At 38.8% G+C, this 144,179-nt stretch overlaps 1 protein-coding gene across 1 annotated transcript; it reads right to left on the reverse strand.

The window, feature by feature from the left end:
- Nucleotides 1-26,114: 26,114 nt before the first annotated feature.
- On the reverse strand, nucleotides 26,115-91,172 carry pcdh17 (protocadherin 17). Its single transcript, XM_057362299.1, has 5 exons — nucleotides 90,578-91,172; nucleotides 86,981-89,781; nucleotides 61,844-61,902; nucleotides 61,552-61,724; nucleotides 26,115-28,419 (listed from the first exon to the last, which is right to left on the reverse strand). Exons 2-5 carry the CDS (start codon nucleotides 89,459-89,461, stop codon nucleotides 27,719-27,721), a joined length of 3,414 nt encoding a protein of 1,137 aa, XP_057218282.1. The 5' UTR covers nucleotides 89,462-89,781; nucleotides 90,578-91,172; the 3' UTR covers nucleotides 26,115-27,718.
- Nucleotides 91,173-144,179: the final 53,007 nt, after the last annotated feature.

Genomic DNA, 144,179 nt, shown 5'->3' on the forward strand with positions numbered 1-144,179 from the left:
TTTTAACACACACACACACACTCTCTCTCTCTCTCTCTCTCTCTCTCTCTCTCTCTCTCTCTCTCTCTCTCTCTCTCTATGCTGGGTAGAGATACTGTAAATGACTGGAAAACAGGGAATTGTTAAAAAGTAAGTCCTCACATTTTCACCGTTAATTGTCTGTCTATGGTGAAATCTGAAGCGCTGGCTCTCAGATAAATCAACACAGGACCATTCACACAGACACTCAAAACAAATAAAAACCTCAAAGTTGAAACAGGACACTAGTATTCAGGACAGACATGTGCACACACCTTATATTTCCAATTGTGGGGGATATGTTAGGAATAACTATTTTTATCTGCAGTGTAAGGTATCCATACTATTTACATACCAACTATTTTTATAGACGGGTTCATAAACGCACCTGGCCCAAAGTTAACTACCAGTCTGTGCTTAGTTATGATATAACAATTATTTTTATTTTTTAATTAATTAATTAATATTTTATTGCATATGCAATTAAATTAAACCTACACAACAGTTATAGATTCTTTGTGGAAGTCTACCGGAAGTTAAGTTTGGGCCACATAACGTTTTTTTATGCTGTTGCTGCTGCAACTGTGTATAAGTATGCATACTATGGATGTGACATACTTATCCCAAACTATGTAGTACCACTGTATCCAAAATACTAGACCTTTAGTTATTTCATTGTATGCATGTATAGTGTATAATTAAAGGAACACTTCGCATGGAGAGTTTAGTATGAACTGTGTTGTTACAGTATGATAGGCTCTATGGAGACTCCTCATAACAAGAGAGCTAATTATGAGAAGATGAGCAGTTAACCCATGATGCTGGGGCTGATGCAAAGATGCTAATTGATGCTAAGTGTATGCAACCTTATTGTACAGGTTCACTGAAGCGCTAATCAAATACAGATTTAACAGGGCAAACCGTAAAACATGGACAAGTAATCCACACGTAGCGATGAAGCGTGGCAAAACACTACATTGTTGGTTTATGTGTCACATTATGTATTGTACGTAATTTTACTGGCAAGCTAGCAGAGACAGCGATCAGACGTTTTGTTTTATATGTAAAACTGTTCTAACTTAAACAAGATTTAAAAAACAAATAATAGTCCGACTCTGGCTCAGTAATGCAAGTGATTCAATTCAAATGATTTCTAAAAATGTTCAGGTTTTTCTCAAATTATTAAGAAATATTAATAATTCTCCTGTACTCCATGTGTATTTGGATTGTTCCTCAAACTAATCATCAAATGAAAATATCAGCAGCTCTCTTCACATTTTGCTGCTTTAATGTGGCTTCTCTTCTCATAATCATGATGCTGAATTTGACTTGCGTTTTCACTTCTTTAACGAAGGAGATAACATATTCATGAAACATGCTCCGTAGAGCAGTTTGTCCATCCCTTTAAAAAGTGCTGGGTTGTTTATGACCCATGCTGGGTAAATACTGCACAGACTACACTGCTGGGTTAAAAATTACCCAATGGTGGGTTATTTCAACCCAACAGTTGGGGTAAAGACAACCCAGCAATTAGGTTAAAGTAACCCAGCATTGGGTAATTTTAACCCAGCAGTTTATTCCGGCAGCAATTTATTATTTGATTCTGCATTTTTTACTTTGTTTTGTACTTGTGGATTATCAAATACAAAAAAGTACAGTTGTGGTCCCGTGATACACAGTCCTTGTAGGTCGATACATACATAACACTAAATTATTTTCACATAGTATTGATTTCGTATTTATTCATGTAAAAATAGTTGTAACATGATACAGGTCCAAAAAAACATGGTATTACCATGAAAACCATTACAATACTGTGCTTCTTTGCAAGCGCTGTGTAGAAAACCACAGGAAAGCCAGCTGTGATAAAAACAATAATGTCTGCTTGTTGTTCTTCCAGAAGTAAATATATATTTGTATTGTATTGATGCTGCACTGAGGAATATTTGTAAAACACCCAGTAGCCTATTTAAACGATTTTTAGAAGATGAAACAAGAAAGAAATTCAGAAAGCTTGTAAAACTTGTGTATTCATCTGTATCAATAAGCTAGGCGGGGAGTTACAGCTTCATAAAAAGCGACTTTTACGAAGTTTCTACTCATGGTCACCATCACATATGCAGCGCCAGTCTCACCAACAGGAGCAGCGGTGAGAGAGAGAGAGAGAGAGAGAGAGAGAGAGAGAGAGACAAATAGTGGTGTCCTCCTTCGCCATTTTATGATTTCTGATGACATTGAACATTCCTTTTTTACAACATCACCTGGAGAATTAGTAAACATAAACGCCAGATCTGCTCTGCTCATTGACTAAGCTATGATTTATGCCGCAACCTGCCGCCTTTTTCTATAATCGTCCATCAAACGGGAAAGATATAAAATCCCTACAACCCGAGAAAAACTTTGCCGCTCCGCCAACGATATATCTCCCCGACATTACACACTCAACACTTATGAGGAAGAGCACTGCTATAAATCAAAAAGAACAGAATCATAAAAATCGGCTCAAACCGTATCACTTTTGCACCGCTTGTTCTGTTCCATCCTGAATCTGTCTGCATTATGTGCTTGCGCGAGTCGCTGTCGAACGCTTTATCGTTTCCTGTTCTAAAAATTGACATATATTAATGTTTAGTAGATCGTTTTTTAAGAACCTCCAAAGTTTAAGAAGAGCTCTATATACTGCTTTAAAACTTCTGTGAATAAGAGAATTGTTTGAAGGGAATAGTTCCCTTAAAAATGAAAATTGTGTCATCCTTATGTGTCACTCCAAATCCATATGACTTCCTTTTTTCCACTCAATACAAAAGGTACATTTTAATATCCCATTTTTCATAATGAAGGTAAATGAAAACTGGGCTGTCTAGCTTCAAAAAGCACTAAAAAAATTGTAGTCTTTATGTTCATTTTTGGGTGAACTATCCCTTTAAATGTGTTAGGCAGGGCAGAGACGATGGCGTCAAAGAGGAGGCAAAGAGGATTACGGCACATATTTGAGACGTTTGTCACAGTGAATCTCAAGTGTCAGGGTATGGGGGTAAAAGCATTGCACTGATTTATAGCAGTGCTTTGCCCAGATATACACATAATGCTGTTGGTAATAAACTGCTCGTCTCTGTTCTATTAGATATGGCTATTAGCCTTACCTGAGAAATCTCACTGTCAGTCCCTAACACAACAACACAGATGCCCCTTCTATAAGCTCAGTCAAGCCTGCTGCCACCGAGCGATGCTCAGTACTTGGGAGCTGGCACCATGTCCGATAAATCGGTTTGATGACAAAATCAGGCTGAGATGAAGAGAGAAAACTGTAAATGCATTTTTATTATACCTGAACAGGTGCGCATTGCATCTTGGTAACCTCTGGTTGGTTTTACACAGGATTTTGCCAGATGCTTTTTGGAAGTTGGAGGAATAAATTATTGGATTTGCCAAAGGTTAGTGACATGATGTGTTTAATGTGTTTATGTATGTACATGTTTTAACTACAACGTCCCACACACCCTGTACCAATGTGTCACTTGCTGTGCATGTGCCCGTATTCGACTTTGGGTGATTGCTCGGGTTAATGCCTTACATGCACATGCCCGTACCAGCTGCTCCGTCCGGACCCCCGCTCCCTCTTATCCCCATGGCTCATTCGTCCTGGCGCCCTGCACCTTCAACCCCCCACCCTGCCACCCCTTCTCTCTCTCCTCCAATCAGTTGGTCAAGAGACTCTCCAGTGTCACGTCTGGACACGAGCCACTGCCACTCCCTGGCTTCACGCAGATGGCTCAGAGATGGTGCCAGCTGGTGCATTGTGGGTAATCACTTTGACCGGGCGAGAGGGTACCAGCGGAGGGTCAGTTTATTTCACATCTGCCAGTATCAGGTCTCGTCAAGGGCGTTTACAGAAATTAACCCTAAAAGAGTAAAGGGTAATTACAGAGTAAACCGGAGCCAGGGGTATGATGGCTCACTTAGTGACAGACGACAAAAACAACAACCCTGGAGTTGTTGTAAAACGGTGGTTGTTATAATTAATGTAAATGTAAGATGTCGTGGTCTAGTGTGCAAGGAAGCCTGAGTTTACTGTAGCTATTGACCTGTTGTGTATTTTTTTATAAAACAACAATGACTAATGTGTGAAAAACAACTTTGGTATTTTAATTATAGTTCCTTTTGTGTGTTATTGTTTTTTTCATATGATGGGAAGGTAGATGATGAGAGAAATTTTTGTTCAATGGCAAATTATGTGTATGAAGTACTGACTAAATGTAAGCATTTAATTAGATGTCACAGCATTTTAGATTTTTTTTTTTTTTTCAGCGCAGCCCTTTTGTAACTGTAACAATGTTCGTATATAACGGAGGAAGGAGGCGGGAACCGGCGAACTTTAAACAAACTTTTAATCAAATAAACACACAACAAAACGAAAGTAAAAAAAACTACACAAACATAACTAAAACTTAACAATGTCCAGGCCTGGTCCTCTCTCGTCGTACCTTCCTGTCGCTCCTCCTCTTATGCTTCCGGAGCTCCTCCATTACACCTCGCTTCGTTCTTTCACGGCTCTCGTCCCGCCTCCCTCGTCACAGTAACCTTTTACTATTAATAAATCATTTAAAGTAGATTAATACTCAGTTTCATCACACTGTCTGTTTTCAGATGAGACACGCATTAAACTGACAGCTTTCTTGCAATATCCACAAACCACTTCTTGCATTAATTGCATGTTGAGTCATCAGAATGACATATTAAGGCTCAAAACTTTCAAGCCAAGTGATGTAATTCACCAGAATAGGACTTGAACAGCCTTCTGCTCTTAGAGTTTGACGCTTTACTAAGCATAAAAAGTATGTGTTTTAATGAATTGATTTTCAGAAGCGGCCTTTGTTGACTCGAGTGCAGAGTGTCGAGGACTGGTGGCAGATGCCTGCTGAAGTAGGCGAGATAGCACAGACGCCCCAAGATCATTAGAGACGCAGAATTTATAAATCATTTCAGATAGGGAAGAGAGCCAAATCTTTATTGTTCAAGACTTCAGCGATGAGAACAAAATGAAATAAAGGGGTATCATATGTTCTGTGCCATTACAAGTGTAAATAGACCTACAGAGGTCATGGTGAACTTCACAGTATAGATCTGATTTCATAAAACTCATTAATTTGGTGTTGGGGTCACATGGGTCAGCTGGAATCATTGGTACAGGGTGGGAAGCTAACAGAATGTGTGCAGTAATGTATACAAATGCTATAAAGCAAAATTTCCTACGCATGCCCTTTTTCTGTGCTTTATGTATTTTGCTGTTGTACTATAAGTGACCTCGAAAACACTACCATACTCAAGTATATTTGATGTAGTACATCTATATATTATTCAAAATAATTGGTAATTATGTGGTGCAAAAACAAGATCCCTTCCAATTCCGAACACTGCATACTAATTTAAAAGAATAACGTTGGAAAAATTCGAACACCCCAAACCACAGACTTCACTCAAAAGCTAAAACAAAAATAAATGATGTGAGAAAAACATATCATTATTTTTACTCATTATTTTGCAGGCCCCTGAGATGTCCAGTGCAATTATTACAGGGCCAGTATTCCTAGAGCCATGTGGCGAAGCGCAACGGTCAAAACAAAGCCCTTTTAGAAGGAAAGCCTGCAACCATTAGCCAAAAACGCGTAACGGCTAATGCTAACGCCGGTACTTTGGAAAGGAGACCAGAGGCATTTTTTTTAATGGATGTCTATGGAAGAGAATCTTCGCTACACTGAATAAATCGCTTTTGTGAGGAAACAGCGGTTCATTTAAGAAATCGACTGCCTGTCCATTAATGTTCAACATGTTTCACTCCAAAAGTATATGTAGATTTTACTATGATAAAAAATATTTTTTAAGAGAAGGCAGAGTAGCAAATGTTGCGACAGGCAGTACTCACTATTATCATATTTAATTAGTGATATTGAATGATGGCTTTCAGGTTTCAGCAGTTATGAGAGAACTTGAACTGTAATAACTAAAACTGCATGTATGCATATGACGCTGATGCAATTTTATGAAAAAAGGACATGAGTAATGTAAAATATTATATTGAAAATTTGTTGTTGAATGAAAATGAAAGGTTTCAATAAATACCTTTTAAATAATGACTTGACTGTTGCATTGATAATGATATGTCAAAACCGACATTAACCTACGGCAGGCAAGGGCTAAATCCTTGTCATCTGTCCTTATTCTGCTTGATCCCTCTGCTGCATTTGACACTGTGAACCACTAGATCCTGGTGTCCACTCTCTCCAAACTGGGCATCTCTGGAACTGCATTCAACTGGTTTGACTCACAGGCAGATCTTTTAAGGTATCCTGGAGAGGCGAGACATCAAGATCTCATCAGCTGACAACTGGGGTTCCTCAGGGATCAGTTCTTGCTCCTCTCCTCTTTTCTATATATACCACCTCCCTGGGTCCAATTATTAAGGCACATGGCTTCTCATACTATTTTTATGCAGATGACGCAGCTTTATTTCTATTTTCAGCCAGATGACCCCACCATCTCTGCCCGTGTCTCTGCCTGCCTTCTGGACATCTCTTCTTGGATGAAAGAGCATCACCTACAACTCAACCTCTCCAAGACAGAACTCCTGGTTATACCGGCCCACCCATCAATTGAACACCACCTTACCATTCAGCTCAGATCCTCAGCTATCACCCAAGTCTGCGAGGAACCTGGGGGTGATGTTCGACGACCAGCTGAAATTCACTTCTCACATCGCAGCAACCTCTCGAACTTGCAGGTATGTGCTCTACAACATCAGGAAAATCAGGCCGTTCCTGTCAGAGCATGCCTCCAAGCTCTGGTCATATCAAGACTGGACTCCAGCAAATCTCTACTGGCCGGCCTTCCAACCAATGCAGTCACGCCCTAGCAAATGATCCTGATTGCAGTTGCATGTCTAGTTTTCAATCAGCCTAAAAGAACCCATGTAAAACCCCTCCTGATTTCACTTCACTGGCTGCCAGTTGCCGCCCGCATCAAGTTTAAATCACTGACACTGGCCTTCAGAACGATAACGGCCCCTGTACCTTAACTCACTGCTCCTGGTCTAAATCCCCTCCCGTTATCTTCGGTCTGAAAATGAGCGACGCCTGGTCGAGGCACTAAATCGCTTGCAAAAACCTTTACTCATTTGGTTCCCCTGTGGTGGATGAACTTCCAGCCTCCACCCGAACTGCAGCATCCTTCACAAACTTTCAAAAAACAGCTCAAAACATACCTGTTCCGCATTTATTTGACTAACCAATAACTGTCTATGTCTTGTGTGTAAATAAAATATATATATCTTGTTGTTCATTTTCTCCCTTGCTTACTCCAGCTTTAATCCTCATAGTAGCATGGCCTTGTAAACTAACGGTACTGTTTAGCGTGTTGACAAAATTTTTATATGCTCTCCTACTTGTAAGTCGCTTTGGATAAAAGCGTCTGCCAAATGAATAAATGTAATGTAAAATAAACAAATTAAGCAAATATATAAATATAAAGGTATGGTTTCTCTGACTTCCAGATTTAAACAAATAAATTACATTTACAATTACGGTCATGTGGTCTATTTTAAACAATAACAATATCAGGATAACCAACAAAATCTCGTTTCATGTGCAATATTTATTGACAATATGAACAAACAAATCCACGCGAAACTGTGCAACATAAACTGTTAACGAGTGCCGTAAAACTGAACTCCGGCTACTGACACCATTGCCATTATGTGATTGGTTGAGGGTGCCTCACGTGATCCATGTTAGCCGTACGCTTTTTCCTATGGTATTACAGACCCTTCTATCTCCCTATATACGAGTATCTCTGGTCAAAAGTCAGCAATTCTCCAGTTCCCGAATCAGTCCTCTAATGTTTGTACTCTAGAACCTCTTGGTTAAGAGAGTAGGATGCACAGCGCTACGATGAGCTGTATATAGTGGTGTCCACAGGGTCTGAAATGGAGGTCAAGGCTTACAGGTGTGGGCCAGCTGCCATGTGCTGCTGAACTGAAGACGAGCCAAGAGCTTCTGTCTCAAACACCTCCAGCTGTTGCAACTAACACTCCTGGCACACGCGCAAAAGCCGTTCGCGCGCGCTTCCGCCACGAGCAACGCGCAGCGCCGCTCTCCGACAGAAGGATGACACGAGGTTAAAGAGGTGTCAAGAAATTGGTCTGTCGTTAACTATGGCAAGCGAAATGGAAGGTAATAAAAAATGCAGCGTGACTGAGTGAAAGAGGAGACTTAAAAATAGATTACGATTATTTATTTTGATTTTTTATGGGTGGATCGATGCGGTCTTGGCACGTATTGGCCCTCAAGGCGTTTGAAACATTCTGGGCATTAAAACAGGTGAGACATTCTCATTATTTTGCCGTCACACATCAGGATAAAATAACCCACAGCAATTCACATACTTGCAAATACACATTGGCAAAGCAATTTGCAGTTTAAAGGTGGCTCTCTAAAATTTCCAAATCTGCATTTGGTCTGCATATTTGAATTAGAGTGTTGAAATGCACAACGTCTGGCTTCAACCTCCTGTGCTGCCGCGTATCTTGCAAACCGACCCTCTTACCCATAACAAATAAGAGTTCAGGAGAATTCTTTTACCTGTGATGAAGTTGTTTTCAATTTTGCTAGTGATTGTATTCTCTGAATGGCAAATGTGAGTCGTGAGATGTTTTAAAGAGCTCTGCGGACAAACCACTTGCTTTGGTTTCAGCGCCCGTTGAACTTAATGCATTTATGTCCTGAAAGACGTGGATAAAAGACACTGCTGTGAACCCAAAGTACGCTTTAGAAATTGAAATTAACTTTTCCTCTACCAGAAAAAAATCGCATTTACGATTTTATTTAACACAGTCTCATGAATACAAAAAGTACATTCACAGTGTGCGTTTGGCACTTACAGTATCTTGCCATTACTAGTACCATGTTTTAAGCTACCATCATGCAATTTAATTATTGTCCAAAGTCAACTTTGCACCACTGACACATTGTTCTGAGGTAATATTAACTTAATTTCATTTTTTTTAAATATTCAATCACTATTATATTCTATACCCGATGTGTCTTCTTTGAATTTTCAGTACGCTGTATGAACAAAACCCCAGTTGACTACTAGTTGTCACTTCATTGATATTTGTGAGATGTGCATACATTTTGAGAATTATTAGGTGTCAATCACTAATGCTTATCCTGTCAACCTCTATCAGGTTATAAAAAGGGCAAACAATTATTGAATTTAAAACGTTTTTGGCTAAATACCTGATAGAATAAAAGCAGCAGGACATACCGGAAATAGCTTAAAATTAAAAATCTTAAAAAGCCCTTATATTTGCTATTGTTATCTATCACTATTACATGCATTGCTCAAGGCTATAAGTGGGATAGAAAATTGGACTGAAAAAAAGTTTAAAGAAATAAGGTTAAAATAGTCTCAGAGTTACGTTTTGGTGGTGCACACATTTGACATTTTCTTACTTAGCAGGAGACCAAAATAAGCTTGTGGTTCCATCTGATAGTGCAGTGGATTTCAGACCCCTGAAAGAAAGATATAACAGGTTAAATTGTCTGTCATTTTGTCCACAGCTTCACAAAAGACCAGCTCATGTAACGCCCTGTCCCTCCCCTGTGATTAACCGAGTCTCACACATAAAAAGCTTCGTCCAACAAGCCTGGCTAAAATGGATACACACCACCAGTCCATGTCAAGATACCCCTTCACAGCGGTCTCATTCGTTTGACCTTCATCTATGCCAGGAGAAAAGAGAAAATGCCAAACAGGTGTACAAAAAGTTTCCTTTTTTCCACCCACTATGAGGCAGAGTACAGCGTTGGGTTAGTCAAAAGGTGCAAAGAGATTTTTACAATACGGAGAACACAAAGAGAAAGAGTAAAATTTGGTTTCTCTCGCCCATTTGTTTCGCCTACGTTCAATACACAGCCCACTGACTGCAAAAAGACGAGTTCTGTTTTTGAAGTCTGTAAAAAGGGCATTCTAGATTTGTCTGAACCTGGAACATTAAACACGTTTGTCTTCCATTTGTCAATGTCACAGCAATCATCTGCTCAAACGTCTGCCATCCTACAGACAGCCAGTGTTGTGTGTTTGTTCATTAATCATTTTAATAGGAATACACATAAACACGCACAAACACACACTGTCTCACACTGACCACTCAACAGACGGCAAAACATTTAGCAGGTTTTGGTTAAAGCTGAATTGTGTTCATTAGGATTAGTAAAGCAGTGTGTGTTGGGTTTATTTAGGTTTATTGTGGGAATTGTTCACAAATTAAATAAAATTTTCAGGGGACATCCTCAAAGTTACCAATTATTTATAGAGGTACTGTACATGAAGTCAACAATGTTATATATATTAAACTTTTTCCTAAACTTTTTCCAATTGTATACCCCTCTGGACTCACACAAGTAGACTACAGTAACACAACATATACTGCATAAACAAAACATGCATTGTACATTAATATAATATGGACCACTTCGCAAGACATAAACACATGTTCAGGAGCACTTTCGGTTTATTATTTTGTTTTATTTAATTTAAATCTTACCAATATAATTACATCTTAAAGAATTTTGTTTAACATTTTAATTGGTTATAAATGTTCTGTTGGTGTTTTTTGTTCAGCGTTTGTGTAGTGTCAAAAAACTGAATCAGCAAGTTCTTCTGGACCAGCTGCTTCCAAAGTGGTCTATAAAGTACTTAATATTAAATACAGCATAAAAATAGATAATAATATTGAAACACGTAATATCAACGTAAACAATTAAAATCACCCTATCAAACAGATTACATATTAGAAATTCCCATCTATTAATACATTTTTTATGTTTGTTTGTTTTTTAGAGGGTTTGAGTCTTACATTGCTTTCCAGGCCAAAAGTTCTTTGCTGCCTTACATTTAGTAAGTACCATCAACTTAGATATATTCAACTTACTATTTTAAGTGTTTATATGTTTTACATTACTTTAACTCACCAAAATAAGTTAAGCAATTTCTTAGCAAGTTATAGCAACTCACCAGCTGTCAAAGGTTTAAAACAGTAAGTTGGAATTACTTGTAAAGCCAAATTGACTGTATTTCCCTAGTCAAAATACTTTGGACTTGAGATGCTATGTGTTTTATTGTTATATGAGGTTTTTTGTAAATGCTGAACCTATGATGCACATGCTAAAACAGGATCCGAGTTTGATTTTTTTTTTTTAGTTCGCAGTAATTGTATTAGCTTTGGTTAAAATAAAAAATCTATAATAAAGGTCTATAACTTATAATATAATATATTATAATATATGCATATCTATAGTACAGATACCAATTTACATAGCTAGGTAAAATGTGTGTTTTGTTTGATGTCTAACCCACCCCATGAAATATGTGAGAAAAGAATCATGTTTTCTTCTTTTCATGGAGTTAATTTACTTTTCCTCCCCCAAATAAGTCAGGCCTCATTTAGATTTGTTTTTCTCTTTAGCCACCATTAAGCAGCGTCGTTTATATAGCCTCTCTATACTGTTGCTGTCATTTTTTTGTTGTTCCAAGCTCACATTTATTTATTCATTCGTTTGTTTTCGCTCAGCTATTTTTTCCGTATTCGGTTGCCAGCCCTGCGATTGCACTCAAATCATTTTTCCCTCTTTTCTGTCTTTCACACTTAACTCTCTGTCCTTCTGTTCAGTCACACAAACACGCGTAATTCTTCTTAATGTGACAAATGAACTGCTCTAATCTCGAGCGAGCTCAGCGCTCGCCTCTCACGTTCATCTGCGCTAAATGAAAGCTTTTACGCAAATGAAATATTTTAGGGGAGCACGGGTTATTTCTCAACCAAATAAGCACCGGAGCTCCTTGTAAGCCAGATTTGAACTCGACATGTAAACAAGTGTCAGTAGGCACGTTAAGTCTTGGCATCCATATCATCTAAACTCTCTTAGTGGAGTTATTCAAATTCGTACTTCATGACATCTTTCAGTAAGCTTGTTAGGTTTGCGCACAGGTGCTTTAACGGTGACTCCCCTGTTTGTACTGTAAACAGGCGAGGTGCAACTGACTTTAAACGGCCACAGAAACTGGGCACCCAGATAACGCCGCTCTCTCGAGAGACGCTCTCGGCTGTTAAGCTTACTCTATCAACACAGCAAACGGGCTAAATTATGCACGGTAATACGCAATGCTCGGTCACGCGCATCAATCACTCATAGGCGAAACACGCATTTCTTAAACATCAACGCGCACACGCGCAAAACTATTTCCACCCTATAGCTTGTAAGGAATTACATTACAGCGCAATTCTGCCAGCTTAGAAGCGAGAACATTTACAACATTTACAACAATACATCACAATATATGGCACTGTCACCATAGAGCCAAGAGGCATATTGCCAAGTCTCAGTCAATGTGACTCCTGCGCTCCAGAATGACAAACCTTCCGTCTGCACAATTTACGATGGTGCCGTGTTTCGGAGCTCACGGCACGCTGCTCTTCTTTCTACTTGCAAGGCATAACCAGCCCAACATATGACAAGCACCCCTTTCTCCTCCTCTGTTAGATCTGCAGTGTTCATAATGTATCGGTCGTCCCGGAACAGACAGCAGACAGCCTTTCTAATCTAACACGGCGGTGGAGAGAGCGGGCGAGAGAGCTGTCATCGAGACATGCGGCCTCACAGCCGTGGACACATCTATAATGTCAAAAGCAGTGGGCCAGGCACATCCCAGCATTCCCCTCTTCATCACAAATTCCAACACAAGCCTTCTGCCACCAGTACGCAAAAAAGCAGAGTTCTGCAGAGATCTTGAATTCAAAATGAAAACCATGCAGAAACCCTCTTAGATCCATAGGGCTGTCACAAAATTAGATTTTCACAACACAATCATGGTGCCCAAAAGATTCCACGATAAGGAAATTATCGCAATATCTATTGACATCTATTTCGTTAGAAATAATAAATTATGCTATCTGTTTGAATATCATGGTTATTGTCAATACTGCATATTGTGACATCCGTATTTTGTTCGTCGGAGACAACAGAGAAGGTTGTTTGGGTGTTTCCTTGTGAATTCCAAGACGTTTTAAATATTGAAAAACAACTGAGGTCTAACAGATGGAGTGCTTTTTATCATCAATTATACAACAGTCCAGTACTCAAATTCGATTCGGTTATATTTAGTTCAGCAGCACGGGATGTTTCGCTGTATCACGTTTGTGTACAGAGCGGCTTTGAGATTTGGCTTGGAGTGAGGAGCAGGTTGTCTGATATTGCTTAAATATTAAATTTTTAATTATGAATGTCTTGGACGTTGTTTTGACAGAAAGGGTTCCATGCTAGCCATGTGGCCTAACACACAAGATAATTTTCTGCTCCAGTATGTCAGCGTAGGGCCATCAGGCTCTGATGCGGTCTAGAAATCACACACACAGACACGCACACATTGACTTCCATTTTCTTTCCATTTTTGTTGCTTTGTCTGTCTGTTACACACACAGATACACACAAAATACTTCCTCTCTTGAATGCCCCATACCAGCTGCATCTCTCCTACCCGTGGCACGGGCACATGCCCCGCAAATTGAATGGTTCAAAGGCAGCATGGTCTACCATCTGGGTTGGGAGGTATTTATGTATTTCAACTCTGAATTAACGACACCCCGGGACTCCAAAATGGATGAAATCATTATCAAAAATCTGATCTTGATGATCAGACATGGGCCCGTCTCTCGCACGCCAGGGGAGGGCGTTTGATAACCACATGGTTGGTAATGAAGAAGAGAGCTCTTTTATGTTTGGAGGGCCTAAGTTCTAGAACTAATGAGCGGGTTCCAAATTGTACGATCGCCTCCTCCACCCCCTCCAAGATCACTCCAGTTAATTTGCTCTCGTGAATGCCGTTCTTTCTACAAAACGCATTATGATGAATGAAAGAGCACTAAAATAGTCCGCCATCGCAAAGGCGATCGCATGACTGGAGCTACGAGTTATCAGATGCCTAATGATTGAGTTTCATATCATATTTATTCGCCAAACAACAATGCCACCGTCTGAGGCGATAGAGCTTGTGGATTAAATGGCTACAGTTTTCCGTTGACATGGCGCATCAAGAGGAGAGAGAGAGATGTGCCACGTGTAACACGATCAGCACTACATCCTGTGAGACACATTGTGTTTTGTGGGCAATCACAGAGGTTCCTCTGTTCACCTGTCAGTCAAATCATGATACTGTTAACCACAAACAAAGCTTCACACTAATAGGAACATGATCCAAGTTCTCAACATTTTTATCCATCTATATACTACTGACACTTGTCTTTTAGCCAGCCCAGCCCGTTTAGCACACATCCACACATTTTTTATTGCAACTGAAGATATTATTCAACTGAACATGTAAATACCCATTTTAGCCCCAATGTAAGACTATACAAATTCATGTCACGGTATTAGATTTTTAGTACACTGTTATCATGGCCAAAGGAATTCAAGTTAATAATATTATCACAGTGTCTATTGCGGTGGTTTTTGCTTTTTTGAAAAATAAAAAACTCAGTCAAATTCACCATAAAGGGATAGTCCACCCAAAAATGAAAATTCTGCCAATATTTACTCACCCTCAGGTTCTTCCAAATCTGTATAAATTTCTTTGTTCTGATGAACTCAGAGAAAGCTATTTAGAAGAATGTCAGTAACCAAACAGATCTCATCTGCCATTTACTGCCATAGTAGGGAAAATAAATACTATGGGAGTCAATGGGGGATGAGATCTATTTGGTTACTGACATTCTTTCAAATGTCTTCCTTTGTGTTTAGCAGAACAAAGAAATTTTTACAGGTTTTAAACAATCTGGGGGTGAGTAAATGATAGCAGAATTTTCATTTTGGGGTGAACTATCCCTTTAAATTATGTTTTTGTGTTAAAATATTTATTATAGCCACAATGTACTGTAAGCCTTTATATAGTAATAATTTTGATCAAATATGCCAAATTGGACATTCATTACATTTAACGTGAATTTATGCTTAAAGACATTATAATGAATTATCATATTGTGCCCTTTATAAAAATGTTTTATTTTTGACAGACTGCTATTTTTTGCATTACTATCTTTCTACAACAAATTTCATGTTCCTATACTGTTCCTGTAGTGAGATAATGTACATTTTTATGATTAATATGATTTTGCCACAACGATAATTTTATACTATACATTTTATTTGAAAGTTGCAGTGGAGCATATATCAGTGGACATTTTGGTCTGTTTATATAGCTATCAAATGGCTTGAGAAGATTGTATGAATGTATGAGTCATAAGTCATATGAACTATAATGGTGCCTTTCTGACCTTATCAGCTTATGGTCACTATAAACTGTCACTGCACATGTGAAATTGTATTCTTTTGTTTGTGTGTGTTTTACATGAAAAATAACAGCCATCAGGTCTGGAATGCAGAGTAAATAATGACATAATTTTCATTATCTGGATAAACTAATTCTTGTAAGTCTTGGTATGGACGTGCATGTAGTTCTTTTCAGAGACAATTAGCTTGCTGTTTTAGCACCTGTATTGACTGAAGACGAAGAAAACGAGTCAACCGTAGAGGGTTATTTCGAGATAATGGTTATACGGTTACCATGCATTCATTTACACTGAAAACATCCACTCCAAACTGCCGCTTTCAACGGCAGTTTCATCAGCGTTTCTGGACTGTTAGCTTAGCATCACTTTGTCTCTCTGTTTGTCTCCTGCTGATTTGCTTTGATAGTGGGTCCACCGGGGCTGAGGCTGGCCTGTCTCATCAACTCGCTTTGCCTTTCATTGTCATCGTGGGAGCTTTCAAAGAGCAGAGGCCCACCAGACCGGAGACGTCGTGCGGTGCCGAATGTAAGCGACTTTGTTAGCATTGCGTTTTTTTAGTTTGCAAGCCTCAGACAGGCGGACGGTGTATGAATAACATGTTTATAGGAGGAAGAAAATATACAAACACATTCAGACTGTGTGAAGTTGTAATCTGTAGGAAAAATTTAAATGGTAGTCAAAAGTGCCCCAGAACTGGTTGCTTTCCTACATTCTTCAAAATATCTTCTTTTGTGGTAAAAAAACAAACAAAACATGTATACAATTATTTTTGGTGCCTCAGAACTGTCAGTTGAGAACATTCTTTCAAATATCTTTCTTTGTGTTCAACCGAACAAATAAATGTATGCAGGTTTGGAACAACTTGAGAGTTTGCAAATGAAGATAGAATTTTAATTTTGGGTGGAGTATCCCTTTAAATACCATTATTAACCATTCGCTTTTTCCATTAAAACCATTACAAAATGCATTTTTGTAGTGTGTTTTGGGCATTATTTCAATAGGAATAATCTGCCAGATAACACCCCACCAATACAATCCATCATATACCAGACACCATTAAGGTTTCCATTAAAACCAATACAATACCATTAAATCCATTAAATGTTCTATTGTGTCTAGGGCAGGTTATTGTTGTTGTTTTTCAGTAGGGTACTACTACAAATATCAAAACTAAGAAAAATATATGGTCAAAAAAATCAAGGTAAGTCTATATATAGTCTCACAGATGTACATAAGTATTTTACAAGGTCCTGAATACATTTTTACGAAGTGAATGCTATGAAAATGTAAAATTTCTAAAAAATGGCAAGAATGAAGCTCTACCACTAATGCCACCTCTAAAACTACTGTAACATCACTGAAGTGTCTGGGATTAGTTAGTTGTTGGACAACTAAACCAGTCCACCATCATGACACATTCCTACAGATTCATAGCAGCCCTCATTCTAGTTTTATTACATCTACACTGACACGCCAAACTGTGGCAGCGGACACGACGATAATGGTTTTCCTCACTTCTGTAATTACAGACCAATTTCTGAGTTAAACGTGTGAAAAAAAGTCCTGGCAGAACGCAACCTGCCTCCGTCAAGCGCTACACATCGAGCAGATCATTTCGGGCATGGCTTGTCCCATGCTCCTGACGCGCGTTGGATGGCACATGCTAATACGCGTCCCTATCTTCCTAATTGCCAGAGACATCGCACTGTCAGCATTGTCGTGGCAGGCAAGAATCTCCTCAGAGGGGTGACAGCTACCGTGTCAGCCCGTTTGCTGGGACGCGAACGCCAGCGTCCCGAGATAAAGAGAATTAAAATCCCGTCAAGGCCTCATAGCGGGTCACTTGGGCCAAAACAAAAGAGTGATGATTGGGGGGCTTTAATTACCTCGTGTTGTTGTTTGCCTTAGCATTCCCTAACAAAGCAAACTTAATTAGATGTCTCAGGATGTGGTCTCCTGGAGAGCAACACAAGTGTCAACACAAAGTTTAAAGAGAAAAAAAGGGAGAAGAATGCAGTAAGTATTAATTTAAATGTGATTATGCGTCTTCAATTTGCATTCCAGATATTAGTGCCTGAAGGGAAATTCGAATGTGTGTGTGTGGGCCTGGTAAAGCCTACGATGTGGGGACCAAATGTCAACACCAAGATAGTAATACCAGTCATTTTTGACCTCGTGGAGACATTTTTTGGGGAAAAACAGCTTCTAAATCAAACCAAATAAAGAAAGTGTGATAAGCTAGCTAGATTCTTCAGAAATCCTCATTCTCCATTATATAAATAACAGCATGCAGGTTTGCACGGACATGAGGGTGAGTAAGTGATAACGTAATTTTAATTTTTTTGTGACTTTCCTAATGTTCTTTACTTTCATCTCGCCATCCTCATTTAAACCATTACCTTCTTTCTCCATTATTCCTTTCTGTCTTCAAACGTGATTACAGGACATGAATTCCACCGTGCAATGTCCTCATATTGGCAGGAGCTGGAACAAAGCACTCCGACACAGCATGAGAAATGAGCCCTCCACCTGTTCTACCTTCTACTTCCACAAGCGTGAATTAAAGGTGACACTATGTGCTAATGTAACATCACCAACAACAGCACGGAATGGATGTATCTGTAATTATACAAGTGCCCCTTGCATTTCCACAGATCAATGTTCCAATCTTTTATTTTTAGCGAGAGCCTGTTAATCATAGCGCTGCCGACGCTTAATTCGCACAAAAACAGTTCATTTGATGAGTAACATCTTAGCATCTGTTTACAGCTGCGCATTATATTACATACATTATACGCTCTTCATTATATTTATCAAAGCAGTCAGCCTGGCACCTCAATACGTATGCTCAATGCATGTACGTGTGTGACACAAGCAGAACATTAACGGGCGATCAGGTTGCATGTGCCCATATACAGTAAGACATTTGAATAAATAGTGCTTTTTTTGTACTATTTTGTAAAATTATATACTTGTTTACTTGGTTATGAAAAGATGCTATACATGTTTTTTTTTTAATTAAATCCCATTACATTTGATTGGCTATTATAGCATTATATGCAGGATGTAAATATTGGAGTTGGGACTATAATATTAAGTTCACTGTATTCTTTTGTTTGTGTGTGTTTTACATGAAAAATAACAGCCATCAGGTCTGGAATGCAGAGTAAATAATGACATATTTCAAATAGATGTAAAGGGATTTAATAAATAACAAAAATAGCATATTTTCATAACCAAAATGGACTGATGGATTGGCTACTTAATATTATAGTCCGGCACATAGATATATATATATAACTAAATGCCTTATTCAAGCGCTGTCCACTGACGTCAGTTTGCTAGAATGCCACAGCACTGCGCAGCATCCCTGTTGAAAAAAACAGCATATGCTGGTTTGTGCTGGTTTAAGCTGGTCAAACCAGCATCAAAACATACCTAACCAAGCATATGCTGTTTTTTCAACAGGGATGGCTGTGAAAACCACAAGATTTAATTTCCCTAAATATGGGATACCCTTTAGTTGTTGTCATGTGTTAGTTTAGCAAATATAATGTTTGAGTTTACACAACAGTAAATACGTTTTCATAATCATACATGCGTATAACTATAGTTGCAAACGCACAGTTAGATTGCTCTTGAGTGTTAAGGACCGGCTTGGCAGGGTTGCCAGATCTGTGAAACAAAATCATTCATCCTAATGTCGCTAGTCCAAATAAGAGAAATTAACATTCATAAATAAAATAATTATAAGATTGACAGCTAACAAACAAAATCCTTCCACTCCTAATCTGCCGAAACAAACAACCCGCAGGAACAGTTAAAAACTAAAACCAAATTCCACGGGAAACCGTAGACTTGACAACACCATCTCGCGCAGTTTCAAAATGACAAAATAGCATATTTTCATACCCATAATGAACTGGCGTTACATATAGTCAAATAGTTTGGTCATATCTCACCATATCTACACCAGAAGCGACCGGCATGATGCGCCACGACAACGGCTTGTTCTTAATACGATTGTCGTGTCACGTCGCGCCGCATCCAATGTGGCATTCTATTGTCTTTTATCGTATCGCGTCGTGACGCACCGCGTCTGGTGTAGACACGGTGTTAATTTTTTTATTGTCTTTAATATAATGCCCATCTGAATTAGATTTCAAAATAATGACATTTGGAGACGTAGAAGTATGTACTCACTAGTGTGAGTAGCAGAATTGTAAAAAAATAGTATGACTAATATTGCACTATATTACAATTTTTTTTTCAAGCTGGTTTCGAAAACATTTCTCCTTCCATCGGTCATTCAAATAGATATCCCTGCTCCAAACTCACATCGATTGAGCCAAAGTTGCTGTCAGCCTGCTCGATATTTCACCTTTAAGTTCACATTAAAACAGCCCGCGTAATTTATTTACCGACCGTCAGGCGAGCCGTACGTCTTCTGCTCTGACATCTGAATTATTATTATAATCTCGCAGGCTCTCATTTGCTGCCCGAAAATCGATTTATTAGTTTACAGTGTCCTGAAAGAACACCACTCAAACTTACAGGTCACATTCAGCAAAGCCCTTTGAGCTAAATTAGGGGGAGCGCAAACTCTGCGTCTGATATTTATGAATTGATTTGGCGGTGTCGGCCGATGCTGGCTCTTTGCTAATGGCGATAATCCATCGGATGGGATTCATATGTCTACTTCATATTAAGTTTCCTCACTGGTTACTGACCTTTTCATTTTCCTGTGCATACGCGATTCTTCACATCTATGGGCTTGTCAGGACTCATTATGTTCTGACTGCTGCTTTGTTAGAGAGAGAATCTGCACACTGAACAGATGTGTGTGTGAGTGTGTGTTTGTAAGAGAACTGCGGCTTTTATAGTCTGTTAAACAAAGGCATAAAAAATAGAAGCCTGGGGTGGTGGGGGCGCTCGCCCTGCTCGAAACGGATCGCTGGTGTGTGCGTATTGAGTGACTGGGTGGAGATGACAATCATAACAGGGTGTTGCCTCCCCCCTCGCAGAAAGTGTTGACCATTTAGCTTATAAAAGGAGTTATAAAAAAAAATACAAGATGCCCAGCCAGTTGGTGAGCCCATGTGTCCGGATTCACGCACTGTATGTGTCAAATGGTATGTGAGATTAGAATAGGAAGGTGATGTCATGACAATACTGACTGGGTGATGACATCACAAGAATGCACAACAAAAAAACAAAACATCAGCAAAGATCATAAACTATGAAAGTAAATTTAACTGAGAAATTAAACATTCTGTCATTATAAGCAATGCAAGTCAATGGGTACCGCTGTTGTTCAATTACCAACATTCTTTAAAATATCTTCTTTTGTGTTCTGCAGAAGAAAGTCGATCAGGTTTGGAATGACAAGAGGATGAGTAAATGATGACAAAATTTAGATTTTCGGATGTACTATCCCATTTAGAAACATCCAAGCCTTGTAAACCATGAACTATTATTATAATGAAATACATGTGATTTATGTTGCTTGCATTTTTAATAAGAACAGGCTTCTTGTCCCCAAAATGGTAGTTATGGCATAGCAACAAAGACACATCATGTGATTGTTCTCTTAAAATAAGTACTCTTAAAAGGATACTGAAGCTACCTCAGCACTTTTTAAATGCATACACCTTTATTACTTAACCGTAAGTGTAGGCTACTTTAAATGCAATACGTGAAGTTTTTTTGGCGTCAAGAAGCAATTTTGTTTTAGTACATCCAAATATGCTAAACACTCCAAAGTTTGTAGTGTCTCAAGTACTTTTCGTGCGTAGTGGGAGTGATTTCTAAAGCTGAAGATGTAAAATCCAGGCACAGACCAAGAGATATTGCCAGACCGATAACGCAGCATATACTCTCAGGCTACAATATTTTCGAAGGTTTTAGAGATTAACCTTTTGAATGTAATGTTGGGGATATGATGGCCCTCCTCCGCCCGCTCGACTTCTCTAATTAGCTGCCTGACATTTCACTTAATCCAATAAAAAAACAACATGGCCACCATGCGACGTTTAGAAATTGGTAATTGGAACTTTTTAATTTCCGTTGTCCGTCTCTGTTCTGGTATTGCTAAATTCTGATGACTAGAGAGATATTTTTACCGCAAAACAAGGAACGTTTTTGCCCCAAGGGTTGGACGAAGGGAGCATTTGTCATCTTGTTTAATGAAGTACATTTTCCTGTCACCAAAGGCCATGAATGAAGAGTTTGATTCGTTCATGCTTAGGCATGGTATCGGTTTTCTGCTGCTTCTGTTTTGGATGTACGATGTCATAGGTTTTCGGCACTCGAGCAGGCAACATGGCTACGATTACCTCATGTTAGCATCTTCTTGGTGTGGGCTTTCACAACAAGGTCATTGCGTTGGCTCGTTATGAAACTGACATATTCATCTCCTGTCAGTCATTGATGTGGTATCTTGTAGTTGAGTTTGGGGGTGGGTGTTTAATCGATAAATAAACCTTGACTGAAGACTGTGAAATGGAAAGGATGAAACAAGTGCCTTTTGGTTGCACCAGTGTAGACTTCACAGTGAACTTTATACTCCTCTTATTATCTACATAAATCCGTGCACCAGGTCATTAATGTCTGGTGAAATTAAGCAGTTCTTGAAAGTGTCAAATAGCGCATATTAGTTGGCCCTGTGTTGAAGTCTTACAGTAGCTAGAGGTCTGTCTACAGAGCTTACGGAGGACAGGCACCCAGAGAAAAAAGCTCCGAGCTAAATGAGCTTGGCACAGGAAAGCACCGTGCAAAAAAGACCAGACTTTATTTCTCCCTCTCCTTAATTAATACCTGCCCCCAAGCTACTGATATATACAAACACGGAGAAACGCAAATGAAATGCGCTTGGGAATTAAGGCAAATACAAGATAAGAGATGGAAATGAATTTTCATCCAACATTATTATAAAAAATAAATATTGTAGCCCGCATTATGCATTTTCATGAAATTCTTAATTGGCTTAGAACCTAGAAAGTGAATTACTTTTGTGTTTAATTTCAGGGGGCTACTGATATCAGTGTTCTGTTCAATTCAAAAGCAAATCTTATTATGCACAGCAAAACTTTGCTTGATCATAAGTAAACATATTTGAAATCTTATTAGTGAAGCCACATTCAACGCAATATTTTTAATATAAATACACTATTATTTTTAAGGTGTTCTGTCGCTTATAGAAGAGTCACTCAAGTTCAATAAAATGTAAATAACAATTAAGCAAAACTGCGTAAGACTTGATTCCAGAGACTCCATCTCAAATATGCAGGCCTATGTGTTTTCCCTTACCTTAAAGAACTTTAAAAAACAGTGAAACTTACTTTAAATTTTACTTAAAGCAACGAATTCCAGGTTTTAGCGCTGAACTTTTCTGTTCAAGGCCACCTGGAGCCCTACTCATCACTTTGTTCAAGCGAATGAAAACTGCTGCCGTTAATGGGCCAAACAGCCCGTATTATGCAAAAAAGGGATGATATTTACATTGTAAGCCCTGTCTGTCATTTAAGCAAAGCTGCTCTTGTGTATAAATCTGCCTGATTCCTCTGGCCGACTGCCTGGAGCCGCTGAAGTGTGCAAGAAGTGCCATCGGTACCATCCAGAGCATCCTCCACTTAAACAGACGCCTGCCTCATGCCTGTCGGCTACCTCCGTGCTTTAATCTCTCCGAGTGGTGGGAATGTGAACTAATGAGATAAATTAAGAATCATTAGCCTGGAGCTAAACTTTACAGATATCGTCCATGTTCAGCAGAAAAACGCAGATTCCTTCAACTGAAAGCAACAGCTATAAGAGGGGCTGAAAATAAGAGGGGCTGAAAATGACAACATGTGATAACGCATACAGAAAATGTTACACTAACGTTATTTTTGTCTTAGTGTCTTAACGTTTGATGGTTGCAATTTATTAATTATTTATTATTATATTAGATCAATGGTTTGTTCTTCACCGGTTGTTCAAGTGGTACGCTGTTTGTGTGTGTGCGTTGCATGCAAGCAAACATGCGTGTTTAAAGGGAGGGCTATGTATAAGGTCGTGTTCAATTATGGATTTAAACATTAGACTTTGATGGCCAAAAATAGCCCCCACTAATACTGCAATCAATCTCTTTCTGTGCCTACTGAGTGTAATTACACATTAATGAGGAAACACTGCTTTATGCTGGATCTCAGACTATGTGTTGACCTCAGCAACTTATAGTCCATTAGACAGCAAATAGCTCACAAGGCAGGCATAATAAACCATGCCTTGCACCTCAACCGAGGGACTTAAAGTGATACTTCACCCAAAAAAGAAAATTCTGTCATTATTTACTCACCTTGGAGTTGTTCCAAATCTGTATAAATGTCTTTGTTATGATGAACACAGTGAAAGATAATTGTAAGAATGCTTATAACCAGACAGATTTTGCCCCCCATTGACTACCATAGTAGGAAAAAACACAATGAGTCAAAAGTGCCCCAGAACTGTTTGCTGTCCTACACTCTGTTCAACAGAACAAAAAACGATACAGTAATTTTTCCTACTATGGGAGTCAATGGAGATCTAAATCTGTCTGTTTATATGCATTTTTCCAAATATCTTTTTCTGTGTTCATCAGAACAAAGAAATGTATACAGATTTGGAACAACTCGAAGGTGAGTAAATGATGACAGAATTTTATTTTTTGGGTGAAGTATCTCTCTTATTTATGAACAGGCATTGCTAGTGACTTTCCTGAATCAGGGGCTTCAAGTGACCCCAGCAAATTTCAACACATCATTGTGTTTTTTATCATAATGTGAGAGCTTTATGTAATATTAAATGTCTTTAATAGTAATATACCACCGTTACATTCAATGTTGTGTAAAATTTGACTGTCTAAATAGATGCAGTCCATATTTTTTTGTTAAAACAAATAAAAATGAGTTAGGCCAAGCATCAAAAATCAGTGTCTCCTTACCTTAGCTCGATTCGCAATGGTACACTGTAAAACTAGTAGGATTTACTTAATTTTTTGTGCTTATTTCCGCAGTTTTTAAAGTAAATTTTTTTTCACATTTGTTTACAAGTAAACGTTACTTTTCTGCACACATTTTTTAACGTAAAATGTACTTAAAAATAAACTGTATGCAAAAACTTGCACAAATAACACAAAAAATGAAGTAAATCCAACAGTTTTTTAAAGTGTATGCTTATAATAAAGATTTATAAGTGAAATCACGGGAAATTTCAGTTCGATTTCGTCATTTGACTTCAACCCATGTAAAGATGAGTACGCAAAGCAATCTGCACTTTTAAGTTTTACAATAAACAGAGGCAAAAGTTGTTTTTTTCTGATTCTGAGCATAGTTACGATGACGGTCATAGAGTTTGCAGATTGAAATTTTGGATAAGAAACTTTCACTTTCCTGGGAAAAAGTTCAATAAGGTTTAGTCAAACCCAAACTAGCTCTCACATGCACACAGACATAAAGGCACCCACTGGTGCTCGACTCAGACATTCACAGGCGAAGCAAAGTTGGACTAAAAGTACAGGAAACAAAGAAACAAACTGACTGAGACTAACGACAAGCAGCGAAGTTAGTTCCATCTGTCTAGCTTTGGGTTAAAACGTTTGTAAGAGCCTTGAAGTCTCTCGCAGGCGTTGTTCGTGTAAATGAAACAGACTGAACCGTGGCAGAACGCTGATGACGGAGAATCGGTTCAGTTGAAAATAAAACCGCTTGTGTCAGGCACCACGGTGAGATCTGAGGCGACGACCGTATTGTTATTTGTTGCGGTTGTGTCAAGTGTGTCGGAATGTTAAACTTGTCATTGTTTTGAAAAATAAATAATAAAACCTCATTTAGATATGAACACAATAGTTCTCTTTCTCACAACAAACTCCTTTTTTTGCCATCTCTGGGCCTGGGTACTGATAAGCCTACTGGGTAAGAAAAGAAGAATGCAAAAACGAATGAGAAAGTCTAGGAGTGCCGTCTTTGAGCCAGGAAAACAGATGCGCTGGTAAAACAGTGAATAAATAAACCAACCAGCAAATAAATAAATAATGGAACAGACGTGATTGTGTCTTTACAGAAGATGAGAGGAGTTTTTATCGCACACCCCGGGCACGGCTTTCTGATGACAGAAATAGTCGATCATAAAAATGGTTTCCCTCATGTTTCTTCATGTTTTTTTCGTGTCTTTTGTGTTTGTGGCAGCTCATTTCACATACAATGTGGCAAAAGTTTGGAAATGACAGATATAAGCGGAGTTTGGTTTACGATAAGCAGGGTTTTGATTAAATTGCTCTTCTTCGGAATAGTGTAAATGCCAGAGTACACTGTGTGGGCAGGGTATCGTTCTATTAAAATAAATATATATTCATGTATTCATTGTTTGGAAAAAGAAGTCATGATATGTGGAGAGTGCACAAGGTTATTATAGACCATAAGCTAAACTAGAAGGATAGGTTGTTTAACTGCTACAATTGAGCAGAAACTGCAAAAATATCTTATTACCAGAGTGCAAAAATGCACATAAAAGTGGCTGGTTTTAACTTTGAATAGACAAAATATATAAACAAAAGAAATAATTTCGATGAGCTGGAGAAGATAAAGTAACATACACACTACTGTTTTTGGTTCTTTTTACAAAACAAATAGTACTTTGTGAAACCCTCTCCAATTGCATTATAATAAATGACCAATATCACTAAACGCAAGAAATGTTTAGGAACAAATAAAAACAGAGAAAATGTTGAAATGTAGCTTCCCCAGTTTCTGTATTGTACAAAAAGTATGCAAACTGTAGTTGCGTCTGGCTGTTGTATGAGTTGTTTTTAGACAAAAGACAAATTCGCTCAGCAAATAGTGAACATTTAAGCAGTTTTTCCAACACCGATTTAAAAAAAACATAGCCTGTCCAAACGCACAGCAGCGAGTTGATCTTTCAAGCAACAAGTGAAAGAGAGAGAACCGAATGGAAAATAAACTCATGAAGTTTGACGACTACTAAGGTATCAGCTGCCAAGTACAATATAAGCCCATGTATATTACAACACAACCATATATTAATTTAATAAAATACACAATATAGCTCTTGTACACGTAACAATTTGGCTCAAATGCACAGAAACTGCAGAAAAATCAATAAAAATATGTTGCTTTGATGTAAACACATTAAATCGGATACATTTTGCACGTTAAATGATTGTGTATAAGTGACAATGTGAAGGGACATTTCCTTTTTTAAATCTTTTCTGTTATGTTCTGTTTTTTTGTTCATCGAAACAGCGTCCTTTGCAGTTTAATAAATAACTTCATCAACTGCATTTTCATCCTGTGCACAACCTCGTTTTTTTTTCCAGAGATTGCTTTTTCCCACTTTTTTACAAAATGTATAAATATTTCCATTGTTATCTGAACACTATACATAAGTCCATATATTTATATATATTTATCTATATGCATATATAGATATATCTTTTCACAGTTGAGGAAAAATGTCCCTAATATACAAGAGGGTGACTGTTATAACTTATAACTTTCTTCTCGGACACGAGAAGAGTCACTTTAAAAGGAGTGAAAAGCAGAAGACAGATGCAATTACACAGAGGACCAATAAGTGAGAGCAACAGGTTCACCGTTCTGGAATGTTCCATACGTACGTATACATGGGGAGGACACAGTTTACACATGTGACTAGAAATGACAGGTGAAGAATGGTTACATTTCATAATCAACCCTGCCCACCCCGCCCCAAAGGAATCATTGCCCCACACATCCCTCAGAGTTTGCTGATATCATTAGCACTTCTTATGCTGATATTACAAAGCCGTTAAAAGTGAAAGAGAACGTCTCTGTCTTGGTGTGGTCCGATCGCTTCGGGGTGTTTGATACACCCCACCCTTTCAACTGCGATTGTCAGAACAAGCCGTTTTCGCCCACCCCTCCTAAAGTCCTATAGCCGAAAGGGGTGGTACGCTCCATCTGCGCTAACAGAAAGATGTCACTATAAGAATACGTTTTTTTTAAGCTGGTGGGCACTTGAAGAACAAAAGCTTGCTAGAAGCCAGAAGCAGCAACTTCTGCAACTCCAAAAGAACTCCCTTGCCCCAAAACACAACACAACGCGTCCACATAAACAAAAGCAAACTGTTTTTTGCTCCTTTCCCTTATGTGTATTTGTCGAAATCTTCAAGTTCTCATTTTTTGTCCTTTTCAATTGTCTCGTTGCTATGGCACTCTCTTAGAGAGCGTCTCGACTCGGCCTATATTTGGAGGAATCCTGCCTGTCGTCCAAAGCGCGGCAGGAACCGTCTCACTTTCTGATAGGGGTGTTCTCACTTCCCCGACAATCCTGCAGCAGTTTGTCGATGTCTCTGACCACCTGGTCCGCATCCATGGTGCCACGACCCAGCTCTCCTCCTCCCTGCTCCAAGACACAGTCCATTTCCACCGCCGTCTCCTGGCTGATCCGCGAGCGTGCCTCAGCCAAGACTTTGGCCACCGGGTCGGACGGAGGCAGAGTTGAGTAGCCCTGCTCTTTGTTCTGCTTGTTGGGGGAGATGTACTGTCCATCTGGAGGTCCGTAGTGGCTGGTGCTGGGCTTGCCTTCCGCTCCGTCGCCCATACCTTTGGCTGAACAGGGGGAACCTGTATTACAGCCCTTGGAGGGACTACACGAGGCCGAGGGGACCTCTTGCAACAAAGGGCTGAGGGCACGTTTGGTCTTTAGGTAGGGTTTAACATTCGCCACCAGGATGGTGTGGTCTCGACGTTCCTTGCCGAACGTGCAGAATGTTTTTTTGCCGTTGGGATTGCACACCATCTCGTAGGGCTCGGTCTCAACGGCCACCGCTTCCATGCCGGCCGGGACGAAGAGGTTGGTGCGGTAGTCCGAGCCCTCGGCCTGGGGGGTTCCTGCTCCTCCAGCCCCGGCTGCAGGAAACTGGGGCATCCAGCAACGGTCCGAGTGACCCAGCACTCGACATTCTTCTGTGCAATTCACACAATCCTCTTCTATGAAGAAAAAGAGAGAAAAACATGGTTAACAGGGAGGAACAACAGTAGCCGATGAATAATATCAGTACAATATTGTTTCATATTCAATATTGTTTTCTGAACAACAATCTTTTTCCACCAAACTGTGCCATAATGTTTATAGCTGACTCACAGGGATACAAGAAAGTGTTTTTGTATTATTTTCTTAAGTATTTCTGATTTTAAGGTCTAAAAACATGAATTCTAAAATTCATATATTAGACAGATGGTTGCACTATTTGTTCATTATTAAACTGGGATACAAGAAAGTATTTTTGTATTATTTTTTGAAGTATTTTTGATATGAAGGTCTCAAAAGTATTTCAAAAATCTAAAAAAAAAAAACACATGAATACATATATTCATATATTTGACAGATGGTTGCAATCTTTGTTCATCTGAAGCTGTGATACAGGAAAGTATTTTTGCATAATTTTTTCAAGTATTTTTGATGTTTAGGTCAAAAAAGGTTTAAAATCTAAAAACACATTGATACAATAATTGGTTCATATATAAGACAGATGATTGCACTATTTGTTCATTTTTAAACTGGGATACAATAATGTTTTTGTATTACTTTTCAAGTATTTTATTTGAAAGTCTAAAAAGTATTTTAAAATCTAAAAAACCCATGAATACAATAATTTATTCATAAACTACATTATAGACAGATGGTTGCACTATTCCTTCATTGTTGCATACAGTCAATAACACAATAGAAACGTTCATGTTGACTCTTCATTGTCAATATATGGTATATACTGTAGCAGCACCCACTCCTTCTCTCTCATCACATATTATTCACAAGCTAAAATATGTGTATTTTTGTTTGCAGTGTTGCAGCAAATTCAGCAGCACGGCTCCTAAACAGCATTGCAGGAAACACTGCGGTAAAGTTCACCTCCACAATACCACAAACAAGCTCAACAAAGCAACGAAATATATAACATAAGTCTTCCTGCTTATAGATGGCAGAATGGGAACCAGCTGGCTTTTCTGTGAACATGATCAAGGAGATGGCAAAAAAAAAAAACACCACAGCCCCCCTCCAGTTACCCCCCATGATACATATGCATTCTAAAACCACCCCCTCAGTAGAGCAAAAAGTTTTGGCAAAATGTGTGGTGCTGCTATCATAAATTTATGTCACTGGGCTTTGAAGCTATCCCAAGGCAGCCCTGCCATATCACAGAGCCAAGTGTGTAGTGCGGCACTGCGTCGCTTTAGGTCTGTGTGTGTGTATTTGCCTTCTTTCATCTCAGCTCAGAAGAAACCACATTTTGGATTATTGTGGGCTGTTTGTGATGGTGTGTCAAACGGTTCCAGGACTGTGAAGAGGATAAAAAATGATGTATTTTAAAATGGTAAATAAAAGAAAATGAAAAAGGGAACAAACAAAGCGGAAAACACGAAAATGAAATTAAACCAAAAAGGATAAATGAAAAGGGAAGAGGAAGGAGCAGCTGATGTCCTGTGAATATAAATGTTTCGAGAGCTCAGGTGGACATGGGGCTTGGGGCTGTCTGTGTCCGCAGAACACATGCAAACCTCAAACGCAGTGGCATCCGTTCTATCGTTTCACAACGGAAGCGCAATGATTCGAGTAGAACAAACAAAGGTCTTCCATCCATATTTAAAAGGTCAGTTATGTCTGTCTTTTGGAACAAAAACTTAGAAACACAAGCGACCTTATAAATTGATAAGAGGAAATGTTCAATAATGCAATATTTAACCCAGTCATTTTTTTACCAATTAAAGCCCCAACAAGTCTCTTTTGATAACAGATGTTTGTGAAAAATGGCTCCTAATCTACTGAAATGCATTAATGTCTCTTCGGATGGAAATATATTAGGCAGGCAGAAATGGCGGCTCTATTAAACTGCATGATTAAATTAAATAACTTACTGTACTTTTGTGTGATTTGCTATTTTGTGTCTCATGTATTTTAAAACCTGACTGAAAGTGCTTATGGTCTGTTTACTTGCCGAAACACTGAGTGTGTAAAGAAAGACGATCAACTTATTTGATAAACTACTTTCTTTTTCTTATTCAGTAAACGTGGATTAATTGTCTGTGTTGTGACAGTCCTAAAGTGAATTGATTTCCATGTTTACTTTTGCAGAAGTCTAGCTGATCGGTTTCTTCATGCGAAGAGGCAATGCTTGACGCGTATAAATGAAGACCACTTGACTTTATTATCCTCATTAATCATATTTTACAATGCTCTTTCATATGTTTCTCTGCTAAAGGCCACGCCATGTCATGAAAAATGATCCTTCTCTGTTCTCTTCCCAATCCCTATTGTTCCCGATTTCACGCAAGTGTCTGGCCAACAAAAGCCTATCCCTGGGGTTTCCTTCAGTTTGTTTCTGGTCTGTGGGGGTTTTGCTAACCTTGACAAAGTTTTCAAACTCATAAAAAAACATTCCCAAGACTTTCTCTATGGTAACGGTACGCTGCACCTGCCTCTCCCGGGGTCAAAATGTCTCACAAAACACATACACTCAAACACACAGGGACATCTACTGTAGCCAGATAATCTTTTGATGCTCCTTTTAGAATTTATTAGTACAGGCACACATTTTCTTCAGCAAACCATTAGTGCGTCTTTTATTTAAATCGTCCGCATCAATTACATCTTCACGGGTCAAAGTATCACTGTTAAAATCCTATTTAAATCATGTACTACTATGTTCCAGTTCCCAATAAAACTACAAGCCAACTGGCAACTAACTCCGCTTTATACATTCACCAAAGCCAACTTCTTCCGTTTGGCGCTTGGCGAGCGTGAATTTTGGACCCTGCTGGTGCATCCCCGGGGAAGAGCTCTCTGTGGCGTGGAGACAAGGGTGTGAGACGAGAGGGGTAAGTACTTCTTAAGAGGTGAGAGAGAGAGAGAGAGAGCTTGACATTTAGCACGTGGTGCTCTCGTGTTGTGGCAGAGGAATACAAGGGCTAGTCCTGAGTGGCACAAACTAGCATGTGTGACAAGGTGAGGAAGAACACGCTGTCCACTTTAAATAATGAGATCTCCCACGCACACACACACACACACACACATAGAAAGGGCCCATTTCTGATCTACACACGGATCTTAAATCTAAGCGGCATTGCTAGTTTTTTTGCTAGTGAACACTATCACAACTATAGCAAGACAGAAGAGCGATATTGTTAGGATCATTTTCAGAGAATTTTCTTTTTAGGGGATAAACAATAAAACATTGACAGCCAATCACAATTCATTTGAATTTCAAAGTGCAGCATGCAAGCCTAGAATAAATAAAACATTGTTTGTTGGTGTGGACGCTAATAAAATGATTGTTTTGAGTGTAAAAAAACTATTAGGATAGCTATTTTACCAGCCTCTGAGTGTATGTACTGTACAGAGCTTACAAATTTATAAGACCACCTGTCGCGATAAAGAGAAAATATAAATATTTTGTATAAAACAATTATGGTCATTTATTAGGCAAATAACAAACTGAAGCAAATGGTGTTTATTCTAGATTTTATACCCAAATTTTAGCTAGAACTTTTACCTCTCTCAGAAGTCAGAAATGAATCAAGCGTAACATTGAACCAAAACTTATTTTTCTATTAAGGAAGTAACTTTAATTTGGCATCTTAAATAAAACACTGTATGGAAAAAAAATGGATTAACCATTACATAAAAAAATGCTTTGGGTAATGATTTGGCACAAAAATAATGGTGCTTCACGATAGCAGAATTTTTTTTGTCTAAAAGGTTCCATAAAGAACCTTTAACATCTGAAGAACCTTTCTGTTTCACAAAAGGTTCTTTGTGGTGTAAAAAGGTTTTTCATGTTATAAATTGGTAAGAAAGACTTGCATTTGACTGAATGGTTCTTTGTGGAACCAAAAATGGTTCTTTTATGGCATCACTGTTTACGTTTCTTTGTTCTGTAATGCAGGTTTGGAACAACTTGAGGGTAAATGGTGACAGAATTTTCATTTTTCACCTTTAAAAATGTCACCTTTAGAAATAAGACCAGCATAACTCAATGACAACCACAAACAAACATTTTTTCTAAACTAAGTAAAAGCAAAACAACAGAAAAGAACATCTATGCTATAAAAGACCAAATCGAACCGGGCTCTCCAGCGTGCTCGGGAGTGACTGCTCATTCAATGGAGGCACAATAAAGCATAAATAATCTATGCTGACACATCTCTACGCAGCCAGTGAGGAGGAACCAATCCTTCAATAGATTATTCATGCCTGGGCGGAACAGGTGACCTTGAGTGTTGGCAGGGTCGCCATGACTAACAATAAGACATGTGACACCAGCCGAGGCCACTAATTCGTCGCCAGATACGAAGCAGGAAGCACGGTGTGAAATATTGCCACCCCAACCCTCCCTCACCGCACACACATACTATACAGTCAGCACACAAGGTTAGTGGTTGTGTTGGGCACACTTCATTATAATTGTACAGTGTGCCCGTGCTTGCTTAATGCTCCTCACGTAGATACCGAATGCTGGAGAGCTCTGACGTTCTTTATCAAATATGAGCTCCTACGCAAGAATGTCAAATCAACCGGTCAATTATTATCACAAACAGCACACGCGACAGCCCCTTCACGAGGGCCGCACACTTCTGTTTTGGAGCACAAGGTGTCCGCCAGCATAGCGCTTGTCCCGCTCATGAAGCTAATGATGTGTGTGGGACAAATCTCATTTTGCGCGCGCAAACCCTACAGGCAGAGTAGCGACTCGAGATTATATGACAGTCTTAACAGAAGGTCACATCATAATATATTATCACACTGTATACCCTGTGACGTCTGTTTCCTTGTTTGGAAACAGGAAGACTGTGAGATGATGTATGTGTTAATGTTAGTTAAACCAGTTCTTGAAAATAACATGAATTGGCATTCAGAACCCATTTTACTATGTGACATATTTTTGAGTGAAACAGAATAGTCAATGAGAAGAGAATATTAAGTCATTTAAATGGATTCATTCATTAAATGACAATATTCAAGATTATGCTGTCATACACGTGTACAGTAGTGGCCTTTATTCAAACATTTTTAAGATTTTGAATCTATGTTGCGTAGTTGTGCTTGAGATGAATTTAAGGAGGCTTGGTAAAAATGTATGCACGAAACACACAAAGCTTACTGAATCAAGGCCAGAAAGAATAACTGCTATATAGTCAAAAATAATAAAGGACCAATGAAATATTAATAACTGCATAAATAAATGTATGCTTTATTTCTTGTGGTTTTTGTTTCTCTATGCATTTTTTTTGGCCTATTATTCCCTGAAGTGCTGTAGCTCCTGCCAATTTTTGTAAAATAAATACCACGTTTAGCGTATGTTTTATTATTATCTTATACAGTATTTTGATGATTTATCCAAAAATGAACATTGTTTCATCATTTACTTATCCTCGTGTCATTTCGAATGTGTTTGACTTTCGAACACAAAAGAAGATATTTTGAAGAATCTTGGTAGCCAGTAGCACTTGCCTCCCTCGATTTCTATTGTATGAGCACAAAACCTAATAGACATTTGTCAAAATATCTTCTTTTGTCTACCACAGATAAAATCGAGTGAATAAATGGTGACAGAACATCCCCGAACATCCCTTTTCACCACTACTGTACATTGGTTGATTCTGTACGACTGCTGATTCTGACATTTTAAATTTGGATCAATATGTCACAGTTGATCTAAATTCAAAATGTAACAAAAATGATTCAAAATGACTCTCCATATTAATGGGGCCTGAGATCTCTGCTCACACCCACAGTTAAACTCGGAGCGCTGTCTTGGCAGTCTAATGAGCCAACCTCCAGAACTGACATAATGAACGCAGTCCTACGCTACATCCACAACCTCATTTGAGTTTTACCCAGAGAAACCTACCTCTGAGCCTGCTGGGAGAGAGAAAGGTGGAGAAAGTGAAAAAGACAGGAAGGAGAATTTAGGCCACTTAAGAATCTAAAGCCGGTTAACAAACACATCACACTTCTAGTTACGGAAGAGGATTACAGATGCCAGGTTTTTGTCTTTCCTTCTCTCCCTCTCAGAAGGATTTGGGTGCCTGTGCGCTTTATTTGATTCTCCAGCTGGGAAAGAGACAGAAAGAGAGACAGATAGTGTATTCTGACTCGGTGCATTAAGGCCTCCTGCCAAATCTTTTATTAGCATCTCGTTTTTCAGTCCTGTCGTTTCGTTTCTCTGTGCTCATTCGCCAGTGACCCTTCCCGATCTCAGCGCCACGCTACCAACTTCCTGTTTTCTTGTGGCCTTACCGGCCAACATCAATTTCCTCTTCCTCCTCCTTTCTCAATCTACTTCACTCTGCCAGCAGGGACAGATGGAGTATGTGATGGTAATAATTACAAATCAGCCTTTATGTCATGATTAAAAAACAACTTCTGACCTGGAGGTAAAACGACGAACAAAAGTAATAGAGCAAAATAACATCTTATTCTGACAGTTGATGTCCTGGATGAAATTGTGCAGAGGTTGCTTTTTTAACAGCTCGGGAGATTTGGAGTTCTCAGTTAGTCTCAGATGTTTCTCCGGATTGCAAATTGTAGAGGCAAAATGAACTGGAATTGGGTTGATGAGAATTGCTTGATTTCATCTACATCAATCAACATTCATATTGACTTTGTGACATTGTTGAGATCTCTTCTGAAACTCCAATGAAGACATTTGTGAGATTTCTGTCTCTTTTTTTCCAGAAGAAATATTTGAGATGCAAGAGACATCACAAGTTTCCATTTGCTCTCCATTTAACCTCACTGATTCATTCATTCAAAAAGATCAAAAGGTAGTTTAAAGCACAGTTCAACATGCTCAGAAGTTCTTTAGCACTATAGAAGCATGTTGGCATACTGTAGCTTTTACAAATCCATGCACACTTGACATTGAGGGGTTCTGTGGAGCGGGGGGACGTGACGGGACAGAATCACAGTGGGGTGGGGATCATGAACACAGGCTCTGTGTCAACAGTATGATATGGCTGCTCAGCGTGAACGGGGCAGCATCAGAGAACCAGCACCTGTGTCATGGCAGACTGGGGATGTGTGCGTGCGTGTGTAGTTGGCCTTGTACTTTTTCGAGCAGTTAAAACAGAGCCTCAAGGCATTTGTGACAGGCTGCTGATGCACCTGTGTGCATGTTTGCTCTGTTTAAGGCAGCACTGCAGGTAAATCTGTTCTTCTATTGTAGGGGTTGGCCAAAACCAATGTAATATACAGGGGGGGCAAAAGTCTGAGAATGCTCTGTTAACAATTTAACTGTTTTTCATTAAAAATGATATGCAAATTATCATCAGAATAAATAAAAGAATATTCTGTCATAATTTATTCACCCTCAAGTTGTCCCAAAACTGTATACATTTCTTTGTTCTGTTACTACCATAGTAAAAATTGTATCATTTTTTGGTTTTGTTGAACACAAAATTAGATATTTTGAAGAATTTAGCAAAGCACACACAGTTTGGGGCACCTTTGACTACCATTAGAATTTTTCCTATGGTAGTCAATGATGTCCCAGAAATGTCAGTTGCTAACATTTTTCCAAATATATTTCTTTGTGTTCAAGAGAACAAAGACATTTATACAGGTTTGGAACATCTGGGGGGCGTTTGGGGTTGAGTAATGAGTAATTCATGAGTCCCAAAGTTTTTCCATTCACTTCTTTATAGATCCATTGATCTAAAACACACATACATCTAAAACGACTGAACCTGAAATCTGTGTCTGCGTCCGGCGCTCTTAAGGAACGCCGGCTTATTCATTGCTTTTCGGGATAACGTGCGAGAGGAGGTAAAGCATCAAATGCCGATGGACTCCGGGGAGGCTCATCGACAAGCCTTCCGAAAATGCACAGGGAACGCGGAGACGCTCCAGCTAAGCCAAGGACAAATGTCTTTCGATCAAACGCTTCTTTTCATTACGCATTCACTGAGCCAAGCAGCAGGCAGCTAATGCCTGGTTAAGTTGCTCTAAGCCGAGGCCTCAGGGTAGCCTGCCTCCAGCGTAGACAACGAAGGAGACGACTCCAAACAAACACACAAAGCCGAATCAATGTCCATTCACACGCAGGACCTCCTTGAGGATGGAAATTGGTAAAACGAGACAAAAGTGAAAGGTAGAGAATGACTGCAGAAGGGGTGGGGAGAACGGGGAAGGAAAGACGCTTTTCCTCTTCTCACAGCAAGGGGCTCAACATAGACCTATGGACCATAGCACTCACCTGTGGTGGTAAGATCTGTTGGCCTTTCAAAGAGAATGTGCTAACCTTCACAACACACACATGAAAGGGACATTGGGGGTGAAGAGGCCGGGTTATTTTTATGGATCGCTGGATATGTCGCATTTCAAAAAGTGTACAGGCATATGAGTGTTTGTGTGTTCCAGTGTTTGCATATCCGAAGATAACTTGGCAATTCAGCTTTGATCTCTGATCACACACACATACACTATTATATTCTCTATGCTATAGATAAGTTCATACAAAGCTTTAAAGGTGCAGTGAACTAGGGCCACAATTTTAACCCAAGCTTTTGTTATATAAGAGGGAATCGTATTCAAGCGAACATCCTGTAAGTGTCAGACCTGAAAACGCCCTTGTTACTGAAATAACAACTGTTATTGACACGAGGCCCAGCGAACGCCAGGTTCTGGAATAGGTTGAACACCGCCTCCACAGAAGAATATCAACGCCTACTTCTCGAGCCCTGCCCACTGGTTCGCATGACAGTACTGAACACAAGCTGCACGGAACCAGATAGAGCGAGTGTAAGCATCATGCCGTTAAAGATCGCAAAATATTGTGCAGTGCCTGGTTGTGGAAGATCACAGTCTCTGCATAACCTTCCTTCGGATTCCAACAGTAGGAATGCTAAGTCAACTACGCAAGCTGCTATCTAATCATAGCAGTGGGCGTTTACTTCCAAGTCTTCTATGCGGCCCGTCCTTAAAAACCGAGCGTTTCTCCAGCCGGCCTCAAAACCAGGTTAGAAAATAGCCTATTACTTATTTATTTTGATGTTTTTGAATGTAAAAACCACGCGAACGTCATAAGTAGACATCAGACAATAGTATAAAACTATAAAAACGGCCAGTTCACTGCACCTTTAAAAGATTCAGCTCACAACACTCCGTTCTAGAACATTCTGCTGGCAATGTTTGTATTTAAACCACTTAAACCACAAGCTTATTAATTCAGCTACTGCCTTCCAATAATAGCAAAAGACAGCTCTTGGAAATTGTGTTTACCTTTATAAGCTTTGTTTTTTATTGTAATGTTAATTACTGTGCCCCATAAACATTACACTTTGGCACATACCTCCTACAGTGTTTGCACAATATAGACTATTAAATCATATAGCTTGTAGAAGTGTTCTGCTTTTTGTAAATGATCAGACTTATGATTTTCACATGTTTTACTAAAACAGGCAGATATAGGTCTGACACACTTAAAGTCCTTGGATGGAAAGACCGCAGACAAATCTAGAATGAATGTAGTTTGCTTCCACCATGGTTAATACATAGAAATGTAAAAATACCCGATAAAAAAGAAAAAAATATATTATATCCTATCATAAATATACAGTATATCAATATACAGATGCAGAAATAATTAAGAGACCACTTTTAAATTCTTTATAGGTGTAAGTTTAGGTAAAATTATTATTTTAGTTTTATTCTCTAAACTGATAACAATATTTCTCCCAAATTTCAAATAAAAATATTGTTTCTACTTGCATTTATTTGCAGAAAATGAAAACTGGAGAAAAAGGTCAAAATAACTGAAAAGATGCTCCCAGATTTTTTCAGATCTCAGGTACCATCCATAATCAATTTTAAGCAATACAAGAGTGATATTTGTATATATATATATATATATATATATATATATTTAGGAAAAGTTTGAAAAATATTGATTTTTATTACAGTGTTTTTTACACTTTTCATGTGTCTTGTCATGCTGTCAGTCTTTCACATTGCTGTTGGATGACTTTATGTCCCTCCTGAGGTTTGATTTTGTTGAAATTAAACAGAATGGAATGGCCACAATACATCTAGAAATGCTGATTAAATCAAATATTTGGAATGGTCTCTTCATTTTTTTCCCCGCAGCTGTATAAATATAAAATAATAACAAAATCAATGTTCAAAACTGTCTTACCTTACCCTGATTCTCTCAGGTAAGCTTATAATAATGAATTCAGCTGTCGGGTATGTTTTTGTGGGAAATGTCAGCTGGATGTTGCTCGACTTCAACCAACGTACAGATACACACTAAAAGTAACCAGCAATTTAATGTTTCAAACAGAGATGGCGATATTGATGTAAAGTTACAAACAGCAGCTTTAATGGAGGAAAATTACACTACTCACTACTACACTTTTATTTTCTACTCCGGCATACAAAAGGCCCTCATCACTCAACAACAAAAAGGGAAACTCATCCAATGTCCCTTCATTCGAATTGTGACACTTGAGCTAGCCTTTAACTGATTACATCACCCTTCTCTTTGTTAATAGATAAAAAGAAAACACACTCTGTCATTTTATCCTATTCATCTGCGCTGACGTGCTATACGCGCAGGGCTAACAGCTCATCAGGTGAATTCTATGCTGTGCTCAAATTAAGAACAGAGAAAAAGTACAGCCTGCCTGCTTATCGAATAACACTCAGATGGTTTGGCGTAACCTTGTCCTCAAACACAAATATTGAGTGAACATAATACCAAGCCAGCTCCTGTCTTTCAGAACTACCGAAGTTCAACGATTGAATGGACAGGACACTGGGTTGGATACAAAAGAGCCGTTGCACCCCACAGGCGGCACAAGGACAGAAAACGATTTACGGTGATGTCCACCTGAAAAGAGCCTGCAGAAATGAAAAACTAAACAGTAGGAGATTTCTGGCCACGCACACACACACACACTGAGCCTGTCTTTCACATGCGGAGTAAACATTCGGGAGTTGCAATGTCGGAGGTGAGACACAGGTGCGGTCTGAACAAAATTAGCCCATTACGAGTCCGTGTGAACAAAGAGAAGCGGAGGAAAGTCTAAATGAAGTCCTCAGTGTCGTTTAAACCTTTATAATTAGGACAGAGGAAGTCCCACCCGTGCTGGGTGAAGCTTTTGTAATGTAGGTACGGTGCGAGCGCCAGTTCGCTTTCAAACTCTCTTTTGGCCCGTGTGTCTTTATTACCTGCTGCTGCAGCAAAAGTTCAATCTTGGAAAAGTCAAAACATCCGCTGCGGGATTCTGCAGGTGGGGAAAAATTGGATGGCAGGTGCACGCAGACGCCCAGATCTTCAGTTTAATTCAAGTTCTACTTGTTTTCATAAAAACTGCGATTAATTACACTAGCACATACACACAAAACACATTTTTCATTATTTGTATTAATTTGTTTAATTTCCCTAAATGGCAGTTGTGGAGTATTATCTCTCTCTCTGTTTACATTTATGTTTTTCTCCAATAATCTAAATAATGTTAAGCCTCAAAAAGCTATTGAGTCATCTGTCTATTACAAAAACAACTCCCATTTTTAGCTTTGTATGGGGTAGGCTATATAAGACCAGATTTACTGCGCTTATGCTTTTTGTTGTCTTTATGTTGTGCCAATTGCTTCCATTGTTTACCTCATTTGTAAGTCGCTTTGGATAAAAGCATCTGCTAAATGACAAAATGGAAAATTCTGTCATTACTTACTCTCTTCTTGTCATTTCAGACCTGTTTGACTTTCTTTCTACTGCAGAACATAAAATAAGATAACCAAACAATGGCAGTACCCTTACACTTATATTGTAAAGACCCAACACTCATGCAAGTCAATAGGTACCATCGTTGTTCAGTTACCAACAATCTTCAAAATGTCTTCTTTTGTGTTCTGCAGAAGAAAGTCATACAGGTTTGAAATGACATAAGGGTCAGCAAATTATGACAGAATTTTTATTTTTGGTTGAACTATCCCTTTAACAAATAATCTAACAAACATAACAGCGTGAAAATAATTTCTTTTGAACACATCGAACATATCTCTAAATTACTCCTTGAAGTTAAGGTTTATGGCTTGAAAAGCCCAAAACACAAACATCAATGGTTTAGATGCTACCGACATTTCATTTTAGTAACCCTTTCTAAAAATAGCACAAAACAAAGACCTCATACAGACCTGTTTTGTACTCCTTTTATGAAAAGAGGCAACAATCTTATTAGTATTGACAGAACAGCCCGTGAACAGGCATTAACACCATTGAAAGGATAACAAACGCTGTAATGGTGCCGTACGTGTGTCCGAAATGAAGGCGAACACGCTCGATCGGTGACTGGCAGTAACTAACTTGCCTTCTAAATCACTTCCTGTAATGTAAATGCCACACTCAAGTCTACAGTCATTCCTTTCCCTGCTGTTTTCCCACAATTGGATTTAATACTTTTCTACGTGTCATCACTTTGTCACCGCAACGGTTCCCCGGAGTCCCGCGCGGAGGAAGAGGATTATACGTCTGTCAATTATCTCCTCTTCTCCCGGATCACGGCAACGTGGCGGACTAACAAAACAGACACGCTCGATGATGTCCAATCACTCATTACTAGACTCAGCGGGTGTTATCTGTGGTTGTGTGTACACCTTTAGAGTAATGGGGACGCTTTAACCCTATTATGTGACGGGGAGGGGACAGATGCGGAGGAGTAAGGGAGAGAGAGAGAACAAAATAGGGAGAATCTCTAAGAGATAAGGTGTAACTTTTTAATGAAGACAAGTCCACACAGGAATGGTGAAGATGGAGATGGGCGATAGACATAGGAAATAAGTAAAGGAGGAAATACAGACAATGGGGCCAACAAAGTGACAGTCTAAAAGTGTATTTAATCCATCTCTCTTATCTGAGAGACAAAGTGTGAGTGTGTGTGTGTGTGTGAGGGAAACATTTAATTCTACAGGGGGATTTGAGTCAATCAAGTATTTGATGAATGTAATCATTGCAGTAATTGATCTATTGAAGCTGGCCCTCTCAATGTGAAGACTGGGGGTCATAGGGAGAAAGCTGTTGAATCTCATAAGTGGCTTTCAGTGGGACAGGAAGAGAACCCAGCCAGATCCTTCTCTTCCCCCAGCTTGACACACAGCTGTTCCAGTCCTTTAATTTCTCGCTGGCTTCACAACCATCTCTCTAAATCTCTCTCTTCTAATACTCCGTCCACTCATTTCTTTCTCCTCCTGATTTACAAATTGAGATATTGTGGTACAGTAAGTGGCTGAAATGACGCATTTAAACATTTCAGAAAGCTGCATTTCAAAAGCAGATACGGCTTTTCGTATCTCCTTAGCAACAGCTGCAAGGCCCCCGTCACTAAGTGGGGGCCAATCTCTGCAGCTGACACCAGGGGTCCACGCATACGCCGTGAAGAAAATGCGGCTCAAGGAAGCGTGTTACGAAATGTGACATATGAAGAAAGCACATTTCTAGGAACACAAAGTCTTGAAATCCTGCATAACTACTTCAGTTCGGATTCAATACAGAACTTTGACCACTTTCAATGCTTTGGTAGGTACCCTAGAAAGAGTTACCATGGTAACCACAGGTACTACAATTATTCTTCCTACTATATAAAAGTATTTCTGTTCATTTGTCATTTTGTGAATTTGAGAACACTGGTAGAAGGGAACGGAGAGTAGTACAAGCATCAATAACTGGAAAAACTGCGGTATTTTGGTAAAAGTCTAGGTATTATGGTCATCATCTAGTAACAAATTATTTTAAAGAATGCGACAATAAAAAGAAAAAAAGTATAAAAGGCATTGGGAAAAATGCTAATAAAATAAAAGCATGGCTATTTTGAAGCAACAACCAACAATACATAATTTTGTCCCATTATGTATTTTTCTTTTATGCCAAAAATAATTTTGATTTTAAATAAAGATCATGTTCCATGAAGATATTTTGTAAGTTTGGTACTGTAAATATATCAAAACTTTATATTTGTGAGTGGATGCAGCAAAATCGCAAACAAAAATGGCCGGAAACATGCCAACCAACTTCACTTGCTGTGCCCGCCCTTTGGGAATTACCCACTCAAGTTTGGTATCCATGTAAAGCTTACAATTTAGAAAATTTGGTCCTAACCCGGTTACAGAGCAAACAGACACACTACAAACACGCGCCTGTCCAGCTCTTATCCTGCATATCCTGATCCCATATCCTGCTCCGCTACCTAGCTTAGCATGCTACCAGATTTCCGTTTCACTTTATCAAATTAGCATTGACCTTTTCTTTTCCAACGGGCTCATCACTGCGCCGTCTAGAACCCACTGCTTCAGTTGTCCTCATATCAATACATATTTACTCTCTGCATCATAAATATGATCAAATTAGAAAGAGATGTTTGACTGAAATGCAATAAGACATGCTTAGCCCCCGTGTTATTGAGGGACATTCATTTAAAAGTCTCATTACAAGATCAAATTTCAGCTGTTTTACTGTTAATTTATTTATTGCCATATGGATCATTTATAATACTGTTTAACAGTTCAAAGCCCTTGACTCAGGCTGGGCTCTTTAGATTACTACTACCCAAATTGGCCCCAAATATCTTCCATACTATTCACCCCTATAGTACTGACATTTATAAAAATGTAGACGTTTATGTTAAAAAAATAAATAAAAAAGGCAACTTCAAAACATTAAAGTCAAATCATATCAGCAGAGACAAAAAAAATCCCTTATCTGATTCAATGTGTCACTTCAAGATTAAGGTCAAAGATTAGTGGATTTACAAAGGATAAGAAAGCGATTATATAGTATATGCTCAACAATGTTAAAACACAGATCTGAGATTTCATCAAAACACCTGCCATGTAAACAACCTCATTACATGTACATAACATAACAATACACCACAAATGGATGCAACAAACTATATGTGTTTAAAAACCGAGTTGCCATGGTAAATGGAGATGAGGTGACGCATTCCTGAAAGTACATGAACAGAGGATGACAGCCTGTGGTCATAGTGAAGCCGGTTGACTGGGATTAGATATGTTCCACGGGCGTCAGTGCTCTGAATTACAGATTAGATTTATGTGTGTGCTCATGTTTATCTGAAATCACAGTGTATCACAGCTGAACTACAGTGTTTTTTAGATAAAGCTCATCTTGATATTATTCACTAGGAAACCATGCTAAATCATCTAAAACTCCATTAATGTTAGGCAAAGATCAATGTTATAATAATTTAATAAAAGTAAAATTATTAAAACATTTCTGTTTAGTAAAAGTAAATAAAATGCTGGCCTAAATATTATTTAAAAACTTAAACTACATAAAAAGGAAATAAACGGAAATAAGTTTGAGTCTCTAAAATTATTAAATGAAAAACTAAACTAAAACTGAAATAAAAATAAATTCCTCTTATATAGCATAAAATAAATGAATAATAAAATGACAAAGGCACATAACCAAATTGCTAAATATGAAAACTAAAAATATAAAAATAAAGGAAGTTCAAATTATTAATAAAACAACAATAAACCTGAAAACAAAACAATAATACCCCGGGTGAAGATAATCGGTATTTGCTGATTGGCTTTTTCAAATATTCTCAGTAAAAAAAGATTTTATTAATATCGTTAACTCAAGTAAAAACCACAGTAGGATCAATTGACTAAAATGTTGACCTTTAAAGCTTTTACATTTATAACCGTATGCTTAAATGTGTTTACTAAAATGTGGAACTAGAAGTAGAATCGAAACCTAAATGTGAAAAAATAAAATATTGACGAAGTGAATAAGTAAAGATTAAAAAATCCTAAATTTGTAACTGTAGTGTAAATAATTAAAGTGTGTCCCAGCGTAGTCTGGACAAAAACCGATGAAATGGATTAAGGGTATCTCAGACAGGGGTTGGTTTACAATAAGGTAAAACCAGCACTTAATTATGCGTTCAGATCCCTCTCTCTGCTTTAAATAATAAAACCCATCTTGGTCACAGTATGAGAGAAGTCGTAAATGTGTTCGCACTTACCAAGCGAAAGCTAGACGCGGTCTCTTTTCACCACTAGGGTGTGAGTTTTGCATTGGATTTAAATGAAGTAGCAAATGCAAGTGATTTTGAGCTAGCCAAGAGTTGTTCCAGAGCGACAATGCGTAAGTTGAAATCACATCAAGTCGTGCTGTTTGATCTCCACTGTCTCTCCTCAGTGCAGACCCAGGTGCTTGCTCCCCGGAGCCCGACGGCAGAAAATATCCCCTGACGGCAGCCATTGCACTTCGATTACTGGTCAATGAACAATGAAGAATGTTCTAGAAACACTTGTCATGTTGATGTAGCAGCTGCACGCCCGACGCGTCTACGAGAGGCGATGGGGTGAGGCGATTGCTAAAAGCTGGTGGGAAAGCAAAGCTCGGAGGCAAAGACTCAGCCATCCCCAATCTGTGTAAAAGCAATTTTCGGAGGCAGGGCTGTAATTGGCAGCAGCGATAATGAAGCTCAAACTGAATGTTTGTTTCTTTTAGCATTATCTGGTGAAAACCAGATTACAGAACATGATTGTAAAACCGCAGTTGGTTGAGTCCACATATAACAGCTGTGTGCACAGCGTCGTGCCCCTGCGTAGACGTCAAAAACAAGGAGGTGGGACAGCTATAGATTTCTCGAATCGGAGCTAAATAAATGGGCGTTTCACCTGCAGTCCAATCGCACGTACATTGATTTCGAGCACGAACCTGAAACTGTGAGACATCATGCAGAAATATGCAGCGCTGATTAATTCGTGAGACATGGACCACATCCTAGAACAGCACAAAGATTTTAACTTAGCAGCACCAAGTGAAATCGCAATAAAAATCACTTAAGGTAGGCAACTTAACTACCCTGCCTTTTAAGATACCACGTTTGGTCAAATTCTCAGGCTGAACACAAATCGGTTTTGCTCAGCAAGAACACAAATTTTTAACATAAGACGTCATGGTTGGTTTTTACCTGTGTAGATCTCATTTATATGCCATTAGCTGTTGCCTAGCTACAACAACAGTGTTCCTGTCGGTTTTACGTGCCCTCCCATATCTCTAAAAGCATCATCACAATCTCCAGATGAGATTACTGTAGGGGTCAGTCCCGCATCGTGTCTGGACCAGCACGTGAGGGTGAAGAAGAAGATCAGTGGTTCTCTGATCTCCAGATTTGCACTTTTTAATCTAGGCGGATTTTGAACACCTTCAGCCCAGATGGCTGGACAGATTTTTTACAGAACAAGCCGGTGGATCTATAGCACCAAAATAACAGCCTTACGAAACACGTCCACACGTCCACACACACACACACACACACACACACACACAATCCAATGCAGGCACGTAAGTAATGAGCACCGGGGGATGTAAATTTCAGAGATAGAGAATCTCCATAATTGATCCTCCATGCAGGACTCCGATGCTAAATTGCTCCCTCTCTCTCTCTCTCTCTCTCTCTCGCTCTCTTTCTGATCAGTGTTAATTGCTGATGGTATTTACAGTTGAAGCCCCGGCCAGGGTTGTTCATCACTTAACAGTGCTGATCCTCTAATCGCACTCCCTAGATAATAACAGCAAGGCGGAAAATCAAGAAAAAAAGACATGCTTGAAAGCAACCAAACGTTTGCAGGATGAAAAGGAAACACCTCTGAACAAACATACACATCAAGAACAGCATTCCTACACGCTCACGTCCTTTTTCCTCTCAGTCCCCTGACTTCCTGTGGTCTGGGGCGATACTTCCTCCCTGCCCATGATAGCCATTGGATAAGACGAGAGTGTATAGTGAGACAATAGCTTTCCAATTAAAGAAGCTCTTCCTCTGCGATTCCTCAAGGTGCTGCATGTGACAGTTTAATTAACAAACCCTCTTATCTTAATTCAGCATGGACAAAAAAACAACAACAAGACAGAAATGCAACAAGCTGAGGTTATCGAGGAAAAACACTCCCCACGCGTACACACATCACATGTATGTCATATATCTTGTAGTATCAGAGAAGCTTGCATTAGATCGAGTGAATTCTTTGTTGTTGTTCTTTACTGGTACATAAATGTGCATCTGCGGTTCATTGCTGTGACGTTTATCTAAATTCTATCAGTTTTACTGCCATTAAATTGTTCCATTATTACGCTAAAAGTGCCCAAATGAACCATGGTTTAATAAAGTGAAAAAAGTGCAGTAAACATGTTTTCAGTTTTGTTTGCAGTAAAAACATGGTTCATTTTCATAAGGGTAACGTCAGAGGTAATACAAGATAAAACTTTTTTTTTGGAATAACATGCACAAATACATTTTCTATAATCCGGTGTTAAAGGAAACAAGGTCATTTTGATTTGACGTTCACTTCAACATTACGAAATAGCTGCCATGAAGCAAAACATTTAGCATCACTGTGGATGTGATGCACACAGTAAGACAGAGAAGATAGAAATTATTCCTCTAATTACCACAGAGCGCACACAACCATTTATTCGACAGCTTCTCTTTGATTATTATTTGAACTGTAGGTGGCTTATAGCCCACAGGAAACAGCAAAACTGGGCTACTTGAGCCCACCTCCTGCTAAGAGACAGCATGTCCCTCCTTCCTCCCTCTGTCCGTTTATCTCCATCTATCTTTCATCCCTCCTCTCCATCTCTCTCTGGTTCTGCATGAAGCAGGAACGCATTTCCCATCCGTTTGTCCTCCCATGATACTTATAGGATTTTGCTTATTTGCTCTTTCATTTTTTATCATTTATTATTGTATGATTTTTTCTGTATTATTATTAGAGATGCACAGATACTAAAATTTCCCTACCAATACGATTATTCAGAGTGATATCTGCCGATACTGATTCTGAAGATTAAGTAAATATTTCTTAACTTTCTGAAAGTTATTAATTCATATAATGACTATTAATTTTGAACATCAAACTTTTAATGTTTTCTTCACTTTTGATTGACAGGATATATCAGCCCTGAACTATCAGCTGGTAGACGACAGGGTAAAAAATGCTTTTAACAACTGATGCTGATTATTGGCCGATATATTGGTGCGTCTCTAATTATTATTATTATTCTTCGAGCAACATTTGAGCACATTTCAAAGCACTAAGTGCCAAAATCTGACCTCCTTATTGATTGCTTCTCTTTTCTCAGCTATTAAGTTCTGTATATACAACAAAACTGTATCTTCCTGAAAGCTGTAAATAATAAAAAATAATGCATGATAAATTGAATAATTTAAAAAGAATGGTAAACACCATGTCTTTGAACCTTTCGAGCACTTTCATCTCAGGTTGAGTATGACACGCCACTAAACTAGGGCAAATATTTCTTACGATGAAGAAAAAACCTATAAGTACGAGCACACAACGATAAACCCTCCGGGTACAAACGGCATTCATGTGTCTCTCTATCAAATCTCTCTGCAAGTACGAATGTGCACAGACATTCCAGAGAGAGGTCGTGCCCGGCTCTCTTAAACGCAGCTTAAAGATGAAGGGCAGAAGATGTCACTTCCAGTGCAGAACCTTTAGAATCCTCCATAGCTGTCAGAACAGGAAGTTATCATTTAGAGAACAGGATAGGCAGACAAAAGCAGGAGAAAGTAGAGTTCAAGGGCTTTATATAACAATATGCAAGACGACACAGTGTTGAATTATGCAAATCTATGTCTAGCTCATCTTGCGAGTCGTTTTAAAGGAAAAGTTAAGCCAGAAATAACTACTGTCTAACTTTACTCAGCCTGATGTCATTGTAAACTTGTACGTGTTTTTTTCCTTGTGTGAAACATGGAAGATTAAGCTGCTATATTAATGGCAACATATTTATTTTTGAGTTTACTGTTCCTTTAAAAAATATGCTAATATAGTGACGAAGAAAAGGTGTATTTGGCTCTTTATTGCAGGTCCCTAAAATCCCACTATTAGAGCACACACACAAAACTCTCGCTGTATGAAGACAGCACACAGATGGGAAGGAGTGGAAGAAGAGCCAGGAAGTGTGGACCCACATCGTAATCTCCTTCTGAGGCATCATCGCTATAGCGATGCTGGGCAACATGTTTCCCCCACAGACACTGAAAGGCGGGGGCGGACACGCGCTTGTTAAACTCGAACAGAAGTGTGGTTTATTTAAGCGCACGCTTTAGCAAAATAACATGCCAAAACAAGGGCATGAGGTCTTTTGTAAGCCTGAAGGTTGAGATGACTTCCCGGACCCACACAACACGCTCCACTGCAGCACGCCTCATCAAGCTAAACCAACACACATAACTCTGATATAAGATCAGGGTCTAACTTCGTTTAGGGGCTAGCGTTTAACTTCCTTTAATGGAAAAATGCCACAAGTTCCCAGATGAACTGGCAAAGAGCAGGACATCTTCAGGACCCCATGAAATCAAATCTGCAGTTTTGTGGCATTTGCTGCATATCTGTTCACTCTGAGGTCGCCTAAATTCAAATGCACTCCTAAAAGTTGATGTTTAACCAACTTCTGTACTCACCACATTTTTGCTCAATTGAATCTTCCTCTCGTAATGCCACCTGCCACTGACTAGCAATAACAAATCATAAATAATGGCTGTGGTGTAAACTAAAGGCTTTCGGCTAAACCGTCGATATGCGTAAGGAAGAAAAGCTGAAAATCTACTCTGGGAGTTGTACAAAATCCTATTAGTGTTGTTACATTAACTGCTAAATGTCTGATGCTCGGCTGTACTGCTTACAAACTTTAAACTGGTTAAGACTGCCTCCAGGAAAGAGTTAAAATTAGTTCAAAGTCATTAGCGCAAACGCTCTAGAGGTCTTAATGATTCATAAAACACTGCCTGGGTCGCTGGTAAGACATTGCAATCTGAAACCGAGCCCTCCCTGAGGAAAATGGACATGACCATAAATTATTCCTAACCTGCTCCCAATCTGACACAGACATGGAGGAAAACATATATATATAGATTGGTGACATCATGGCGAACAAGACCCTTGCCACTAACAGCAAGTGTGCGGTAACATGTTATATAAGCAGTCTGGACAAAATAATAATGGGTAATTCATTATTAGAGAGCGAGAGAGAGAGAGAGAGATTATTGAAGTTAATGTGATAAGCTTGATAAGGAAGGGTGGTTGTGTGGATGACTGGACACTTCAACCAAAGTTTCCAAATTGTGTCCTCATGAAAGCCTCGTAAAAAAAGTGTAAAAACCACAGAAAACAAACAATAACGACTGATTATCCATTGTCTTGGATGAGTACACTACAAGCTCCCACAATGAAGTCACCAACCAAACGACTATTTTATCATTTAATAGCTATTTAATAGTTTTATGTGCCAATTTTAATTTAAGCAAGTTGTTTGTATGAACACCATGACAGTTCAAGTTTGGCTTTAACAACCTTTCTAAACCTCTTGACAGACATATTGTTTCCTTCATCACAGGTATTAATAGCTTGCTTATTAAGACAAACATAATTATACACCCAACAATGCCTTAAAGCAAAAGGTTAAAACTAAAACGTGAGCCGATTCGCCCAGGGATTAGAGTCACTGGCATTAATTAATCTAACATACGTGTGTTTATCAAAGTTAATAATCAGTTTAAGCTAAAATCAACCGAGATTGAAAGGAGGAGGGATGGAGAGAGAGAATAAAGAAAATGATCTACCACTGCTCTGCATTTCAAAAATAGATCAGGTTAATAGGCAAAACTTCTTAGATATTGTAGCGAGAAATATAGAGCAGCCCGGTAGGTTACTTCAAAGTCAACACGAAAAGGAGTTTTCACGACCCATTTGTGAAATGAGATATAAAATGGGAAAATTATACTTTATAGTATTCATTGGGAATTGATCAGATTTTGAACTGTAACACGCTAGAATGAAAAAATAAATTTACAAAACCAAACATATTTCTTTGAAATAACGCACAGTTCACCAGAGAACAATGCACAAAATAAGACCAGGACTGTGTATTAGAAAAAGTATATTGGATTTAATGTTGACTTCTACAGAACTCCAAAATGAAGTAAAAAAGAGGGGAAAATAAAGAAATAATATACTTATTAATATTCATACATCCCATTGTTGATGAGGAAAGCCACAAGACATCAAACATATTTAGGCCTCAAAACCATCGTAAACAAAACATCATCGAACACGTCTGAGCACTTCCATCTGTCCTAGCACTTGTAAACATCTAAAATGTATCACGGGTCACGTCTGACAGAAAACAAAGAGGCAGGTTTTACGCAGAGTTTTGCATGAATACTGCAGCCTACATCTGGAGCTGTCAGGTTTGTTTTATGAACTCATATGTGAAAATCTCTCAAGCACTGTTAAACTATATTAATCTGCCGCTGATGTTCTCGGGTTATTGGATGTAATGGTTTACAGCCATGGCGCCTGCTTGAAACATGGCCTCTACTCAAATTTGATTGCTTTCATAAAGTATGTTTCCCTTCTTAGACAGCAAAATAAGATTCTTAGTCAAAGAGAATTAAAGACACAGTTGCCCAGGCTTAGCCTTTAGCGAGAACAACCAAATCAAACGCTCTTCAAAAGGCTTTCCTCCGAGACGTCCACCTTTTTATTTGGCAAAAACATTTTTTTCAACCTTTAAGTCAAAGCGTTCGAACGAGTGATAAGGTCAAACTCAAAAGATCATAAAGAACAAATGCGCGAGTCACGCTAGAGTTGCTCCGAGTCTGCGTGGCGTTCGGCACGCCAATTACCGCCGCTAACTCTTCCTCTGTGCGGAAACGAGCTCTTGTCCATTTTGCAAATGTGCAGCATAAATTAGCTGCTGTATAGATTAATACCTACTAATTTCTTAATTCCAGCTCTGGCTTGGGAGGAAAAACCCTGAATAGCATTTAGCACACGTCAAATACTGAGCCTTCGTTTAATAGGAGATGACGAGCAAGCGTCCAATGAGAGCCCGGGAGAATGAGCCTACAGCTCTGACGGGTCCCTTCTTAATCATGATCACACGGTAGTGTTTGAAGAAAAAGCCATTACTTATACAAACAGAGCATAATTAGTCACCACGGCGACAGGGGCGGCAAGCTAATGTCACAGATTTATGGTTCGTTCCCTTGGAAGGCAGAGGACACAGTGACGATATGACTCAAATATTATAACCGCGATACCGGGGGCTAACAAGGGTTTCTGCTTAATTACATCAAACAGAGAGCACAGCACACACAGACCGAGTGGTGTGCACGTCAGGCCTGGGAAATAGAAGCCAAAAATATTCAATAATAAAGGTTCACGTTTTTCAATTATTATTTTAAACAATTTCACACTGTAGTCAACCCACTATATATAGACATGAAAAAAGTTCAGATACAATGAAAGAGGTTTCAAAGTTATTTTTTTTTTCAAACATAATTACTGATAAAGAACATGTTGTTAAAACACAGACTGTTCGTAAAATTGAGTTAAGGTAAGAGTTATTATGATTTAAATGAAAATTCTGTCATCATTTACTCACCCTCAAGTTGTTCCAAATCTGTAAGACTTCCTTTGTTCTGATGAACACAGAGATAGATATTTGGAAGAATGCTTGTAGCCAAACAGTTCTTGGCCACCATTGACAAGTAGGAAAAATTGCACTGGTAGTCAAAAGTTCCCCAGAACTGTTTGCTTTCCTACATTCTTCAAAATATCTTATTTTATATTTAACAGAACAAAACATCTTTTGTATTAAACAGAACAAAACATATTTTGTATTTAACAGAACAACATTTTTTACAAATACTGTTTTCCTACTATGGTAGTCAATGGTGGCCAAGTCTTTGGTTACAAAATATCTTCCAAATATATTTCTCTGTTTTCATCGGAACAAAGAAATGTATACAGATTTGGAACAATTTGAGGGTGAGTACATGAAGACAGAATTTTCATTTTTGGGTGAACTGTTTCTTTAAATGGACAAAAACAAAAAATAGAAATATATTTGATAATGTGTTTGAGTGCATTTATGCACCAGTTTAACAATACATAGTTATAAAAAGCAATATTTACCTATATATATATATATTTTTTTTACCAAAACATACAATATAGGAAAAATGGAGAGACAAACACTTACTCCAAATCTATCTATGTGGATACAGGATATCTTCTCTTCACCACAAGAAGGACTTAAGGACTGCACATACTACACAAATTCACTCACACAATGGAACAAAATGACAGTCTGTATATTAAGATGGAAAGCTAATCCCTTCAATCTCCTATAATAAAGGAAACAAAATCCTAAACTTCTGATATTTGTGGCCTTTTCAGTGGGATTGAGATAGCTTAGCGGGCTAAATTGGTTTGAGTGTGTAGGTTTAAACTCAAGTGTGAAAGAAGCGAGGGCACAACACAACAACAACAACAGCAAGAGTGATACATGAATGATCGAGACTTGAGAAACTCCAGATTGTTCTGGCTTCTAATTTTCCTCACCAAATGTTTCCTCTGACATTCACATGCATCAACCGGGCCGTGCTTATTCGGTTAGAGAAGGAAGCCTGTTTTGGGAACGGGATTGATAATGAGGTGAAAAAATAGATTTTGGGGTGCTGCAATAATTATCGGTTACATCGACAAACTGCTGCCATTTAATGGCACGGCTCTTGCATAAAAGAGCTGTTGCAGTTTTCGAGCTTGTGAAGTCACGTTCTTTTGTCAAGTCACACTTGTGATGCCGCTAAAATGAAACATTCAAGACATCTTGCTAATTTAGTTTTTTCTGATTGATATCGAGATAAAAATTGTAAGACATCAATTAATCAGACTTGCCAGACAGATGTGATATAGAAATATGAACCAACAATCTCCCATATGGTACCTGTTTAAGTCATATGTGTGTGAACGTGTTAATTAGAGTTTTCCACTGAGGCTTTCTGTACCAGCTGTTAACACTGACGACACGTTAAGGTGAGGTTTACAAACAAACGGGGCAATCAATTCATTTAACCAGACCCCGAGACATAATTGTTATGGGTGGGTCCGCCTCCCCCAGGTAGAATGAGGTTTCTATGTCAAAGAAGTCACAGTCACAGGTGGTACTGATTGGACAAAATGTGTGTAGTGCAAGATGAGTCATCAACATTTTTGGTCTCATTTTCTGTGTGAAAGACTACATATAAACATCCATTTAGTTCATTTTTGTCAATGTGTAGGAGTACACTAGCAAATAGGTGTCCTGAAAGCTAACACGCATAGACTAAAAGCCACATCATTTTGATTCACGAGCTTTATTCAACAGCATGAATATTACTTTGATGGCCCCTGACAAAAGCCCTCAGGTTGCCCCAGAAGCTCCATTCGAGTGAATGGACACGGTTTCTTATTGCATATGAAAGAGTAACAAATCTCCAGGTTTATTTTGCCATTGAACAATTCTCTCAGAGTCCGGCAACCATTGTTTAAGTTGCGAGAGGCATTGCTGAGACCCTGGTAATTGCATTGCTGGTGATTTGTAATCGTTATGAGGGAAAAGCTGCTCTTTCCCATGGGACCCGACAGGTCAGCTGCTTTCATGCTCACGTAGTCAAAAGCTATATATCTGCTATGGCCTGGCCTTTGCTTCCATGGCTGTATGAGCGTATAAAAAAATCTGAGCTGTGCTTAAGCCATCCATGCCCCGATGCTTTTTCAAACATGATTCGTGACAACAGATAATGTGTTTTGATCCACGCTCTGATCAAATTCTCATTTACACAAATTGAATTTACAAGCAAGAAAGTAATAACGGAAACAAACTGATTAACTATTCAGCAATTTTGACTGATGAATCATTGCAGTCTTGCCGAGACTATCAAAAATGATCAAAATAAATCAGAAGAGATTTGCTGACCCTTCAATTCCTTTATGTAGCTTTTCTCTCGACTGCAAATCGACGACATTAGCGCGTCTCGCGCGTTATTGTCAGAATTGATAGAGAACAAATGCGGGAGCGTACAGCTAAATAAGATTTACGCTGACAGCTCTACCTCAAAATAAAAAAAAAAGATACAGAAGTTGTCAAACATGAAAAATGGACTGACATCTAAAACTGTAAGATTTATGTGATATTAATGCATATTTGAGTCACTTTAAAGAAAGACAATGATGGCGATTATTCTTGTTGGCAGTTGGCTTTGATGACACTCTCGGAGTCTATTCCTGCAAAACTAAAAAAGCCCTGCTTCAAGAGTTTTTTCAATATAAACTTCAGTAAGATAAATTTTGGAGATTATGGAGTAAGTTGTGCACGCAGCACTTTCAGTAAAAATGAAATTTATACGAAGCTGACTTATGGAAGGAAAAGCCCATCTTAACTTTTAAATCTGTCTTTATATACAAGTACCCGGATTTTGCCAATATAGGACATGTTCCTGGATCCTTGTTGGTTCTGTAACAAAATTCCGATCAAAACCAAACCAATTTTAAATAAGAGTACCTAATTTTTAATGTTAGAGTCATATGGGTTACTGATATTTTGATCTACATTTTCTTACAGAAATATCTTCAAATGCTTAATTTTTTTTTCAAAGCCCAGCTGTTGATAAGTGAAGAACACAATAAAACCTAACAAATGATCTGTCAGTGAAGATGTAAATTTCAGTCTCCTAAATCATATGTTTATGTAAATGTGTGTGTGTGTGCACTGCGCTATCTTATAAAAACAGCTTGATGTCTAATACATCTTTAAAACATATTCTTTATCTTTATTACACAGAGCCAATCTTTTTTAAGAAAAGAGAGAATAAAACAAATGTCAAACTTTACAAACAGTTCGAACGCAGCATTATGAAAACGAAACGGAAAAAAGCCAAAAGCATCTCTAGCGTTAAAAGTCTGGATGAACGCCTGGAGTCTGAAGAACCATCGAGCCATTTCACAATAAACCACCCCATCGTCTAAACACGTCCGCATTATGGGCATAAAAATGAATGACGGGAAATGACCTTTTTAGAAGAAAAAAGGAGCAAAAACATTCAAACCTATCAATATGGATCCGGCTAATGTCTGAGTGCCAGGAGGAAGAGGTTACCTAGGCAACAAGTGGAAAAGGGCATCAGTTAGAATGGCATTAATTAACTGATTTTGCTCCTTTGAAGTAGATGTGTTTAGGGATCACAGGGAGAGATATGCACAAAAAAAATGCATCAAACCCTTTAGGTGTATTTGTAGTAGAGTGCCATTCATTTATTTTCGTTTTCTACCCGCAATTTCATTTTAACCTCTTTACCACACGCCAAGCATGAATTTTAGAGTTAGTGAATAGCAGCGCATACTGTATATACATATACCCTTTTTACTTTCTAAATAAATTGATTTCTTAATAAATCTCACTAGTTTAAACATGCATGACTATTCTGCAAAAAAAACTACTAAAAGCCATGTGTGATCTATTTCTTTAAATAAGTGAAATGCCATTTTATTTCCAGCACCTGTTTTATCTACATGGACCAAGTATTGGGTATTGATGAAAGGATCATGTAGCTGCTAAAGAAGAAGATAAACAAAAGCTTGTAGAATCAGGTTTTTAATCAATATATCAGATCTTTCGTCTATGTATGATGTTCTGATGCACACAAGATGTTATGGTGTCCTGCTCGAAGCGACAGATGTTTCTTAAACCATTGCTATGTATCAATCAGCACATGCTCTCTGGTAGCATCAAAACAAAAGTTGTGTGTGTGTGCGTGCGTGTGTCCGAACATCCCAGTGCTTTCTTCCAACAGCTAAAGTGGGTTAAAGGGAATATTGATGACTCTGGCTAAAATGGGTGACCGGGTGTTTGTGTCTACGGTATCTGAAGAAAACCGTTTGTATTCCAAATCATCTCATTGGCAGTTGCTCCACTGATGGAAGTACATGACTTGCATGCAACCATCATGGGTAACAGGATTTGGATACAGCTATTGCTTTTTAAACCAATCAGGCATTAAGTGCCATTACTGTAAAAGCCACATACTGATGCTGATGAGAAGAATACAAACAATCTTGAGCTCTCCACTATAGTACATCATGAGCAGTGACATTAAATGTAGCACAAATAAATTGTAGCCCTATACAAAAGCATCTGAAACCATGCTATTTATACATTGTTTGCAAAAAAACAGATAATTTCTTATTTCTTATAACCAGCTTTTTGTCTTTTAATGGTGCAGGTATAGAGCATTTAACAGCAGGGGCTAAATGGACATGCTAACCAGCCGAACCGCAAACACTTTATACGCTATAATGCCCTATTCTTGCTCTCCTTCTCAGGCTATCCTCTTTGTTCCACCAGACGGATAATCTGAAGCATCCGTGGCATTCCGATGGAACAAAGGAGAGGAATGATGAGGGGAAAGAGGTGAGACAATCTGATTATCTCGCTCCAATCAAACACAATTAAGCTAGGTCATCTGGAACACTTAAACAGCAATCTTATGGGACCTTTTCACGCACACACGCACGTTATCTGAGGTATGCACCTCGTGCATAACACGGGGCGCAGGTTCTTATACACGGGTATCGAACCGTGCAAAGGCCGCTGATGAACACATTCCAGGATTAGCCCTCGCTGCAGGCAAAACTTTGCATCAATTAATCACCAATTAATGCGAAAAATACTTTTCTGCTTAATTAACATACAGCTCCCGGTTTAGAGACTAATTAATCAATTTCACGACTGTCCACTCACTCCCTAAAGGGGCGACTAAAGAACGGATGAAGAAAATAAAAAAAGAAGAGATATGGAGCGCAACGAAATTTCTAAACCCTAGCGAGTTGCTTTGCCGTCTAATGCTTAAACAAGCAGCTGCCTTCTAAATCAGCATCTTAACTGAAAGGAGACGTCAGGCATGTTAACGTTACCGTAATGTTGCTTCTTAAAGGGACTGTTCACCCAAAAATAAAATCCCCTTCATTTACACACCCTCAGGGTACGTTGAGGCATGTTAGTAACCAAACAATATTGGCACACATTAACTTCCATTAAATGGACACAAAACTGATGCATTTCTCAAAATATATATTTTTGTGATCCACAGAAAAATGATGACAACATTTTTATGTGAACTTTCCCTTTAAGAAACAACATGTATGGTACAGTTGAGGTCAGGTTGTTGAAGGTCAATATGTTGTTTAAATTGAAAAACTGGTTGTTTTCCAGGTTGATCCACCGGCTGTGTATGTGCAAAGGTGCGACACTGGTTCCAAGCCCCTCCATTAGAGAGATGATTGGCTCTTTTACTGGAAGGCGGGGCATCTGTCGCAATAGTGGCCAAACTGAAGGTTGCACTTATTCCATTCAGTGTAATAGAAATGCAGCATCTTGTTATTATCTATAATCTCTGATGTGTCTGATTTGGAATTCTCTTCACATGGTGCAGCTCTGCGCCGCTGAAAATAACGCTCATCATGCAAAGTGCACAAGAGCTCACAGTTGATTTTCACACAAAGTTGCTAATCTAACAACACAATTCTCAGTACACACAAATACTGTGCGAAAAATGTATGAAAAATAAACATTTCCCTATGCCTTCTGGGACTGTCGTGCCTACGGAGACTCTATACAATGCTCTACCAGAATTTAGCCAAACTACGCATTAAAAAGCAAGATAATGTTTCCGCCTACTTTTTGGATATCTTCCCATCGGGAGCACTCATATGACACCCTAAAATGCTACCTAGATAGGCAACTTGTCAGCTAGGTTTTGGAACAGAGCTCGTGTCTGTTCAGCTTGGTTCCGATCCAATTAAGAGCACAGAGAAAGTGAGGAACAAGGCAGATAAAAGCAACTTTGTTTTGGATGCCACTACATCCATGAGGGACTTCGATTCTATTCACGCTGCATATGTGTTTGCAGTTATGATTCCTCTGAATGTGTTTGCGCTAGAGGCTGAGCATAATTAAGAGTGGATGGTGAGAGAGAGTGAGCGAGGGAGATGGGTATTGTCTTCTACTACCCTCTGTTGTTTATTTCTATGTGAACATGGCCTCTCTCTCTCTCTCTCTCTCTCTCTCGCTCTCTCTCTGACTGAATTATGACTTAATACACAGCCCAAGGAGAGACCGCACACACACTGCATAAAACCCGACGCATAAAACTCGGAACCAAGCCAGACTGCAGGGCCGAAAGGAGAGAAAGTGTGCGTGGCGTGTGCAAAATATAACAAATACATGATGAAGACAGAGATTACGATCAACAATCTTGTTTCTCTTTTCATTCGGGTATCTGTCTTTAATTTTGCCCTCATGAATACAAAATGTACCTTCAGTGATAACAGTTGTTGGTACAGCAGCTAGTTAATATGCCAAGCATGGACGCGTACCCAGAAATGCATCTAGAACAGTTTACTGTATTCGTTGCTTCTGGCTGCACAAAGGGTGAAAGAGAGAGAGCGAGAGAGCAAGAAAAGAAAAACAGGCTCCAATAGAGATAAAGTTGGGGAAACCCTTCTTGTTTCCTAAATAATGCATCAAACCCAAGTGGCTTCTAAAACCCAAACACACTCATATCCACTGACCATAACCTGCTAATACCACCTGCAATAACACTCAACCAAACATGACACGGCTATAAAATGCTGCATATGCGTTACGATACTTAACGTTTATTTCGCTACAATGTTGTCGTTATAGCCTTATTGTAACTGTAAAATATCCATCTCAAAGCATTTTAACGCCGATTTAGAAGCTGCTGGTAGCAAAAACAGTCTAATGTTGGAGATGATAAAGCTTATGAGAAGTCACAGGGGATATCTAGACCAGCCAAGGCTTTCCGTGTGTCATCCGCCTCTGTGTGTGTGTGTGTAGGTGCGTTCATGTTTGTATATCCCGGTGGGGACCTAAACCTGAATACACACCAACACATGGGGACTCGTGTCACCGTGGGGACCAAAATTGAGGTCCCCAGGGGCAAAAAAGCTAATAAATTGTACAGAACAATATTTTTTACAAATCTAAAAATGCTAAAAGTGTTCTATGATCTTTAGGTTTAGGGATAGGGATAGGGGATAGAATATACAGTTTGTACAGTATAAAAACATTACGCCTATGGACTGTCCCCACGGGGATAGTCAACCAAAGCCTGTGTGTGTGTGTGTGTGTGTGTAGGTGCGTGTGTGTGTGTGTGTGTGTGTATGTGTATGTGAAGATCCCAGCCCTCTGGAGTGTTATTGGCAAAACAGGCAGCGGTTCCAAGTTAACTGTCTCGTTGCATGACTATTGATCTGTATTGAGAGCGTAGCAAAAAAATGAAAAAGGTAAAGATGGAGCTAAACAGAGAATTGAGAGCAGAGAGACCACGAGAACAAATATATTTACACTAAAAGATATCTGATATCGTAGACTAGACAGCATATTTAATTTGACGCAAATGAAGACGAGTCTGGGATGGATGCAACGTTCACATCGGAGCAGAACAAAAGACGCACGTACTGAACAAATGTAGAGCTTGAATGCACTGTAAGTCACTTTGGATAAAAGTGCAGGCCAAATTCAAAAATGCATATTTTACAAATTTGTAAAATCCTTGTAGTATTGAATTCAATGGACAGCCTTGCAAGAATAAACTTGAACAGAAATATCTGAAAATATCCATTAAGTGTAATACAGTATGTCAGTATCACAATTAAGTTACATTGAACATCTTATACTAATACAAAAGCAGTCAAAACATATGCAAAAATGTAATCCTCACAGACAGTATTTCTTTGTTCAAGCTTCAGGTCCTTATTGTGCTTGTTGGACATGAGACCGCCGTAGCTGTGGCTCTTGTCTTTGTGTATGTAAGCGAATCACACCGTTAAACCAGCTAATTTCAGCTGTTCTCCAGCCATTCCCATGCACCATTAAATGACTACATTCTCAAAATATGAAACATATGGGCCTCTTTAATTGGCCAATTTCTCTTGCCAGTGCATTCAGTCTACTCCTGAATCCAAAAGAAAACACACGTGCCAGCCAAAACAAGGCAGACAGGCTTGGCGTACTCGACTCAGATAGCGGTAGATTCCCCTCTGTTCTATTGATTAATTGTGCCATTATATTTGATGTATTGCTTTCTGTGGCCCATTTATTCTCTTTGCCTCTTGTTTTGTTTTTCCTTCATTTCGTCATATGAGAGATACAGCCGGTGTGATAGTCTTCAACACGACTCGGGCGCAGATGAATAAAACCATCTTTACACGCTTCCTTCGTGTAACGGGAAGAGGTCGCGGGACGTCTTTTTAATCTGTGATGTTACTGTTCCACCCATGTCACGAGTAATTTGTCCTACCAACAGAGACCGAGAATAATTATTCATTTTTAACAAGGTGGAGAATGTAACGTGGCCTGCCGGATGATAAGTCATTTTCCGTGTTCCATTATCAAAGTTTTAAGAAGCGGCTCCGAGCGTCTAACCAGCACTCGCTAAATGGAAAAGCTAGAGTGGTTTGGCTTATAAAATCATAATGGGCCTGCCTGCTTTGATAAACCGAGAACGTGCCTAGAATACAAGAAAGAGAGAGGGAAAATGAGAGATGGGGAAAGAGGACGGGGAGAGTAGAAAGTCTAAAGGACAGAAGATAGGACGGAGAGCGTGAGAGGCGGCGGAAGATGAGCTACTAATAATAACAAAATGAAAGCATCAAGCCAAGAGAGCAAACTAACTGATAATATGACCGAAAATAAGAATGAACTGTGCTTGCCGATCACATATACATTATCTGGTAAAAAAATATTATATTAAACATTAAAAATAATAAAAAAGTATTAGTAATAGTTAACATTACCAAACCATTTACATAAAACAGAGGTGTTATTTTGTTGAAATGTTAATTTCAGGCTACAAGAGGTGCTAATTTAGTTCCTGTATAAACTGAATTACGAGCTGATAGTAAATAAGACGTAGGCACACACAAAAGTGGCACAACAGTAAAAGTACTAAAAGTTTCCTTTTAAAAAAAGCCAAAAAACGAGACTAAAAAACTAAAAAAATTCGGAATAATTGCAAACGGAGTGACAAACACTAAAGACGTGTCGTGACAACACAAGAAGGAAGTACTGATGAAAGAAAACGGACACCCCTCTCAACAACGCCGTCCTCAGTTCTTAATAAGCATCTTAATGTTGAAGGACTTACCCTGCTCAAGCGGTTGCGGCTTCAGGCCACTGGCCTTCATCTTCAGCGCTTCCTTAGCCGACATGTCACAGCAGGAGCCTTTATTAGTGTCCTGATCACTGTCCGCTTGGTCGCTGTCTCCATGCCCGCTGTCTCTGAGACTGGCACGCTCCGGATCTTTGAACGTGGAGCTGCTGCGAGATGAAAACAATCAAATGGATAAATGGAATAGAAAGCCGGCGTATCTCGAGAACATACACGTGCCCAAGAGTTTGAGACGAGCGCAGCTTATAAAGCATTAAATAGGCCTTACCTTTGAACAAACTGCTGCCTGTTACCCATGTAATTGGACTCAGCTGGAAAATTGTCTGTCTGTGGAGGAAAAAGGAAGACAGTTTACGTCTTGTACGACATTGAAATGCGTCCTGGTGTGCGACAGAATCTCCTGGTGAAAAAGACTGATTAATTATTCAGAAAATGGGGAGGGGGTTTAATCTTTAGATTTGTGCATTTTAATTAGTCAAGGAACGTGCTAATTAAACATCTAAAACACTCAATTGCACATTTGTGAACTTAATGACCTGTTAGATACAAATAAAAGTGGAATAGAAAAAAGAAAAGGAAGGGAGGGGTGGATGTGTTGGAATATAGACAAATTAAACAAGACGCTACAAGACGCTTGTTTCTATAGCGCCACCTCAGCTTAAAAATGACTGGTTACTACTTACTAATATGTTTAAAGGGCATTAAAATGACATTTTTCACAACCTTGTGTCAAAGCTTAAATCATTTTAAGATAACTATTGAAAATTAGGGTAAGGTAAGGAGACAGTACTTCAATACTGTAACTCATTTTTGTTTATTTTTAACAAAAAAAGCATTACAACTTAGCATTTGTACCCTCACCTACGAATTCATACCCACACTTCTATATTCAAACTGCCACCTGTACTGTTCATAATACAAGCTACTATTTACAATATTACATATAACACAATCATGCTAAATAGAAATTTGCAAAAATAAACGTACAACACTACCATATTTTAACCACTTTTCAGTTTAAATTATGCTCACGCACACAATGCCAAAATGTTACAATGCTAAAAAACTTGATAGATGTAAAACTTGAATTTTGTTTTTTAAGGGGTGAAATATGACTTGGACATGTTATTAAAACTCAGGCTTACGCTCATCCTGCAAGCAAGTGTACTTCAGCACAGAACACTTATCAGTCATCATTAGATGAAAACAGAGAGCGTCTAACCGTCTACCAATCAGTCCCGCCAAACAAAGACTGAGCTGAGTAGTAAGAAGCGCTTTATTGAGTAAACTTCACCGGTTTGTCACTCTTACAGAATTATATCTATCTCCATCTCTCTTTCACTCCTCTCCCTTCAATGGCCGATGACAACGGAAAAACCGATAGCCCCTCTCTGATCCCCCTCCTATGGGTTTCAATTACTCAGCTCAATGTTACATCAATGTTGCTACGACGTGTTTGCGCTCCAACCCAGAGTCAATACGAAGTGGAAGGGAAAAAGAATACGAGCTCAGCTGTGGTCCAGACAATATTGACACGGCTAAACACAAGAGCGAGGAACACTAATGCACTGCTTCACTTCTCCTCCACCCCTCCCATCCACATCCACTCTCTCGTCACCACCATTAAACCTCTCAGACATCTTGATGGTGCAGTAATGCAGTGCAAAAACATTCTTTATCGCTAACATACGCTTTCACACCTGACATTACCACATGTGCCCGCCGTCTAAACGTGTTATCTCACCTGTTGTTTCAAAGGCATTTAAAAGATGCGGCTGTAAAATTCCAGTTGAGCAGATCTGTGTCTTTTAGATAAGGCAAAATGCTATATAATCAAAGATTGATAGCCATGTTTATCTTTTCAATTTTCTTTTCGCTTCTGAAACCTTAAACCGTCGAAAAAACATCTATGCTGGAGAGAGATATGATGTTTTTCTTCAACGCACCGCTGGACTTCAAAAGGATATATCTGAACGGTGCAGTGATGTAACTGACAATCGAAATGAAACGAGACGGCGCTTTCGCAGCAGGAGGGGATTGTGGGAAAGGTCAGGTAGGCCTTCCGTACCCCCCATGACCTTTAAGCGGCTTTGTTGAGACTCTCTATCGCGGTAAGGCGCGCATCTTTCAACCTCTGCCGCAGATGAAAAGCGCAGATGCCATAGCTGAATCAAAGGCTAAATCAGTGATTGGAACTCAGTTCAATTAAAGCTGAAATTCTTTTTAAATACAGAAATCTGTGTTATTTCAAATGGAAAAGAGTCTCTTTAAAGGTCTAGTGTGGGATGGTGAGGTCGGGGTGAGTTCACCCCCTGTAAAAGATTTTACAGAGATTTTCAAGGTAAGAAAGAAACTTTAAGTTTATACGAACACATTCACACAGCTGTAAATCTAACTCCCATTTCACAGAATAGGCCTACAGATATGAACTAGTAAAAAACATCCCCTATTAATAACCTACTCACAGGGGTGTGAGAGTGGAAGACGATGGTTAATTTTGACAGTGGCATCAGCGCGCCCTTGGCAGCCACAGGAAGCGTTGCACACCATTACAGGAACGCGACCTCCACACGTCTACTTTTTAAAAGGTTGATAAGAGCACTTTCCGAGGAAGTGTTTTACAACATCCTGCCTGTATGCAAACTCCCCCTCGACAGAGAGTCTGAGCCAGAGAGAGGGAGAGAACAAAGATAGTACCAGTCTAAATCTAGATCCGCAAGTTTCCTGAGATTACACAGGCCATGTCCGCTGTCACGCACGACTCCACGCAGCCTGCATCACAACACGCTGCTTATTTACCAATACTGTATCTTCCATCTTTCTTTTCTTTTGTGCACTGTCAACTGTGACTTCTTTAGAAATCCGAAATCATTAACATTATCAGAAGCATCAGACCTGCAAATAATGGCAATCACAACAATGCAACACAACCTTGCAGATTAACAACGGAGCCGCTATAAATAAATGCTTTGTAACAGGTGCTAAGAGCTAATAAAAAAGTATGTTACAGGAATAAGAATTCAGAAGTCATTCAGTCAGTTTTTACGACTATAGGTCATGACCTCAATGAGACGTGACACGCCATATCACCTTTTCTGCCATTTTTAAGTTTGTTCCAGCTGGTCCATACTACAGGCTAGAATACAGCAAACGCCCAGCACTACTTATCGCTGTTACTAAATTCATGCTCATTTTAATTGAGTGTTTAAAGCCGCAGCTCCTAATTGAGGGCACTGGTGCACCATTTGCAGCGCTGCATTAATCGAGCTCTACAAATGTTAACAGCAGGCTTTGTGGTGGTGCTTTGAATGGAGAGCCCATGCTTCCCATCTGCATGTTTTTGTTCTGCTGCCGTTTGTTCTGTTAACACAAAAGAAAAACTTTACACATTTGATTTCTGGGAAAGATTTTCACCAGAATGCAGAATGACACTGCTTCGCTAAGCTGTGGCCTATAGCAGCTCATGTTTGATACAAATGGAGCTTTTGTGGTTATGGGGGAGATGCGGGTTTGAATTCGACCCGTGTTTTGTCCTTATCTCATTTCTCTTCTCTCTCCTTATAAACAAAATCTAAAAATTATATTTGCTCATTTCTATCTATATCAACACAAAATACATACAGTAGGTTACAATTTACAATAAGATTGTTTTTGTTAAAGGGATAGGTCAGCCAAAAATGTAAATGCTGTCATCCTTTACTCACCATCGTCATTACCTGTATGACTGTCCTCCTTTTGAAGAACACAAAAAAAGATATTTTGCATAATGTTGGTAAACAAACAACAATGGTACGCATTGACTTACAATAGAATAGAAGTCAACTGATATCACTGTTGTTCAGTTAACACATTTTTTAAAATATTTTCTTTTGTGTTCTGAAAATTGTAACCAATTGTCATTTCTATTAGTTTCATTCCATTATTTAATGCATTAGCTAACACAAACTAACAATAAACAATACTTTTACAGCATTTATCATTCTTATACTTATTTATTTATTTTCCAGTTAGGAATGTCCCCAGATGTAAGATTAGCCTAACGTTTAGAGACAAATATGTCCCCAAACTATAGTTAAGTATTCCCTCCCTACTCATCAGGTTTAAAAAGTCTCCTCACGCTCCCAGACTGAGAAGAAGCAGCGAAACTCTAGAGAATCTGTACATGCAAGCGTGTGTACGAGAAAACGAGACTCTCAAGAGAGAGGCAGAAAATGGCTCATCTATTTCAGTAAACCCTCAGTACCTCTCTGGAGTGTTGTCACGGTGACCAACCAGATGCCTTCTTTCAATGGAGACAAATGACCAACAGTCGAGCGTGTTAGTTTACAGGACAAACAGAATTAGAAATATAGAGGTGCAGTAAGGGAGAAGGTGGAGAGCTCTGGAGGTGGAAGAAGGTGCCATGAGGGAAAGGTAAGGATGCTTATGCAGCATACATGCCCATCTGCCTTTCGAACGTCATTGGCGCTCCCTGGCTGGCAAAATGCATCTGGGTATTCCAGCATGCCAGATATGTGCCCTCTGCTGTCTGACATTACAACTCTGAGATGAGCGTCTGTGAATTATGAGGAAAAACGACCACTTTCACATTGTAGATTGGCCAGGTAGAAAGATATTTTGGACAAACTATATGTGGCTTTTGGAATGGCTATATTTAGCATTGCTTGCCATGCACAAGCATTTACACAGAATTGTACAATTACAAGTTGAAGTACAAGCTTGTGCACCCTTGTGATTTAAGCTAATTGAGTTCTAAACAGTCACATGACACGACAGACTGTTGAGAATCAAAGGTTTCTCAAACGGGGGGAGTTTTCACCTGTTTGTTTGGCTGTTTAAACACAAAGCCCCTGGGTGGAACAGTATTTGCGAAACGTACACAATACAGCCTCATAAACAAAGACGATCGATGTTTACAACTACATAACAAACAAGAACAGAAACAAGTCACCCACGCGCGTGCCGCGTCGAATCAAATGAATAAGAGAATAATCAGATCCTCGCCCAACCGACGTATTCATTATAGGAAGAGATGGAGAATGGCGTAGCTCAATGGCACTAGCATTGATCAGGTCATTTCTGTGCTACATTACCAAGTGATCAAATTCAATTAGCCGGTCATGTGTTTTCCTGTGGTTACTGAGCCTATCAGTCGTCTGGTCTTAACAAACCAAAATGCCACCGTCGTTCATTTCCTGCTCGCGGCCCCAGTCTCCCAGTTTAAGTTTTGCAAAATTAATAGCTTCCTTTGAAATTAACACCACATGACTCTAGACGTCTGTGGACAGAGTTACATTCATCGAGATTAATTACGCGGAGCCCAACAGACACCGCAGGTCATCCGTTTTATCTAAGCTTACATTTGACGGGAACCTTTTAAATGTAACAGCAGCGCTGCACAGGTTTCTGTTATTTGAGGTTTTAAGTCGAGCTGATGTGCGTGCAGATCCTGCGGGATAAATCGTCATTAGAGTCAAAGTTAATGGCGAAGTTTAATCTCTCTGTGTCACATATGTACGATGCTGTACTTAGAGGTATCACAGTTCTAAAACGTTCCCATCTGTGAGCGTAACAGCCAACTGTCATGCTGAACTATAAGAGATTTTCACATTTTAAGTTTGGTTTTGTTTTCCAAATTGATTCAAGCTTCCCCATGCCTAAAGAATAAATGTTGTTTTAATGCATGAACAGGACGTTTTTATATGCATTGGATAAACAGGCTACAATTTAAAGAAATATCTGCAATTACAGAGCATTACATTTTTCATAATTCTGTTCTTTTGTCATTTGAGTATATCAAATCCTTTCTGAAAGCAATTACAGACATTTTCAATTTAAGCGCTCTTCATAACTAAAGATCAGGCCATCAGAGCCAAAAAACAAGTCCTTATGCGTATCTAAGCCACATAGTATATTTTAGGGGCAATAACCGTACTGAAACACCATTTCTTTTTACAAATCCTGCTTTTCAAAATCAAGAGAAAGATATTATTGTAATCCCGACCGGGATTATAAACACTTCGGGGCAGTCCGAACTCCAGACCACCCGTGTCCGGCTGACACAGATACAGACCAAGCCAACTGTCATACATACTAGATAAGACCAATTTCCACTTTGCAACAGAATAGGGCAGAACATAATCCCATAACTAAGTACATAAACAAAGAAAAAAAGACAAAAAGAAAGAGATTGTCCCTTTCTAGAATGAGCAGAATGAGAAAACAAGTGACCGTTAAGGGTCTCAGTCTGCTAACAACAGACGCAAATGAGAGGGCGACTGTCTGACTTTGAATTTGTCCTTATAGCTTTGGTCCCTGCTCTTAAAACAAGTGGAGTGGAAAATACATTTCTTAAGATCATTATGATATATAAAAAGGCTTTTACAGTGTAATTTTTCATGGTCAGCCCCTCTAGGAAACTTAAGACATGGTGTTGAGACCTGAGGCAGACAGTCAGGGCAGAGAGTGAGATCCAGAGGTTGACAGAGAGAGAGAGAGACCGAGAAGGGCCAGCTCTTGGCTTTTCCGGTTAAGCACATTAGAGGTGTGATACAAGGGATAGCCTCTCTGAGACGAAACACTGTGGATGGCTTAACCACTCAGAGGCCTTAGGGAGCAAGACGTGCGAAAAAGAAGGCAAGAGGTTTGGATGAAGGATACTGAGGGAGCGAGAACGGGCGATAGACCTTTTCATAGACAGGAACATTTGTAAGTGGGAAAAAAACCTGAGCTCAAAACGAATTTGCTCAAACATGTGCACCTCGTCTTTCTATATTATTCCCTTTCAAGTAGAGAGGCCTACGGTTTAACCGAAATGTGCCCTGCGATTGCCCTGACAACTTAACTGCAAAACCCACGTTGCACCACACGTTTTACTTCTGCCGAGATCATTTCATTTTTTGGGAATGAAGCGTGTTCAAGTAATTAGAATTTTAAAAAGGTGTTACTCACTGGGGCCCATTCGTGGAGTCAGGAGCCAATTACGGTTAAATCAGAGTACATAGAGCGGTATCAACACTTACGCATATATTCAGTGTGTTTATACACAGACTTTTTGAATGGTAAACAGCACTATTGCATGCACGCTAAACCACTATCAGGGGAAACTTTCTCCTGTGGTACACAAAACAAGATATTTTGAAGAACGTTGGTAACCAAACAACATTGGCTCCCATTGACTTCCATTGTATTGAAACAAAATCATTTTTCAAAATGTCTTCTTTTGTGCTCCACAAAAGAAAGAGGGATACAGGTTTCAAAGCATGTGAGGATGAATAAGTGATGATAATATCCAAAAATGGAAAATATGCTAACCAAGATGGGTAATTTACACAAAGTCATTTTTTGAGAGAGCGGGAGCAGAAAGATGTTGTCGAGAATAGAACGCTGCCTTGGAAATGTCAAGCACACTTCTGCTTCAGTGCAGGTCGAGAAAAACAAACACACACACATGCTCAAAATCTGCTCTCTGTTCTTGGATAAGTTCACCTGTTGGGTGCATGGCTAAAGCAGAGCGCTCGGAGGTCGGTCGGAGCGCAGGGTGCCTTGAATCAACACGGCTTCACACTGAGGTCACAGAGCTACGGCGTGCGTCTCTCTGTTGTGAAATTCATCCGCGTGTAATTGATTTGTTAATCGTCCGAGGTCGCTCCTGAAAGCCCAGAGCCTCTGAACACAACAGACTGTGGATTTCTCCTGATTCTCCTCCACCTGTGGTCCGGACCTCCCCTAGGACACTTCGAAAGAGCACAAAGCTTTTAGAGCACTTCAAAAACAAACATTCCCAGACAAACGCGGTTGATCTGGTCCGCTGTGGCCTCCTATATTCATAAACATCGACGCTTTCAAACCAAACCGCCGAACAAAGCACGGTGTGAAGAAAAGCTAATGTTTGAACAATGCGGCCTCTCCACAGCATTACCGGTCAATTATTTTAAATAGTTGTGGAGCGTTTGGCTTCTACGCTGTAAGGAAAAATGTGAAAAATGTTACCTTTAGCTTGACACTGGGGCAGTTTACCCACTGGACCTTTTAAAGGGATAGTTCACGTAAAAATAAAAATTCTGTCATCATTTATTCATCCTCGTGTGGTTCATAACCTGTATACACAAATAAGATATTTCGAGAAATGTCGTAGTGGTTTGCGTTAATATAAAAGAAGGTCAATAGGGTTCAATGTTGTTTGGTTAACAACGTTCTTCATAATATCTTCTTTTGTGTTCTGCAGAAGAATAAAAGTCATAGGCCTACAGGTTTGAAATGACAGAAGTATTATTTTTGGGTGAACTATCCCTTTAATATATGGACAGTAGGGTTTTAATTGTGATTACGATTTTGAAATAATTAATAAAATAATTTTCATGCGGGGAAACCATATTGCCATTATGTGAAATTTATTGTGGACTACACACAAAATTAAGCTCTTAATTCCTCAATTAATAGATTGCTTTTAATACAAAAGTAAATCAAAACATTGCAATGGACAACTTCACATTGGCCTTTTCAGAATTTAGAATAAATTACATACAGGAAGCAAACGTGATTATTAATTACATTAACCATGCAGCCCTGCCCAAAAGAGAGAAAGTGTGGAGAAATGAAAAGGAGGGAGAACCTACGGTGGAGACAACAGAGTTAGAAGAGAAAAAAATCAATACACTCAACCCCCGCCTGAGCTTCTTAACAGCTTGCTACATCAACCTGCTTGATCCAAAGCATACCTCCTCATTAAAGACAATGAGGCATGACAGGAAAACTATATCGAGACACACGTTGTAATGTAAACCCAACAAACGTTAAACTTTTACATCAAACTTTCACAGCACAAGCCGGTGGGAAGTGCCCGACACGTTTCTCCGTGTTGCTGGAGCCTCCGTTATTAGTTTTTCCATTTCACGTAATGGCGGCCTTTCGAAAAAACCCAAAGCCAAAACCGCAAAACACATCCACTAGACGTCGACCTCGATATTGGCCCTATCTGCTACCCGTTAAAAGGCTGCAGCTGGGAACTTAAATGGAGCTGTGGTCAGGGTTCTCCGGCCCTGACGTGGAAGATTAAATTATCACTGGATAAGTATCTAAGAGGTCTGAGGAGCGTGTGGAAGCTGTTCGCCCGAGCAGCGCTCTGGAAGTTGCGTTTGAGTTGAGATGAGGTAACGACACTTGGTCGTCTTTCAAAAGCAGAGGAGATAACAGGCATGCCGGGCTAAACCTATTTAGGCACGATAACCCCTCTGCCAATAGCCTTACAGCACTCACCAATAGGGTTAACTCTCCTAAAGAAGGTGTTAAAACTAGTGCACAGCAGGTCAAAGACCTCTTAATCTTTCCTTAGAAAAGACATCCGCTGAAACCCCCACCCCCTTATGCAGGCTGCAGAGGGTGTGTACAGCCCGGTCTTACTACAGACCACCTGTTAGTGATTTGGGAGCTGAGACTATCATCAGCTTTGCTTAAGCCACCCCCAGGAGTCATGCAAGTCACGCTGCATTTTGGCTTCTGTTTGTGTGTGCGTCTGAGCATGCGGGGCACGGAGGAAACCAGCGCTACGAATCTGCATGCACTTATCGGGAAGCCCAAACAAATGAATGAGCCTGATCTCTGCAGGAGAAATGATGGATTATTTATGTGCAACCCTCTCAGGATTTGAATACTGAAAATACTAATGCATTGATGAGCATATCAGCTAGCAAAAACTTCATACCGGTATTCTTTTATGAGCACTGCTCCTGTTATTGCAAATCTCTTCTTAAAGAAAAAGATAATTATGTTAAAGGGGCAATGAATTAAGACCTCAAAGAGGGAATCGTATTCAAGTGAAACTCCTGTAAGTGTCAGACCTGAAAACGCCCTTGTTACTGAAATTACAACTGTTATTGACACCAGGCTCAGCGAACGCCATGTCCTGGAATGCACCTATCTAACAGGTTGAACACCGCCTCCACAGAAAAATATTAAAGACTACTTTTCTAGCCTCGCCCACTGGTTCGCGAATGACTTTAGCCACACATTAGTACACACTCCCGCATTTGAGATGATTGACAAACTGATAACCATAGCGACATATTTTTCGGCTAAAGATTTGTTTTGTCTGTCAGTTTAAACTAAACTGCTGATATGCACTGTGTTGTGTTTATGCTCGGAAGGCTACATCACACTGCGCACTTTTGCTGTGTTGCCATGTTTGTTATTAATAAGTGCTTTTATGCTTGTTGTTTGGTCTTAGATCAAAAAGCCTCGGCACTTAGGTCTTAATAAATGGTCTGTTGCAGATTTTAAGAATTATTGGTCTTATAAAATATATAAACAATTAGCATTTTAAGTTTTGTTTTTGTCTTGTCTTTATTTGCATATTTTTTTCTGTGAAGATCTGGCAACCCTGTCACTCTCGAGAGCGGCTAGCCCCGTGTCCAGGCGTGGATTAATGCACAGGCTTGCCTAGGCTGCAGTGCAGAAAGTACTAGTGGAGGACAAAAATGTGAAACACAAAGGTTAACCGCTGCGCGGTTGAAACTGCGGTTGATCCTTAGCTATTGCAGCAGTTGGCTTATCATGTCATCTGTAATATTTCAAAACAATGCAGGCTCACTTGCTCAAATTCAAGGTAAATTACCAACGCTATCATCTCTTACATGTGTTTTATTGAAGTAAATACATTGTAATCGGCTAAAGCACATGCGCAGGATTCGGGTATGCACCTGAGTTTGCGTGACAGCTTTTACATTAGCGATCTTTCATGCAAACCGTGGCCCGTTCCTAACTAAACTGCAAGCGCGAAAGGCACCTGAAAGCCACCTAAGGGGAGGGGGGGGCCTCACCCAAAGAGCAGCCTAGGGGCCCCTGACCACCTTAATCCGCACATGCCCGTGTCATACTGTATGTGCAAAACTGAGGATTTCTTTCACTGTTATTTTTATTTAGAGCGACCAAGTAACAAACATGCAACATTGTGCAGCGCCTGGTTGTGGAAGAACACCGTCGCTTCCTTCGGATTCTGATATTAGGAATGCATGGTTGAAGTTTATTTTTAAGTACGTTCCTGCTCACGTGGGTGAAACATTGAGCATTTGTTCGCGTCATTTCACCATGGATTCCTTTGTGAACAAGGCGCTGGATTTGCGGAGAGACTAAAATTAAAAAGCAGTGCTGTGCAGTCAATATTGGATCCGATAGGAATGGCGCAGAAATCTTATGTGAGTAAAACATATTTGTACTATGCGTCACTATTGCTTTGTTAGAGATCGATTGATATGTCCTGATAATGTGTAACCTAACGTTACGTGTCTAACCCAGTTCACAAAAGGCTCCAACTAAGTTTACTACGCAAACTGCTATCCAATCATAGCAGTGGGCGTTTACTTCCAAGTCTTCAATACGGCACGCCCATTAAAACTGAGCGTTTCTCCATCCGGCCTCAAAACCAGGGTAGAAAATAGCCTATTACTTATTGATTTTTATGTTTTCGAATGTAAAAACCACGCTAACGTCATAAGTAGACCTCAGACAACAGTATAAAATAATAAAAACTGCCAGTTCAGCACACCTTTATTTCTATGTGAAATAGCTTGAGCAGCACATTTTAGGGCCATTTTGTCCATTTCATACTGAAGTGGAGATTTTTCCTGTTTTTAACCGTGGTTTTCTACTTGCTAACTGATAAAAATACTATAAATTTAGGTGATGCTCAAAGGTTTCACTTTAAAATCTCAGGACACTTAATGGATATTTAAATCTTTCATTAAAATACTGTATTTTGCCTCCAATGTCTCCCCTACAATTTCTTAGAAAATAAAGCAATTAAAAGCTATTTTATTTGGGAGTATGCCAACATTTAAATAGCTTCAAAGCTAAAAGGCACGGACTAAAAACCACAAAAACGGGGTCTTTAAAATAGGATGCTGACTAGGTTGCCGGTCTGTTTGTCTTGGTATCACCAAACCTCATCTGTGACACGTTCTGCCTGAGAGAATGAAATATCACTTTTTCCCTCTCCTCTTCCCTGAAATTCCTAACACAGCAGTTCACACGCTCTCTCAAAATAGAGGCTGTTTCACGCCAATCCGCTTTCTACCGTCACACCAGAAATCTCCACAGACCGGCTGGCCCTCGCGTGAAACGGGTGTAAAAATGTACTAAATAAACAGGCGGTTTGAAAAGAAAGTAATTGAAGAGAAAACTTAATTCAGGAAAAGTGTAACTTCACAACATTTTATGTGCTGAGAGAACAGATGAGCAAAACGTTAATCTCTTACTGGCCTGTGAAGACCCCAGATCTCAACACTATAATCCAACTCTACAGCAACAGATTAATTAGTCCTGGTTTATAAGAAGATGGTAATGAGAGACGGGAACATAGATGTTGACCTCAAAAACTGTCAAAAAAGGTTGCTATGATGTTTAAAATGTCCTATACATATAGACCCCTTCTTTTGTTATGCCTTTTTACCCTCACATATACAGTACAATAAAATCATAAATATATGTGTTTAACATTTTGATTTTGTTATACAAGTTCTGTGGTTTGTCTTTCGTTCAAACGTTTGTGTAGTGTTTACAAACTGAAACAAGAAGTGCATCTGGACCAGTGTTGTTTTCCAAAGTGGTCTATAGAATAGTATGCCTGCTTTATGATGAACCACAAACTTTCAAAATGTGGTGTTTGCTCATATCACTAACTTTGTGTGAGCCCTAGCAAGCATCACTAATTACAAAATGATAAACTAGCAAGAAAAGTTTGTGGTAAGACCAGTGTTGGGTGTAACTAGTTACTAGGTAATTAGTTACTGTAATAAAATTACTATTCCCTTGAACAAGTAAAGTAAGGGATTACACTTTTTTTGTCTGTAATTTAATTACAGTTACCTCTGATGTAATTAAACTAAATACTCTGTGTAATATATGTGTGTGCAGTAGTGGAACTGACATCAAAATTCAAAGGCTAACTTAAAAATCGATGCTTTAATGTATAATTCTCACATTTGTAATACTTTGGTCTGTTAATAATACTACTTTATGTTGTTTTATATTATTTATTTGAATGAACTAAAAGAGCCGTTTCATGTCTATCCTTGAATCAATTCTAACCAAGGTTTACATTTAGTCATTTAGCAGGTTGATGTAGGATATAGAAAGTAATTAGTAATAAGTAATTAAATACTATTTGGAAAGAGTAATTTGTACAGTAATCTAATTGCACTATTGAATATGTAATTAGTAACTAGTAATTAATTACTTTTTCAGAGTAACTTACCCAACACTGGGTAAAACATCTCCAAGCCCAGCAAATCAGAGACATGTCCAGCTGTGGAACCGCAGCAACATTTTCAGAACCGCAGTTTCAGAACCACGGCTACAGAACGGAAGTGATGGCGGAGTTATTGACGACAAGCATGGCGGAGAAAACGGTGAGTTTTGTGCAATGTCTTTTTAATTTTGTATTAAATAACGATCGTATATGACGTTATTTGTTAAATATTGAATTTGTGCATGACTGTATCAACTTACTGAAGTTTAAAGTTGTTGCCGTGTTTTATTGTACAGAACATTTTTTTCTGTAGATGGTTCGATTACTTTTCAGAGCACATTGTATTTGGGCATTACCTTTATTTTAAGAAATATAAGGGTAGTTGGCGGATTAATCGTACATGTGTCCTATGGTGTGACAAAGCAAAATTTAGAAAACAAGATGTTAACATTGCATTGTTTTAATAATGGCTTTATTTGTTGTATATAATAGCATATGGCAGATTTATCCTTATAGTTACTCATAGTTATTATAAAAATTAGCATTTTAGTCTATCAACTACCCATAAATAGTTTATTCCACTTCCCTTTGTTATATGCATTGTTTGTGAGTTGATTTTACTTATCGTCGAGGTTTTTAATCGGATTTGTCACTGCTGATATAATTGTGTTTTGCATTTATCTCTTGTAGAGACATCCAACGATTCAGCAAGGTAATTCTTTACCTGGGTTGCAGCAATGTACCAACTGTTGCAGGAATTGCCACTGTCCTTTTTGCTCGGCCAGTGTGTTTAAGCCAGCCAAACTGGTCAAATTAAAAATTGTAATTTTTATAATTTGTTTTACAGTATGTATGTTTGATTTAAATGATGTTTCGTTTAAAATAATGCTGCTGTTTTTTTAACCTTAAAACAATAAAACGAATACAATCATACAAAATGCCCTCAAGTTTGAAACATTATTTCTAACACCATCAACAGGAACACAATAAGTTAATACAATGAAACACATTCATTATACAATAATTCTACACAAGATTGATGTTTTAAATGGCTTTTTGTACCATACCTTAATGTATTATTATAACTCACACATGTAAGACCTGAAAAGCAGCCGTATTTAAGAATATGACGTTTTCGCGTGTAACAATAGCAAATCACACTCCAAGACTCTAGGTGGCGCGACTTTGTCTAAGAATGAAAGCTCCGCCCCCTCATTCTCTGACCGCTGTTCAGAAACTGCAGCTGTGGTTCCGCAGCTGGATACTATTGGCAAATCAGATCTCCTCTTTCTAAACTAGTTTACAGCAACGCAACCGACTTTCCGACTTTTGCAAATGCATGACAAAATCCCTACCAAAAGCAGACAACCTAAATGAGTTCCCATGAGCCAACCGTAGGGACGCATACTACCTTCATGTCTGCACTAGCCTTTCCTGCAATTCAACATGCTTTGATATAGATTAAAATACTGCCAACTCCACTAAGCAACCCAGCCACAAATTTAGGTCACATGCAGATGATAAACAACTCATAGGCAAAGAAAATATATAATGAAAGGAAGTATTGTTAAGCCACTAGAGCGCTCTCTAAAACAACACAGAGAAGCCCCACACACATTCACTGATACACAAACACACAAGCTTTCACACACTAAAGCCTGCACACTTTACTGTTGTGGCAGCATTCAAAACAATTGTCTTTTACTCCAAGGTGACTCCCTCTTTTTCTTTCTCTTTCCATTTCCATTTCTCTCAGGGTCAGCTACGTGCAGTTTGTGTGTATATGTACGTGTGTGTGTGTTTGTGTGTATATATATAAGCGAGGTTTGCTTAATGCAGGGCTGTCAAAATGTCCCATTGCAACTCTGTCCGCTGTGTATTAGGACCCTGTCAGCCAGTATGTGGAATTAATCAGCAAGCCCCTGAAGAAACAATTGCATAATCTAAAGATATAAACTCGGCTGACCTTGCCTTTGAACGCGCTCAAATTTCAACCTTCAAAGGGGAGATTGAGGGTGCTAAAGGTTCTGAGTCAATAGATTTCTCTCTCCTCTTCTGCCCTCCACCTGTCTCACTCATCTTTATCCTATAAAGAGGAATGATTGACTCATTCTTGTGCCTTCAACAGTTCAGAATAAAATTCCATATGAGATTTTGAATGTGACCTCGGCCAGGCTCGAGTGCACAGTGTGTTTGTTATGAAAACACTGACTTACAATGGAGGGGGATTTTTTATTCATTTATTAACGAATCGATTGACGGAAAGGTGCGAAAATTGCTATGGTGACAAGATAATCTAAGGAATTTGGATTTAGTCATCAGCGTCATGAGCCACTTCACATTTGATGTGAAATGACAAGAGCACAGAGAGATAGCAAACAGAGCAAGGGTGTAGAGAGAGAGAGAGAGAGAGAGAGAGAGAGAGAGAGAGAGAGAGAGAGAGAGAGAGAGAGAGACTACCATTATCAACCCAGAGTGTATTAGTGGCCTTTTAAAAAATAACTCACCAACCGGACCGACCCGGTTATGAACCTCTCACTCTTTGGATCAATCAAACCGTGCAGAGACTGCGGATTGATCTACCTGGAAAAGGGCGCCGATGAAGGCTTTCCTTAACATGGAAAGATCTGGTTGTCTAATAACGCCTGCAAGTCCTCCTGGGAAGTGTTTACGAGTTCTAAAGCTGTAAACACAATGCCAGTTTGTTTAGAACAAAGTAGATGCAATGGGAAATTGTATGTTCCTTTCTAGAAATATTACTGCTGGAGAATGTTATTTAAGAAATGTTATTTTAAGTAATAGGTAATGCAATACAACGTGGTGTGCAATACAATGTGGACTCATTTTAGAAATACAATTTCCTTTCATCTGGTATTTTTTCTCACAAACTCACCAAAGCACCTGTGCGACTCAAAGAAGACACGAAGGCTTACTTTGACAGATTAAAAAGGTTTTCATAAATATCTAGAGGGCAATTTATGTTCGTGTGTAGGACCTACACTGTAGGCTGTGCGTAGCTGCGTGTAGACTGACACGCGAACCTTCAAAAATGTAACAACACGTCAACTCGACACGGGCCGTACGCCGTCCGCAAGCGCTGTGATTGGTCTGTTTGAACCCCTCCCTCAGGTAAAAAAAGGCATTGGGATTGGGATTTGACACTCCTCAGCTCATCCACGCAAGGTTGCAGGTGAAAAGATGTAACCGTAGACAGATAAGACTGTGTACAAAACACGAGTGCTGACAAGCTCCCTCGTTAAACTCGACCGGGCCGCAGACCCTGGGTTTATGTTACCTGCCGGCTCTGTCACATGGAAATCCGATACCACCCAAGACAGCCATCTTTCTCTACACAAACCCTTACTAGAAAAACAGGACTAAATCTTTGGTTAGTTCACTGAAGCTAGTGGTTGATTTCAGTGCAAGATGGGAGAGCCGAAGCGAACTCGCCTGAAAGTTGCACTGAGGGAACAAGAACTATGCGAAATTACTGTTTATGCTAATGTTAATTCTTTAATTACGTATTTTCTTTGACAACATGTAACACGTCAAGATGTTGCAACCAACAACACGTCCATTGGAAAATTAAAAAAAAGTTCCTCAAAAAAGAAATGCTGGTTTATGAAAAGCGCAGGGCAAGAAGAGACAGTTTAGCCATGCAAATAACTTCAAAGGTGAAAAGTGGATCTCTGTAAATTTCCCAGAGAAAAAAAGAGGCATAATTCCCAGTGTGAAACCGTACCTGAGAAAGCCAAAAGCGAAGATAAAAAAACATCTGTTGAACGAAATAAAGATCTGTTGATTGGACAACTGCCAGTGCTTAATAAAACATGTTCTATCCCGTTTGACATTGAAACAGGATGTCATTTTTATTATTAGATTCCTCAACATCTACATGCACGCTTTTTGAATCCTAATCGTGGATGCTAATGTGCGTCTTTTGGTGAGGGAAATAAAATAGATGATGAAAGAAGTAAATAAAAGGGAATCAAACAAACATCTTCAAGTGGATCCTGCTATTTCAACAGTTTAGCAGAAGGAGGCCCATGGGAGGCATCCAAAGAACCCTTTGGGGTCTAGAGTGGCCCTGCAGGGGATATAATAATTTTATTATTATCTAATAATAAAAAGAGAGATGGTACTTAAAAGCACAGCGTGTGATTGAACAATGCTCCCCGGTTTCTGCCACACATAGAACTGACACAGCGGAGAGCAGTGAGGACTCGTTTCCCTGCGGCCAGACGCACCACAAAAGACAGCTGTATGTGTTTTATGGTATGAACATACAAGCAAAACGATGGGCTCTCTTCCGATTGAGAGTAAGATTTAGGAGCACAGGCATTTTCTTTTGTTTATCCGCTGATGTGTAGCATTTCTTTCATTCAATCCGGCACAAATTTCTTATGTTCAATTCTTTACTAGCCAGCCTGTGTTAGATTGTCATTCTGCTTTGGATCTTGAAATCTGAATGTGTTAAGCTACCACACTGTTCACACGGACAACATTAACTATTTACCAAGTTGCTACAGTGTTCGGACCGGAGGAACCAGGGCGGAGGTCAGCCATTCAACACGTGTAACCTAGCAGACTGCTGGTTTAGCATTTGCATCATTTAAACATGAAGATGATGCTTTAATTTCTAATTAAAGAACAGCTGAGTGTCTCGTCGCATAAATTATGTCTGATTTTTAAACACATTTTTAAAACAAAATACAAAAAAAGGAATGCTAACTGGAAATCAGAGCCAGAGAGAGGGAAAAAGAAGTGTTCGCTCAACCTTAAGCCATATGAAATGCGGGCGTCTCTCTTCTAGACATCGATGACACGGTTTAAACCACACTCATTGGGGTTAGCTTAAATGCCTCCATCCAAAACATCTACATAGTCAACAAATCCAACACTAATGCCTTCAAGCGTTAGCAAGCATTAGCCATTACAACATGCGTAGGGAAGCCAGAACAAAAACTGACAGGAAGAAACTAGGACTTGTTTCCTAAACACCCCGCAGTGCGATGTCCTTGTAGACAAGGAAAAAGAAACACGTTGCTTACTGTGAAATCGATGGAGAGAGAGATTTCAGACAAGCTGAGAAAGACCACCAGTGTTGCATTGAATAGTTTAGGTCAGGAGTTATTTAGAGACAAAGCAAACCTTTATATCATTACTCTGACTACTTAACGCTCAGATGATTGATAAAAATTGAATTCCTCAAACTCCACTGCAATGTCTTTCTGAGTTTACTTCCACAGACCAAGCAAATTAGTTTAAGTGCCTTGATGTTTTCTGCCTCTAGGGTCAAATCCTGTGTCTTATAACTCTTGCCGGAATACTTCTCCTTTTCACATTTAGCACTAATAGGTTTTGGTGCCTGCTTAAGTAATTAAATAACCCCAGCAGTATAAAAGCATTACTTACTCGCTGTATTTCACAAACACGACATACTGACACAAACATCCACAATTATTTGTGCTACTTTCACAGCTCAAGTGACGTCTGACAATTATTTGTAGGTCATGGGCACACGAATGCCAAGGTTTGATAATTAGGTAACATCACGCCGCAGGACAAGCGGTATTTTATTTTAAAAAATAGAAAATGATGCTTGAATAATAAAAATGATTTGGTTACAACTTTGCAAACATTACACAACCACATTTAAACTATTGACATTTTTGGAATGCAACTTATCCAGTTAAAATCATGAATCAGCGGTGACGGTTTCCTAAAAATAAGCGAAACGCATACTATTTTTCAACCTAAAGTATGACTGTTTCCTGCGGAGATAAAACCCATTTAATCAAAAACATTCCACAGACCATGTGTATGATTCACTCACTCATCCATCCGTTCAGTTCTTCATCTGGACTTGTGTCGTAAATCTACCCCAGTGACTCCAGCACAAAGACTTTCTCGAGATTAATTCCATCGCTCAAGCGGAACTGTATAAGGGCGGGGTAAAATTACAAATGCGTTTATGAGTTATTAATGGCCCCGGCCTGCTGGTTCCCAAACGGGCCTGGGGTTCCAAACCACGCCGAGCTGACAGCGCTGGGTTATAGAGCTATACAACTCAATAAATAATTCAACGGAGTTACTTGGATTTCCAGAATTGCCATACATTATACATGCAGCTCAACAAATGTCTCTGGTATTATACACATATCTGTACACTTCAGCTGTGCTGTAATTAATCGTCGAAATGTGCGCCAAAAAAGCATGGTGATCTTTTCAGCCCCTCGGCTTCATTTTTCATGCTGAGGTTTTTACACACTCCAGTGCACCCAAAGAAAACGAAGGACCGAGCGGAAGGGCGGGCGGCTCGGGAAAGAAGGATGGATTTTTTTGTTGTTGTTTCTGGCCTCCCAGGATTTATTTTCATCTCCCGAAGAACTGGGCTAATCTCAATCCTTCTCTAATCTGTCTCTAAAGCAATTGAAACCCAAGGTCTCTTTGCAGATTAAGAAAAAAAAGTGTTTGCTTCTCTGTCTGTTTCTGTGTGTGTTTGCTTAGAGTGTGAGGATTACATCTCAAAATTATTTTGATCTAAAATGAGTTATGAATGCATTAATGGAAAGATGATTTGATAAAGGGCAGGTTTTGTGGTTGCACGTCCCCACCCACGGTTAACGCGACATGGTGTGATGAATTTGAGATGTTTATTGTGACATCCTGCTCTTGTCTTGTTCTGTTAAATCTCTTGATTTATTAATGAGTGAGTAAATATAGCTGAGGAGGATCTTCTGAGATCTGTGCATGAGTAACACACTCTTGCACACACACGCAGATGGCTATTACAAGGTAAAGAAAACAAACCCCTGCAATTCTAGAAGGGCCAAAGACAGAAATCAAACAAATAAAGGGCAGATTTATGGCGGGGTCTCATGAGCACCGTTTAGCGCTCGCAGTCAAGTGCTGTTTAGATTTCCCACATACACTGCAGAACACATTGATCATGTGCGTATATCAAAACCTGATATCAATAATTCAGCGCAAACACAATATGAACAAGATACCAAGGGCAGTAGAAAGAAACGATTGAATACGCTAAAGGATAAAGCCGGGCTGAGATCGAGAGAGGGAAAAACCGGTCTAAACACTTTCACTATTATCTTTCTCTCACTGATTCTTCTTCTCTATCTTTTTGTCTATAACTCTAAACCATAAACAAACGCTCTGTTTCTCAAACAGGGAGGCCTCATGCGTGAAAAAAACATACTGCATAATATAATTTCTTTCTAGGCCCATGGTCCACTGAAGTGTAGCAGAAATTTCAATTCGATGTTGAGTTATTGATAAATGTGTGAGCCCGAGACCACAAAACCGAGGAGAGGAGAGGAGAGGAGAGGAGAGGAGAGGAGAGGAGAGGAGAGGAGAGGAGAGGAGAGGAGAGGAGAGGAGAGGAGAGGAGAGGCAAACAATAGGCTGTTACACTCATTGGGGATCATGACTCAATCTGCCAGCATACGCACACATATCATATAATGCAGCATGCAAGGACAGATCCATTAGCATGCATGACTGTGTTCGCACTCCTGCTGTCCGACCGTAACGCGCACACACATACATTCCTACACACACAGAGCAAGAGAGAAAGAGAGAGGGCACTAAACAGATTGTCAGACATTGACTCGCATGTCTTGTCGTTTGACAGTATTTCGCATCAGTTCCCAAAGCAATACATCTCGAGCTCATGCGGCAATCTGATTACCTGACACCCGCTTTTATCGCTCAATTTTACAAAAAAAAAATGTGACAGAAACCCAATGTCTATAAAACACACCGCACCTTTACAGCAGGAGCGCAACTGCAACCCCTCCGTTCAAATCAGTTACTGAATACTGAGATCTGAGACCTTCCACCCGCCATTCTTTTTTCAATTGTTCAATTTCAAGACACTTTATTGGCACGATTGCGTGTTCTTACAATATTGCCAAAGCATTGTATTGATATATTGATATAACATAAGACATACAATAAATACAAGTGAAATAAAAATAGGTGCTGAGTAAAAGATAAGAAGTATATGTAAATAAACTGAAAATATAAACAATTAAAATATATATAAAATGTACATTTTTGGCAGAAACATGAGAATAAAAGTAAAACAGTGTATATGTGCATTGATTCTTTTCTCTCGCTCTCTCGCTCTCTCTCTCTCTCTTTCTGTTTTAGGGACATTTTAATGGAAAGAAACAGTTCGGAAGGACACTCCCTGGAGCCTGGTGCTTTACTGCTGTCCGGCTGCAAACTCCCTCCAAGCACTGACCTTAACAAGTGGAGAGTCACGGACATTGCCCTCCTCCGAGCTACATGAATTGCTACTCCTGCTTAACCGATTTGACCTTCAGTGACTAAGTTGACCTCTCTATTTGTGGAAACACAAAACAATAGCAAACAAGATGGCGGAATCAGATATTAAGCATCACTTTGTGAACACCACAGTCAAAATGTGTCATCTCAGCATCAGTGTCACTCAAAAAATACATAAATCAAATTCAACAAGTAAACTTGCATGTTAAGTAAGAGATGTGTGCATTTAAATGAAGCCTCCTACATTTTGCTTCTCGGTGCACAACCGAGCACTAAAGGCAGACTGTCTCCACCTAGGGGACACTTTCATAGGCATTAATACCAACACTAATACTCACTGTATCTGCTGACACACATTTCCCCTCTCCAACAATTCCATAGATACGGAAGATACAGAACAAAATGACTCCAAGACACTCATTTAAAATCGGCTGGCTTTAATTCTGTCAGATCTGCGGTTAAGTATGAACCAGACGCGAAGACAAATACTCAAATGCTCTCTAGAAGATTAGACGAATGCATTAAGAAAATCCCTCGTTCTTGGGTTAAAGGGATACCGCAGAAGATTTTCTTAAGCCTCAATTCACCATTAAGTAAACGATCCAGACGCCTGCAGTGTAATTAAGTGCTATTGTGTTCCTTTATCCAGGAAACTTTTCTCGACCAATCGAATTACACCCTTCATTGTGTTGTGCTCTGTGAGAGCAGACAGTCCTGCTGCTGTAATTGACCCTGCACCTCTTTTCATTTCAGTCGTATTACTTCAGCCGCCAGCTGTTCGCAACCTCTGGAACAGCCACCACAAAACAGCATTAAGAAGCAGGTGGTCTACCCTTGTGCAGCTGTGTGGGGGCTTTGGGGTTTTAGGCCAACGTTTTATTCTTTTCGGCTGTATGTAAGGACAAAAATCATAATCGTCAACTATTATAATCATATAATGTAAGAATTTATATCAATTATTCGAAGTTTAATGTAACTACTTAATTTGTGTGGGACAACAACCATGTTAATGTTGACTACAGGTTGTGTATTAATATACGGTTTCATTGGACACACACGCCGGGTCTGTTTGTTGATCGGTCTGGCTAATGGGTAATATTATAACTATTTATATTTTATTTAATTTATATTCATATTCTATGGTATAATAATTGTATAAAAGAGACAATTTGTTTAATCTTATTGTATATAAATGTTATCAAATAACCAGTTTGTTGAATGGGTTGTGTAGCTTTGTTGCATTTCAGTTTAGCCAAGTAACGGGTCCTCTACTGGTAACCCAAAACTATAGGCCTACTGGCTAGACATACTTTGAACTTGCTAGCTAATGTAATTTACAGTACCTGTTATTTCTTTTGCTTGTTATCAGAAATAACCTGCAGGGACTCTATTCTTTGCGGTTGTGTAACGGAAGTTAAGTTCGGGCCACAAAAGCGCGCATTGCGCAGTAACGTTTGTTTATGTTGTGGAGTAAATCTGCAATCACATTGTCCATCTAACAATCCAAATCAAAATTGTTAGATACATTTCAACACTACTAGAATGCTTTCATCCTGTTATAGTCATTTAAGCTGTCACTATACATTAACATGACTGTTTCAGGCCTGCAATTCAGCGCGTGATCGCTGACTGACAGAGTTCTGGCTCTCACAGACGGCGGCTTGTAGTTTATACTGAGTGTACACCAATTACACAACGACATCAAATCCATAATAACACAAAATTAACTCCAGTTACTTTCATGGCCCTCTCTCCATTGGTGAGGAAAGTGGGCACGTATTTATGCTGCAGTGCATGTGCCAGCGGTTTAATGAGGAGCTCTGACCCTTACTTTGACCTTTGACCCGCAGATAGCATACAAAGAGTAGATTCATATGCACACACGGCTGCCCATTCACAGACACATGCAGAGAAGCATTTAACACAAAGATGTAGAGATGCACAAGAGTACAAGACGACAGATACCAAATCCATAATAAGACAAAATGAACTCTGGTTCCTTTCACTGTTCTAAAGCTTCAGTTTAATGTCAGCTGACATTTTCTGAGTACTCAATTTTAAGTGCCTTTCTATCACTCTTTTAATCTCTCTCTTTCCTCAACCCTACCGTTTCAGGCCAGGGGAGAGTCAGATTGTTTTACGGCCCTAGTAACTGGATAGCACATCTGCCTCCCGCCGCACTTGTGCTGTAAATAATGGAGAGTATATCCTGTACTGTATGGATCTATGTAAACACACAGCATGCACGCTGTGTGTGTGTTTGGGCCTTACTTATTTTCTGAAACAGAGAGAAGATGGTGAGAGAGAGGGCCATGTATTTATGCTGCAGTGCATGTGTCTGCGGTTTCAACTCATTATTAAAGCTCAGGATAATGGTCCTTACTGTGACCTCTGACCTGCAGCTAGGATACAAGAGTGGTTACATACTGTATGCACACGTGACGCACATTCACACACAGATTTAAATGCAGAGCATGAAACAAATGTAGAGTTTTTTTTAACTTCCAACATATACTTATATATATATTTTATACTTTAATAAGTCAACAAAAAAGTATAATTATTTCCAATATTTCTTCTTTAAAGTGACATTTTGAGAAAGTCAAAAACAAAAGTTAAAATATATTTAGTAAATACCCAAAGATTTTTGATGTATCACCACTTTTGCTAGACATGACATTTACAATCTATACTATACTCACATATTTTTATGTTTACCCACAAATACTCCAACACAACGCCACACAGCCTAACCTCCCTATTCATACAGCACATTCAGCAGAAAGCTAACACGTCCATGACTCTTGAGTGTTAAAGAAATAGATTTACGATAAATCATTAGTGAAAAGATAAAAAATGTTACTGTAAATAATTTTTTCCAGCTATAATCTCAACGGCGACACGTAGGCGCACACCTGATGCACAGAGTGTTAAGAGGTGACTTTAGCCTCATCTGACACGACAGATTTCAAATGACTTTAAACTGGCTTAGCAGCAAAGACACACATAAGTTGTCACTGGCTTAACCAAATCGCTCCACACAAAGACGCATTAGCGAGGAAGGAGGGAATCCAGGAAAGCTTTTTCTTTCTTTTCATGAGAAGCAGTCTGAATGTGTTTAATAGCGAAAGGATTGTCACACCGTTCGAGTATGGAGGTGACACAAACGTGCTGAGTAAGTAATACGGTAAGCGTGTTACATTGCAAGACTGAAAATTGAGTTTTTTGGGCTTAAGACAAATTGCATTACGTCGCATACAAATAAAAGGTTTATGTATTTACTTGACTTAGCGTGCGAGTGGTAATAGAAAATGAAAGAACTTTCATTCTGACATTGTGAGAGACAAACCTTAGAAGCTCCACAGGAGCTCCACAGGAAACTACATATTGATCGCAGCTCTATTCATTTGCAGTCCAGTGGCAGTAAAGATATTCTGGGCAGGAGCAGCAAATCATCATGGTATAGCCAAGCCGTTATGAAATAACAAGCCTTTAGGGCTGAACCTGTCTGTGTGTCAAATCTCTCCACACCAGCGGTAACATCAAAACAATATCTCCCCAACAGAATTATGTTCCATACTCAATTTCCTCTTAACGCATTACCTGAAACAATATGAGCAAAGCTAGATTTCAAAAAACGATTGCACGGTGCTCTCCGGCATCGGGCGGGGGAAATATAGACACTCATGTTTCATATTATCACCGGTTGTGTTTCCCTTCCTCCCCCCAACCCTGCTTCTTTGTATGCACACGCATCTACTCATCCATTCATTTATTGACCTAGTGAGATGGAACAGGCGTGGAGGGGAAAGGAGGGTCAAAAGGAAGAGGAATATAAGTTATCTTTCATACCTGAATTATCGACATCCTGTTTACTGGTGTCTCCGTGGTATTTGTAACGGGTCCTGTGAAGCTGGTGTGGCAGCCAACGTGCCCTTGAGGAACGCTGAGGTTGTTGGCGTTGGGTTTGATATACATGACCTCTGACCTCGGAGAGCTTAGGGGCAGACGTGTTTGGTAGTCAAAGTACATGGGCGAGGTGGCCAGCGATGGGCTGCTTACCACGTTCATGACGTTCATGGTATCTCGCTCCTCCACTTCGCTTTGCACCAGCATGATGTCGTTCTTGTTGATTTTCTTTTTCTTGCCTTTGCCCAATTGCGGGTGGGTGTACTCAGCAATGCGGCAGTTGTACGTGCGGATCTCCTTGTTCTCCCGTTTGCACTTGACCGCTATGGTGATCATGGCCGCCAAGAGCATGATGGAGATGATACTGAGGGTGACTATTAATGGGAGTGACATGTCCCAGTTGTGATGTTCAGCATTGATGCGTGGTTCTCCCTCCGGTAGGGGTCCGGAGTAGGCTTTGACGATAAGCTTCGCCATGGCGGACAGAGTCGGCTTGCCGTGGTCGGTCACTTTGATGATGAGTTCTACAACAGGTGACACCTCTTCCCACAATGGCTGAGCTGTTCGTACCTCACCCGTCACTGAATCGATCTCAAACAGGTGTTCCTCGTTCCCGTCCGAGATCTCGTAGGTGAGCCGGCCACTCTCGCCGAAGTCATTATCCACCGCTCTCACCGTGGTGATAATGTGACCGACCCCCACATTTCGTGGTACGTGGATCTCAGCAGTATCGTTCTGAAGTAATGGGAGAACAATGACGGGAATGTTGTCATTAACATCCAGCACGCTCACACGGACGGTGGTGTTGCTCTCCAGATGAGGATTACCTGAATCTTTCGCCTGGACTTTAAAGTCAAAATACTTTGTTTGTTCATAGTTGAAACTCCTCAGAGCATAAATTGCACCATCAGTAGGTTTGATGTTAACATATGTGGTGATAGATTCCTCGCTCACATTAGAGGGAAGGAGGGAATAGGACACAGTTCCATTTTGGCCCAAATCTGGGTCATGAGCCAGAACCGAGCCCAGGTACTCTCCCGGGATGTTGTTTTCAGGCACCTGAAGCAGATAGACCATTTTTGTGAAGCGAGGCGCATTATCATTTTCATCTAAGATCTTAACAGTAAAAGACTTTGTTGAATTCAGGGGTGGGTTTCCATTGTCTTTGGCCACAATGGTGATGTTATACTCATCTTTTACTTCTCTATCTAGAGGTCTGTCGGTCACCACTGTGTAGAAGTTATCATAGTTCTCCTCCAACTTAAAAGGGACATTGCCCAAGATTCTACACTGGAGCTGGCCATTGCGGCCCGAGTCCTTGTCTGTGACTCTCACAAGAGCGATCACTGTCCCTGGGGTTGCCGCTTCGCTAACCGCCCCCTGACGCACCGCCACGAAACCTATCGAGGGCCAGTTGTCGTTCCTGTCGAGCACTTTAACGGTGACTTTACAATGGCCAGGAATTGGATTGGGGCCTTGATCTTTTGCCTGAACATCAATTTCTACAATTGGGTTCTCCTCATAGTCGATTTTACCCTGAATCTTTATGACACCCGTTCGCTGGTCTATAGTAAACAACTCTTTGATCCTGTCTGGGACATAACAGCTAAAGGAATAAGTAACCTGGCCATTAATCCCCTCATCGGGATCTGTGGCATTTAAATCTATCAATACCATGCCTAGAGGTGAATTCTCAGGGATCTCCACTACATATGAGGGTTGATCAAACACAGGGCTATTATCATTAGAATCTGTGACTTTCACATTGATTTGCATCGTGCCTGATTTAGGATATTCCCCTCCGTCCGTGGCAGTTATAATTAAAGTGTGATGGCTGCGCTCCTCTCGATCTAAGGACCTCTGAACAATCAATTCAGGAAATTTAGTTCCATCCCCCCTGGATTTTACGTCCAAAGAAAATATACTGTAATCATCCCGTGTGATCTGATATGTTTTCAGGCCATTTTCCTTCGTGTCAGGATCGTAGGCAGCAGCCAAAGGGAAACGTGTACCTGGGGCTGCGTTCTCAGAAATGTCGATATCGATCTGTTCAGAAGGAAAGCTTGGCGCGTTGTCATTTATGTCCTGAATCTCAACTTTAATCATGCAGATCTCTTTGTCATTGGCAAACACTTCCATTGAGAGCTGGCACTTAGAGTTTTGTCTACACAGTATTTCCCTGTCGATCCGCTGTTTTGTGTATAACAGTCCGCTTTCAGGATCCACATCTATGAGATGTGGGGCGGAGTTCTCCAACACCCGAAAGTTGGATTTTTTCCCCTGCTCCCCCAGTTCCAGCTCCGCATCCTTGGCAATGTTTCCAATGACACCCTGAATTTTCTCCTCAGGTATCGAGTAGTTCAAGTTTTTCAATGTCAGGGCTTGCGCCCATAAAAGTAGGAAAAGGAAAACAGAAAGATGCATCCCTTTCAGCGAGAGTGTCTCAGTTCCCGATGCGTTTCTACGCCTCCGACCTGTTGATCTTCCCGGCAATATGATGATTTAAACCTTCAATTACTGAGCACACATGCCAATTCATGATTAAAAATGTATAAAGTCATTATGTGGGCTTTTCCTTTGAATGCTCTTTTCTATCCTCCGTGGCAGTGCTTCTTTTATCCTGAATTTTCACAACAAACGGTGAGGCTGTACAGCTAATTTATATTCTGCTGAACACCCAGCGCATTGAAAGCATAATCACAATCCGGTTTCCTCAAAGAAATAGCCTTTCCGAACCTCTTCGCCTGTAATAAAACAAGAGAACAAAAACACTTATTTTTAGCAGTGTACAGATCCTTATACACATAATGTTGTACTCAATCATTTTAATAGTGACATCAAGATTAATAAGTAGCTTTAAAACCTCTCTTATCTCGGCATGAGCAGCATTTTTTTCTCTGTAGTGTGACTGTAATGAAATGCACACATAATGCGTAATTTCTCATTCCTTGCCGAACGACGCGGATAGCATGTCAATCTAACCTTGAGATGCGTCGGGGCGCTTTACCACTAAATACATGTGGATGTTCATGTTATTCTGCTCTCAACACGTAGGTTAAGCAATGCGTCAGGATACGCCATGTGGCACCTGTTATGCATCCCAAGAGCTTTACGCGCATGAAACGCACAATTATAAATTAAGCATTTGCGCAAATAATCACGGATACATCGTTTTCTATTTCCATGCGTCCTAACAGCTGCTTATAACCGGTGCCATATCTATACCTTTGCTTACTTGAGGCAACCCCATGAATACAAATGCGTTCAAATAAGCCTCTTAAATCTCTAAAGGCGGCATAATCCGCCTGTTAACAATTCTTACATGGTCAAAGAAAGCAGAGGAGAAATAAAAGACAACCCTAGATGTGTATTAACCACAGACGCCTTCTTAAAAAGAAGCTGTTGCATCCTCTCGGACACAATCTAGTGCGCATCAGCCGCTACAGATTTAAAGCCCACATAGGACATCTTATCCCTCACTATTCCCTGAATGACACTTGCGTACAAAATGTTGATGATGAGAAACACAAACAGACTTACCTTTAGCCTACTATCCAGTCTAAAGAAAACCATCACCAAAGACGGGTTACATCCTTTATGCACAACCTTTCCGAGCGGAACAACTCCAAGTGGACTGTATAGAAAAATAAAGTGCTCCCCAAAAGTGCGCCTGTAATGTCAATGAGGCAGCGGCTCCTCTCCCGTATCTCTCTGATTAGGATGCAGTGACTCTCCTCCGCTCATGCAGTGAGTCACCGGGACTCAGACTGAAGATGCTTTAGGAGCGAAATCTTGACCCAGACATATAAAAACATTCAGAAGCGTTGATGTCACCAATGACAGAAGCCGTTTCTTGTACTGCATCGGTGCGAGGTGAGACATCCCCGTAATGAATACGTCCTTGCCCTCTTAGGAGACTATACGTCCAGTCCCTAGTGTAAGTAGAATAAATAAATGCAAATGAAAGAGAGAAGAGAGTCCAAAGTGTAAAATGTTGATATTGACCGAAAGTGTTCCGTTCAAACCGACGGCTGTCTTTGCTTGTCACTGAAGCCAGCTGTCAATAACGGTACGGGAATAAATGCAGTGCACTATACCCCCGGTGTCCCTACTGCCTCCTCTGCGTGTTCCTCTCTCTGCCTGTCTCACTCTTTCTCGTAGTGCATTAAACATTGTTACTGACCCTCCGCCAACCAATGAACGGAGGAGGAGGGAGAAAGCGCATCCAATCAGAGGGGCTAAATTCGAATTGTGGGCAGGGTTTTCAAAGCGGTCCTTCATGTGAGTGATTTGGATGCAGACGGGAGTTTATAAAGGACTCTTTTAGTTTGAGTGCGGGGTTTGAAAATCTTACGTTAAAGAAACGGGCTTTAATGATGGAAATTACATATGTGCTTTTAGGCTACACACGATACCAGTTTCGCCTTGATTAATAGCCTACACTACCACAAGCGTAACACCGGGAGTTCCTCATTTATTCCCAACATTACTTTATTGAAATATTTTATATTAATTGAGATGAATAAAATAAACTCGTGGTTCCAAAGGTTGAATGGATCTGTTTGTAACGTTTGTCATCGGTTTCGTTCTTTATATTTGGATACGTTTGAAAACGATTTATGATATGGTTGTGCAAAGTCACACAACAAAATTAGAAAATTAATATAAGGGGAAAATGTTAATTTCCATTCAGAAGTTTAGGACGGCTATTATAAGTCTATAAATTGATTACCTGGTCGTATGTTGGTCTACGTGTAAATAAAACAACGAAAAGCATAGCCTACAAAGCGAGTCACATATGTTTAACCTTCAGCTACAGGGACAGCTTTACACCATGTCGAAAATGTTTTGTTATACAATGGGATGTGGCATTGTGCATGCAGTTTTCTGACAATAAAGCATTATATAAAAAAGCTTTACGCATTTACTCGTTTCTGTGTATTTGGCATATATCCTATTTATGGTAAGCAAAGAGAAGGTAGGCTTTAAAAGTTATTGTAATTATATTTGTACAATCTCCCTAAAACAGGCAGCCACGGTTTGAGGCATTTTGCATATTTGAAAAAAAAACACAGAAAACAAACATTATTTAAATGCAAACGGTGTTTTACGGGCTCTGCCAGGCAGCTGAAGGATGAAAAGTGAACAAAAACACACGATGACTGCAGCTCAATACGCCCTCTAGTGGACACCTTTGAAACCTTAACTAATGCGGATTTCAGTCTATGAATGCTTTACTTATACCTACAAAAAGATTATATATATATATATATATATATATGATATATGATATTATACTGCCAATAATATTTCACTAAATTTATAATATCATATGAAATACCACATGAAAAACAAATAAACATAACTATAATATAGTTTTGGTAAACGCACAGTGCAATCTAGATTTCATATTTTTAATCAAGGTGCCACTTATCTCCATCAGTCACACTCTGTAAGCCACTTTAATATTGTCCCTAATATAAAAACTGATTCCAGACCTGTGATCTTCTGACTGAAGTGCCAAGGTCTTCATAATGAAAGCTGCTCGCACACTCCCGAGTCATCACCAGACGTCTGGAGCCGGTGTCTTGATTCATTGTGAATTCCAGCACACCTTAATATGCTGGGGATGCTTCTCCATAGTCGTATCATTACAGGGTTGCCTCTCTAACACAAGCCTTTTGAAGCTCCTCTGTCGCTAATACCCTTTGATTATGCGCAGATAGGAGCGTTTGATGGTGCTTCAGCTGTAAATCTTCCCGTTCTGGCTCAATACAGTCCTCGTCCTTGACCTTGAATGTGACCTTTCCTCTCGATGAGCGCACTTGACGACGGCGATGATGATGAGGTCTGTCGTTCTCTTGGAAGTGCAGAACATATGTTCTGGTCACAAGATATTATAGGTTGGGGTGGAAGTACAAGGCTCTCTCACCTTCTCTCTCTCTTTTCCTACAGCTTTTTGACTGTATTGAACACACATGTACAGTATGTTACAGAAAATGATTTCAGCGAATTTAAGAGAGACCATACGGCACATGTTGTTGCTTGGAATATCTGTCCCCTGTTGCTTGCAGGAGCTGCAAGCTCTCTTTTCGATTCTGAATCTACTTCAGACTTTATCAGCATGCCCGAGGGCCAGGCCCTGATGAACAACTACCAAAGCCACACAATAGAAGCCCGACTAATAACAGCTGTCTCTATTAGTCCAATTATATTGCCTTAAGACATGCTGGAGACAGAAGCCACATTTGGAAGAATGGAAGCGAATAGCTATACATTAAAACACAATTTTGCAAATTAAATTTCAATTTAATGGCAGTTTTTCTTCAGGTAATGAGGGCCCGGTCTTCTGGGCAGGCTGTCTAAAAAGCAATGTCTCTCTCTTTTTCTTTCTTTCTCGTCCCTTCAATGGAGATGAGGCTTTTATGTGGTACAAACTGCAATTTTTTCATGTCTGTCGAGGACAATTCTCTGAGGCGGTGGTTTTTTAGCGCGGCTGCCCTTACCAGTAACATTTTCATCTGCTTTCATTGTCCTCTCCTTCTGTTTTGCAATGCTCAGAGATTGAAGGGGTGTGTTTGAACCGGAGCTTTTCTGTCCCGTTCCTCGCTCCTACAAAATGACAGCGGAGAAAACAGCCCACAACGCACACCTTTCTCTCAGTTCAATGCCTCCAGATTCTCGTATAATTGGTTCTGTATGGTCCGTTCATTCATTTGTCCATCCATCCATCCATCCATCCATCCATCCATCCATCAAGGGCATCGTTTCAGAAGTAGCCCATCCTTAAAAAGAGAGAGAGAAAATAATTGACAAAACAAAAACCAAACAAGAGAAATATTACAAAAATATGAGGTATAAAACTGTGTCTGCCTGTACCTATGACTTTCTTCATGAGCCACCCACTTACTCAAAGGTCGATAAACTCGTGAAACGTTACATAGCTACAGGTATCACCCACCCACCCCTGCTGGCCTTTCAGTGTTGAAGACAGTTAAGCAGGCTTTCAGATCAGACACCGCAACAACGAAAAGAAAAAAGCCCCAGTGTGGGACTCCATCTCTCTGTAAGCCAAGCAAGAAATGTCTGGGTCAGACCTTGGGTGGTTTGAGAGAAGAAGGCTTTCCACTCTACCCCGCTAGCCACCCTCAATCCACCGTGCAGCAGGGGGGCTCTGGCTGAGCGGAGGAGGAACGAACGACAGGTTTGTTGGCTTCATTCGCCGCTCTGTCTATGTGGAGTCCCTGCCATGCTGCATTCAGAGAACTGGTAATGGTGCTTAGGTGTGTGTGTGTGTGTGTGTGCGTGCGTGCGTGTGTGTGTGTGTGTGTGAGAGAGAGAGAGAGAGAGAGAGAGAGAGAGTGGGAGAACAAAGACCTTGCCAAGCTGGATTCAGAGACATGGCACTGATGTGAGTGTTTGTGTTCCATTCTGGATTCTGAGACTCTGTAAAGTGCTGGCATGCGAGCGTATGTTTGCATGTGTGTGTTTTGCACTGTATCCAGAGGCTTTGGTAATTGAGGTGCTGTTTATATAGAGAATGAATCTCACTCATTTTCTTGAGGGGAACAATATAACATTTAGTGTATACTGGAAGGATTGATGGACTTTACGGGCGGCCAGACATACAGTAGTGTGCGTTTATTTGTTTATGCTTTGTTATTGTTAAAGAGCCACTAAATTCAAAATGAAAGTTTCTTTCCTTTTATTTAAAATATGTTATCAATAAACTGATTTGCTCCTAAGCGCTGACAAAATTCTAATTTATAAGATATAGACGGTTTCCTCGGGTGCACTTTATAGCCCCAAGCAAACTTACGGTTTGTTGATCGGTCTAGCTAGTGGCAAATAACACAATATAAAAAAATAAAGTTGTGTTTTGCTTTGTTCCACTGTTTTTTTATGAAGTTTAACATGCTGAATATGAAAAACACATTTATTTATTTTTTTACCATAAACGGTACTCACAAAAAAATATATAAATATTTTCAAACATTTTAACGTTTCGATATTAATACTTGTACGTAGAAATTGCAAAGTACTGGCATAACACTGAGCTCAAAACAACAGTTTAACATAACAGTTACTAAAAAATGAGTAGTCTAAAACTTCAGAAGTGTAAATTTGATCGATTTTGTCTTTTATGACTCAGGGTGCGTTTACACTTGGCATTAACATGCGACCTGTATCTGGATGTTGTCCACATACACATTGAAAAGACAAGTGTAAACGCGCTTTTGATCGGTATGTCATCCGATCAGCGTGTCCTGATCCAGAGGTAGTCGAGGACGCATTGTGATCGGATCTCAGTTTAATGTAAACGCAATCCAGACAGTTTATCTACATTTACCGGTACAATTTCACAGAAAACCCCGCCCGCTATCATTATTCTCTCTTCTGTCCGAAGCCTCTCAGACTGCGGAGCAGCTGACAAATGCAGCGGAAAGTTACTTTTACCTACAGAGGATTTATGTCAAATCACACGAGATGTTTTACTTGACCACTTCAGCTGTATCATCGCTGTATTTGTGACTGCCATGAATGGCGTTGACTCGCACACACAGCGCCAGCTTAAAACGCATCATTTGTTTATTTTCATGTCACAGACACGAATGGCAACACTATACCAGCTTGTTTCTAACATACGTGTGTGTGTTTACTGTAGCCTATACGGCGTAATCAACTCTCTGGTTCCCCGAGGGCTGCTGCCGCTTGTGTCTCGTACGGCTCTCACTTAATCCTTGGTGTTTCGAGTCTGACGTCATCACCCAAACGTGTTTTTTCATCAATTTTAACAATCATAGGTAGTTTAGATGGTTAGAGTAAGGTTAGGGTTAGGGTGTGGGTTAGGGTAAAGGTTTCGTAAGACTTGAAACACCAAAGATTTAGTCAAAACCAACAAGCCACGCCCACGTATCTGACTCGAAAGTACCGTCCCCGGAAGACAGATTAAGCGGCAGACGGGCAGCTTGAAACGGAGCTCTGAATACACCGTATATCATTTACACACAGAAACAAGATTGTATAGTGTTGCTAATAGCTGATGTCGGTAAACACGCTATTTAGGGCGCAGACCAAAGAAACGACGCGCTGTCACTTTCTGCCGAACCAACCCAAATAGACGAGAACGATGTAAGTGGTCGCTTTTGATCATAGGAACTTCGGCCTACTTATGTGATTATTTTATGTGTCTGTGACATGAATAAACAAATGATGTGTTTAAAAACACCGTTAGAGTCTGTGTGTGTGTGTGCGCGAGTGAAACCCGCCACAGCTCAAGTACAAAAGCTTGTGTCATTTTACAAACGTCCTCTGCTTATACTTTCACATATAAGATCATTAATCGTTTTAACCTTGGTTTACTTCCCACCGCTGCCTCTAGTTCAACATGGCTGCGTATCAAATGTGTAACATGCTCATCCTCCCCGTTATACGTGTTGTGTGAAATCTCCCCGCACCGGGGCTATTTTTAAATTGCAGGCTTATTAAAATAATGGGCGGGAAACTATAGAGATCCGATCAGTTATCCAGATGTGGAAGCCACTTGTTGACAAGTGTAAACGCGCTGTGTCCTGATTGTCTGAAGATCCGATCTGCTTGTTCGGATCACCGAGATCGCATGTTAAATATACATTAAAACATTGATGCTACATGAAAATAAATATTACCACAATAATTAGCACCACAGATTTGTACAAAAACTATAAAAAGGTCAGGCGCGAAAACAATGTTACACTGTGTAATATAACTATTTATATTTTGAAGTCTAATTTCACATCAGTTTCAGAGAAACGACAGCACATAGCAGATCATATGCGGCAATCATATGTGTACACAGTATGTACCCGTAGTATTTAAAATCATGTGTTTGTTAGCATTAGTAAAAAAAATTCTCCAATGACTAACAATGACACTTGTTCATTGGTTTACACGTTTATAATGCTTGTTTTGACAGTGGGAGCCACAAGTGGTGCGTTTATAGCGTGTAGGAAGTTTCAAACATACTTAAAGGTCAACATTAATAATCAACATTACAATACCAAGGGGACTAATATAGTTTTTTGACATAATCATACAGCCCTACCATTATGCATTTTAAAATTACAATTAACCGTATTAATTCATTATAAGAAAACTACTAAAAAGGCACAAATAAGTGTGTTTTCCCTGTATTTATGGAGGATCTTGAGAGATTATACATCTAGGCTCTAAAATTTGGGAACCCCTGCATTAACATGAAAACAACAATGAGCAATACAGTTGTCAGCATTTATTAATCTTGTTTATTGTTATTTAATGCCATATACAATTGTTCATGTTAGTAAATATCTGAAAATAAAGATTAACAAATGTCATGTTTATTTATTTATTATTTATTCATTTATGTATTAGATATTATTTATTATAATGATCTTGCTTGGTCTATAAACACCATGCACTGTGCTGTGTTTTACCTTTCTGTGTTTTTCTTGTGTGCAGAACACACCGCTTTTCATAACACGTTTTTTGTAAAAGCAAATAAAGTGTAACAACAACAACAACAGCTATAGACTCTACTGCATCTACCTGTCGATGAAACGATCTGTCGTCTTCAGTGAGCGGACACAGACTGTGAGGAGCGAGCGTTAAATGGAATAAGCGGAGTGGAATATGCCAATATTATCCGACTGCAATATCGGAGGCTGCACTCGCAGGGACGCACTCCTGGGGACTAGTGTTGCTTTCGTCAACGAAAATTATGACGAAATATGGTCGTCAACGAACCTTTATCACGTGACGAAAACGAGACGCAACGCAACGTAAATGCTGGTCATGTGACGATGACTATAATTAAATGTACAATGCAATATTGTTGACGAATAAAAACGAGACTAAATGTGGTTTACAAAATAAAAACTATGCTAAAATGTCTCTTCATTGTCGTTGACCAAAACGAGACGAGACGAAATGTTATTTCGTCTGATGCGGAATCCTGTTAGTTAAATGTCGTCTGGCTGTTCTGCGTGTCTGAATGAATTATGTGCACAGTTTAACATACAACACGAGTGATGGTCGAGGATTTATCTGCGTCTGCACTGTATGAGGATATGAACACAAGAACTTCATCTCCAGAGTTGCTCTGAGTTTATTTTACGAGCGTTTACTGTTTGAGTGAAGCTATCGGCAAACACAAAAACTCAAGCGTCTAACCAAAGACCCGTCAAAATAAAAGTCCCGTTAAATTGAACACTCCGACAAAAATACTTTAGTGAACTATAATAACTTTAAACCTCTCTAGCTCCAGTGCTATGTGCAAAAAAAGTCTGCATTAATTTACTGCATTCTGTATGCTACTACAGGGCACTGAGGGCACTTACTCTTCTCCTGTTGGTTCTTTGCAATGCTGGCAAATGTAACCTTTCAGTTGACTTGCCAAATCACTTTCATTTGTTTTATTAATAAAGGATATTGGAAGTAAAATTTGTCTGGGTTATGACAAATGCTACACACAGCGAGAAAAATAAAATTTGTATAGGAAAAAGATGCATCGAGAATTGTTTTATCATCACATTCGCCCTCTGAATCATAATCGAATCGCATCGTGACGTGCCTAGAGATTCCCACCCCTACCGATGGCCGTAAATTCAAATCAGACGTCTTCCGTGTCTGGAATAAGATAACCTTGTTTGAAATGGGTTTGGCTAAAATAAAATTTTGGTTTCGTCTATACTACTAGGTACTTATACTGACTGGGTTACATAGAATTGCATTACTAAAAAGAGACTAAAATACAATTTTCATTGACTAAAACTAGACTAAAATGTCATCAGTTTTCGTCGACTAAAACTAGAAGAAAATATTAATGGATAATTCTGACTAAAATAAGACTAAAATGCTCAGACTTTTAGTCGATTGAAACTTGACTAGACTAAAAAGTGTATGAACGTGACTAAAACTAATAAAAACTAAAATGACAGCTTGACACAAAGACTAGATTAAAACTAAAATTAAAACAGGCCGCCAAAAACAACACTACTGGGGACGCACTTCTATGACCCTAATTGGTTTTTACAGCGCCACCTACCGAATCGGAGTTAGGAGAGAACCGTAATACCAAGGACCGAAAAAGTGCAACTAAGACAGTATATCCACCCAATTCTAATTACCTAGTTTTTAAAAGGTTTATTACACACAAATACTATATTTCATGCAATTAATCCGTATTGCTAACAGCTGAATGTTGAGTAATTATTGTGACTAACTAGCATAATATAATAAGCAGGAAAATTAAAATAAACAAGAAATCATGGTATGGCCTTTTTAGTCACTAGATCAAGCACATTTCAAGTACAGAGTGAAGACACTATGATGACTCTGGGCGCAGATTTAAGATTGTGTTTATTTAAAATCACAACTGAACAGTTGAACACACACACACACACACACACACACACACACACACACACACACACACACACACAAAAGCAATATAAATAAATAGACTTAAATTAGGTCGAAGCCTAGTACTTGACCAATTTATTTATTCATCTTTTGTCATACTATTGCCTGCACTGATCTGTGTCCTTGAATAGACTACACAATACATTACAAAATCTAGCACATGGTATTTTAACAGTCAATTATTATGATGTCAAATGTAACAATCAATATTATAGAAACAGTGTCAAAATGAAGAGACATGCATCATGGGATTAACAAGTTGACTGCGCACGAGACAATTAAAACATTAAGATTAATTTAAATTACTTAAAATGGAAAAACAATGAGTAATTAACAAGGTTTCACAACGAAGAGTGCTACAGTTTATTGTGCTGGCTAGGTCTAGAAGTAATAATCATCTCATAATCACAAAAACTACATTGCCAGTCGTGCTACAGTTTCGCCAAACGAATATACTTACAACTCGTTTTACAGCATTAAGCTTATATTGTGGCTATATATTGCATTCAAGAAGGGATGTTTAGCAACTCACTTCGGCTACATTAACTTTCCAATAAAATGTTAAATGTTTTTAATGTTGAACTAATAAAAATTAATTCAAATTTGACACACACTCAGATTGTCGTCCATACTGGAAATGCACTCGATCGATGCACTCGACTCGTCACTTCCGTTGTCGCAGGGTCCTAGAAGTGCGTCCCCAGAAATGCGGTCCTAAGAGAAAGTTTTTCGCGGGGATGTGAATCCTCTCTACTCCAATACGCCCTTTTCACAATGACGTCACTTAACTTCCGCCTTTTTGCAAAGCAGTGTATCATAACATCCGTCTTGCAACAAACAAGAAGAACAAGAAGAAGAACTTCCGTTTTGCCGTCGCGCTGGAATTTAACAACAGTGAGAAAAAAAACTGACAGAACACGTATTCAAGTACTTATCCTAGCACCTTCGCTAACACAAAAAGAAAACAAAACACTTACCTTCATAATCAAACAGGTACTGTTCAACGAAGAATTTGTATCCTTTCTCTAGCTTTGATCTTGTCGTTAGCGAAAATTTGTCTGCAAGACGTTGTACATCATCTAGACGTATTTGTGGCAGATGTGCAAGGGACTTGGTAAACTCCATTCTGAGGCGCTAGCGGAAGTAACTTCTTCTTCTTGAGTTTTACTGGCGGTTGGCAAATCAGCTTATAGGTGCATTACCGCCACCTTATGAACTGGAGTGCTAGCGGAAGTAATGATACACTGCTTCGCGGCAGAACGGAAGATGCGTGACGTCATGTGAAAAGGGCGTATTCGGCTACCGTTCTATTTCACCTAACGTTACCAAAGGGCGCCAGCCTGTGAGGGCAAATGGGCAGTGGCTCAAGCCACAGAGCCACGCGTTCCGGTTCCCGTCGGTCCGTTTCAAAGGAGTATTAACTGAAATACGGGAGTTTCACGGGAGAAATAACAAAACGGGAGGGTGGCGGGAGATGGGTGTGAAAAACGGGAGTGTTGACAGGTACGCTGTGGATTCTCTGCCAAAAGATCAAGGTGTGGTACCATAGGTGTAAATAATCATTATTTCCATTTTACTAAATGCTGTTCTTTCGCGTTCTTGTCTCTAAGTTTTTTGTTTTCTATTTAGCGCGGCACTGCGATAGCGCTTGTCTGCCATTATAACAGCGTCTTAATGCATTGCAGACAGACCGGGTTCAACTGCGTAAACGTGACGGATAGAATACACAAATAACCAATCAGGAAACGCCAACATGACTGACGGAAAGTTTAGCCAATTAAACGACATCATTCCTTACATAGGGCAGTGCTATTGAATCGTGCTAGACCAATGAACTACGTTTAAATGAAAATAAAATGACTGGCATATAACTAAACAAATCAAATTAACGAGAGCAGGCGGCCCCCTGGGCTGGAGCCCAGTGAGTCAAGCCTAATGGTAAATCCAGCCTTGGTTACGTCTCATTCAAGTGTAACTTTGTCCTGTATGTTTCTTCAAAAGCTCCTTAGGTGAAACAGACATATGAAATTATTTCATGGCATACAAGAATAAAGGTACGATATGGACCTGTAAAACAATTCGAATGTATTATAATTTGATGAATTGCAGAACATAGTTTATGTTTATTATTCTGTCAATAGTTATGACTGCAGATTCAGATGTATTGGCACAAATCTGCGCATAGTCTGAAACTCTAAAGAAACACATGGAATTCCTGTTTTTTATTTTGTTTGGGAGAAGCAGCAAGCTCCATTTAAAGTCTCCATTGATTCTCAACGCTGTCTATTAAATGGGACTGAAATATTAGAAAGATCTCAGTGATTTTGTCTAGGAATGCCAAGGTCATGGGTTTGATGCACTGAGAAAACGTGCACTGATGACAAAATGTACACCTTGACTGCACTTAAAGTTAATTCGGAAAACAGTGTGTGACAAATGGATAAATGTACATCCATTTTAATTTTTTTAATTGCATGCATTTGATACAATCTCTCTGTTAGTCTCACGTAACCGGTAGAAACTGGGAGGACGTTGATGAACTCGCTCTCTTATTCTCACCTACCTGCTCCTAGTGCAGCCAGACGTCTCTCTCTCTTTGTCCTGCAGGTGTGAGATAAGCTGACAAAGGCGAAATTATAATTAATGTTAAAATTCTAATTAAAACCCTGGCAAATGTAAGATCGGTGGATGACAGTGATGTGGACTGCGCACAAGCGCACAAATACAATTGTAATTAATGTTTTGAAGATTAAATTAAGAAATAAACAGCTGAAAGTTCAACTAAGCTATTAAAGGAAATGGTATACAGCGAGTCGTTGTAGCCGTGGAGAAGAGCATAAAAATCGATTAAATCCCTGGGTTTTTCCATGATAGATGATTTACTCCTTTTTTCCTTCTGCCTTATAAACATCACACAGACAAACCACTTAACTGTAATTGCCACTGCGTTATGAGAGTAACAACTCTTATAATACCGGAGATGACAGGAAGTTATACATGACATCAATCATTGGCAAACTCATACCGTCAACCTTAAGCCCGTCCCAAGATCGCAAAATATGTGCTGTGCATTAGAAGTCGTTGAATTACATATTTAGTTACACTTATTAGCAAGTTTCTACATGTATCATCTTTAAACAGTAGAATGTATAAATTATGAAATATGAGTGACAAAAATCAAAGAATGCATAAAGCAACATTTGCATAAATCAAGCATTCACAGCGCTTACATTAAATATTTCAAACAAAATGTGTTAGATGAGTCAGATCTTTCTAATAATGGCATTCTAGGCGAATTCTTCACCAACATCATTTATAAAATGTAACACTGCTTTGGTGATTTCTATGTGTAATGCGTTTGTTCTGCATTCATCATATTGTCCTGCTTGTTGTTTTAGCCTTCTGCAAGGTTGGTGTATATATCTAAACGGGACAGGGACTTGGCAGGAGAAACTAACTCTTTACATGCGATTATTGATCAGCCCTGAAGCACAGCCAACTCTGAAGCGTCTACACCGCGAGCCTCCCCACAACTCGCGACAAATCTAGAACGCTATGGTTATAATCAACAAAGCTGTCTGCACCGCGAGCATGCTTGTTTGTTTTCTTGTGCTCAGACGGAGAGTTACAGTAAAAACCAATTGAAAGCTTCGATTGCTTAGTTGAGGTTACCTCCACAGCTGAACAACGGGCCAATCACAGCACTTTTACATTCGTTTTTTCCTTCATCTCTGTATTTCTCTTGTTCTCTAGACCTACAGGCACGATCATTGTCTATATGAAAACAGCGCAAAATCACTGTACTCAAATCTATTTCTGTCCTAGTGGGAATTGCAATAAATTGGTTTGTGTGAGACAATGCTCTTTATAGACGACGGGGACGGCCTCCGCGCTCTCATTTGTTCATCTCAGCCGTAAGAACGGAATAGAAACTTGCACTACTTCATAGTAAAATGGGTCACGGGGAGTTTTATTCGTTCTTCCAAAGAGTTGGGTCATCACATGATTTCAGGCAACATACATGAGCCATAAAAATGCAAAAAAACTGTTTGAAACGAATGGGACCTAATATTTAGCCTACTTGGCTGCGAAGGTTTTGGATTAGGTGAATTGTGGTGAAACATCAGGCTGCGCTGATTATTATATTTTCAGCAAGAACATCAACAGAGAAACAAGAAAACCTTAAAAAAAGAAGGAATACATTTGATTGTGATTTATACAAGTGGGTCACATGTCTGAGGGTCACAGAAAGCAGGAGATAAAATGGTTGATGTGAATAATACAATAAAACTTCCTAATCATATAATGGTGCTAAAAGTAAATATATATAGGGGAGGACAAAACACCTCCCATATAATTTCCTGTTAACGTCAAAGTTTGTGCATCCTATCAAACCGTTAAAAATGAACATAAAAATGTTGAACGTTGCATGTGACTATGAAAGAAAATAAACATCATGCAGTGGAACAAGACAATTGAGATAATTGTATGTTTTACAAGTGTCTGCTACGTGAATAAATGTAAATGAGAATTGACATAATCAGTGAGAAAATATAAGATCAACTGTTTGTTAACCTTTCTGTGCTTTATAAACATTCAGCGATGCACACATAAGATGTACTGTATATACAGTAATGAAATCCATGACCTTGATGGAGTAAGTGTATGTTCTATCAGCTAAACATCACGAGTCAAACACTATACATGCATTTCCCGTGCTCCTGCTCATGACTGTAAAAAGGTTTTCTATAGGCTGCATATTTATAACATCTAATTTAGGGTAAATAAATCCCATTCTGCTCTCACATCTACAGCATGACAAGCGCCTGTGTCAGGGACTGCTGAGAGCTCACAGCAGTGATTTCCACATGACTGACAGCTTGACTCATGAATTAATAATGTGAATCAGAGTCAAGGCGAAATCTATAACAAATCCATCACAGCTTTAATCAGAAAAATCTCTGGTTTCCGCTCTTCCTCGCTGACTTTTTGTGCACCCCGACAAGAAGGATGCCATGTTTCTCAGAGTAACGCTGCAATTAGTGGTGTCAGAAAGTAACTGAAAGAGGTTGAGTAAAATTGTTTTCGCATATTGAGTCAGGCCCGTAGGTTTCTCGGCAGAATCAAACATTTAAATGAATTTCTTTTCCATTCCTACCAACAAAGTAATTATAACAAGGTCAAAGACTCTATCAAGGATGACATTCTTTTCTTAGCTCTTAATTTGGTTTGTCCTTGACTACTTCACACAAGACATTTCACTTTTTTCCCCACATGCACACTCTTTATTAAAGATTGCTGCTTGGAGTCCTTACAGTACATGTCAAATCAGTGAGCCGGTTAAAAGTAGTATATAGTGACAGGTTTTCAAATAAATGCAGTAAACTGATCAATTAATAGTACGTTGCTCGCTTTTTGTTTTTTTTATACTCCCACAGAGAGCGCGTGGCATGGGTACAGGGTGAGGCTGAAATCCTGCCCAAGGAAGCTACTGTCAGGCGACTCTGTTCCCAAGCTGCAATTTAGACCCCAATTATTGTTATTATTCACCCAAAGAAAGAGATGTGGACAAGGGGTCATTTTGGAGGAAAGGGGCCGAGCAGGAATTGAAGAGAACAACAATTCATTTCACTTCTCCCATTATTCAGTTTTGGTAATTTGAGAGAGTGGAAATAATAAAACCACACATGATCCGTACATCAGATTAAATGTTGGAGAACACTAAAGATCTTTTTTGGGATGTTAATAAAAATAATATAGAACATACAGTACATTTGGGTGAAAACATGTTCAGGTTATATTTCAACCTGAAATAAAGTGAAAAATATTATTTTGCATTAAGAAAACGTTATTATTTTACTATATTACTGTAGGCTATTTGTGTTATTGTCACTTTCTGTCAGACCTAAAATGAACCAAATAAAAGCAGGAAAAAAAGAAGAATGTTAATACTTTTTACTGTTACTGTTAAAACCGCCCTAACACACGCGGTTTCTGCCAATCTCATATTAATCTTGAGTACCTATAGAGTAGTATTGCATACTTTGCATCTTCGAAGAGTATTTAGTTTGATCACATTTATAAAAGATAGATACAGCTGTACGATTATTTCCGAAAGCATACAGCGCGTGCGGGGGGGAGGGGTAAGCTTGAACTAAAGCACGTGCGCACCCATTGCCAACAAAACACAGACATCAGTTTCACTCACCGCATACGGTTCATGTCCGGCATCTTTTAGCACTGGGACGGCTCCATATATCAGTTTCAAACGATCTCCGAATCCAGCGTTATATCCACCGTTTATATAACATTCATCACCCAAATGCAGTGAACAAACACACACCTGAACTTCGTGAACGTATGCTCTCTCTCTCTCTCTCTCTCTCTCTCTCTCTCTCTCTCTCTCCCTCTCCCTCTCTCTCCCTCTCTCTCCCTCTCTCCCCCTATTTTTGCTTTACTGTATTTACAATGATGCTTCAATTTTATCAAAATAGTGTTGCAATTTAAAACATCTTAACTGCACTAAAAACTGTATTTATTTTTAAATTTTTAACTTAATGTCATTCAAAATCTTCATGACTGTCTTTCTTCTGTGGAACACAAATGAAGATATTTTAAGAAATGTCAGTTGTTTACAACCCACAGTGGAAGTTAATTGGGACACATGTTTGGTTACCAACACAATATTGTGTTCTGCAAAATAATTTGAAATAACACGTTTGAAATAACATTGAGGGCAAGTAAATGATGAAAGAATGTTCATTTTGGGGTGAACGATCCCTTTAATTCATTTATTTACATATTTAGAATTTATTTTTTTCATGGGTCAAATTGAATCAGTTAATAATAGTTTAACACACATTATTTTTTCTGACTGGTGTGGAAATCACTGAAACCACGGTGTGATGTCACTGAAGCACAGCTGGATCATGATATAAACCTGTCTAAAATACTTCTGAGGAAACAGGAGCTTATAGAATGAGACACTCAGCCACATCAAACTCGTCTCGACGTGATATTAGCCGGTGCGCTTCCGTTAAGAGTGGCGTTTTGTGATTTCACAATGGCTTCTCACAAGCTTTGATGTGAAAATCAGGGGTGACAATGTTAGTTGGGTGGGGTATACGTACAACTCGGCCCAGTGCTCTTTCACTGATTTCTGTGGGAAAATAAACTCGGTATTCATGCAGAAATTTCCCAGGACAATCTGGAGGTCATAAAATAAATCAGAGGAGCAAAACATTGTCTAGTTAAAACTACAGTTAAAACAGCCCATTAAGTGTTAACTGAGCTGATTTATTATAGTTGTTCTATGATAACCAGTGGTTAAGCAATACAGGTTTTAGAGCTAAGCCAAACTGGTTGACTGTGACAGACAAAGATGTTGTCACGTTTTTGCTTCTTTGCCGAAAGAGATAACGTGTTCTGCAGAGCAGTTTGTCCGTTTAGGGCTACTGTAGAAACAACATGGTGAATTCCATGTAAGGGGACCCGCGGTGTATGTAGATAGATATAGCTCATTCTAAGATAATAAAAACATGACGCCTCATTATGTAAGGTCTTTATACGCCTCTAAGATATAGTTATGTATATTCTGTATTATTCTGTCAATAGATCCTCCAAAAAAATCACACATTGGACCTTTAAGCCAAGGGCCAATGGCCAATATCATGCTGACATGCTTTATACAATTTAGTGTGAATGGAAAATTAAATGTACACAAAATAGATTCAATAAAAAAAATAGGATTTACTTTTGCAGTATTTGAAAAGAACGTCAAAAACATGCACACAAAATGAGTTCTGAAAGCATCTTGACTATTGCAATTTATGAATGAAGCACTAAGCTTAATTTACAAAAAAAAAGGAGGCGTGTTTGTACTGAGAAAAAACAATAACATCAATAAAATACTCAGTGCAGCGGCATTTTATTGCCTGGCTAAACTGGATTGCCAATGGCTGCCAATAGATTTTGGACCTGACACGAGAAAACTAGGGAATTACCACTGTTAAGCATCCGATAATCTCAAAATGGCTCCATAATGGCTGATTACATATCAGCCCGTCACTAATTATAACATTTAGACTCTCCTCCCAAAACTTGACCTCATAGCAGAACATTCTGCATCCAGCTGTTTAGGCAGTTCAAGACAGATTTGAATTCTCCAAATATATTGACCAATCTTTTCTGATGCATTTCCACCCCTTAAAATAGCTCCTGTTTAAATAGCTGTCAGACAGATCTATACCCTATCCATGCACCTGCAAGAAGACAGTGATTAGAGATTGATGCTTCTCACCGCTGAGATGAAACAAATCACTTTCTCCCTCTCTCTCTCTGTCTTTCTTTCCCTCGCACCCCGCCCCTTCTCATCCTGTCCCCAAATAGCTGTTAAGTGTTTGTTCCTTCTCTTCTCTCCTCTCTGTCGTTCTGAGCGCTGGTTTGTGTTTCGGTGGTGTATAAAGGGAAGCGTGCTCGTACAGGTATCGAACCAACAATTCGCAGCTGGTTCCTGCTATTATCTGTGACTACAAAGCTAAGTCAAGCATGTAACCCATTTCAAGTGTCGTGTCCCCTCATGCATGAGCTGCGTTCACTCGTTTTGCTCGCTCACATGTATCCCCTCCCTCTCTTTCTCGTTCTACACTTTTTTTTATGCCAGGAATAATAAAGGTGGAGTAAAATAAACAGCATTTCACACTGACTTCAAGGTGATGCAGTTACTCCATACCCAGTGGGTTTTCGATAAAGAGCAAAACATCACCATCTCTATTATAGGCTGGAGAGTGCCACTTATGTTATGCAGTTAAGGTGGTTAATCTGTGTTTTTCTTCCTTTGGGGCTATATGTATACCCTATAAACTTGCATGTGTACCTCACTGTGTGTTCATGTTCAGTGTTTTTCAGGGTGTACATTAGTCAGAAAAAGATGAAAACATTACTTTAATGTCATAAATTTGAGGTCTATAAATCTACATTTGAGGACTGAACCACAAAGGCACATTAATTTTTGATCAGTTCATGAAGTAACAACCGAAAATTAAGTGAAATAAATTACAATGCCTATTTTTTCATGAAATATTGCAGCGTTTATTGTAAATAGTTTATCAATGTGGGTCATTCTCTTTTTAAAAATCGTGAGCCCTCATAATCTTTAGTTCAAATCTGAAAATGCACTTCCGTCCATCCGTTAGATGACCTATGTTAGACATCTAGGCCGGAGCATTCGTTAACTCCTCCTCTTTAACTGTCAGTCTGCTGTCAGTTTCATTTCAAAATGCAACGGCTGTTTTTATACATCCAATCAAATCACAGAGAAAGACGAAAGCCACGCTCACTATTTTTCTCATTCAAAATTCCATCTCACTCGGAAATGCATCAAAATACGGAAATAAAAACAATCGCAACTTCCAGTTCACACAAGCTGTGTCTGAATTTGCCCCCTATCTCCTATATAGTGCACTATATCGGGTGTCCGCCCTTTTGTGGTGTTGTCCGAATTCTGAGTAAAAAACTCATTCCCTACATTTGTTCACTACTTTTTACCCACAATGCATTCTGATTTCGAGTGCACATTCTATGTAAACTCGCTCACTCATATTTCCCATGATACAACGCGAATCAACCATCTGATTAGAATCAACTGGAGGAGTGACCGTTAATGCCACGAATGTACGTATACACTTGTGTTTGTTCTTGTTGACAGTTATTTTCTACTTTTGAGATTAAATGAATGTTATATATAGCAGTGTTGTATTTTAAAAATATTAAGTAATTTTTAAAACGTAATAAATGTAATAGTAAATAAACATGGCAAACATTTGTTTTGTTCTCTTTATTAAAAACGAATACAATAAACGTGACAAATTATGTAAAAATGAACTTTAACATTTTACAAAACAATCCATAAAGCCACACAGGTGTAATATAAGCGTTATGACGAATGTCCGCGACAGTATTGTCAGACGCAGGATATATTACGTCAGTGTCCGAAATTGTTCACTCATTTTCATTCACTTCTACCCCATATAGTGGACTATTTAGCATTCGCTACATAGGGAATAGTGAATGAGTGAACAAGTGAGTGAATTCAGACGCAGCTAGGACTTTAAATGTTAGGTGTTATTAAAAGGGCTTGGGGTCTTTCAAATCATAAACATAACAGCATAATCTTACCTCAATGCTAGAAGGTTGTTAAAGTTTATGTACATGTAGACTACTGCAAAAGAGTTCGTTTATGGGTTCGTAATGAACACAAATCGTAACAGTATGGCTCATGAAAATTAATTAGAGATGTAACGTTTATGATTGATGCTCACCTGTCAGGGTACGTGGTGAGACACAAGGACAGAGGACCCAGGTGCAGACAGCGGGTAAGGGGTTAACAGGATGTTTAATAAATAATAAAGACTTAACCAAAAAACCCACGAGGGGGTAACATAGCAAAACAAGGGAATATAATAACATGACAAGACAGGACAGGACTAAGACTAACTAAACACAAGAACTACAGTAAACACTTGACATAATTTACAAAATGTTTACACTAGACTAAACTTGACAAGCCACAGGGACTTACACCACACGAATCAAAATGAACCAGCACAGGACAGAAAACACAAGGGCATTATAAAGGGGATAAATCAGGAGGGGAACAGGTGAAGTGCATGAAACAATAAACGAGCAATAACGAGGAGAGGAGAGGGCGGGAACAGAGACAAGACCGGAGGGGTGTATGGAAGGCCATAAGGGCCAAAATTACCCCTCTCCACATGAAACATGGGGTTCTGTCATGATCCTGCCACTAGACCACGAGAAACATGACATGATGCGGCAGAATCATGACACTCACCGATATCGAACGTATCTGTTTTCACTGGCGGGTTCGAGGCAAAGATACACTTTTCATGTTAAAGGATGTGGCCGTGTGTTCTGGTTTATGGTGCGCACGCCATTCGACATCACATTCCCGCAAGAGCATTTCAAATTGCTGGTCTGCGCAGTGCCAGTGTATGGGATGAGCTACATGTATGGCTTCGCATATAACTGACCATCCGCCTATAAGGAATCAAAGAGGCGTGTTCTAACGTTACCCAGAAGCTTAGCGTGCAGGAAATTAGAACTTTTTAACGTGTTTTATATGGAAGCACATAACTCTTTTACACATAGGCTACTAGTAGTTTGAAATATGTCATACCCCATTATGTCAAAGCCTAAAACACAATATTGTTGTTTAAGTGGAATTAAACTCTACACAAGTCCTCAGTTTACAGATAAAAATAACTTTAAGACAAGTTTTTGGTTATTATGTTGGATTTTGCTGTAATTTTATGACCCAGTGTTTAGCCCTATGTCATGTTCTTAATTTTATTCATTTTCAATGAATGACGACTAATAACCTTTTGTTATTTACTTATTTTATTTGCCTCTAGCTTTTTACCTTGACCCTGTCTTCTGCACTTTCATGTGCTTTTTATTTATCTTTCCTAACCTATGACCTCTCTTGCCTGTCCCCAACTTTCTTTTTCCCAACCTTTCTCTTCATACACACACACATAAAGAGAAAGCAAATGTGAGGACCAGAGGGAACATGCAGTTATTTAGTGTGAATGAGGTTATTGTAATTGCTGTTATTTACTTTGGCCTCTCGTGAATGGAGGTGTGAAAAATGGAGGAAAAAAATCTCAGATCTGAAATCGCAGAGAGTGAATTCAGTCACATGCCATGAAAAGATCCTCATTGTTTCTTCAATTCCAATGACATGAAGAGTTGTGAATAATAATAAGGCGGCAAACAAAGGGTTCATAGAAGCATGTTCATCTAATCCTGCCAATCACATCACTGTGTTTGTATGTAGAAAGGGCTCCTAACCTCACTCTTGCAAACATTTTTTTTCTGAGATCTCTTCATCATGTCAATTCCATAATTGCGAAGGAGAAGGAATATAGAGTGAGTTTCTACTAGAGCGAGCAAAAAAGTACATTTATTTACTACTCTCAAGTAGTACACTTGTGAAAAGCATTAAACTGTCCCTAGGATAGCCACAACTTAAAATGCTGTGTTATCAACAAACAAAAACATATTCCATGTTCAACTCAACTCAACTCAACTTTATTTATATAGCGCTTTTACAATTTTCATTGTTACAAAGCAGCTGTACATAAGACACATGTTAAAAGGATTAGTTCACGCAAATGTGGAAATACTGTTATCATTAGCAGCGTGTTGTTCCAAAACGATATGACTGTCTTTCTTCAATGAGATATGTTGCAGAATACCCAGAAAGGTCTTTCATCGTAATAGGAACTATGTCTGTCAAGATACAAAAGAATGACAAGCGCTAAAATAGTGCATGCATTATATTCAAAGTCTCCCCAAGCCCTGGGTCCAAAAGCCCATAATTAACATATGCACTGTAAAAAACAACTACAGGGTTTACTTAATTTTTTTGTGTACATTTGTGTAAGTTAGTTTTGCACACTGTTTTTTTAAGTAAATTTTTGTTATTTTTTTACTATAGTTTTTGGACATAGTAAAATTTGCTTAAAAAAAATGTGTGCACATTTTACGCAAATTTACACAATAGATTAAGTAAATCTTAGTTTTGCTCCAACACATCTACAGGTTAACAGTAGTTTGATGAGGTAAAAATGAGAGCCCCAGCTACAATGCAACCCTTTAAAGAGAGGTCTCGCACCTGATGCAGGCAGTTTGAGAGGAGGAGTTCAGAAAATGAAAGTAGGAAGAGAAAGTGGTTTTCATGTTCCCCGTGTTTCCACGGCATCACTTTGACACACCAGACAGTACAATCTGAGCGCAACCAAGCAGTTCCTTAGCAACCAAATATACTCATTTGTCTATTTGCTGCTCGCTCTCGTCTCTCCTCTGCTCTCGCTGTTGTATCTTGGTCTTTCCCCAGGTTGAAATTGATAGAATTATCAGTTCTCTTTGATGTGGGGATGTACAGAGAGTAACAATTTGACAGTGAGAGAGACAAAGCAGGGAGAGAGAGAGGAGGCAAAACATCACATTATAGCGTAACCTTTTACCCCAGTCCATCATGATCTTCCATCTCTTTCTCTCAGATTCTTCTTCTCTTCTGGTGCTCAGGGTCATTTTAGAGGACTTGCAGTAAGGTGTCATCATGACTCAGCCAAATAATAGCATTCGTCTGCTGAAAGGACAGACTGACAGCTGCAGACGTGCCTTCAAAACAGTTAAAGGGGCCAAATCATCATTTTAATTACACTTTGCTGTGTTGTTTCAGAATAACAGCAAACCCAACCCTTGGGTTTAAATGAACCTATGCTGGATTGTTTCACCCAGTTGTGTCAAATATAGACATATTTCTAGGTTAATTTAAACCAATTTCTTTCAACTTTTTAGAACTCACAATTCTTCCTCAGTAATAAAAAATATAAATACTTTGATTTAAAGTAAAGTGGAAATTCCAGGTGAACATTATACTGTTAAAATATACTGTATATACTTAAGAAAACAGATTATTACAAATAATTAATTTTATAACATTGCTTTTATTAGGGTGGTCCTATTTTTCTTATTAATACCATGTACTGTATTGTATTCCTTGTTTGTACATTATACACTCGATAATTTTTTCATGCAAAAATAAATATAAATAAACTTGAATTGAATTGATTATGCCTGCTAAAACAAACAGAGCAATGTTTCAGGGAAAAAGTATATATACTCATTAAACTTGGGTAGGAAAGAATAAAAGCTAAATAAGCAATATGTTTCGAAAAACCTTCGATGAAAAGCTACAGTGTCTTTTTTATCTTTTACGTCAGCTTCTACTTAAAAGAGGCTGTTGAAGGTTACTCCCGTGTAAGTGTGCGTGTTCCCATTTTGAGAAGACTCCCGACAGAATAAGTGACATTTATAGTAGAACAGAATTGGAGGAAGGAAGCTATGCAACCTGTTGATCTTTCTTCTCTGTGGTAATTTCTTCTGTGTTGGCAATATAAAGAGAGATAAAATCCACTGTACAGGTATCCAGGAACAAAGCACATTTATGAGTGCGGCCATTTTTATTTTGCCTTCCTTCTTTCTCTCTCTTGCTTTCTCATTTCTTTCAGTCTTTCACATATTTAGTATCTCTGAACAAGCTTCATTATATCCCTATTGTCAATCAAGGGCAGTACACGACTGCACAGTTTGAAATGCTCCCCCTTGGATTTCATCCCAGACCATAATTAAACTAAAACGGGATACCTCTAGTTCCATTTGTGGCACACAAGCTCTCTGTCACCCAACAGGACTTAAGCTTTTAGCACTGGATATCGGTGTCTGGGCTTACAGTACAACTCAAAAACAGACCAGTCAACACCAGCCAAGATGTGATGTGTAGATTTCAACATGACTTCAATCAAGCACTGGAATAAAACAACAGCAAAAGAAAGCATTTTTACAGCGTGGAGTGGAGACGTGAAACTTATTAGCATTAGCTGAAACAAAGAAGAGCAGAGAATGTTGTGACAAGCCAAAGTCTTGCAAAAAAGGTTGTGTGTTGCACAGAGGCTTGATAACATGCATACAGTACACTCCCACAGCGTGCAGACAGAATTTCCAGCATTTCTAAAAAACAAAGCCGGTATGTTGGTTTAAACACACAGAGAAACTAATTTGTCGCACATGCAAAATGTTACATTCAAATGTTTCACGGCTGATAATTGCCTCAAATTATTTACATTCGTCACAAATAATTATGTTAAAGGCGGGGTGTCTGATTTCCCTTAGCCGTTGTTGATGTTCAAATCACCAAAACAAACACATCCTATCCCCATCTTTCGCTTTCGTCAGCGCTCGGCTCGGCTAATGTCCGTCCTGTGCACTGTGCACCTTACTGCTGATTGGCTACTAGGTTGTTTTGGTACTCGGCCCGACTCAGTTGTCTAAAGCGTAATCGGAACTCGGTTACCCCGCCTTTAACGGTTGCATGTGATTTTTTTGTTGAATAAACTAACAATAAGTGTAAACAATTAAATACTGATTAAAAACTTTAAGATAAACTTCAGATATTATTACGTGCCTTAAATCCAATTTTAAGATTATTTTAACATTAAAAATAACCCATGCAGCTTTTTTAGAGTGTACAGAAAGCACACGTATCAGTTTGTTTTTATAATTTTATATAACTCATTGAAAGGTAAAAGTGATAAGTGATAAGTGAGTATTGGCAAACTTTGGCTAAAACAGTATTTTTAAACACAAATTTAAATCCAACCAGGTCAAATCTTTCAAATAGAATTTCTTTTAGTATCTTCCTGTAAATTATTGTATATTAGTAGTAAGTTATAGGAACAAAATAGCAAGTCAAATAGACTTTGGAAAACATAAGGAACGCTTATCCAACGCCGGTCCACAAGAACTTCCTGTTTCAGTTTTTTTACACTACACAAAAGTTTGAACAAAATACAACCAACCAAACATACAGAACAGAATAAAAATGTTAAACGACTATCTTCAAGATATATTTATATATGCAAGATTAAAATATAAAATAAATGAAAATGAAAAATGAAGAGTTTCTGGACCAGTGTTTAAATCTGTGCACAATATCAGTGCTGATGCATTTGATTGGTTTTTACTTTCACAAGAGATATAGTCTTCTCACAATCTCATGTCTCTCTTGAGTGACAGGTATCCTGATGCCTCTCTACCCGCCAGAGAGTGACTCAAACCATTTCACACACTTTTATTTTCTCCCTTGTTCCTTCGCTCTCATTTTCGCTTTATCATCATTGAAAAGACCAGCCTATTCTCCCTCTGAAAACAACACTAAGAACCTAAACGGTGTGAATAGAGAGGCAGAAAGAGAAAGAGAGAGAGCGAGAGCGTAGGAATCCCTCTAAATGGGCTTTCCTAAATGAAATTAAATATCCAGATCAATGGACCGAGCCCTTGAGATGAGAGGGACATACAGCTGAATGTGAGTCCTGTCAAAGATATATACACACACATAATATACACACACGGTTTAGCACAAAACTTTTGATGGCAACAAAACAAAGCTTAGTGTCTAACTGAAATTTCAACCTTCATTGCTGATGATACCAATAAACCAGAAAAACAAGAGAGACCAAATAGAAGCCCAAAAAACATAAGAATTAACAATCGCCCTTGCATTACTTCAACATCTTGTGTCAAAAACTCCTATAAATGAAGATGCCAGAGATTTTACAGGTTCCTTTTGTGATCGTTTTGCTTGTGTGGTCACAAAAGGAATCTGGAACATCTGCTGAACCTTTCTGTTCCACTAATGTTTTTTTTGTTTTATTTTTTTGGCAGTGTCAAAAGGTTTTTAGACTATTTAAAGGTAAAAAAAAGAAATAGTTCTTTTAAGAACACTTGACTATGGGATGTTTTATTTTCTTTCCACCTCCTCCTACATATCTCCGGATTAGGCTGGAAAGCAAATTGTTTAAGCATGTCGCCCTCTGACAGGTCGCCGTGCTCTGTGGACAGCAGCGTCTGAGTCTGTCCTTCACAGTTCTGCCACTGATATGGCCCTGGTGTCTGCTGGATGCAAGTGCAGTGATACAGATGGCAGATGTGAAATGATCTCTCAGGTAGAGCGGTGCGATGCATCCGCTCAGCTCTACCGTGGTCATTCGGGGCAACCGGATCTGGTGGCAGCCTGATGAAACTTTCTCTGCGGTAAGACACAGAGGAACTGCTTGTGTCAGGCAACATTGGCACATCACACTAGTGCCCGCAGCATGCCAATGGTCTTCACTTAGGTATTATTGAATGCATAAAATAATGGCCAACAAGTGCAGCCAGCAGTCTTTAACTGTACTTTGGAAAAATGCCTTTTAATTAGGCTTTGTCTACTAGCAGTCGCTCGTGGACTTTTGGTGAAAGCACCTAAGCTAAAGATTTTTTGTTTTTAATGAAAAGTGGGTTTGTTCAGAATGTGTTTGCGTACACGGCTCTGGGGAGGCAGTGTGTATGTTAGCATGTGTGTGTGAAATTCATGAGCAAACACAACCAAGTACAACACAATTAATTCGCAGAACGCTCACAAAGCCTGCAAACACACACACACACATTTTTATGAATACCCATTAAGTCTCATCTGAGCCGAGTTTGGAAAAATTTGGACTCTGCAAACACTTTCTGTGGAAATGAAGTGTTCTGGAACAAACAGAATAAGATGAGCAGAACAGAGCGAGGACATGTTTTTCCAACAAATAAAACCTTATAATTGGAACTTGACATTATTTATTTATATTCTCACAACAAAATCTCACACATAATAGTACATTTACAAACCTTTATAAATTTCTTTGTTCGGTTGAACACAAAAAAAGATATTTGGTAGAATGTTAGGAACTGACAATTCTGGGGCATCATTGACTGCCATAGGTGGAAAATTAAAATGGTAATCAAAAGTGCTCCAGAACTATTTTCTTTGCTAAATTCCTCCAAATATCTTCTTTTGTGTCCAACAGAACAAAAAATATACAATAATTTTTCCTACTGTGGTAGTCAAATTACTTATGACAAGAATTTTCATTTTTGGGTGAACTATCACTTTAAGACATTAATGCTCGCAGACATTTTAATCTACTATCTCAGGCAGTAAGTGTGTTTCTGTAGATTAACTTTTTATTTTGCTTTCAAGCAGAATAGGATCTGATCGGGTTGGTTGTCCTAAACAATGTGCAATATCAGCGTAACCTAAAAGTAGTTAACAGCTCGTGATTTTGGTGATGGGCTAATGTTTGTTTTCACGCTGGTTTAGGCACACTCTTATGCTCAGCACTCTTAAATCGGGATTAGCAACTTCAACACAATCATCTCCTAATTGGATCATGGAAACTCTGTGCACTGGCTTTTCCTCACTTCTGTCCTGTATTATCCATTTTCCTATCTGCATGGATGGATTCATTTGGATAGAGAGATTAATAATGCACTTTGTCCTCCAGTCAGTGTGAAGCAATGATGCCTCCACAAATCATATTTTTGTCTATTTATATAAATATAGGCCTATGTATGTACGTATGTGTATGTGTATTTGAAGAGTTTGGATCCAAAATGAGATAACTCCGTTTTTAACATTTTTCAAAAATCATGTTTTTTATTATGTTATCATGTTTTAATTGTGTTTTATTGTGTTAGTTAGCTGTATTTTTTAGTTATTATGGCTTAAATCAAAACAAACCAACTGCAGTTGATTTTTGAAAAATGTTAAAAAAGGAGTTATCTCATTTTGGAACCAAACTCTTAATTTGTATATACTGTATATACAGCCCTGGAAAAAATTAACAATTCAAAATTATTTTCAGTTTTTTTCTGAAATTACTACAGGTATGTGTTTAGGTAAAACATTATAATTTTTGTTTCATTCTTTGAACCACTAACAATATTTCTTCCAAATTTAAAAAAATATATATTGTTTCTATTTGCATTTGCAGAAAATAAAAACTAGAGAAACAGGTGAAAATAACAGAAAAGATGCTCTGTATTTTTTCAGACCTTAAATACTGCAAAGAAAACAAGTTGATATTCAAATTTAACCAATACAACAGTAATGTTGTACATGTATTTAGGAAAAGTTCAAAAATGATTTTTTTATGTAATGACCTCGGTTTTTATCACAGTTTTCATGCTTTGTCATGCGGTCAGTCTTTAACATTGCTGTTGGATGACCTTATGTCACTCATGAGGTTTGATTTAGTTGAAATTCAACAGACACTGGACTGGAATGACCACAATACATCTAGAAATGTTGATTAAATGAAAATTTGGAATGGTCTCTTAATTTTTTCAACGCCTGTATATATACAGTACATACATACATACATATATATGTGTGATGTATACATCACAGTCTCACGGGAATTTGTGACATTGTCACGAACTGTAATCTATTAATTCATGTTTACTGACAGAAATTTCCCCCTTTTTTCGTGTCAGTCAGCACGACTTTCAATCTAATGTATTTTAATACGAGGTGTCTTTATGCATAAATATATATCAATGCAATCTGATGGGAATTCATACCTATTTAACAAGGTGGCTCATTCGTGTGAATACCTACTTCCTACGATCTCATTAGTATGTTTTGTTATGATTTGACTTTTCCCCTGTGATGTTAGGTTTAGGGGCGGGGTTAATGGGAGCCATTTATCATTGTTTTGCCACCTCGTGAAACTCGCGTTTTTAGCTAAATTAGCCTTTGCGGCTGTGATTTTAGGGTTTGGGGTGAAGTAAGGTGTTGGTTAGCCACATCCTTAAATATGTAGGCTACGACTTCTTTTGATATCAGGTTATAAATATATAAATGTAAATACACATGCAGTCTGTATATTGAAAGTCGTGCTGAGTGACACGAAAAGAAAATCGTGCTGAGTGACATTAAAAAAAGGTGGTGCTCATTGACACAAAAAAATGGGGATATTCGTGTCCATGAACACGAATTAATAGATTCCAAATTTTGTGTATATGCCACGAACTGCCGTGACACTGCGTTGATATGCATTTACACCAAGGTAAGATTTGCTGTTATTAAATTTATGTTCATTTAAAAAAATAAATCAGAAAACCTTTTTCATCTCATGAGAATCGCCACTGAGACTAATAAAATGAGAATTTGTATAATGAAAATGCTGAACTATCATGAAAATAATGCCATATTACATTTACAATCCTAATGGACCAGGCTTTATTGGATGAAACTGAACCTGCTTTCGCAAGCGTTACCCGATAACTCAGGGCTAGTTGTCCTCTGTTCGACATTATCGGGCTGTAACAATGTGTGTAAGCAGTGGTGACCCTTCACATCATACTGTAAGCATCTGTTCAAGCGTGTGAGAAATGACAGCGCCCATCAGCCACGACACACATGCTAACACATCATTTTCCATCAGAGAAACCCTATGCGGTTTGTTTCCAACAACTTGCTCTCGTTCTTCTGATTAAAAGGTCCATCAGTCACCGTACCAAACGACTCCAAAAGCAGACAGATAATGAGTAACGATAATAACGCCTCTCCTCGGGGAGATATCAAGCACCGTTTGACAAGGTCGCAGGGACAGAGGAATGCTGATTCGCCTGGTGTTTGATTGACAGGCCTCACCCCAGTGGCCTGGGGATTGTGCACGCCCCACGAGCTAAAATGCTGGAATGTTTATGCATGATGCAGTATTAAGTACACCTGAATCGCAGGTACTTTTTCATATAAAAAAACTGGTCTGGAGTCATTTAAAGTAGGTTAAACTAAATTATGTTAAAAGTTTGAATTAACAAACCAATATAAATTCTGATGGTTTTCTTTACAAATAGCATCATGAACTACCATTAAAACCATTACAAAATTCGGATCTTTAATGGAGTTCCATTCCATCCACCAGATTACACCCTACCACTAGAACCCACTACATTATCAATATAGAGACCAACAGAGAACATTACATTTCCATTAAAATCAACATAATTCCCATTATAACAATTAAATCCATTAGACTTTCTGTGATAGTTCTTATTTATTTTTCTTCCAGCAGGGTTGTGATCCCCAAGTTTTTCTATACAGCCTAAGGTTATTAGTGGCATTTTTTATTACATTTTTCAGCACAAACATGGCATATAAAATGTCAAACCGATCCATTTCATATGCAAGTAAGCCCAAAATAAACAACCAAACTCATAGGTTCATTTCTAAATCTTTGGGGTGCTTAAGTAAAAAGACATCTATATTATTTGTTATTATTTATTTCCTTTCACTCTCATAAAGATTTAGACTCAGTGGCTTGGTGAGCCTTTCACACATGATGTCCCAGCATGTGTGTTCTTTTCATTTTGTCATCTTTTAACCCAGCAGGGAAACTGCCACCATACGTGTTCACCGGCCATTCTGCGCGCTCCGGGCGATCCGCCACTCTGCAAAAAGTGCGAGACGCGTTTCCTCCACGCAGCACAGCTTTAGCAGACCTCACTGCAGGACTTCCTGTGCCCGCCTCTGTTCGCTATGGTAACGGATATATTCTGGCATTGAGCTGTCACAGGTGTCTTCTCTATCTGACAGAAGTTAAAATGGCAGATCTGACATTATCCATTTTATATTGACACTAACACTTTGCTTTTAGTTAGTAGAAAATACATTTTTATTTTGAGAACTAGAACACAACAACACATCTATGTATGAAAAGAAGAAAAAAAGTAATTATAAAAACAAAGACATGAGGAAAATTGTGGTGAAGTTTCCACCCTGTTAGTTAATACTTTTTCTTCAGATACCTGAAAATGTTCAGACGTCTTGTTTCATCTTTTGACCCTATCTTACAAAGGTTAATTTACAGCAGAAATAAAATAATCAAATCCTGTTGATGACAAAATTAGTAGTAACAGCAACAGTGTCAAGAGAGGCTAAACTGTTACACAGCCTGAAGCTTGTTAAAGTTGCTTCAACAAGTTCTCTCCTTTCTGACTGCTAACAAAGTTCATCTAAAAATAAAGCATGCTTTGTAAATATGTATTTGATAAAACAACAACCTTGTCCTAAGAGACAAAATTATTATTAAATTCATTTACAAGTTTTGCTTTCAAAACGTACTGTGTAAATATTAGACTAACCAACAAAACTGTTTATTCAAAACAGCAGCATCTAGATTTTCTATTGCGATATCTATGCCTATGTACATCCAAACGTCAGAGCAATATACACAGTAAAACAGTATATGTGTGTGTGCATATGTCATTGCTCTCCATCTGTTTCATCTAAAGCACCTAAAGCATCATTTTATTTTAGTGCACTGATGTAGGTCACAAACAAGGACCAGTGAATGCCTACTCAGAATTGTGGGTAATTTAGCCCTGATCTCGAATAGGATGAAATGAGTGGTGTTGACTGTAAAAAAAAAACTACAATATCTGACATCCGTACCGAGAGGGAGTAATCTAATATATTTGTGTTCTGTATTGATTCTGTTGTCAAGATTTCTATTGGTTATAATTCTCATTGCTTCTGCATTACCCTTGTCAGCTCATATAAAATCAGATGTAATACGATTCAAGCCAACATTTATTCTCAGAACACCCACGAACTCCAGGACACGCAAACAGTGCCACACACACATACCAAAAAATACATTCATCTCCATAAACAAAGAGATTATAGCAGTGAGATTACAGTGACGGTATAGCTCGGTGTGTCAATCAAAGCCAAGCATTTTTACAGCTGTCCTGTCGTAGGCCTGATTTTATCCAGACGGGGAATAAAGATGCCTGTGGCCATTTCATCGTTCCGAGGCTGATTTGGAATTCTGTTCAGCCATAGGCTGGTTGCATGTACGTTGTATGGAAGCTGTTGTCCAGGCAGCGTTCAAACAATCTGTAAAAACTTCATGCGTCAGGACCTTACTGGCGTTAGCCACAGACTCCAGATTGGATTTCGGATTTGTGATTAGCCGACAATCTTGGCCAGAACATTGAAAAATGGCTTTTAAACTTTATCCTGGATTACGAATACCCGGTTGTCTTGTCCTGTACCCTCTTTATCTCCAAGTCTTTCCTATTTTTATACTCTCTCTCCTGGGAAAGGCAGAGACAGATAGCATCTTGAAAAGTTACTAAAACCAAATCAAACAGGGATTTGAAATGCCATTTAGAAAGGTAAACAATGAAATAACGTTCAGGGTTTTAAAAAATAACTATCATTTATGACCTGCTTTACCAGAAAGCCAGTTCCAGTCCTCTGAAATGATTCATAATCGATGCAAATCTGTATCTGAATCACCATGTCCTGATTTATATGCCAATGAAGGATCATTAAATCATTATTCCAATTCGACTAATGAGATTTTTAATTAGTTAAAACCATCAATGTGAAAATGATTTGTGTATGCATGAGAAGTTTTAATCACAAAACGGACACCATCTGGCTGCGTTATGTCTCTTTGTAATGAAAATGTGATGTCACCTGTTTAAACTTAACATTTAAACACTCAAAAAATTCAATTTTAATGTTCAATTTTAAATAAACAGAACTTTCAAATAGTAAATAGGCACCATTTTCAATATGCTTCCATGTATTGTATGTGGGTCCTAAATGCTTTGTTGCCTGCAGTAACCTCATTTCTAATAGACTAGGAAGGTTACAACCTCCAGGCAAATAAGTACAGTAGCTTTGTTTCCATTCAGAGCAGATTACAGCCACGCTAGTGGAACTCTTGACCTTAAAGCTTGACCTTGAGTTCAACAAAACACATTTGTACACGCAATTGTGTTTAGCCATACGCTTGTAAAAGCTCAGAAACAGAGAAAAACAACAAGATGAAAAGAACAAAAGCTGACCCCTAGACCTCAGTTGATCATGTGAATTATGAGGTGTTCATATCTAGAGCAGTATTTAAAAAAAACTCTTAAAAAATAATGATCTATACAATTTACCATCCCGATTTTATAATTTATATAATTTTATATGCAAATGCCACAGTAAAATAAATGAGAAAAAGCTAGTTGGGGGTTGGGCAAAGAGATTAGAGATGATTTCATGCAAACATGCACGTGCACAGAGAGAAAGAGCGACAGAGACCTCTAAATACCCTGTTTATCCTTCATCAGTAATTTCGAGGGGAACTCTACGTCCCTAATTGAATTGTTCCGTTTTGTAGAAAAATGGCCACGCCTGGGCAAGCTTACACCGTGCTTTTCAGATTGTGTTTGTATATGCACGCCTGTGGGACTCAATACTGGAGCTGGCCATCTGGAAAAAGAAATGCTTTTCAATGGCGATACGGCTGCAGTTTATGGACTGGCAGGATGCAAATGAACATTATCTACATGCACGTCCACGTCCAGAGGAGCACTTTTAATAGACAATGTGTTTACTAACACTGTTCGCGTCAAGCACCCATTTGAAACAAGGACACAGTCGTACACTCCCTGCGACCTTATTTGCACCAATGGAGAGGTAGAGGTGCACACGCACACACACGGCTATTAAGCCGTGGCACTAAACAAATTAAGATTTAAGGTAATATGCAGTCACATGTAAAATACACTCTCACACGCTTGCCAACTTTTCTGTTCTTGTGTTTTAATGAGGTGATATGATTAATGGAACCTGATATAGACACACACACTGCAGGCACTGGAGCATGGCTACCTCTGCATCCTTTCATGAGCAGAATCCCAATCTTTCGTCAAATCCTTGTTCAACAGGCCTCTTGTTATTTATTCAAAATAATTATGACTGTGCATTATAAGAAGCCGTAACCTGGCAACCGTTACAATGGGAAAACACAGAACTAAAAAGAAAAGACAGATCAGCATTATAAGTGTTAAGACAAGCATCAGAAATAGTATTGCTCATACGTAGGGTTGGGGATTACCTTTACCCAAGTGTTAAACTCGTAACTCGTCCCACACAGATGTGAACGATGCCTCAAAATGCGTGGCTCAGTGAGAATGGTGCGCTATTACTTTCTGTGCAATTGGATTTATGATTTACACCTGGGAGATGATAAAGAAGGGAAAGAAATTCCATAGATTTGTATTGAAAGAGCATCTCGATTTTCAAGAAGAGACTTGAGGGTATGTTCTTTTGGCTTCATGCTGATGTGACATGCCTCACTTTCAACAAAAACAAAAGTAGATAGACGGGGGAGGAACCCCCAAAAAGGCAAGTCAAGTCTACATATGAAGAGTTTGGTGCCAAAATGAGATGACTACTTTTCTAAATTCATGTTTTTTTATTGTGCCTTCCAATTCATATCAATCAAACTGCAGTTGGTTTGTTTTGACTTAAGACATAATAACTCAAAACATACAGCTAACTAACACAATAAAAACATGATAACAATAAAAAACATGATTTTTGATTTTTTTTTTCTCATTTTGGAACCAAACTCTTCATATGTAAATCTGCATAAGCAAATAAAACATTGCGCTGTTGGCTGCCGATGATATGCATTTTGCTTTTAAGATGGATATTAAAAACATACCTAAAATAGAACCCAAATCCTTGTCTTTTCATTTTCAGTTAGACTTTCGACATACAGTATGGTTGAATTCTCCACAGAATTGAATGTAAGAAATGTTCGCGTTTCCACTAATAAAACAATGATTCTAAAATACCAAACATTGCCGAAACAAAATCAGCGTCAGGGCAGAATTCGCTCATCTTAACCGGGTCTATTTCCTTAAAAATTGTAAAAATTTAGCCGGGTGTTGTTATTATTAGACATGATGAGTGTAATCTGGGTTTCTCTGTGTGCTCGTTCAAAGGACAACTGTCACAGACAGAGGCAAAGAGACACGTCAGTCAACTGTGCTCCCAACAGACGCCTCTCGTCCACTATGAACGAATGGACAGATTAAACCAGGACGACAGAGGCCTCAGGCCTTCTCACTGTTCTTCTCGCTTGTGTTCTTCAACTGACCTTATAATCTTTGTCTTTACAGTCTCTGTCCATCCTTCAAAATGCACGTGTATAGTGTGTCCTTTCGGTACTCTAAAAAAAACTTCCCATCCCATAATATCAAAATGTCATGTCCATCACCTCTGTGTCCCGCTAAATCTCACACGGGTGGGTGCAACCAAAACGCAAAAATACAAGTCACTGTGTGTCAAGGTCAGTAAAATAGTATTTCTTTTTTAATTGAAACTTTTTCAAAAGCATATAAAAACTACAAAAATGCAGATTATTTTTGTACCTTTTTCAAAGATTTTTCTTCGTTTTGTTCATTTTTATTTGTCAATGGCAACACTCCAAAACACAAAACTGCATTCCTAGAACCAAACTAGACAAATATTAGAGCTAATTTAGGGTGGGCATTAACACGAAAAAAAACATTAACGGCACGGAGAAAAAGATAACATGATGATGTTCTCGCAGCATTTTGATATTTGCCCATCATAATTATAGCCATTCAGTGCAAGTTGCCTAGCATCTGGCTGCACTCTAAAAAGGGCAATGAGCTATTCCCTTCCAGTCGCTGCATTATTACACATTAAAAACTCATGAAGGCGGGTCACCATAGCCAAACACAAATATATATTGCACAGTTGCACTGCAAGCAGTCATATACACTAACACACAGGATTCGCTCGGAACCTGACATAAACGACTTCAGCTTCAAGTGGAAAACGATAAGAGCATTTAAAATAGATACAGGAGCACTTGAGTGCTTATGTCGCTGGCATTAAAGTGTAGTCATTTGGTGAGTCCAGCTCCATCAAGACCACACGAAGACGGTTGAACAGTAAGGCCTCTAGGAACAGCCAGAGTGGGGACACGGGGAGAAAAGGTTTTGGTTTTGTGTCCATTTCGTAGAAGTGAATGAGAATTGTGGTTGTTCAGTTACCATATTTTTTTGTGTTTTGCAGAAGAAAGTAAGTCATACGGGTTTGCAATGACAAGAGGGTGACTAAATTATGACATAATTAAAATTTTTGGGGAAGCTATCCCTTTAACTAAGTCTTCACACAGACACACACATGCACGCACACACACACACACACACACGCACACACACAGGATCTGAACATTAAAATAATATTACTAAAAATAATTAAAAATTAAGTTATGCCTGCATGTGCATTCAAAAATATTTTTCAGTAATGTACAGTACTAAATATTGGAGCAGTTAATGCACTTAACAGTGCGAAAACATCTCTCCACGAGAAAGACTCACTCATTCACCCTTTAATTTTCTCTGTCCTGATAGTGCTGAATGACTAAATGTAATAGTGTGACCTTTTATGTGGTCCATTTACAAATCTTAAGTCCTATTCATGAACCCCTTTTTCATTTTCACATTATGGGCTTGTCCATTTTGTCCCTGCATTATCTCCTCTAATGTCAAATCTTTTACTGGCTCTTTCCAGTCTGTGATTCATTTAGGAAACAAAACTTAAGGTCACAGTTGGTTTGTTCAGTGTTTCATAATTATTATGGATTTGAGAAGATTCAGTATGCCCTTTCTAAAATTAAGGCCATTAACTTTAGCTTTAACATTAGCTTCATGTAAGTTCTAATGCGGCAAGGGCTTTGAGTTTTTAGCAATGTAAAACAGGACCTTCGGGTGGAATTTATTGCTTTATTAGGTTAAACAGCAACCTTTGACTACTTCATGACTGACTGGAAAGCATTTATGTGTTAGCTTGTTGCTCAAATTATTATAGTTTTTTAAGGTAAAAGCTACTGAGCATTAACATTTCTGTATTTTTGGTTGCTGTGAGCAAAACTGTGAGAAAGACCGCTATTTTGAGATGTGTGTTTCCATCGCACATTACCTATTACGTCATACTTTGAGCCCCTAATAATAGTGTTTTCTTTAGCCTCTTCATTCAAATCACAATAAAAGAAATTAAAAACTTAATATAGCAAGATTAAAATGTACAGAACATTTTTTATTTTTATTTTGCTTATGTGAATTATCCATTTAAATTCACTTGTCATGCCTAAAAGAAAATGCTTCTTACCACAGGTGGAGCGCTGTAGTTCAAACCATACATGTAAGCAATCCTGTTCGTTAGTTTGATGAAACACCAAATCATTATGTTTGAAACCAAAACATTTGCAATTTTAGTTTTCTCACAATCGTTTTGGAAAATGTACCACAGGTTGGCAAAAGAGGTAAAACCCATCACTGTACAATACTTGACTGTACCAATGTTTATTCACACAGCACCAAAATGTCACTCTGGTAACGTTTTTCTCATTATAGAATATTTCATAAATCCTCGGTTATCCTTGGACTTCCTTTTCAGAAAATTCTGAAAAGCCTCGGTTATCTTCAGATGTCTTTGACAGCTGTGGCTTTTCACGTGGTTTGATTATATTTTTCCTGAGAGATTCTGAGTATAAGTTACTAGAAGTTATTTTACTGTTGCATTTTGTTGACATTTACTTTGTGGTACACATTTTATCGACTTGTGTATTTTTACTAATTAAACCTTGTTTGCCACGATCTACAGCCTTCGCTTTATGTAAAACTGATGTGATGACAGTGTAGTAGTTTGTTCTGTCTTCGGTGATGCATTTTACATAAGCTGCTTTCTCTTTTGACTTGGATGTGATTATAGCGATGTTTTGCCATTCCTGTGGCGCAAACAAAGCCAGATGATTACATCACTAATACCTTTATGAAGATGCCAGACTGGCATTATATTGTGTGATTTGCCACCCCAACCAGTTTAAATATATGAGAACTGAAGAGATTAAGGTGGTAAAGACATATTAATACTTTGATCTTCCAAAAGATTGTATCAGAATCATTGAAATGAGAGACCTAAATGTGTTTTTTTTTTCAGGATGGAAGCATCAACACTCTAGATTATAACGTTCTCTTCCATTTTTAAATTTATTTTCTATAATTGTTTTATGTCAGAAAACAATAAATATCAGTGTTTAGTGATGATGTCTATAAACTGAGTGTGTGCGTGTGTGCACAGCTGGTTTTAAGCCTGGATTTTGGCTAATCTTATCCCTGTTGTGAATGTCATTAATCTCTCAGATAAGACTTTATTCATCGAAAACTCCTCCACCGCTTGAAAAAATGTTTTATTTATTGATCGCCCCTGAAACTTTCCTAATATTTTCTTCGAACTCATTCAAGACCTCTTCTATCCCTGGAACCCCTCAATCAAATCTGCGCTGATCCTCCTTATTGCTCAATGACGGTGCCAGAATATCAGAGTTAGTTGCGTTTAAATCCTGAGAAGATTTAAATCCTGAGGCGAGATAATCCTGTCAGTTGTTTGAAACAGTTTGCAGAAATAGCGTGATATTTCATTAGGAGAAACCACACCTGTCCAAAATGGCACGAGGACAAGAACCTCCCGATGGAAAAAAGAAAATCAATCGTTACATTTTTAGAAATAATGGATCTTAGAGAAATAAGTTCAGTCTTTAAAACTCTGAAACATTGTTTTCTCTAGCAGTGGTTTTGTGTGCTGGTTTCATACCAAATTATTCTCAGTTTATTTAGAATTTGTTAGCTTAAGTCATGTTTTCTACATAAAATCATCCGACTTAGAACATTTTGTGAAAATATAACCTTAATATCTCTAATATGGCCATGTTAAAGATTGAAATCATATTGAAATAAACACTTGAAATGATACTTTCACGCTTATTATCCCTTAATTAGATTTTTCATAGACCAGTTGACAGGAGGCATGAAGGAAGGTTCACGCTGCACAGTTCTTTTGTATATTTATTTTATGTTTTCGCTGTTTTATGAATTGTTTTTCACAATATTTTGACAATATCTCTTTCATAGCTAGCTAACTTTTAAAGCTTACTTACAGAGCCGAATTTTCCCTATACTGCCAACAGAGATGCCATTATCAGATTTATTTAATTCTAAGTAATAGTACTAAGTGATATAAATATTTCTGTTTATATAGTATGCCTACAACGCACAGAAAAGACTGTATTGTAACTTCAACCCCGGTAACAGCCTTGAACGTTCTCTATTTGATCACATTACCAAATGATTTCATTTTCAAAAAGCACGCAGGAAACAGTTCTTTTTTCCAACTTCAGAGTTCTTTTAAATAGATCTTCATTATGATTAAAATAATTCTCTGTGGGGTCAGCGGGTGATTCACGTGTTCAAAAAGTCAGTGCTTGACGACAAGTTTCAGGAAAATGATTCAAATATTTATATAATTAAATTACGGCGCGAGACCAATCTAACTCGACAGCACGTGTTGTTTTCGTTTTCCAGGCAACACAAATGGCTTTCTTTCATAGCTCATTTGGAAAACCAGCGAATGAGGCTCAATTGAAACATATTGCCTCAGGAGCTAATTAAAAGAGACTGGCGATGCTGTGTCTTGGTTATTGATGCCTGCTGACAGATGTGGTGGTTTTGCCGTATAACTCACCGCTCCCTCCTCTCTCCCTCTTTCTATCTTACCCCTTTTTTTCTCATTTTCCTTCCACCACTTGTAGCATATACCACAAATCTAACACCTAAGGCAACGGTTTCCACTTTGCTTACCAAACGGATCTCATTTGTGATCGGTGGCGTGTTGCCTAACCTATCTCGAAGAGCCAGCAAACCAAAGATGTTATTTTAGCATAACAAACAGCCGACGTCCCTCCAGATAGGATGCCAGGATCGGATCGGAATCGAGCGACGTTTCGTTCATTAAACACGTTCGTTTGGCACAGACCAATCCCAGAGCGCAGTCAAAAGATCTGCCGTGTCTGTTTTTAGATCCCTGACCTGCTTCGGAGAAAATAGAGCTGTAATCTGTCAGGCGAGAGCTCCGTCTACCCGCAGATTAATTGAATTGTCTTAAATACATGGTTACCCAGTCAAGTCAATTAAATCATTCAGTGTAATCACAAAACTGTTGTTCACTAACAGGAAAAAGGGTGGGTATGTGTGAGAGAGACCTCCCAAACAAGTTATAGGTAGTGGAGAGTGGGGTAAGATGGGCCAATTTTTCCTTTGAGGAACAAAGATAAGAAAAGCTAGAAGAAAGCTTTTATAACCAAGGGCTGCGTTTTTGTGCTTTACTGGAATAGAATCGAGTTTAAGACTTTTTAGACTTTTTTTAGATTTCTCAACTTAGAAATCACCCTTGGTGATCTCACACGTGTCTTCTTTAAGGTTGCAGGAAAAGATTTCAATATTGTGCTCATTTGCCAGAATCATAAAAATTTTATTTTAATATGATCTTTTTTTTTCGAATTTATTTGAGCGTTTTTACATGAGCTCTGCCATTCACAGTAATTCTATAGCGCTATACTCTGGCTGTATGTCAACAAGTCTATTTTTATTTCTCCTGCGAAGCTTTAGAAGAAACATCCAAGTCAGAAGATATTCAAATGAAACATCACCGACAACTCCATTAAGTCCCCTGAGCTATAAAGGAGCACTAAAAAGTTTCCACTGAGAACATTCAACAGTTGTTTAAAAGAACGAAAAGTACAAACTCTTGTTTATGAGACGACCAATACTGCAGCTCACCTTATATAGTATTCTAGTCATAGGTTGTCCTTTGCCTGTTCATAAATCCCCCTCAAATCTGCCCTGTCGAGCACCTCGTTCTCTTTCCCCCATCTCTCCTTCCTGTTGTCCATTCCTGGAACGTTTTAATTCCTATTGCTTGGCCCTGTTGCGCAGACAGAGAGGCATCTTGATATGTAATGTCCTTCACTGTCACCTACCGTCTCCATACAAGAGGAACGTCTCATATCACCCAGACCCTTCGGCTGCCAGATTTATTGCCTTGGAGTGGGTTTAGGTGCTTGTGCCTTCCCCTGATGATGTATTCACACTGATACACTGACAATACCGGCACCTAAGAGCAGAGATGAGCGCCGGCCATCAATAAAGTCCATGAGGATTGGCAGATGGGGCATTTGGAGAGGATGTGTTTTTTCCCTTCCTTTTTCAGCTTAGGAGGGGCCTGGGGGGTAAATTATTATGGTGGGCCGAGCAGGGGAAAAATGAGCGTTATTTAAGAGTGACCTTGAGCTTTTTGGAGACGCCAGCCTGAGGAAAATGCATGGAGGATCTGTGTTATAAATTACAGGGGGCGGCAGGAGGTCGTCGGGTGGATTGCAGTGGGTTTAGCGTAGTGTTTGGGTGTGCACATGAACACTGTAAAGTACAACCCACAGCGTGCAAAATAAATGTTAGGCTATATATTATTATATATAATATTATAAATATTGACAGCAGTTTGAGACAGTAAGCTGATGGTGTGTGTGTGCGCGTACACGTCAAAGGGTAGGAAGTGTGCATGTGTGTGTGTAATTATCAGCCAGCTGGTTGAGGGTATGGGGCCTGAAAGATGACTATGACAGGACCTCCACTTGGCTTGAAGGACTCGGGTTGATACTTGCACATCCTGCATATATAATATTTTGTTGTTCATTGTAAAGAGGAACGCTCTATGTAGGAGCAAAACAAGCACCAGAATCAACTTCAGGATAGCCTATTAGATTTGGGGTTTACATAGATCCCTTTTTGTAGAAGGATTTAAGCAATTTCAAAGCATTCCCGGTTAAGACACATGAGATGATTAGAGCCAGCTTACTACAAACTGCTGAAAGCTCTAGGGGTTTATTGTGTCCTTACAGATGAGACAAACTATAATGTGTGTGCCTATCTCTGGGTTTAAACCAACTATTGTAACACCTTCAGATGTAAATAAGTAAATGCAGCTCAAATGGATAGCTCACCAAAACATGAAAATTCTGTCATCATTTACTTGACATTTACTGACTTTCTTTCTTCTGCAGAACACAAAAGAAGATATTTTGAAGAACGTACCCATTCACTTGCATTGCTTTCACGTCCGCACAATGGAAGTGAACGAGTGCCTCTGTTGTTTGGTTACCAGCTTTCTTCTTTCACATGGTTTTCATATAGCTAAGGTCATGACTTATGTAGATACTTGAAAACCAGGGCCCGTATTCATGAAAAATCTTAGCGCAAAGAGTTGCTCCTAGTGACAAAATTCTAAGAAAATTCTTAGAAATGTGGGCGTTTCCCCTTAAAATTACAGAAAAGATCCTAGTAAAGAAAAAATAAAGTCATAAAGCATCTTAACCCTTAAAAGAGCTCTTAAGGTCCAAAATTTTAGGAGTAGCGAGGAGGACTTTTAAGAGACTTAAGAGTTTCTTTAGCTGCAGAGAAAATGGACGAAACACGAAAAGTGAGAAGAAATGTGTTGCAATGCATGAAAATTTCCATTTTACTTGAAAGGTTTATCAGATTTTTTTATTGTTTCAGTGTGTGTTCAACTTTGATTTTCTTGTGTAGTTGCTTTGATTCAATTGAAATTGTAAACGCGCTATAACATTAAATGACATTGAATTGAATGACAGTGAGTTAATAAGACACAACGCATTAGATGTTTGTGACCGATCCTATTAGAGACACGCTAACATCTCCAAGATAGCGCAGAAATGCCATAGCGCCATGGAAGAAATCACCACATTAACATATTTAGCAACAGGAGAAATGCAGCTCTGCAGCAGAGATGATTTGGTTCTGTCACAACCAGTGATCACACAAACAATTACAGCACTTACAGAAACTTATTGTGTCACTGTTCATTTTCTATCAAATAAAGAATATATGTGTGTGTGTGCGTGAGTATGGTAAAACAGAAAAAAATGACATGTGCAATTTCAAACTAATGACCCTATACTTAAAAGCGCTCTTTTTTCCTTCTTGGCCAACCAACCAATCACAGTCTTCAAAAGACATAGCAGCGGGGTCAGCCCCGCCTCCTCACTAAGAGAAAAGTTTTTGTCTTTTCCTTGCTCAGAGTTGCTCTCAGATTGATCATGAATCACTTTTAAGCTAAGACTCCTACGTAGAAGTTTTTAAGATAAATTAAGAGCTTTCTTAGAGGATTCTTAGACGCTTTAAGAATACGGGCCCTGGACTACTGGCTGGTGGGCCTGGTTTTAACCAAAGGGACCATTGCTTAAGCGTCAACAGGCTACCATGTTCCAAAATCCAGCATGACCACTTTTAGGAGCTGTACTCACTCAAAAGCCATCATCCATTATCTATGAAAACATGCTTATACACACAGACTTGAATCAGTGAAATGACAGCACAATAATCTCACAGCGATGGCATGTTTACTGCATAAAACACGGCAAGACTAACAGCGGCGTGTTTGGCTTTGCCAACCTCTGTGTCTTTGTGATAACATCCTTCCGTTGTTGTGTTTGAGATGTTTGTCTTGGCACGGTTCGTCTGTGTGCCCACTTACTGTCTTGGTATGCTAACACATCACATTATGTCTATAAAGATTACATTTGATAAATACCAGGGATGTCAAAACGACTGACACATGATGCATGATAGAAGGAGATTAGAAAGTCAGGGACGTGCTTCATCTTAAATCTTACATCCGTCTTATCATGCTAAATACAGAAAACAAAAGTGCCCGACTGTTAAGAATGAGAGGGGAAGAATGGATCGTACATACTGATAGCGACATTTATTTGCGCACGCCGTTGTTGTTGTTTTAGAACCTGATTTACTAAAGAAATTATGCAAATCAGTTTCAGTAATTTTTCCAGTGCTTCTGTGATGATCCAGGAATGCAGCGCTAAGTTTTGCACTTAAAGGGATAGTTTACCTTAAAATTCTGTCATTTACTCACCCTCTAGTCATTTCAAACCTGTATGACTTTGTTTCATCCACAGAACACGAAGAAGATATTTTGAAGAATGTTGGTAAACGAACAATGGCGGTATACCCAAAGTCAAGTCAAACAGGTTTGAAATGACAAGAGGGTGAGTAAATGATGACAGAAATTTTATTTTGGGTGAACTGTGCCTTTAAGGCAGAAACATCAATAAATGGTACACATTAAAGTTAAAAAGAACTATTTAGCCAAATTGTCCATAAATATTGCATTGAAGCCTGTTAAAGCCAAAAAACCTCTCCACAATCTTAAACATATCAGAGATGCCTTGAAATACATCCATTCTTTGATAATTGAGTCGGACTGGCACAAATTGATCAGTCAATTCGTAAGAGAAGGAACAGTTATTGGCCTTGACACTTACATTACAGCGTCTTTGTTCCTCTCTAAATCGTATCCTTGCTCTTTGTCGTCTCTCTCTCTTCCATATTGTATTTATTCGTCCGTTTCTCTTTGATAACCATGTGTCCCTCCACCTCTCGTGATCAATAGAGGTCATACGGAGCAAGTACGCAAGACTGAATGAAATGGCTGACTGTATTGATGTGTGGGTGGAACAGAAGTGTCGACCCACAGTTTGCCCTCGCTCCAGTTTTCAAAAAACTTTTTTCCTCAAAACGAGCCAATTTGTTCACACAGAGTCGTGATGAAATAGAAATTGGTGGTGCCTCAGGGCCAAACTATGAATGGTAACAAAGGCTGCGTAGTTCAGTCATAAACCGTCTGACGTTTTTGATCATGGTTTCTGGAATATTCATTTAGCATCCCTCGCTACAGATTGCAGAAGGACAGAGCAATATATTCAGCCTCATTCAGCGTGACTAAACTAATATGAAACGTGCTTGTTGTTTCTTCCTTTTTACGGACTCCTCGAAGGTTGCTCAGAAAATGTAATGCAGTTACATTTCTGAACTTTTCTGCAGTTACATACAGTTACAAATCTAAACTGTGACTGAAACTAAAGTGAGAATAAAAACATGTAGTTCACTTCACACACACAAAAAAATCTTTTTTTTTCACCCTCATGTTTTTCAAAACCTGTGTGACTTTCTTCCTCAGAGGATATTTTGAGAAATGTCTGAGTGGGTTTGTGTCCATACAATGAAAGTCAATGGAGTCCAATGTTGTATGGTTTCCAACATTTTTCAAAATATCTTCTTTTGTGTTCTGCGCAAGAGAGAATGTCATGAGGGTGAATAAATAATGAAATATTTTTCATTTTTGGGTGAACTAAACCTTTAAGTAATCGTCACCATTTGCTGTCAGTGCAATCTTGGAGAAACAAATGAGATATTAAAGGGATAGTTCAACCAAAAACTCTTGTCATCATTTACTCACCTTCGAGTTGTTCCAAATCTGTATAAATGTCTTTGTTCTGATGAACACAGAGAAAGATATTTGGAAGAATGCTTGTAACCAAACAGTTCATGGACCCCATTGACTACCATGGTAAATTACTTTATAATTTGTTTGTTCTGAAATTACTTTATATATTTTTTATTCTGTTGAACACAAAAGAAGATATTTTGAAGAATGTAGGAAAGCAACCAGATCTGGGGCACTTTTGACTACCGTTGTGATTTTTCCTAGTCAATGGTGCGAACAGTTTGGTTATAAGCATTTGTCCAAATATCTTTCTCTGTGTTCAACCAAACAAAATAATTCATACAGATTTGGATTTGGAAGAATTAGAGAGTGAGTAATTAATGACAGAATTGTCATTTTTGGGTGAACTAAAGCAACCTATTTGGTTATATTTCTGTTCCTTTGTAGTTAAAAATGTTATTGCAAGCATTAACACACTCACGACTGAAGCAGCTTTGTTGTGCTACACTCCATAATAATTATGACATGATGAACCTTAAGAAGATTAACATAAACTCCTTAATGTAATTATCTCCATAATGTAATTATGTCTGGTAATGCTATTTTCAGAAAATGCGTTTTAAAGACGAGCATATTTTCAGCTCAGAATGACCATCACTTCCATCCGCTGCATCGCCATCTCAAATGAATTTTTATTTCTCATGAATGCACAACCTGGATAGATGGGGGTTCTGCGCATCCATTTTGAGCAGTTTGTGATGTTTGATGGAGTGGATGTGACAGGTGGTCGGGAGCTCTGGATGACAGCTGCTCTCTGAAGAAAGCCTTTTACACAGATCACAGAGCGTGCGCGTGCATGTCCGTGATTCTCCGCGATAGTCAGCGGGACACAATTAGAGGGCCTGGGCGGAATCCATGTGTTGTTTAACACACACGCAACTTCACGCATACACACCTGTCAATCTCTGCCAGCATGTAAAATGTCGAAAAATGAATCGCTCGCTGAATTGCTCTTTTATGTGGAGCCACTTTAATTGGTTAAGCTGTTGAGTGAGTTTTCACAGAAGGCTTTGTTTGCGTATCAACATGTACTCACAACTGACCCTTCATACTTTCTTACATGACAACAGACGGTTTTAATAATATACAAGGAAGAATGTCTTCATAATTGTTCATTGAAATATTTTAACAGATTACCTTTCAGATGGGACAAGATGCTCGCAAGGGTCAACTTGACATTCCACATTCTGGTCAAATGGCTTTATTCTGGCAAAAAAACTTTCAGGGTAAGGGTTTCCTTCTTTAAAGTGCTCAGAAGTCACTTTCTTTCTTCCGCAGAACACAAAAGAAGATATTTTGAAAAATGTTGCTAACTGACCTCTTTTCTCTTGCATTGGTTTTGTTGTCATTGAATAGAAGTGAATGGGGGCCAGTGCTGTTCGGTTACCAACTTACTTTATATACCATACATGTACTGACACGTTCTGAGAGGCTGAAGTTTGAGAGAAGAAACCCCTCTCCTCCAATTGCCTCCCACATCCTGCTGTTCTAATTGAAAATAAATTCATCTCTTGGGGACCGACGTGCAAATTTGATGGGCTGGAAAGTCCAGCTACCAACATCACGGATGTTTAATCTTGTCAAGTCCTGGATCGGCAACAAGATTAATTAACCTAATTATACTTGAGTAAAAGCATGCGGGCGCACACTGCTCATTTCTCTGTCCTGAATATCAAACATGATTATTCCTGCTGATTTTACATATAACCGTTTGGGAAACAGTTCCAGGCTGTTTCCTCCCACTCTTTGTTGTTTTGCCTATGAAAACTGACAAGTGTTGGGCTAGCGTGAACAGCACTTCCATACTGTCAGTTAAGGTGTTAGACATAGTTGTTGAGTGTGGACGGCTTGCTTGTATTATTAACTAATACACCTGCACTATCGCATATGCTATCTTTCTCTCTCTGCTCACCACTTTGTTTTCTTTAAAGTCAACCAGAAAGAAAATGAATGCTCTAATGTAGTGTATCTTCTTGGTGAAAAACAATACTCCATAAAAATGTCACCTATTTCAATGCCTTAAAGTTTTAATTTAAAGCGGCCCTAACACACGGTTTCTGCCAATCTCATATTAATCTTGAGTACCTATAGAGTAGTATCGCATACTTCGTATCTTCAAAGAGTATTTAGTTTGATCACATTTATAAAAGATAGATACAGCTGTACGATTATTTCCGAAAGCATACGGCGCGTGCGGGGGGAGGGGTAGGCTGAACTTAAGCACGTGCGCACCCATTGCCAACAAAACACAGACATCAGTTTCACTCACCGCATGCGGTTCATGTCCGGCATCTTTTAGCGCTGGGACGGCTCCATATATCAGTTTCAAACGATCTCCAAATCCAGCGTTATAGCCACCGTTTATATAACATTCATCACCCAAATGCAGTGAACAAACAAACACCTGAACTTCGTGAACGTATGCTCTCTCTCTCTCTCTCTCTCTCTCCTGCACACAAGTGAAAGTGACGTCTGCGCATTCTCCTTCTACCGCTCTCCTTGCTGCTGCGTGGGCGTGCAGCGTGCTTCTCTGGGAGAATTGTCCAATGAGGGACTAAGAAAAATTGTTACGAAACAGTTTTATATGTTCGAAAAAAACTTTTTGAAACCTGTACGATCGCTGGGGGAGTGTATCGAGCACAGAAATACTACGTAATACACCCAACTTGTTTTTTGACAAGTTGACCATGTTAAGCATGAGAAGACATCACGTTTAACATTGAAAAGAAGTCAGAATGCATGACACACCATTGCACCACCCTTTCAAATCAAACTGGCAGGGAAATCAGCATTGCATAGACTAATAAAATAAATACCTCAAATAAAACAAAACCATCAAAATTCAATATACAGTAAATAAATAAAATCAATTCCTGGACATTTTCTTTCTATACTGTGTTTTTGGAAATGGAACAGAGAGGGACCTGGATCGTGAAATGCGGTCTATAGGTTGGAGGGGTTGAAAAGCAGAGCTTGAACAAGTTAATACATTATAGACAAACTTTTTTTCGAACAATTTCCACTCATGAATTATTCACAATGAGTTTGGGAACAGGTATGGAGAAAGTAAATATACAGGGTCAATTTTGATTTCATGTTGACTTTTAGAAAAAAAATAATAGTTTCACCACTTCAATTTACTCTTTAGTTCTTGAGCAAGATTTCAGTTCAAGTTCTTGTTTGCAAAAAGACGTTCCTGTAATTGAGGTTAAGATCTTTTCATTTGCACCTGCTGGATGATTGGATCTGGAATGTGAACGAAATGAAAGAAGGAACGACCGAAACACACAGACACACACACACATTCTCGCACACACACATATGAACGAAAGAGAGCTTGAGACTGAAAGATCTCTTTGCTTTGCTTTTTTTTGTGCAGTCTTCCAGACATTTCTATACAGTGCATAATCTGACTGCCTCTGAAACTTCTCTTATCCTTTTCTGCAGCTACATTACAATTGTAAATTATTCAATAGCTTGTTTAGCTCCCACATCATTTATGTTCCCCTTTTCCATTAAGACATCTGTCCATACACATTGACAAACTCTCTCTCTCTCGGTTCTTTCACAGCATCCGTTCTAACATAATGTTCTTATTGTCAATCAGGATTACAGCACACAGAATCTCCATTTGCTAAAACCGACACCACTACAGCTTCATTTACCATTAAAGGTGCACTTACTCATTTTTAATTTATGAACTTCTACACATAAAATAATGAACAATACTTTGAGAAATATCACTAAAATAATTTACTTAAAAACCTTCCACTCGACTTCCCGGCACTAGAGTGGATTTCACTTATGAAGCCAAACAGCCATTAAACAGCCTAATGGTGCAAAGTACACAAAAGCGCACCAAGGTTCCAGATGACTCGCGCCACTTGTGTGCAATTGAAATTTACATTTACAAGACACTCTGAGATAACACATGCTTAATCACTCTTTCATCAGACATCATGTTAAGACAAAAAGCCCTCTCATGCTTTTACTTTGAGTAAGGAATTTCAACAAACAAGTAAAGACAGTTAGGAATGTATGTAGGCTACGTTATAGGTTTTTGCATGATCGGATAAATTCATACGAAATTGCCATCTTGTGAAATAGGTATGTTTTCCTGTGAGATCAGGTTGGCTATTACTGTTTCACACATATGATTTTGATCCCCGCAGGACAGTAAAATGAGTGAATAAAAATCTAAGAGACCAGGATAGCACATATAAAGGAGGGCTATAGGCAAAAATACACTAATCAAAGTCTGATTTTATTTATTTAATTATTTAAACATCTTGCTCTTAATATCTTCTTAATATAGCTCTCAATCCCAGGCCTAGATTACACATAGATCCTACTTTAATACGTTAATTTAATAATAATAATAAATATTGTATGATTAGAAAAGTATGGCCTCATAAAGAAATCATTTCCAGGGCCAATCTTGGCCCTAATTTAATACTTAATTCCAGACTCCAAAATCCGGACAACTGTAAATGAAAATTGTCCTTATAGACCATTTTGTAAGCACTGGTTGTAAGTATTTCCTGTTTTAGATTTTTTCACATATATCATTAATTCTTAAAGGGGTCATATGGCGGAAGTACGTGTTTTTCTGTGTCTTTGGTGTGTTATAAGTTGCCCATGCATGTATTAGACACGTAAAATTGCACAAATGAAAGTGTGGGAACAAAAGATGCATTCTGTCTAAAAGCGAATGCTCAACCAGACTTGCCTGAAACGCCTCGTGTAACCACACCCCGGCGAATCTACGTAACTTCGTCACATGATTTGAGGCGTAATTGTAAATCTCATTGTATCGTCTGTCAGTACAATTGCTTTGGAACCTGATGTTCCGAATATGGTAAGAGGCGTTACATTTCCGTGAAATGCTTGCAGTATTTGACCAATCACTACGCACTGGTGAACTGGCCAATCATAGCACACCTCGCTTTTCAGAGCGATGAGATTTGTAAAAAATCAGCGCGTTTCAGAGAGGCTGGGCAAAGAGGAGATACAAACATGCACGGTATGTGGAAAATACAACGTTTTTTAAACTTTAAATGGTGTATACACATTGCGTTACATCTAAAACAAACAATAATATTTGTTTTAGCCGCGTCATATGACTCCTTTAAAGATAATTCATTCTTGTTTAACATGGATTCTAAATGTTGTATTTTGTTCTAAGGTTTGTACAGTGTTAAAAACAGTTCGGTTTGTGTTTGGCTAGTGTCTAATAATAACTATTTATGTTTGATTTAATTTATGTTAATATTAATTCATATTATTATTTTACTGTATAATAATTGTATTAAATAAACAATTTGTTGAATTTTGTTGTATGTTCATTTTATTAAAAAAACAATTTGTTGAATGGGTCCTGTAGTTCGGTCGCATTTTAACAAATTGGTTTATGATTGGTTGAATGGTAAGGTTGAATCTGATTGGCTAAAGAGTACGACAACCCTCGCTGCCAGGAGAGTCTCAAAAAACACACACACACATCCAAGGCGATTCACACGTGAGTGACGATTTGTACATTCACATAACATGATAAACGTGTACATTTTAAACTTTCGAAATATTTGTGCACAGTCGTATGTTTGCGAAACGTACTTTATGAGAAAATAGTTTTGTTTTAAGCACGTGAATTGCTTTTTGTAAATGTATATTTAAACTTTGTGCACGTAAATTAGGGTTTATTCATGTGAAACTGTTTACGCATGTGTGTATCTTGTTTTAGGCGTGAATAATTAATGAGACTAAAATCGCTCCATATCTATAGCGTACGTGATAATGTTTGCTGTTTTGAGATTTTTAAATTATGGTTGTCGGCGGTTCACTATAAGAATAACTTCCAAAAGCCAATAAAAACTGACATTGAGATCCAGTTTAATGACAATATTCTGCGTTAGTTTTTTCAGTGGTACAAGAAAGTCGCATTGAAACCTTTAATCTGAGCATTCACACAATGACACAATTGTTCTCTAGCTCTGAGTTATTACCTGTGAGTTGTACAAAGGTTTTTCTTGATATTAAAAAGGATGTTTTACATTTCATAAGAAATTGAACAGATGAGACCAATGTTGCGTCAGCTCATAGTTACACGCGCACAAACACAAATTCAGAAATAAATAACTCAGTGTTTGTCTTGAGGCCCGTTTCCTTTTACCGATTTAAGATTAATTATTATATCTAAACGTATTCCTGTACCTCTGAACCACAGCTTACATGCTGCAACACACTGAAAAAAATTACACCAACGAAAGGAAGAAATCATAAATAAGATCTCTTTAATATCCCAATAGATTCACATTGACAGTCTTGAGATTCATTTCTTTTTCTCCTAAACGAAAGTTTAGGAGAAACGTCTGAGATGATGTTGATATCGAACAGAGATCTCTATAAAGTCAGAGTTTTCTCTAAGCGATAACATTTTCCACTGGGTTTTTACAGTATGACACACACAAAGGAGAGGGACGCTATATTTCAACAGAACAACACCTGGAGCCAAACTGGTTATCATCACTTCCTTCATCTTCTCTGACTCCTACATAATCTCCATTGTGACTCTAATAGCCGTACGGCAGTCGCACAAATGCGCTTTGACAAACTGTGCAACTGGGGTGCAGATAGGTTAAATGACTTGCCACAGGGGTTGAGGAAGAAACCATCGCTTCACTGCGGTAATGAAGGTAAAAGATGGCGTGTCCTGCCACCTTAAGGGCCAAGACATTAGTTCCCACTCTCTCCAGCTTTACAGACACACACTAAGTAATTGATAGCCCCGAGAACCTCAGTCGCATTACCATAAAGGTTTCATAAAAAGGGAAATATTAGTGTTTGGTTATGAAATTCAAATGAGCCAATGCAATATAGATGGCAGATATTGATAATATGAGATAATTGACCAGCGCTGGATATCAGAGGACCGAGCTCAGATTCATATTGAAGTTCAGTAAATTATGCATCCGTGCTTAAAATGAGAGGACATGACAGATGAGACGGGTGGAAGGTCTCTGCTCGAGTTCAGCTGATAAACCGATTTGAAGGTTTGCCTTTTATTTAGATTATCTTCCACGGGGTGCAGTTAAAATGGGATCGCAGAGTCTTTCGAGCAGCGCCAGTGTTCACCTGGAGGGTTCTGACCCAAAAATGGTAAGATACAGAATAATCACGCACAGATAAGACTTATCTTTTAAATAATATGGGCTTAATTTAAAAAAAGAGGCAAAACGCTATGAATGTGAAAATAAATATATCCCAGACATTAAAAACAGGATTGATAATAAACTCAGTGTGTGTCGACCACCATGTGTTTTATGTACATGTGCTATTGAAATTGTAAAATGTCTGTCCCTAAAATAGTAACACATGATAGTATAACTGTAGTAAAATACATAGACTCTATTTGTTTTTAAACTACTATGGTAATTATACTCTAGTATTTTTTCATGTGGATGTCAAGGCAAATCAAATACAGTATGTCAAATGTTGAATCTGGGACGTAAAGCAAACCCAGTTGAAAACCATCTTTAAACAATACAGTAGAAAGACCAAATCCCCAATAGTTATTTTTTCAAACATTCAGTCAGATTGTTTTTGTGGGAAAAAAACAAGCCCATAGCTTCACTCGTGCGCCCCAGCTCTTATCTTTGATGTCTTTATGGCACACTATGAATTGAATTTAAGAGATTCGAGGTTCATAAATCTATTATGTTTTCTAGCGGTAAGTTCTATGCATCCATCTAGGAGGCATCGCCAAGCTTGTGCTGTAATCGCCAAAGCTAATAATGAATTGATCCAGACCGGGGGACTTAGCATAATGGCTAAATTAATAATTCATATGCACAGACTGTTGGAATTAGGGATCAGAGACTGCTGAGAGAGTTTGTCCAGATTCAAAGCTTTAGCAAAACTCCACTCGAATAGATTTCTGCAGGCCCATTGATTTAATATCAATTCTGCCGGCTGGAAATTTACATTCTACCGACAAAAATATAGGTTGCATATTTTTGTCCTGGGGTGATTAAAATTAAATTCACTGCAGGTGGCTGAAACTTCAACGTGCAGGAGTACGACCCAACCCGTGGCGTAAGGCTTGCTGGTCAATATATTTTGAGAAAACTTCATGATAAGAGACGCGTTCTTGATTACTTTTTAATTGAAGTACCAATTGAAAAGAAAAAGACTAAATGGGATTTCTTTCATTTTAAACAATTTTAGTTTAAAGGGATAGTTTGCTCCAAAATGAAGATTCTGTCATGAATTCTGTCATGTATTTCCCCTACTATGGCAGTAAATGAGAGATGAGATCTGTTTGGTTACCGACATTCTTCCAAATATCTTTCTTTGTGTTCAACCAAACAAAGAAATGTATACAGGTTTGGAACAACTTGAGGGTGAGTAAATAATGACAGAATTTTCTTTTTTTGAGTGAACTATCCCTTTAACACATTTATAGTTTTTCTGTGAAATTTGTATCTTTTTTATTCCTGTCTTTTAATTTTATTTTTACACGCCATGTATTTACTCAATACATGTGTGTACACGGTTAGAGAATGACACCTAACTTAAACCAAACCTGAAACTTCAACATTAAAGGGCGGTTTCCCTGCTTAAGCTTAGTCCCTAACTGTTAGCGCTGTCTTGATCAAAATTTGCACTGAAATATCGTGCGACGCTTTCTTTTCAAGATGCACACCAGTAATGTTTTTCGTAAAGAATGTTTTTAAAAACGACTTAAATATCCTAATTTAACTAAGGCCTAGTCGTGTCTAAAAGGGATAGTTCACCCAAAAATGAAAATTCTGTCAGCATTTACAGATTGTTACAAACCTGTAAAAATTACTTTGTTCTGCTGAACACAAAGGAAGATATTTGGAAGAATGTCGGTAACCAAACAGATCTCATCTCTCATTTACTGCCATAGTAGGGAAAATAAATACTATGGGAGTCAATGGGGGATGAGATCGGAGAAATTTATACAGGTTTGGAACAATCTAAGAGTGAGTAAATTATTACAGAATTTTCATTTTTGGGTGAACTATCCCTTTAAAGTGATAGTTCACCCAAAAATGAAAATTCTGTCATCATTTACTCACCCTCTTGTCATTTCAAAACTTTATGGCTTTCTTTCTTCCGCAG

Source organism: Triplophysa rosa, linkage group LG20 (assembly GCF_024868665.1).
Source record: "Triplophysa rosa linkage group LG20, Trosa_1v2, whole genome shotgun sequence".
Lineage (NCBI taxonomy): Eukaryota > Metazoa > Chordata > Actinopteri > Cypriniformes > Nemacheilidae > Triplophysa > Triplophysa rosa.

What these genes read in the sequence shown, in the direction of transcription:
- pcdh17 (XM_057362299.1), bottom strand. Translation starts at nt 89,461, where the DNA reads ATGCATCTTTCTGTTTTCCTTTTCCTACTTTTATGGGCGCAAGCCCTG. An exon ending in ACAGGATGTCGATAATTCAG is followed by an intron (nt 61,903 to 86,980) that starts GTATGAAAGATA and finishes TTTCCTCCACAG; the next exon opens with ACAGACAATTTTCCAGCTGA. An exon ending in AGGCAGCAGTTTGTTCAAAG is followed by an intron (nt 61,725 to 61,843) that starts GTAAGGCCTATT and finishes TTCATCTCGCAG; the next exon opens with CAGCTCCACGTTCAAAGATC.